The sequence below is a fragment of the Aristolochia californica genome, unplaced genomic scaffold, assembly GCF_029961685.1.
Source record: "Aristolochia californica isolate CCGP_79_NKW_82.1479 unplaced genomic scaffold, dmAriCali1.0.hap1 SCAF_7, whole genome shotgun sequence".
NCBI lineage: Eukaryota > Viridiplantae > Streptophyta > Magnoliopsida > Piperales > Aristolochiaceae > Aristolochia > Aristolochia californica.
Window position 1 is genome coordinate 1,659,210 of NW_027182268.1, and position 142,624 is coordinate 1,801,833.

Consider the following 142,624-nt stretch of genomic DNA (forward strand, 5'->3'; position numbering starts at 1 on the left):
TTTGAACTTGATCCCTTATTGGATTTTTTTGGAATTTTTTATTTGCGCACATCTTATATTTGCCCTAACTGTGATTTTACGTTGTGGGGCCCACTTGAGTTGGTTGATTTGGAACTGTTTGGAAGGCTTATTTTATATGTTTGGTATTCTTATATAGTTGATATGGTTGACTCTGGTGAAGTTTACATTCCAGCATAGGAGTCATACAATCCGAACAATAAAGATATTATTATTATCACATTTGAAAAGTTGAATGGTGATAATTACCTTATTTGGTTTAGATCTATTAAAATGTACTTGAAGGACAAAAAAAAACTTAAATTTATTAGAGATGATCCTCATGTTCCACAAGATGATGACTGGGAGGCTGCAGACAATCAAGTGGTGAATTGGCTTATCAACAACATGAATCTAATATTAGGAGTCAAGTTATGAATTTTGAAACTGCCAAGGCTATGTGGTTGTCTTTGGAAGTTATTTATGGACAATGGAGCAATCTTTCTAGGGTTCATGAATTATATACAAAAAAATTGGCTTTAAAAAAGGTAGCAAAACTATGACAAACTACTATAGTTCTTTTCTGAGTATCTGGCAGGAAATTAATGTCTTTCATTCTTTTAATACGATGAAAGAGAATTCTAAAAAAAAATAGAGTCAACTTTTTGTGGCAAAATTTCTAGATGGATTTGGTGCGGAATTTGACAGCATAGAGGCATAAATTTGGGTCTCATATGAAATAGCTAACATTTTCCCTACCTTTAATAGGGTATGGAGAGCTAAAAAGATTGTTGTGTCTAGAGGAGGAAAATATGTTAAAGTGGATGAAGCTATTGCCATTAATACATCAGCTACAACGTCTTGATTTTACAGATACGTCCACAGGATGCACAAAGACTGGTAGAGGCAAAGGTAGAGATAATTTTGGTAGAGGACGAGGCCGAGGAGATGGTAAATCTGAACACAAATGTGTTCACTATGGATGCACCAATTATTACTCAGATAGATGTTAGGTAAAATTTGGGAAACATGTATGGGCAAATGCTATTAAATACACCATGATTTGAAACTACAAACTCACTGGGTTCTCCAAATGAATTACGAAAATTGATTCAACAACGACAATATATCTCACGACAACAATAACAGATTTCCTAACGCATGGAACAACTATCTATCCCTCTGCATCCTTGGCACATACGACTCCTCCTGCAAGTATGTCTACACTTTCACTATCTCATTCCCCATATTGGGTTCTTGATTCTGATGCTACACAACACATGTCAGGTATGCCCTCACTATTTTATGACTTAAAGGAATATGTCCTCGTTAAGCATGTTAATCTTCTGATAGGTCAGTTTCACTAGTGCATGGAGTGAGAAATGTTACTCCTGCACCTTTTCTTTCCCCTCAATTTACACTGTTAGTTCCAAATTTTCCTTTAAATCTATTATATGTCAATTAGGTGGCCAAGTTTATTAATTATTTTCTAACTTTTTACCCTATTCATTTGTTGAAACTTAGGATTTCATGATGTATAATCATAATAGAAGGAGATTGAGGGGTGAGGAGAAGAAGAAGAGTTGTGTAGAGAAAGTTTTAAGAGGAGAAGAGGAAGAGTGACGAATTTGGAGACAAGAGGGAAGAAGAATAGGGTAATTGACTTATCCAAACCCTCCTCCTTAAGTTGTATTCATAAATATTAAAAGTAATAATATTACAAAAATACCCTTCACCCTAGTAAGAGTGAACAAGAGACATAAATCATAAAGTGATTACATCAGTGCCATCTTTATGATATGACTCTATATTTACGATCATTTTGCAATTGTGTGGGCCTATGGACCTTCTTATTGGTCTGTGGGTTTGAGCCCATCTTCCACACACTTGGACGTGTGGGCCTTCCTTGGTCATGTGAGTTTGGGCCCATCTTCCAACACACCCCCTCAAGCCGGAAGTGAGAAAACATCATAAACACCCAGTTTGTAGCAAATAGTGTATATGATCTTCCCGTATAAAATGGCAATCCGCCATATTTTCCAACATTCCCCATCAAGCTGGTGGTCTCTTTGTTCATTTCTAAGAGACTCAAGTGGTATAATATAAGAGAGTAAAATCACTTATAGTCACAAGACATCGCTCCATACTCCAGATAAATGGTCATAGTAAAAAAAAAAATCCGCTCAATTTCAAAGGCAGAAAAGTAGCCCTACTGTAGGGCAAGTAGTTTATCCCTTTTTCTCAAGGCAGCTAAAAAAACACCTATTGGGTGAATAATAGACTCGACTCACGTTGGATGTTGGACACTCTTCTATCCTCTGTAGGTAGTGGGTTTATAGGCATTGCTCAGAAGTGTAGTAATAAACTCCTCCATCACAATGTCCCAACACAGGGCACCGACTAAAAAAATGATAAGAGTAAAAATGTCAAATAAGGGGGATAAAGGGTAATCACTTGAAGATAATATTATGGGCCCACCATGTGTTTTTTTCTTCATCAAAATAACTAATGCTAACAACAATCAACAACTGAGAATTCTTTATTTAATAATAATGTCTCAATCAAAGATACACAATAACAAAAGTTGAAAAAGGCCTAGTCCCAAATAACTTGTACCAAATAGGCAGTTATATCGATAGTTGATAGATTGTTGGCTTTCATAATTGAATAAACTATGAGTTGCAAATAAATCAAGACCTTGAGCTTGACACACGAGGAGGTGCTCTATTGTATCAAGAGAGTGAGATTAAATTAGACTTGGGACGTTACATTTTGGATGCTATCAATAGCAGTAGGATGAGGAGGGACATGTCGCTTATCCATGGGTGGCTCATTATCGATGTCCTCTTGGACAAAACATGCCCGGGGGATTTGAGTTAAGGAAAGTGAAGTAGTTTGTTAGTATGAAGGTTCTTCAAGTGATTACGAATACTTCCTACCTAGCTACAACCCCTTAAGGAAGAGGATGAAAGCAAAGTGACTATGAGGAAGTGAGGTTGACAGCTTGACTTTAAGGGAAGCTACTATTAGATTCTCAAATGACACATTCGAGATGTAGATGATATTGGTGGTAGCTAGAATTATTATTGAACTTGGAGCTTTAAAAAGCAAGGTGGGTTTTCTTAGTTTGAGGATGTGAGTACATGAAAAAGTGGATGCAATCCCACCACTATCATGGGATTTTTATGGAGGAGGAGATAGAGTCGAGATCTCATGATAGAGTAGAGGACAACGAAGATAACAAGAGAAGGTCAAGATAGATTGAAGAAGGGAGTAGAAGAGATCAAAATGTACAAAACACATGAGGTTGTTCGAGTAAGTGAGGGGCTAGTTTTTGTCCCAAATCACATGCATGACTATTACTTTTCATTTGATGAGCTTGGCATCATCACTAAAGGTTCTCATATTCCGATGTCCCCCTCGAACAAGGCCCCTATCGAGGATTATCAAGTAAATGCTATGAGAGATCAGATTGGTTCCATTGATGATCGAGGAGTTTTGAAGGCTCCGTTAGCTATGGAGCTAACTTTGGAGTTGAGACACCTCCTCTAGTGTAGTCACCTTGAGTTGACACCTCGATACCCCCTTGCGGACCATACACCACTTCTACCCTTAGGAGCTGCCCAATTTGTTGATATTATGGTTTTGTGACCCACCAAGTTGACTTGATTTTATGGGGCCAGGTCAAGTTAGAGGATTGGACATGCACCTTCAGTTTTGGGTGAGTCTACTCTGACCCACCTGAAGTCTAATCCTAGACTCAGGTTGAGCCAACCCAACTCAGCCAACAAGACCCAAATTTTCAAGTATTTGTATCGAATAGTGATCTTGGTTGAAAAACCCATGGTTGATATCGAGATGACTATAGTATTGGCTTAGGAAGAAGACCACCCCTCAGCTCACTCTAGTGCTGCGATTTGGTGTTGGTGTCATGCTTTTCTGTGGATGAGATGCAAAGGACAAAGGGTCACTTTTGGGTTAAACAACTAGTTTTTTTAATGTTTGATATGTTTTTATTTAAGCAATTTTCACTCAAAACTATAACTCTCGATTGCTATAGTGACTTGGTGCTTTCTCAAAGCTCTCCCACTCAATGTGGGTCAATTTTGTGCCTCTCATATTTGAAAAAAGGAAGTCGTATTCATTTTTTTCCCATGTGAAGAGCTAAGTATGTGTGATCTTTTACTTCAAAATTTGACAATATACTTGGCTATTGATTGTTGAATATGTGCTAAACTATTTTCAAATCAATTTTGGTATTCAACATTAGCATTTGGGGTTATTGCCTTGACTATTTAACTTCTATTTTGAATCATGTTTTGGAGGTATCATCTTTTTAGTTCTATTCATTTTAAATCCTACTGAGGTTGAGTGAGTTGCTATTGCATTGGTAGAATTACATAGGTTGGGTAAATTCAAAATTTTGAATCCTATATTTTAATATCAGCCTAACAATGTAAATTTGTGTATGCATGTAGAGCAAGTATTCCTTGCATTACAAAGCCAATCAATTAACTATGTGAACAAACTAGTAGTTTTAAGTTTTTTAGTGTACATGGTGTACCATTGTAGGTCCCATTGAGTTTAATTATTATAATTTGACCATATAGGTAACTTATTACATATGCCATTTAACTTTAATATAGTAGATTGAACTATGAGATGTAAATACATTGAGAATAGTTGTGAACAACTATAAATCCATTGTTTAAATTTTGGAACTAGCTAATTTAGTAAACCTGCTGACCCTTCTCTAGGTTTACTCATACGTGACTTAACATCAAGTAGAAAGATCTTGTGCTTGTTAATTGAGAATAAGTTTTCTAACTTGGCTTGTGACATTGACATAAACTTTAACATGATGTTAAAGCAAGTATCTTTTTTGGTGGCCTCCACAAAAATGTTGTGCATGTGTAGGAGTCACAAAAGAGGGCCGACACACGAGGAGAGTATTAAGAATAGTCTCACATGGATAAAAAATAGAAAGACTATGTGTTTATTAGTTGGGAATAGGTTTCGTAACTTGGTTGGTCATACGACGAAAAACCTTAATCCAACTTTAACATAGTTTTAGAGTGGGTATTTAGGTCTCTTAAAAGGGTTAGTCATATTGGGATAGACCTTCACTCAATTTAACACGAGACACGTTTGGAAAACCCCATTCTCCTTGATATGGAAGGAAAAAAAGGGGAAGGCATTTCCTCTTTATTCTCCCATGCTAAGAAAAAAGATGTAGGATGAGACATCCCTTATCCTCCACAGGCTTGTCTAAAAAATCGGAAAAGACTTTAACCTAACTTGAACATGATTTTAGAATAGGTATAAGTGTCTCTTAACTTGGCTAAGTTTGTCCATGTGGCATCATTTTTCCTTCCTCTTCTCCCATGAAGTTGGAGGTTTTTCACTAATGCTCTCCATTCTTTCTCTATATTCAAGGAAATAGAATAGAGTGAAGAGGCTTGTCTTTTGGAACTATGAAATAAGGAGGGAAAAACGGGTGAGTCATTAATTATTACAAAGATTATTTTAATTAATCTTTCTTTTTTCACAATTAACAATGCTAAATATAAAATATTCACGCGAGGGTATCCGCTGGCGGACAGCTAGATACCAATGCAAAACAGCCGAACTCGTAAATCTCAATGAATACTCCACGAGGTGACGAGACGGCTACGTTGAAACGGCGGCAACCAAACAGGACGATAAATGCGATGACTCAAAACTGCCGCCAGTATCGTAATTTAGCCGCTCTGCAATCACCTGCAGTGAGAGCAAAAGAGTAGACAAGGTAGGGAGAGAAGAGATGCAGAGCGATGGAACGAGAATAGACCGATGGGGTTACCCCGTCAGAACTACTTCCGATGCTAGCATCTCCGCTATCAACTCCTATTATGAGCAGGTCGTTCCCTTTTTCTCTCTTTCTGTCCTTTGAGATCTGAAAATTTTGAAATTTTCAATCATTTTGCTTGTCTTAGGTTCTCAATTACGGGCGACAGCGGTCGGTCATCCTTCAGGCGCCTCTTGGAGACGATAAATGCGTCCTAGCCAACACTTTGGCTGGTTATTTTCTCTCCTTCTCTGACCGTTCCTTGGCTTCGACTCATCTTTCAGCTGCCCAGTCACGGCTCGTTCGTTCAGTTCCCTTATGCTTTCGTTTATTACCTACTTGTTTGATAATATGAAATGTCCCTACATCTAAGGACTGTAAACAATATAAATTTCTGTTTTCTTCATGCCAGGAATACGCTACCGAGTACGAGAGAGCGGTTTTTTATGCCGTTTCGAGCCTCGTGAAGGAGGATAGGGACGAAAACGTGGCTCTAGATATGCACTTTAAGGTTGGTATCACCTATTCGTAATTTAACCTTCTCCGTATTTATGATTCTTTATTAAATTTCATTCCTCGTTTGGCCATTTCACAAAATGAATTGCTTTACTAAAACAAATAATCTCGTCTTGCAGCTACTAAAAGGGTTCCCCAGAGATCTCGCTTCACTGAAAAGGGCTCAAATACTTTGCTTCTACACTGGTAGACCTGAACACTCTCTGAGTCTTGTTGAAATGGTGGGTCCAGTAGAACGGACATTCGTTGAATACTCAAGTACATAGTGAGTGTTGACAGTTATCCATTTCGCCTAGGAACTGTTCATTTACGTCTTTTTCTTTATTGGAAGGTTTTGCCTCAAAATCAAGTGGAGAGTTACGTGTACGGAATGCTTTCGTTTCCACTTCTAGAGCTTGACAGAATGGAAGAGGCTGAGAAGGCTGCAAAAAGAGGGCTAGAAATCAACAAAGAAGATATCTGGTCACAACATAATGTGAGTCAGAGCTATTGTGTGTCTACTGAAAAGCCTTTAGTTAATTCTTTCAATTACGCCTTTCCTGTGTAAATAATAGGTTCATAACATGTCTTACTGCATTCAGCAATAACCTTATTATTTCAAGTATGTGGTGCTTATGGGTTGAAAATGCTCTTTTGTGTTAAGGATGGTTCGACATTTATCCATTATTAGAAAAATCTAGTAAATATTATATAGGAAGAGAACTTTTAACTTCAACTATAACTTTGGCTAGCTATTTGGGTTGGATATTGGTAAGCTTTAACATTATGGTATTAGGGTTAAATATCTATAAGTGGGCTTCCACCCAAAAGTTAGCAATGTCGAAGAGTAGGTATCGAAGAGTCTTACACGACTCGTAGTAATAAGTTTCACATACCTAGAATTAATATGGTGGAGTCTATGAAGAGTAAGAATCTTAGTTAAAGGTGTTTTAGTTATGTTAGTCTTTTATTTATGTTTAGTTGCTCAATTGTTTGAAGATTTGTCTTTTAGTGTTTAACTTTGAGTGTAATTGGGATAAATGTAGTTTAATTGTAATTGGATTTTATTTGTTTCATTTATTATAAATAAAGGCCATGTACTCGAATTACATCAAGTTAGTGAAATATTTTTTTCTTTTAGAAATTTAACACGGTATCAAAGTGGGTTTTGTGATTATTTTTTTTATCTATCATCTCTAGTATTTTAGGTTTGCAGTCTATCTTTTTTCTTTCTTTCATGTCCTAGTACCTGTTGTTTTCTTGGCGTTCGCAATTCCATATTGAATTTTTTATATTTAAAATTATATATTGACGGAATGATCTTCAAGTCCACTTTCCAATAGAAAAAGAAGTTTGAAAATCTGAGTTTCCTACAAAGAGATTGATATTTGAAGCAATAAAGGTCAAACTACTAGAGAGCTTTGAGCAACAGCAGAAAGCTCGAACTTTCTAGTTGTTTTAAACCATCAAGAATGAGACTTTATATGGAGAATTATATATCAAAAGAAAGATCTATAAGTCCTTTTTCTTACCTATCCAATAAATTCTCAATCTGAGTTTTCTAAAGGGAGATATCGATCTCGGAAGAGTCAATGGTCATGCTGGCCAAAGAAGAAAGAATACTTAGTTCGGCCAGATTAAAGAGTCTAAAATTTATCATATTTTTTCTCTCAAAAGAAGTATATTTAGTGAAGAAAAATTATACTTGGATGAAAGGTATCAAATTCTAGTTGCCAAAGGAGAAAAAATCATATCAATCTGATCTATATTTAAGGAGATCTTCGCATTGGAGTCGGTAGGGGTCAAACTATAGAATGATAAAAATCAAGAGGTCATAAAAGATTCAAGAATGAAGTTTTTTTTTTTTTTTTTTATGTCAAATTAGGTATCAATTTAAAAGTCTTTGAGTCTAGTTTATTGAGCAATAAACCGTTTGTGATTATGAGCTATATTTTTTGAGATATCGATATCAGAAGTGCCAAAGATCAGTTCTGTTGAAAAGATATATTTTTTCCTATTTTTTCTCCCATTATCTTTCCATGCATTGATGTGAATTGAGTTTCTTTTTCTCCTAAAATCCGATTTTTTTAGCCTATTTTCTCTTCTAATTAGAGATTTTTGGTCAAATGTAATCACTCCATGATGAGTTCATTCAAGGTATGCAATATCTTGCATCAATGTTGTTTTCAAGTTTTGCGTTTTAGTTACTTAGTTGTGTATATTGCACATATTTAATTCTGAAAAATTGTGGTCACCCTAAAAAAATTATACTCAATCAAGTTTATCAAGTTCTACCGTTATAGTTTCCCCCAGTTTTCATTTCATAAAAAATGTATCACTTTGGAAGTATGGGTGTTGCATAGTTGCCTCATTTTGGTTAATGTTATTTTCCTCTAATATTTTTTTAGTTTATCAACTTGTGATTTTATCACTTGAGAGCAATGCCTAGACCCACTACCTATAAAGTTTAGTACGAGCAACATCCAGTTTGAGTCAAATCTTTTGTTCTTCACCCAAGAGGTGATTTGTGTTTGAGCTACCCCTAAAAAGTGAATAATCTCTTTGTTGTGTTATAATGTTAGGCCGTTTTTCCGCCTTTAAAATTGCGCGGAGTGTGTTTTAGAATATATTCGTTTTGACTGGAGTATGGAGCTTTGTCATACAGCTAAGAGTGATTTTTTTCTTCCACATTATGTTTTGTCAAGTTGGGTCTCTATGTCTTTTTTATCCCCAACTAAAGAAGGATAATTAGAAAAAGAAGTACAAGAGGGAGGTATTTTGTTCCACATGTTGGTAATTTTTATGTAACCAAAATATTCAAGAAAGGGGGAGCACAAAAGATGAAGTTTTTGCATCTATGAAGGATTTTTTTCAGTAAAAGAAAATTGAAGACCGGGAATCCTTTTAATTGCAAGTTGTAGTTATAAACTCCAGTTTGATGGGGAGTCTTACATGATTCTCACAGTAAAAAGTCTCATAGAGCTAAAATTAATATAGTGGAGTCTAGGAAAAGTCTCATGAAAGGAGGTCTCACAAAAGAGTCTCAATTAAAGGTGTTTTAATTACGTTAGTCTTCTATTTATGTTTAGTTGTTCAATTGTTCTAGGACTTATCTTTTAGTGTTCAACTTTGCGTGTAACTGGGATAATGGTAGTTTAATTGTAATTGGATTCTATTTGTTTCCTCTATTATAAATAGAGGCTCATGTACTCAAATTACCTCAAGTTAGTGAAGTATTTCTCTTTTTCAGAAATTCAATAATCAACGTGTAGGAGATACTAAAAAAGATTATATGTGAGAGGAAGCTTTAAAATTGTCTTTCACTAATATAGGATTAGCAAGATTTTATGCTTATCACTTGGTCTTCTTACTTCAACTTAGTTATTTTGGGATAGGCTTGGACCCAACTTCAACATTTTTCTTCTCTATGCCGATGTAACCCCAAGCCTTTTATTTCTCATAGACTCTTTACACCTATTTAACTCTAGTTGAGGACCACATGAACTCCTAGTGAACTTTTCTAATGTAAAAATTTAGTTTGCAGGGTGCCCATCTTCTAATGCAGACTTTGTCATGTATATTAATATGTGGCTTACCAATGCAACTCTCAGTCAGCACATACCGAAGAGTGTGAGATAGGGAAGTCCATATGCTTATTTCTAGTGTACCTATTCCCCGAAGTTAGATGATGAGGAGCATTTATACTAGGAACGTGCTGTCCTTTTTGGTATGCAAATTAAATATGTTATTTGGAGAAATAACACCACAGATTCATAAATGTTTTCAGCTAGATTTTTTGTTAGAAAATTTTGCCTTCTGTTTTTTTCCTTTTCTTGATCTCTTATATCTCTTATAAGTTGGTGATTTTTTTTCTAATCATCATATTCTTCTGCAGTTGTGTCATGTCTTTCAGAATGATGGTCGTTTCAAAGAAGCTGTAGAGTTCATGGAAGCTTGTTCGTGGTCATGGAGTTCTTGTTCATCATTCATGTAAGGGAGCAAAACATATGAACAAATTTTCTTGTAAATTCCATCAAACATTGACATGTTGATGATAAGATTCTACTTCCAGGTATACTCACAATTGGTGGCATGTTGCCGTATGTTATTTAGAAGGGCATTCTCCATTAGAGAAAGTCCTCGAAATCTATGACCACCATATCTGGAAAGAATTACAAAGAAGTGATGCTGAACCGGGTGAGGTATGTCAAAGTTGCTTTCCTCTTCTTGCCTTGATTTGAAATGTTGGTAACTAACTTTTGCATCAGGTGTACCTAAATGCTCTGGGATTGTTGTTGCGTGCTTACCTGAGAGGCAAAATGACTTGTATTGAGGACCGTCTAAAGACATTGGTGAATTGTCTTACTGATAAGGTGGGCTATTATACTAGACCTCTTGTGCATGGCTAGAACATGTTAGGAACCATAGGAATTCATGCTCAAACAAAATGTTAAGCCAAAAACAATCTTGAAGAAAGAAGAATCCAGCTTGCATATTCGATAAACTAAGATGGCTAATCTATCAATTTGAAAGAAGTGAAGTTAGAAAATTTTTACTCCTGATTGAAGTTAGTCCAAACCATAACACAGTTTCAGTGTCTTTAGAGATGGACCACCACTCTGATTCTCTTTTATATTCAAATAAGTCACTTTACTTTAAGTGTAATTAATCATCTTAGTTGAAGGGTAATAATGTTATTGTATTGTAAATTGTTTTATTAGAGAGGAGTCGATTATCATACCCTAATCTCAGTAGTTAGTGATAGTTGGAGAGAGTCTCAGCCTCCTCTGCTCTGCGTAAATTTTTTCCTCTTCAAATTTTGAATTTTTTCATGGTGCTGAATAAAGCAAGTTAAGGGGCATACTTGTAATTACGGTTGAGTTTATGTGCTGTTTAATTGTATGTGTTTCATGAAGGCTAGATTAGTCAGACCACTTAAAAATGTTGATAGTTGCTTTAGATATTTAAGGGTAAATATGTCTTTTAGCCTTAAAGAATGTACTTAAGTGGAAGGGTAATAAGGAAGGGTCGTTTTTAGATCTAATCCCATGAACCAAAAATCAGTGCAGGTCTCTTCCTGCTCTGTTTTCTCTCTTTTTCTCCTCAAGTTTTAATTTTTATCATATGGTATCAAAACAATCCACGATCCATCCAGGCGTGTCCTAATTCAATTCTCCTTCTCCTTTTTTTTTCTTTTTTTTTTCTTTAATTTCCCTTCTTCTTATCTCTTTCCAAGCCTGTGATACCTCCAGAGGGTGCAACCTCTAGGTTGCTTGTTTTGTGTCATTACCCCAAGGTAATGGGTTAAGTGCTGTAACATCATGGATGAAGTTTAACTACCTGCCTACTGTCTGCCTATTGCATGCCTGGCCTTTCTAAAAGAACAGAGACAATTCTTAATTCAAAAAAAAAAAAAAAAAAGAACAGAGACAATTCTACTGTCTTAAAGTTGTCTCAGATGTCCCTATTCCTCTATGATAGCCCAGGTCGGTGTTTCTTTCCCTCATTTGGCCCCCTATGTCATTAGCGTTGTTAAATGAAGTGCTGTTGGGTTGAATTTAGTTTGTCATTGAATCCTGGAGAAGAGTTGGTAGTCTTTGAGGATGAGATAGCCCGCAAAGGTAGATGAGAAAGATGGTAATATTACTCTGATCACACCAGTCAAACTGAATAGGAAGAACTATGTTGTGTGGGTACAAGTTAAAAAAATTTATTGGTTCAAAAGGAGAATTAAAGTTTTTGATTACATATACTCCTAGTCCCAAAACTAAAGAATGGGAACGTGAGAATTATACTGTTATGGCTTGATTGTAAATAATCTGGAGTCAAATATTCTGAGTCAGGTGATCTATGATCAAACTGTAAAGGGAATCTGGGGTGCTTTGATAGAAAAGATTCTCTCAAGTAAGTAGCATGTCCAGAATTTTTGACCTATATGTCAAATTATTTATGACCAAAAGTGGTGACAAGTTGTTAAGTGAGATCATTGTTATATGGATAGTTTGTAGCTCGAGGTGCTCCTGTATCATCCCAATCTTCCTGATCAACAAACAAACAAAGGGAAACCCTCAAGGTTGTCAGTTTGTTCAATACTCTTGGTCTGGAGTATGATTCTGTTCAAGCCTAGTTGCTGCCTTTCCTTTAAAGTGATACGTGCTGCCCTATTGAGAGCCGAGTCCCCCGTGACCAATTCCTCCAAGCTGCTGTCTAAAGAGACCTTTGCTGCCTTAAATAGCAGTATAAACTCCACTGGTAGAGATGGAGGAGGAAGTCGGTGAGGTAGAGGCAGGAATGTATGGGGAGGAAGAGATCGAGGTAGAGGAGGACAGCAGTGTATTCACTGCGGTTGTACTAATCATATGTTGGAGAAAACAATAAATTGAGCTATTGGGAGCAAAACTAGTAGAAACTCCTCTAGCTTTTAGTCACAATTACATAGTGTGGATAGTTTGAAGTTGAAAGATAAGATTGAATATAGAAGGCTAGTGGGTAAATGTTAGAAAAACAGTCCAGGGGCATTTTAGTCATTTCACTATATCAATAAATTTATTTTTCTATGCAATGTTACTCATGTTGAATTATGTCTAGGGTTGAATTATCTTGAATATAGGACATGTAGAATGGGAGATATAAGGAGATAAGACTTATGTATTACGTAGGGGTGTTTTTCTAATTGACAAAGCCCTCTTAATTAAATAGAGATGGGCTCATGAACGACCCGTACCGAGCTCTCTTTTGAGCCTCTCTCAAACTCTCTCCTCTCTTTCTTCCTTCTCCTCTCTCTACTACTCTTATATCTTCAATTTTTTCATGGTATCAGAGCAATATATTGTATCTGGGAGTGTTTGGTATAAGTTTTCATCAATCTTTGAAGGGGACGATCACTTAGAAGAGGGATTTATCAAGTTTTTCGGTCACTAGTTGTTCAAAACTCAAAAAAAATTTCTCTGTCATAATAACCCTAGGGTTACTGGTTCTATTGATCATTAAGTGATCTCTTATGATTTAATTGCCCCAAAAGGGTTTTTCTTGAGATTTCTTGGGATAGTGGCTAACAACTATCCTAATACTATTACCTGGGTCATCCTTTTCTAGGCGGATGTTAGCCCTAATTAAGGGTTATCTGATATTATTCTCTTGGAAATAGTGCTCAACAATGGAATTAAATATTTCTCATAGGAAAGAGAAGAAGATAGGGTGACTAGAGATTGTGCTTGAGCTTTTGCAAGACACAAATTAAAACAAAGTGGGGTTTTTTGTGGCTGCTGTACTAAAACACAAATTTCTCATTAAATAGATGATTAAAACCTGAGGATTAGCCTAATCATCATTTAATAATCATTCTGCCCTTGTGGACTGAAGTAATTACCTTTGTGCTCCACTTACACCTGAATTATTTAAACGTCATTATAAAAGACGATTTCTCTACTAAGTGACTAACATAACTTTCTTAATGTTAAGTTGGGTCTGAAAATCAACGTGGTATCAAAGCGGTGATTGATTTTTCAGGATTCCAATTGGGTTTTTTCTACCCATATTTTGTTAGATGCTGCTCGGTTAATGAGTTCTTCTCTCTAAAAGAATTTCTGATGCTTCTTGGTAAATGATTGATTGGCTGATGCTCTTTTCTTTGTTTTAAGACGAGAACCCATATCAGTATAAGGCTTTCTGCTTCATGCTTCATTACTCTGCTCATAAAGTTTTTTATTGTTCCACAAAATCAAAGGAACTCTCCATGGAGGGAAGAATATCACTGAACTCAGCCATCATCACTCTATTTGGCTGGTAAGTTTTTTCTTTTCTCTTCATTCCAGAAGTTTTGTTCCCCTGTTATGGAATTCAGAATGGAAGAGGATTGTTGCTGCTGTTAAAGAAGCAGTACGAGAGGTGGTTAATGCTGCAAAACGATGGTTTTTTGTTAAAGATTACTGCTACATAATAGCCATTTTTCTTGAACGGCAGAGGTTCAGAATTCTGAGAAACGGTAGCCAGGAACAACTTCCATTAGTTTGTTGGGTTTGGTAATGTTCTTAGTCATGACAAAAGTAGTTTTAACATGGAATCAGAGCAAGTACTCGTATGTGGGCCTCCACCCAAATTATCCACGTGCCTACACGTGAGGGGGAGTATTAAGGAATAGTCTCACATGGATTAGTGAGTTTAAAGATCTTGAGTTTATTAGTTGGAAAAAAAGGTTTCCTAAGTTGGCTAGTCATTTTGGAAAAGGGAAAAAATGAAAATTTTACCCTACCAGTCCAAAAATCTAGGAAAAACCTTTAAGGTGATTGCTGAAAATGGAGAGAAGATCTACAAAATCAAAAGAAACTTGCCCAAGACTTGCGTTATTGCTCTAATACCATATGTTTTCCATCGAACAAATCATAACATTTGTACCCTTTTTGTCGACGAGAAAGTAATTTATCAAGGATCTATGAGTTATATGTGAAGTTCTTTAATATGAAGCGTGGAGGTAAATCAATGACAGATTATTTCACTGAGATGAGTGGAGTATTATAGGAGATTAATACATTCCATCATTTTACTACAAATGTTGAAGACATTCGTAAGAAAGAAAATCAGATGCAAATAACCCGGTTTGTGGATGGTTCGGGGCATGAGTATGATGCTATTAGAGCCCAATTGTTGGTCAATGAGGATGTGACCACTCTTGAGCAAACTTTTAACAGAGTTCTTCGAGCTGAAGGTGCAGTTGTAAATAATAATGAGTTAAAAGCAACAGCTCTTAACCTTCAATCTTCTACTGGTAAGCCCGATGATCAGTTTAATGGTGGTAATAATAGAGGTAGAGGTCGCTCTTACACAACCCATGGTCGTGGCCGAAATGATCAGGGGGATCGGAAATGTATTTATTGTGGTAGGACTAATCATATTTTTGAGAAATGCTGAGACAAATTTGGTAAACTTACCTGGGACAACTTTATAGTCATAGATAAGGACGCCTCCTCACACATTGGATCCTATGAGGAAATTCAGTAGTTATTACAACGACTGGGTCAACTGACTGCTTCATCTACTGCTTTTTAGACTGCCGGGACTCCTCTTTCTTCCTCAGCGAGTGCCACGATGGCTAATACAGGTATGAATGCACTAAATGTGTCTCATTCTCCCTCTTGGACCATTGATTCAGGAGCCTCTAAAAACATGTCAGGTATGCCCTCTCTATTTCAATCCATTAGTCCATCTCATTCATATCATCAAGTTACTTTAGCGGATGGATCCACCTCTCCCATTCAGGGGGAGGGTACAGTTTGCACTATTCCACAAATATCCTTAGATTTTGTTTTATTTGTACCAAAGTTTCCAGTTAATCTCTTGTCTGTGAGTCATATAACTAAATCCTTAAACTGTTCAGAAACCTTTTATCCTACTTCTTGTGTTTTCCAGGACTTGCAGACGAAGAGGACGATTGGTTCAAGACATGAGAAGGGAGGGTTCTACATGTTGGATGATGTATCTATTTCTCGAGCTGTAGTTCTCACTACTGCAGATTCTTCTTAATTGTGGCATTTGCGCTTGGGACATCCCTCACCAGCTAAGTTTTTTTTTTTTTTTTTTTAAGAATTAATAAAACAAGAGAAATTACAAAATTTGGGGGAGCATGTCCCTTACAACCAGCAATTGTAGGGTAGCTCCCTGCTTGGCAAGCACATCTGCCGCCGAATTTGCGGATCTCGGAATGTGAGTCCAAGTACAAGAAACAATTGAGGTAATTTCTAAAATTTCTCTAAAAGTATCCCAATGCCTCCATGGAGGAGAGGATGCGTTCTCACACCAACCTATCACCACTTTTGAGTCATCTTCAATATGAAGGGCCCCCCTGTATTTATCTCTGAAGACGCGAAGACCGGAGAGGAGACCGTGTAACTCAGCAGACGTAGAGTCAGATATACCAAGGGGGCTGACATAAGTGAAGAGCTGATTTCCAGAATGATCTGAATTAAGTCCTCTGAAACCAGAAATCCTAGGGTTACCAAGAGACGGGTCATCAAAATTTAACTTGAGATAACCAGGATTAGGAGGAGTCCATTCTTGCATGACCGGAAGCTTTTTTTAAATGTGCATAAAAGCCAAGTTTCTCTAGTTTTCACGAATGGAGGAGCCCAGATAGGAAAATAATGCTTTCTTTGTTAAAAGCCAAGTTGATATATGTCCTACCACTTGGTCCGCAACCCTGTCTGAAGATTCGCTTTTTGCATCAAATCGTCTTCTATTGCACTCATTCCAAAGCCCCCACGGAATGAAACTGGCACAGGCAGAGAGCATCATCTTTCCAAGACTCGGTATAGGGGTACCCATGAGAGATTTACTAAACGAGAGTAGATCAGTCGTTATGTAGAATTGTAGGCCAAACTTTCCAAGAATGCTGATCCACACCTTCCAGGAGAAACTGCAATGGAGTAGAATGTGGCTAGTAGTTTCAGTGTCAGAGTTGCATAATGGACACAAGGGATCAACGGAGGGGTGTCCTCTTCTTCTCAATATGGCTGCAGAGAGAATTTTGCCTTGACAGACACTCCACATGAAGAATTTTACCTATGGAGGGGCACATAAACGCCATACAAAATTGATCTCATTCTCCCTCCAAGCCGAATGACCGCCGTTTAAGAAGCCGTATGCGGATGAGACCGTGAAAGAACCCTTTTTATCCGGCCACCAAATGAGCTTGTCAACCTCCAAAGGACGGATTTTAAACGAAGCAACAAGGTCCATTAAACGACTTGCTCCAAAGCCTTACTATCCGAGAGACCCCTTCTAGGATGGAGGCTCATACCCCCCTACCCTCAAAAGCTTCTGCTACTGATATGTCTCTGTGAGACGTGAGGAGAAAAAGACTTTTGAATGCAGCCTGCAGGGGCTCCTGCCCTATCCACAAGTCTTCCCAAAACTTGAGCGATCTACCATTGCCTGCATAGAATCTACATGCAGAATGAAATTTTGGAAGCAGAAGGTATAGAGCTCTCCATATTGAGGAAATGCCTCTTCGATTCCCACTAGACATCCACCAATGAGGGTCCCCACCCATCTTTGTGAGGACCATTTCCTTCCAAAGATTTGAGGAGTGGGTATTAAACTTCCATAGCCATTTTAGCAGCAATGCTTGATTCATGTCTCTAGATTTCCGGATTCACAGGCCACCCATATTCTTTGGCATGCATACTTCATCCCAACTAACCAAATGGTACTTAAAAGCATCACTCGATCCCCTCCATAGGAATCTTCTTTTTAGCCTATCCATAACCTTACAAATTGCAACAGGACAAGGCATAAAAGACACGGCATAATGGGGGATTCCTGCAATGCAGGACTTGAGAAGGATGAGCCTCCCTGCTTTACTAAGTAGACGCCCCTTCCATGATGCAAGGCGGGAATCCATTTTTTCCACCACCAGATTCTAAAGATTCTTGCACATACGCCCATTGAAAAGAGGTAAACCAAGATATGTTGCAGGTAAGTGGCTTATTGTGCATCCAAATATACTTGCCATCTCTGTAAGAAGCTCAGGGTTAACATTGAAGCCCATGAGGGAAGTCTTTCACCAATTTACTTTCTGACTAGAGGCTAATTCAAAGAGCCCCAACACAGCTTTAATCTTTCTTGCACAATCAGTCTTTTCCTTCTCTGCCAGCCAATATTTCATTTGATTGCGAATCCTGTCAGTTGGGAAAGCATCGTCGCTCCAGTTTCCTAGTTAATTCTAGTTGAAGCACCAAGTTGTTTGAATTAGTCTACTCTGATGTATGGGGTCCATGTTGGGTTCCTAGTCCATTTGGTTTTAAGTATTTTGTGTCGTTCATTGTTGATTTCAGTAGAGTCACTTAGGTGTATCTCCTAGGGGATATGTCCGAAGTATTTGATGTATTCCTCAATTTTTTCAATGAAATAAGAATTCAATTTGGTGTCTGTGTTCATGTACTTCATATTGACGATGGTTTGGAATATCTTAACCATAAATTTTCAGTATTCTGTGCTTCTCATGGTATTACCCATCAAACATCCTGCTCTTATACACCAAAACAAAATGGGGTGGTTGAACGTAAAAACAAACATCTCCTTGAGGTTACAAGGACACTATTATTGCATATGGATGTTCCTAAATCTTTTTGTGGAGCAGAAATCCTTTTTCTCTTCACCTATTTTTCACTTAATGTAGGAAGAGGGGGATAACTAAAGACAAAATTCTAAACTACTGTTGTAGGTAAATTACCCTTTTACGTGAATTACAAATTTGGCCTTGAACTTCACTCTTTAACATTATTCTATGATGTATTGGACGGGGCTTTGATGGATTTATTCTATTCTTCAATGTTTCATTTCCTCCTCTATCTCTTGTATTTCTATTTTGACAGTCAGAACAAAATAATCGGGCAATTCCACCCCATTCTCTTTTTGCTTCGCCTCAAACTCATCAAAGATTTCTGATTTTGCCAAGCTCTGTTATGAATTCAGCCAAAACTTTGGCCACTTTGATGTAGCACTTATTTTGGTGCTTGTCTAAAGAAGAAATTGAGCTTTGGAAACCTTGTGTTGGTTTAGTGGGTGATGTAGAAAGGATATTGAATTTAGTCAACAAAGAGATTAAGGATGATCCTTTTTGTTTGGTAATGTCCCATCCATGGGGGCAAGCAATTTGGAAACTAGTGTCCTTAAGCCTGGTATGGTTTTGACAATCGAGTGATCTACTATTGTCCTTGATTTACTCGACTTTCTACTTAGTGATTGTTATTACTATTTTGTGTTTGAAATCATCCAATGTGTTGGTTTTGTGTTTTTTTAATTTATATCAGACATATTTATTCTCCCTTTTCTTAGGTTGTGCTCTCTAGTTAGAGTTGTGAGTCCTTTTCTTTACTAGTCTTTGTTCTGTCTATTTTGTCCAATTGGACATCTTGAGATGGCTTTTTATTCAAGGGATGATGGAGGAAGATGAATGTTGAAGTATCTAGAGTTTTTATTAGGTTCAAACTGGGGAACATTTATATGTATTCAGTTTGAGGGGGAGAAAGAGTATGAGTGTTTCGAGTACTAATGGAGTGAAAGTCTGAGAGCCACCCTACAAGTGCAAGCTCAAGATTTCAAACCACAAAAAAGTTGAAGATCGCATAAAGTCCACAAAACATTCAATTGCAAGTTTTGAAGACCGATTTTCTGTTTTTTCCCCCTATGCTTAGAATAGGGTGTTTCAAGACCGATAGTATTAGGAGTTATTATTTTCATAAAATAAGATTTTTTTATTCTCTAAGAAAGTATTTTTCTGTAAGAAAGTAGTTTCCTAAGGTTTTTGGGTTGTTAGGACATGGGTAAAAATTTGAAATTGTTATAAAGTAGTATGAAGGCTTGGTTGGTAAGTTTTCACTGTTTACACCTACTAGATATAGCCTTATCTTATTCAGCATGTTTGAGGGTTTATCTACTTCATGTTTCATGTAATTAGGAGGTGTAATATAGGAGTTATAAGGGTTTAAGTGAGTGAAGGTATAATTGTCTTTGTACATTTGTTTTTAACTTAAAGCTATATATAAGGATTTGGGGTCGATTTGAAACCCTATCATGAGAACCTCTCTTGCTTTCTTGCAGTTGTCGCTTCTCTTCTCTCTTCCCTTTGTCTACTTGTCTCTCTCAATTTCCTTTATTACATTATTTCACAAAAATATTATTTAAGTTATAAATAAGGGAAGGGGGTGGGGGTTTCTAAACCCTGATCCCTCCATCACTTCTCTCTTGCATAGTTCCACATCAACATTGAAAATCAATCAATAATTTTCTCAGAAAAAATCAATCAATAATTATGCAAAAGGTGTTAGCTAATCTTTTGTCCTTTTTTATCTGAATGACCAATTAAACCAGTCAGTCTGGCACATGGAGTGGCAACTTGATGTATTGGCACTGTGGGCTCTAGCAAATACTGGGGAAGTAAATAAGGCAGAGGAATTGCTTAAGAGCTTGAAATCCAGGTGAGAACTATTCCTTTCTCATTGTCAGGTGTAACAAAGCTATTTGTTGACAACCTTACATGACGTATTGTTAGGTTTTATGATATGAGCAAGGAGAAGCAAGAAAAAATGCAAAGAGGCCTATCTGTATGTCATGTTTGTATACCACTTCCCTTTTTCTCTGTCCTTCAACTTCGATTTATTTCTTATCAATGTTTTTTGAATATCCTTAGCTTGCAGAAGCCATGTATGAATATGGAAGGGGCAATTGTTCACAGGTGTATGAGCTGCTTGGTCCCAATTTTGATGCAAAGAATTGTAAGGTATGCTTATGGTGTTGTCTTATTTTCAAATAAAAAAATGGATTTAAAGAACAAACATGCATAATGGCGAAGTTGTTATGTTCAAATGTTATTTCATTTCGTGCATTTGTTTGTGATAATTACTCAAAAACTTTTGGTGACTTCAAGTTGAAAATAGTCAGATGAGTTTCTGGTTTTTATCCTGGTCTAAAAAGGTAAACTCAACTTCCTCAGATCATCGGGGCATCAGATGAACAGCTTGAGGTCTTTGATGAAGTTTGGCTCAAAGTTCTGTTAAGCACTAGACGTGCTTCAGAGGGTGTGTACCATCCAACCATTTTTATCTTGTGATCACTTCTCATGAATGCGATCTGATTTTTGTGATCTGCAGCAATTCAGGAAATAAAGAAGAGTATTAAGAAAAGGGAACACGTTCCTTTTCTATGGCACTTGCTGGTATGTGAATTGTTACCAGATTTTTTGCTTTCCATATTCTCCAAAATGAATTATCCAGGTTTGTTGTGGAGTTATCAATTATTGACTAGCCTAGTTCAGCAAATTTTATTGTTATTATAACATTTCAGGAGGACAGTTACTCAATGGTAGGGGAAGGGGACTCTTCTTTAGCTGCAAAAGAAAACGCTAGCGCATTAGAAGCTTTACATTTCAAACTTTAAGAGTCTCTGGTGAAATATGAAGTTCTTGTTTGTAAACGGCTAATCAACTTTTGTCAAACTTACATGTAACGATTTTGTGCTTGTATGTTTCTCTCTTTTAAATTGGAAAAATTAATGCTCCCAGCAGTTGGCAATTGGTTAACTGGTTGTCCAGTTTGAAATTTGAAATTTGAAATTTGATTTGAGGGATAAGGGATTTTTTTAAACAATTTAGTGTATGTGTGATAATATCTAGATTGAATTTGAATAAAGATTCTTGTATGTAAAGGGACAAGAGAGGTCTTTCCTTATTTTCCTTTAAATATGTTTTGTAAACTGATGGAAACTACCTCAATTTCGTGCAAAGAGTTCCTTTATATTTAAGAGTTCTGTATTTTTTTTTTTTAATGTTAAGGTTCTAACAGTGATTTTTTACTCAATCCAGTGGCGTGAAAACTCACCTTCATGTCCCTCAATTACATGCTACATGTTAGGCAGGTATAATGAGTACAAGTTTAATCCTTCCGAACAGAACCAGAGAAGCACCCAGTAAGGTTAACCTTAATGTTCAAAAAGGCGTTATTTGAAAGGCTTCATGAACAAACTACCTGACAACAAGTCAAGTGCATCAAATGCCCACAAGGAAGTGCTTTCACAGGGGAGCATTGCAAGATTATATTTGAGCATCTCTGCCTTATGGGCTGAATAAATAAGAATTTCATGCTCATCATCCTGATTGTAGACTTCCTGCAATATTTATTCAGTGGAGCATGGAAACATATAATGGATTTAAGAAAGATTCACAATTTTTGGTTTAAATCAGTCTTACTTGTCCATTGAATGATCAGAGGCATGTCTGCTACTGTAAATGGATTTCTGTGAATCGCGGTAAGATGGACACTGGGCTAGAATATTTTCTGTGTTGTTTGACTGATCTATATCTGGATAAGACTTCTTTTAGGTAATTAGCCAACGACTGAAGCAATAAAAAGGACCTGCCAGTTTTATGCTACAGAGGAGAGTTTTTGCTTCTTCTTCCATTTACTGTGCTGAAAGCCAACTATTGCACATTTTAATAAACCAAGAGGCATCATCCAAAGGCTTGAACATATCAAGGTTCTCTGGGTTTTGTGGCCGCACATCTTACAGGTCGGGGAAACACCTACAAGAAAAACATCAGCTTCAAAATTTAACGACCAAGAAAAAAATACATAAAATCAGTAATAAACTAGGTGTTTGATTCCTGAAAAGAAAAATGTTGACCGACTTCACCAATGAGGGATTCCAATTGCTGGAGCTCTCCACAAGAATCACAGTCATTTTCCGAAGTTTGGAATTGATATTTTGTATTAAATTGTGGATGATCTTGATTTGGTTCTGTTCTGGGAACTTCTGGAGCAAGAGTTTTAAGGAGCTGTCACCAAAATAGAAGGCTGAGAATATAACTTTCTTCAGAGCATCGCTAGAAAAAAGAAGTTTGCAAGCTATGAGTTAAGATTCTAGAGAACATTTAGATTCAAAAAAAATTCTCTTGCAAAGTATAATCAGAGCAACACTATAAAAAATCTGGTCTGATATTTCAATCGAATATGTGCTCTTAACAGTTCAAGAGGAACTCTAACAGGTTTAAAATCAAACTGTTGGCAGAAGTGAGCAATGGTAAAAACCAAATGTCCAGCAAATTTTCTTCTTTGAACAATAATCGACAGGCATACATGAAAATAGAATTCCCAACGACTGGCAAATCCATTCTACCGACTAGGCTTACATTGGAGATTAAGACTAACACTCTTTCCTTATAAAACACACCTGCTACTTCATGCCAACAAATTAACTAAAAGATGAACTGCACTATCCACAACAACCTTGTTCCATTGATCACCCAAACTGTCATGGCACATCAGAGAGTTGCAAGTAATACAGTGTCTTCTCAGATGCAGTTGTTGCTCATGTAGTACTTCCACGACGGTTTTGCTTCTAAAAAGAGAAGAAAACTAAGTGGATCTTCTGTTCACTGCAGAACTACACAGTCTTGAGGAAGAAGAGCGGGGACGGGTGGCACTGGAGGCTGAAATAGGGTGTCCTTCTCTTCATCATCTTCCGCATCAGCTTTTTCCTCTTCTATCTCTGTAAATCCCATTGCACCCAAGACACAAGCCTTTACCTCTTCGAACCTCTCTTCGGAGAGAGACACCTCAGCAAGAAGCCTCCATGCATAATCTTCTGATGCTTCCTCATAGTCCTTTCTCCTCTTCAACACCATGTGGCCACTGATCTCCCACACTGCAGGGTTTACTTGGGTGTCCAAGAGTTCTTGACTCACTTCACCGAGTGCCTGTTTCTCAGCATAGCACTGCACATTTTTCATAAAATATAACCATACATCAGAAAAAAGAAGAGAATTTATTGGTCAATATATAAATCGTATTCTGGCTAACGTAAATGAATCCTTTTTTTTTGTATGGAAGGGAGGAAACAGTAAGAATCATTTCAATCAAAGTCATGCACATGCACAAGCAGTAAAAATCATCTACTTAATGTAGATGTCGTAAAACCAAAATCAAACTTAACTTCAGCTTAATTTTTGAGTTATGATTCAACCTCCAGATATCATAACCACATTCCAACCTATTAACTTCAATTGGTTTAATTGTTTTGAGTTCTCCTATCAAGAAATATCACTCACTTGAAGAATCAGATGCATATATGGATTCGATGCAAAATAAATGTTGTTATAGTTACCCCTTTTTTTATTATAGCAGAGAGCATAAAATTTGTCTAGTTTGTTTATCGGTTTATGTTCTGGTTTGTCTATCAGAAACCAATTATTCATATACTAGATAAATCAGATAAAGCCTTTAAAAATAAAAATCATGTCAATATTACAGGTTAAAGGCCATCTAAAAAAAAAAAACATTTAAGGGCACCTTTAAGAAGAAACTAAAACATAGAAGAAATAAAAACTAAAAGATAAAATAATAGATGATGCAAAAGATTGATTACTGTAACTGATACTAGGGAAAAATTGCGTCAAAATGTTGACTTAAACAGGTCCAATTGTTATAGAAACATTTTTTCCTTTCATTTTATATAATGCAGAATGCAAGAATTTCCAGAAGGGAAAGGAGAAACGATCTGACAGAAGATCTTCAATATAAGTAAGTCAAAGCAACATATAAAGGAACGAGTCAAGTTTACCTGAGGGAAGAGGAAAACCTTTTTGCCAACATCAGCAATGAGGACATTGAAAGGCACATTATTGTTTTGAAGCCAAACGCTGGCATCAGAGACACAATCAGATAAATGTTTAAGAGTCTTGCCTCCCTCAAATACAAGCCCTCTCACAGGAAAGTTCAACAACTTGGATATCTTTACTCCGGTATCACTTATCCCCCTCAAATAGGTAATTTGTTGAGTGGGGGCCTTCTCAACCGGAAAAGGAACTGATAAATAGTAGGCCTGTCACCATGTATCTTGTTATCAGTAATAAAGAAAAAAAGTAATATAATAAAACTCCAGAAATGGTTTTTCCAACCCACTGTGAATCATTCACATATCGTTCAACAAGACAATTGGACATTTCCTCTTGCTTTGTTTCACGCCTCAAGTCTCTGAAATTATTGAAACTCAATTCTCTTTTCTTCTATCGTTTTGCAATATTAGACACTTTTTAAATAACACTTAAATCCCAACTAAGCATTTCTCATGAAAAAAGGGTCTTCTAATCATCTGTAGTCTTTAAGCTGTCGCTTCAAGTTATCAGTTATGGATCTAAGCAGTGAGATTAAACTTTATCAACAAACATGTAGATTCGCGAAGTATAGATTATAGATATGAAAAAATAACACACCTGGAAGTGGAGATGATTAATAGTAGCAAAGGCTCCCAAACTGTTGTATCCCAATCTAAAAAATGGATTTGCAGCTTCCACTGCCATCTGCAGAGCCAGCAAGAAGCTCTCATGATCAATCCTTTGGGGCAAGCAATCAAGAACACGAGGAATCAACAACACATGACCATACTCAATGGGGCTCACCTACAAGTGGTAGAACAGCAAACATAAGAACAAAACTCGAAGGCACTCTAACAAGCATATTTAGGCATCTCAGCTTACATTAATAGCAACAACACTGGGGGATTCACAAGAACCAGCAGGTGCGTTCGGATAATAATGGGTCTCTCCATCATCACTCCCCTGGAACATGAAGAGCACCTCTTCCTGCCCAACCTTGGTAAAATTGAACTTGTTTTGATCGAAAGGTTGAAGGACGCGATCGACTCTGAACTCGGTCGGACGTTTCTTAAGGTGGCGACCCTCGTTCAGCTGCGCTATAAAACCATATTCTCCAGGTATAACCTTAGTCTCACATGTTGTAACATCATAGCGGAACAGCCCTCGACCCAAACGCGCCTCCCACTGACATCATCAAAAGTAGTTTCAGCCTCATAACAACAGAAGAACAAAGGTTTCTTTTTTTGTTTTAACGATAGAAGTAGCAAGGAGATGGAACAAGAAGAGCTGATTCCTTGCTAGATAATTCATTAAATATGAGATAAAGATAAATAAAAAAAAGGAAAGAAATACCTGTCCAAGCAGCAAGGTGTTCAGGAAGGAAAACTGAGAATCATCAGACACAGCCTTAGCTTTGATGGTGTCGTTCTCCTTGCCGAAGGCATAAAGCGGCAGCGTCGACACTGGGGAATTGCCCAATTCCAAATTAAGATTTCAGTTCCTAATGAATCAATCAACACGCTACGAAGAATCACATGTAAATTGGTTTATAAAAAATTACCGGGTAGGCAACATTTGCCAAGACAGTTGAGACCGCAGCCGCTATCCTCCTGGTAGTTGGAAACAACGGTAGGGACGCGTTTGATGGTCAACATATTCGGAAACAATGGCGGTCCGGGAAAATTCAGTATGCAAAAACGACGAACTAATATAAAATCGGGAGTTACTCTTCCTCTGTCAGCAAAAGATGACGCAGACAAAGGGAAGAGAAAAGGGCAAAGGAAAGAAAAGGGCCTCCGCCAGCAAGGAAAAGGAGATCGGAAGGACTTCCCCCTTCGGAAGGCAAGGCTCCCCTGCCACCGTGGGGCGAAGGACTCCTCTTCTCAAGAAGGCGATGTCCCTTCTGCTGGAATTGATCCACTTGCAAGCTTTTTAGGTGGTGGAGATTCCACGCGTTGGCTCCAAATATAGCCGTGATGACACAACTCGGACAACTGGGTCTTTTGCCCCCTCCACCAAGCTCTCTCCCTCTGCTTCGATATCGTATCGCTTCTTTAGCTCCCGTAAGTCTAACAGAAAGAAGGAGAGAAGGCTTTATAGGAGGAGGTGGCACGGGGTGGGTGAATACGACGCTAAACGACGACGCTTCACCCTCCCTTGATGTTATCTTGTAGAATGTTTTAAAACCGATTTCTTTCTTGTGCCCGAAGACTTCAAATTTCTAGGATCTACCGTTAATCTCTCCCCACTAGGGGTCGCTTCGAACCGAGTGGGCTCGCGAGCGGCTCAAGCTCGGTTCTAGTCATACTCGCCTTAGTCTCAAGCCGAGTTTAAGATCCTGGATTGGCTCGTTTAAATTAATGAGCCGACCTTGAACGAATCGAGGTTTGACTCGAAAGCTCACGAGCCAGCTCATTAATTTAACTAGCGACATGGTATTCGGGACCGAGCGCCGAGCATAGCGGAAGCAAGAGCAAGGGGAAAAAAATTTTTCCTCCCCTCCGTCATCGTTGAGCCCCTCCGGCCACTATTGTGGCCGCCTCTGTCGCCGTTGATAGTTGCCTCATCGGCCGCCTTCTACCTTTCTGTCGCCACTAATTCTGTGGTCGTTGCTCGATTTCTTCCCCCTCGTCTGCCTTCACCTTTGTTTCCGTCGCCGCTGCCTTTGTCGCAACCGTTATCCCCGATGATCGTCGACGCCATTGGAAGCTTTTCCCTCAGCGTCGTTCCTCGTCTCGACGGAAAACCAAGACGATATGATTTCACACGTGCGAGATCATAAAGTGAAAAAAAAAAATCTTGAACTCTCCTTCCTCATGGCTCTTGAAGAAATTGAAAATACATTTTAGTAGAAATAAATTTATAGGGACTATTAGTGTCTTATTTTTTTGTAAATATTTTTCTAATTGAAAATTCTTATAAAAAAATCATATAATTTTCTAAGTAAGATTTTTCGACCAAGATGGGCTAAAAAACCGTATAGAAAATTTTTGAATAAGTATTTGACAATTGATGTTGTAATACTTTTTGCATGAGACAATTTTCATAACAATTTTGTATTTGACATTTTATTTGATTAAAAATTTATCGATAAATATAGTAATATATTATATTGATTATTAATTTTTATTTATTTCCCTAAAAGAGGCAATAAGAGGTCCTAACTTTCCTAAGAAAATTTTAAAATATTTCTTGTAATTTTCTAATAAGTCACTAATAGTAGTAGGATGTTATTTAAAGGTTTTTTTTGGAAATATGTATCATAAGAAAAACATTTTTAGTTTTTTCCTATAATATAAATTTTCAACTAGGGACACTGAGGAGGCCATAGTAAATTTACGGCTAGATTCAAAAATTACAAAATAATTTAGACAGCATTTGGAGTAAAAAAATTAATATTGGTGCGTTCTAATCCATTATTAAAATTCAATCCTGAACCTCCCCTATCATTATTTTTTTAAAATGTATGCATAATTTTATATATAATTTATTTAACATATATTTTATATAGAGTATTAAATGTACGTTAAGCTCGAACTCAACTAAAACTCGAGCTCGAACTCGATTAAAATTATGAGGCTCAAATTCGATTACAATTTTAGGTTCGAAGCTAGGGTCGATCGAGCTCGAGTTCAAAATATTTAAATCAAATTTGGCTTGTACAAGGTTCGGACTCCGCTAGATTCGATGTCATCCTTCCCAATTTTAAGTAAAGGTCATTCCCAATTTTATGTAAAATGTATGCATAATTTTATATATAATTTATTTGACATCTATTTTTTAAAAAATTTTAAATATATGTTAGAGCACGAACTCGAGACTTGTATTTTTTGAAAAATTTTAAATAAATATTGAAGATGGAGCTCTGCTATAACTCGGTTAAAATTATTAGGCTCGAGTTTGGTAACAATTATTAGGGTCGAATTCGAAATATTTAAATCAAACTCAACTCTAAGTAGGTTCGGACTCGGCTCGGCTCGGCTCGGCTCGATGCCGCCCGCCTAAGATTAAAAATTCTATTACGATCTGGAGAATTGCTTACAGAGAACTTAATAAGACAAAAAACACAAACGACGGCTCTCGTGTTCGACGCCTTCGAGCAGGTCACTGTGGTCGATCAGTTTTGACGAAAGTTTAAAAAGCAGGGAAAGGTTAGAACTGGGTGAAGCGAGCGCAGGGAGGAATTGGGCGCCAATGGAGAACCTCAGCAGCGATCGTGATTCGTGTGGAGGAGGGGGAGTCTGAGAGAGTCGGTTTGGAAATGGCTTAACGTGGTAGATGGAGGACCACTGAATGGGGCCAGGATGAGGAGGAAACAACGAATACCCATCCTCTGCAGTCTCTCCCAGGTGCTAGTGAAACGTATTCCTCCCCTCGTCTAATCTCTCCTTTTCCGGCGGTGGAGGCCTCCGTCTCTCATTCTCGGCCTCTCGTTGGTAATCACTTGCCCCCCTCCCACTTGTTCCCTTTTTCTAGACTCTCGCCTCACCCATCTTCCAGTAGGCGCGGAAACGCAGTTTCTTGTCGTCACGAGATATCGAAAAACCATCTCCCCGCTCGTGTTTGCGGGTTATGCTGACCACTCGATTGGGGCATCTTGCATGACTATATCTTATCCCAAGTGTGACCACTGATTTTCACACATGCAGGCACATACACAACATGTAACAAGTGACTTGAAATCAGTACTTATCCGCATGGCCAAAATTAAGATGTGGACCTTGTGACAACCGGGTCAGGGCATTTGTGTTAATTCCTCTTAGTGTTTTTTTTTTGGTCCCTCATGTACATGTGTATAGTCGTGTGGTGGCACCAAACCAAAATCAGTTCACAAATCGTTCGAGCTTGGTTCAGAGTATAATAAATCAAACTCAAGATTTTTCAAGTTTGGTTTGGTTTCAGTTAACATATATTATTTTTATGAAAATACTATTTACCCTAATTCCTCTCGTCAATTCCCACTTTAGTTGGTTGATAATTGGTTTATTTACATCAAACCTCAAAGACGATTGGTTCAACCCTTTTGAGAGCCTAAACATCTAATGTTATTGTTGGTCAATGTAATAAATACTATTGATAGAGATATTTGCTCTTTCTTTTAGGTCTATTAAGCTGGTTATTATACATTAGTATACTCCATTGCAAAATTTTTTAACTCCTTTGTGATACTTTAAAGTTTAATGGTACCATAGTCAACATAATATTTATTTATTTATTTTTATAATATTTATTTATTTTTAAAATTTTAAATATGAGTTCAACTAGGGCCATTAATCGGGCTTTAGTCTACGTGTTAGAAATATCTTTCACCTTCCCCTCAAAGAGTATGCAACAAACGAAAAGTAATTAGATGTTGATTACCACAAACATTTCGCCTTTTATAAAGTTTTGTGAAAATGTATTATAAGAATTGCTATGTATGTCCATATTCAAATATTGTTTGAAGACATGTATATTTGCTTGGGCTTTTAATATTTTTAGCCTCTACGACAAAACCCTTTTTTGTTCAAGGATATTTTCATCGATGGTATACAAAAATTGTAGAAAACGTTTCTACAATAAAAAAATTCTTCAACAACTTTTGTCACCATGTAGCTATTGATGCAACATCTTCTATATAGAAGTTATTTTTTCTAGTAGAAATATTAAGAAAACTCTTAATAAAAAGAAATTTCATTAGGAGGACGACAAAAAAACTATTTTTATCAGCATGAATCTTCCATAAAGGAAACACATTGTAACGACAAAAATGTTTCCTGTGATGATATATTTTGTTGGTAATTTTGATTTATTTTCTCATAATGTTTTTTTGAGTAAGATATTTCCTTTTTTCCTAACGAAAAGTTTTCATCGTTAAAACACATCGATTTTGTTTTTCTTATTGTTTGTTTTGTCCCTTTGTAAAAATAAAAAATTTGGATTCACAAAAGACTTAGGGTTTAGAAAAGAGCTCAAATGAACCTTCTCCTCCTCACTATGTTACTTATATAGGTGGGGTTTGAATATCATAGTACATCAGCAAATAAAAAAATAACTCTCAACTTATACCTAACTACAATTTACGTCACTTACTCTCTTAATTCTATGACATACCACTTGAATGTCTTCAACAAGGCATGATGCAATTTTTCGGTGATTGCTCAATCTCATGGTTTTCCAAAAAGCAAATTTGTGTTGCCATGTCGATTGTTGAAACTAAATACATGTAAACCTCCTTATGTTGCACTCAAATTCTTGTTGCCCCGAGTGACTTTTCAAAAGGGGGGCTGAATTGAGCTATTGCAAGTTAAAACTTAGGGTTCAAAAGAAAATTTAAAATAGGAATTTATTAGCATGCACACATTACAAGATTTTAACATAAGGAATTTTTGTTATTGATATTCTCCTTTTGGTATGAACTGCCCAATAACCCTTACTAGGGAAATTCCACTAATAAGTTCAATTAGCTAAAAAATATAGAAGCATTTAGGCTATCTTTTAAGTAGTGTATGCTCAAATACACGAATTTTGAAAATCTCCCCAAAGATTTAATGGTTAGGTCTAGATCAACCTATAGAATAAAGAATGAAAATACAAAAGAAAAGAAAACCTGCACCCCTTGATATATTGGAGAGTCAAATATTCAAGCCTCCAACTTTTGATGCACATGAGAGATATTTATGGAGTTCAAAGCAATGTTATGCAAGGAATTTTTTTGAGAGATATGGAATTTTAAAAGATTCTAATTTTTTTTTTAATTTGAAAAGTGGATTTGTAAAGAATTTCAAGTCGAAATGGCTTTGAATGCACTTGGTTTACAAATGAATGTTACAAATAATCGTTTAAATAATGTTGACAAACCTAATGATCAATCAATGAAATGGTATAATTGATCAATCAAGTGTAACAACTATATTTTTTGCAAGTCCTTAGGCTTATTGATCGATCAATATAATTTCAAGCCTTAAAACATGTTGATCGATCAATCCAACCTGATCGATCGATCATGCGATGAAGTTCTAGTTGTGCAAATTAAGTATGATTGATCCATATAGTGAGTATGATTGATCATGTTTGACGTCCCTTGTAGGCATGGTTTTGTCGAATCGATAAATATTATAGGAATGATCTGTATTTTATGTTTTTTCAATGTGTAGATAGCTATAATCGATCCATCCGGTGGGGATTGATCTTTCTAGCATAGTTCTATATGATCGATCATGCTTTATATGCACAACAACAACAAGATTTTTGCTAGTGACATCTAATACTTTATTTATTTTTATCAAAATTCAATAATTTGTGCTTTGAATCATAAAATCATATTCAAAATAATTGTAGATAGTTAAGGTTCTATTCAAAAATTATATTTCAATTTTTTTTCACTTCTAGAAAATTATATTTTAATTTTTTTACACTTTTCAAAAATTATATTTAATTTTCATACACTTTTCAAATATTTAAGTTTGGGAAGGACTTTCCTGCACCCAGCACTAACACAGTTACACGGACCGATTTGCGCAACCCTGGTTGTCGGGCGTCGAAACCACGACTGAGATTTCCCGCCAAAATGTTTTACAGAGACCTTTCATTCTCACTTCCCACTCGAATAAATTTCCCAAACAGCCCTGGATCGTAAGGGATTCTGTAGTCTAGTAGAGTGGAAGTTGTCGGGCGTCGAAACCACGACTGAGATTTCCCGCCAAAATGTTTTACAGAGACCTTTCATTCTCACTTCCCACTCGAATAAATTTCCCAAACAGCCCTGGATCGTAAGGGATTCTGTAGTCTAGTAGAGTGGAAAGGCTGTCCCCCAGTTTTGCAAACGCTTTCATCTTTCCCACGTTCATCACTCTTCAGCCATGGAAGATACTGAACACAACAAGCTGCCAGAGCTAAAGCTTGGTATGTAAAATTTTATCGAATAAATCTCTTGTCGTCTCTTTCCTTCTCTCTTTCCATTTGAGCTAAGTGGTTTCTTATATTATAGATGCCAAGCAAGCTCAAGGGTTCATTTCCCTTTTCAAAACCCTTCCTCAGGTAAGTAGACCTGTTTTCGGTTTCCATGCAGCTCTTTCTTAATCGAATACGCGCAGCAATTTTTTTTTTTCCTATTTTAAGTGGTGAAACTCTCTGTTTGCAGGATGCTAGGGCTGTTCGCTTCTTTGACCGTCGGGTAAGTTTGAAGTGTTGAATTTGTCGTGTCGTGTGGCTTTAATATTCACTTTTTTTTATTTTTACGAGTTTAGTTATTCAATTTTCAGTTGAATTGTACACTTGAACGTTCTTAACGTGTGCCCAACCTGCTTCATGCATTAAATCTGTATTGGTAAACGCAGTGTTCTTAAAACAGTAGAAAAAATGACTAATAAACTGGCAAATGTAATATGTTCATATTAAGTGCACTGAATCAACACTTGCTGAAACATTTATCATCCGGATGTCTGGGTGAAGGTTTCTTGGCACCATTTACTCTTGTACCTTCTTAATGCCTGTCGGACACCCAATATGAAAAAAAAAGGGAATGGTTCGCATCTACTGATATCAACGAAAACATTGTTAGAATACTTTGATGAGAAGGTTTTATTAAAAATGTTAGGAAACATCGAGAAGACAGTAAACATTTCTTGGTTTCAACCCTGCACAGAAGGAAGAGGAAAGGAACATATAGAAATATTTTAAAGCGTATCAGCCGATCAGGTTTACAAATATATTCCAATGGTGTAACATTAAAATATGGTGTTGAGCTTCAGATTAATAAGAATGTATTATATAGCACCTTGTTTCAACTCTATCCAATTTAGTAGAACCTTCTCTCTGTCGTATCAAGGCTCAATTTAGTACCTGAGGTGGCACACAATTCCTACCTGACCCTGACTTGTGTAATTGGCTTAGTGCGCAATTACTCCATGCCAATGCCATCTTCATGAATTTCTCCTTGGAAAATAGTCTCATCTGTCAAATAAAGAAAAAAAATAAAATGAAAGAGTTATGATGAAGGTGTATCTGTTCAAATGAATGTTAAGCTGCAAGTTATGACCGTTTTATGTTTGGTAGATCAGGAGACAAATATTCTGGAATGACATTCGGGCTTCGTCTTAATTCTGAATTCATTTCAGAAATTACTGGGAATGGATGCAGCCCTCCATAATTATACATATGTATTTCTGGTTGAAGACCATCATGTATACATATATTTTTCTGGTTGAAGACCTCCATTCCTTGTATTTACATAAACATTGTTTGATGATTAGAAAAAAAAATATTTGATGTTTCCCCTGCACGTGAAGTAAAAACACACCATCTAACTCATATATCGATTCTGTGCTCTGCCTTTAAAATTAATATGGAACCTGCTGCCAGCATTAAGACTTTGATTTTGCTCTATGGCTAGTTTTTTTAGCGTTTACTTCAAAATTTGTATTAAATACTTTCTAATCTTTAAACAATATAATCTGTTCCCTTTCTCTCTCATGAAAATTTATCTATTTGAGAGTTATAGAGATGACATCCTAGAAACTTGCTTTGTTGTTTGTATCAAATCCAGACATTCAGATTGCTCATGTCTCCCAAATATATTAAGTCATCTCGAGCACTGTTCATACTCCTTAAAAAATTGTTGGAAGTATCAAAGGCTTTTATTTAGATCCCCCCTCAAAAGTCATTATTAGCAGTTCCCTGTTTCTTATGTTGAGTGATTATGTTGTGTTTTTGAAATTCTTCATCATATATTAAAAATCCGGTAATGTTTTGGCCCCACCTTCAACCTTTTATGGAATTATTGTTATTTATTTTAGACATTTCATACTTGAGATTATTTTTTTTTACTTTTTGTTTATTCTAACTTTAGTGCAAGAATTAGAAGTGCCTATTGTTGATCATTTCTGCCATTTTTGCCAATCTTGAGTTCCTCATTGTTGGCTAGTTCATGCGTCTTGCTTCTTGTGCAATTTTTTGATATTCTTCTCTAATTCTACTTTGTTTACTGAGTCTTATATTCTTGGCTAACTGGTCAGGACTATTACACTGTTCATGGGGAGAATGCAACTTTCATTGCAAAGACATACTATCATACAACTACTGCTTTACGGCAGCTGGGAAGTGGTTCTGATGGTCTTTCCAGTGTTAGTGTGAGCAAAAACATGTTTGAAACTATTGCTCGTGATCTCCTGCTGGATAGGGCTGACCACACGTTGGAGCTTTATGAAGGCAGTGGATCAAATTGGAGATTAACAAAGGCTGGAACGCCTGGCAATCTTGGTCATTTTGAAGATGTTTTATTTGCCAACAATGACATGCAAGATTCCCCAGTCATAGTCGCACTGTATCCTAATTTGCGAGAAAATGAATGCACTATAGGGATGGGTTTCATAGATATGACCAAAAGAACTCTTGGGTTGGCCGAGTTCCTTGATGACAGCCAATTCACAATTATGGAGTCTGCCTTGGTGGCTCTTGGATGCAAGGAATGCTTACTACCAAATGAGGTTGGAAAAAAAACTGAAATAAAAATTCTTCATGATGCTTTAGCCAGATGTGGAGTGCTTTTGACTGAGAGAAAAAAATCTGAGTATAAGACAAGGGATTTGGTGCAGGATCTTAGTAGGCTTATTAAAGGTACTATAGAACCAGTGCGGGAACTACTTTCAAATCATCAATTTGCTTCTGGGGCTCTAGGGGCCTTGCTTTCATATGCAGAATTACTTTCAGATGACAGCAACTATGGAAATTACACTCTCCAAAAGTACAACCCTGACAGTTATATGAGGTTAGATTCTGCTGCCATGAGAGCACTGAATGTTCTCGAGGGTAAAACTGACGCAAACAAGAATTTCAGTTTGTTTGGTCTGATGAATAGGACTTGCACTGCTGGCATGGGAAAGCGGTTGTTGAATAGGTGGCTAAAGCAACCTCTATTGGATGTGAAAGAAATCAACTATAGACTGGACCTGGTGCAAGCATTTGTTGAGGATACAGCTCTTCGCCTTGACTTGCGACAACATTTAAAGAGAATTTCAGATATTGATCGATTGATGCATAATCTTGAGAAGAGGAGAGCTGGGTTGCAGCATATTGTTAAACTTTATCAGGTAAGAAATCCAGTCAATTTATTGTATTTCAACTCAATGTTTTTGCTTTAAAATATCTTTGACTATTTGCATAAAGTTCTTTGTCGTCTTCTCAAAATTACCTATTGAGTTGTACTCTGGGGAAAAAAGGAAAGAAAAGAGGAAAAGTCCATCCATGATGACATTTTCTCAACTCTTATACTGAAATTTGGTTCTAGACTCTAATGCTTTTTTAGTTTTTTTTCTCATCTTTTATATGATTTTTTACATAGTTTTTTGTCTAATTTATTCAGTCAAGCATCAGGCTTCCGTACATAAAAACTGCTCTAGAGAGATATGAAGGACAATTTTCATCGTTGATAAAGGAAAGATATTTGGGTCCATTTGATTACTGGACTGATGATGACCACTTGAACAAGTTTATTGGTCTCGTTGAAGCTTCTGTTGACCTTGACCAACTTGACAATGGGGCGTACATGATATCTTCTGGTTATGACCCAAATTTATCTTCTTTGAAGAATGAACGAGATGCTGTGGAGAAACAGATACACAATTTGCACAAACAAACGGCAGATGATCTTGACCTCCCTATTGATAAGGCTTTGAAGTTAGACAAAGGGACCCAATTTGGACATGTATTTAGAATCACAAAGAAGGAAGAGCCAAAAGTCAGGAAAAAGCTAAGCAGTCAGTATATTGTCCTTGAAACTCGGAAGGATGGTGTTAAGTTTACAAACACAAAGCTTAAGAAATTAGGGGATCACTATCAAAAGTTGCTTGATGAATACACAAGTTGTCAGAAAGAGCTTGTTTCTCGAGTTGTTCAAACTGCTGCGACTTTTTCTGAGGTGAATGGATTTCATCTTCTACTTGTCATTCTTATACTTATGTAACTTACAGAACTAGTGTTACTTGTGTTGGAGCAGGTCTTTGAATCTGTAGCTGGTTTGCTCTCTGAATTGGATGTCCTGCTCAGTTTTGCTGATCTGGTCACTAGTTGTCCAACTCCTTATATAAGACCAGATATCACTCCTTCAGTAATTATTCTCCACTCATTGTTACTGCATCACTTCTTTTTGCTGTCGCAATCTTACTTACTAAAAGAAAAATGAATTCCATTATGTGGTCTATTTTGTATTGCTCGGTGCAGGATGAAGGGAACATCATTTTGGAAGGGAGTAGGCACCCCTGTGTGGAGGCTCAGGATGGTGTCAGTTTTATACCAAATGATTGTAGACTTGTGAGTTTGACCTGTAACTTTTATGCTATGGTAGCATCCGTTTGTGACTTGACCAACTTTCATCTTAGTTTTTTTTGATTGATGGCATGATAGGTGAGGGGAAAGAGTTGGTTTCAGATCATTACAGGTCCTAATATGGGTGGGAAATCAACATTTATTAGACAGGTACAATATTTTTGTTGCAACAATTTTGAACCTTTCACCTCTGTCTTCTCTTTAAGCTCAGGTAGTTTTTTCTTACTATAGATTTATCGTTTATTGCAGCGTAAAAGTCTTTCAATGAACTCTTTTTGCTGTCAGTGCTGTTATGTTCTCTTCTTATGATCTTGCCCTAATAATATTGTTTAACTTTTGCTGCATCTGGATTGCAAGTATGCGATTACCATGTTGTCTAATTTCTTTCCTTTAGTGCATATGTTGTTCAATTTACTTCTGTGACTTCCAAGGGTAATTCTAGGTTGTAAGCCTTTCTTTTTTGTTTTTTATTTTGTCACGTGAAGAAAAATTACCAACTATCTAGCTAGATTGCCATTTGTTGAAAAATGTAACTTTCAAGGGTATTTTAGGCATTGTGCTTATGGGTAAATGAGTGATTTAGTCACCTTTTCAGTTAGGAGCCTTAGAATAGTGTTTAAGTTATATGTCTGTTTTTTTTTTTTTTTTTTTTTTGTTTAATAATTGGGAGTTATAAGGGATGATATTCTAGTGAGAGAGGTATGTTGAAGTATCTATAAAATGGGTAGTTTGGTCATTTACCATGGTTGTATGTTCTTCATAGGATAGCAATTAACTTGTCTTTATGTTAGAGTTATATGGTTAAAATTTTGTTTTGTTTGGAGATGTAATCAAGGAGATATAAGGGTTTATAGTAGAGGGGTATATAAGTTATTTTTTTACCTCTTTTCTTAAGTGAGTATATAAGTGATTTTAGGGGCGTGTTAATCTGTCTCTTTGCTTTGTTGTCTTCTAGTTAGATTGTCTTTGTTTTTTCCTAGTCTTGTTAATTTTATGATCGTTCGTCTCCCCAAATCTTGACACAACTGAGAACATTATTTGCATCATGCAAACTCAAATCATGTTCGTCCTGGACAATCAACTTACTTTCTCAAAAACAAATTGACGTAAGCAATTCCCCTATTTAATTTTCTTGCTTTCCAACTTTGTTCATTTGTCATAACAAAAAATCCATGAACCAAAGCTTGAAATCTTCATCCCAGCAATCTTCGGCCATAACAATACCTTTCCTTTTCTCCCTTCATTGCGTGGTGGGAGTGCAAACGTAGCTTCCTTTACGATAAGATCTTGTCCTCAAACCCTAGAATTTGGAAAACCTTGTGTAGATTTTGGAGTATGGATAGTTGAGTTGTAGAAGAAGATGTTCTCTCACTTTGCAAAAGCGAAGGGGTATTTACTCGGGCATCGGTAAAAGGCATATGCAGTCACTTTCTTGAGAACCCTATCATTAGAGGACGTTGATTCCAACCAACTCGATGTATAGGCAGGAGCCAACACCATTTGGCTCCATAATCTCATTCTCAAGGTCAATTGTATTAACTGGAAGATTGGTGAAACTCTCCCATTCAATATAAAAAAAGGATCTATTGCTCTTTAGTGGTAAAATTTTGTGGAAGAAGATATTGAAGGCACTGGAGCTTCAACTATTTTCTAGGTAGCCATGGTGTGGATGATTTTCTCCACATTGGGGCAGTTCATTTTGTAGAAATTGTAGCTTAGAGGAAAGAGCAAAATTTTGACAGATTTCTGAAATTTGGTCCTTTGTCTATCAATTGAGCTTGAGTATCTCCTGATCTTGTAGAGCCTAAAAGGAGAATGAATTTACCATGTCTGACATCAATTTGCCTTTGAAAAAGTTGAAAATTGAAGAATAGAAGAAGAATAAGAAAGAAATAAAGAGAAAAGAGGGGAAGAGTGCATCAAACTTGCACTCATTAGGGGCAGAAATTGATTATTTAATCTCAATTAACAGAAAAATAAAGCAAAGTTAAAAAAATGCCCCTTCTGACTTCAATCCCTCTATCTCACTAAACACTTGTTGCAATAATCTGTGATTTGAACCCCATTCCTAGATCAGCCAATTCTTTGGCTTATAAATCGGCAAAATTTGCAACCTCCCAGCAATCTCTCATTGTTTGGGAAGACTTCTCCTCTTGTAATCTGCTTGCTTGAGCTCTCTTAATAAAATTCAGCATTATTTAAAAAAAAAAATCCGTGATTTGAACCTTGTAGTCTCAACAATGACTCCATTTTACTGTCACTCACAACTAGGGGTGGCATCGAGCCGAGCCGAGCCTCGCTTCGAGCCTAAAATTGTTATCGAGCTCGAGCTCAACGAGTTCGAGCCGAGCTCGAGCCTCAACATACATTTAAAACTTTTCAAAAAATATATATCGAATAAAATGTATATAAAATTATACATACATTTTACATAAAATTGGGCATGACCTCTATATAAAATTGGGCATAACCTATATATATAATACGTGTATAAGATTGGGCATAACCTCTGCTTAAAATTGAGCATAATCTATATATATAATACTTGTATAAAATTCGGCATGACCTCTACTTAAAATTGGGCATAATCAATATACATAATACCTGTATAAACACGCCATAAACACTCTATAAAATTGTCTATACATTCCATAAACACTCCATGAAATTGTTTATACAGTCCATAAAATAGTCTAAACACTCCATACACTGCATAACATTATAAATTAACTCCATACAATAATCAAACACAATAAAATTAAACGAAATATCACTATCAATTTACAATCACCCAAATAAAAACTATAAATCCTTTAAATAAAATCCTATTACTATTAGAGACTTACTAGAAAATTACAAGAAATATTTTAAATTTTTCTTAGGAAAGTTAAATGGACCTCTTATTGCCTTTTCTAAGGAAATAAATAAAAATTAGTAATTAATCTAATATATTATTATACTTATCGATAAATTTTTAATCACATAAAATGTCAAACACAAAATTGCTATGAAAATTGCCTCATGCTCAAAGTATTATATCATTAACTGTCAAATACTTATTCAAAATTTTATTATATGGTTTTCTAGCCCGTCTTGGCAAGAAAATCTTACTTAGAAAATTATATGATTTTTTAAAAATAATTTATAATTAGAAAAATATTTTGAAAAAACATGAGGCATTAATGGTCCCTATATTTCTACTAAAAATGTCTTTTAAACATTTATTGAAAAAAACCACTAATAGTCTCTAGAAACGTATTTCTACTAAAATATATTTTCAATTTCTCTAAGAGCCATGAGGAAGGGACAAAAAGTTTTTTTTTTTTCCTGGTTTATGATCTCGCACGTAGGGGTGGCTTTGAATAAATTATATATAAAATTATGCATACATTTTTAAAAAATATAATGATAGGGGAGGTTCAGGATTGAATTTCAATAATGGATTAAAATGCACCAATATTAAATTTTTTTACTCCAATTGTTGTCTAGCTTGTTTTGTAATTTTTGAATTTGTTTATGGCCTCCTTAGTGCCCCTAGATGAAAATTTATATTCTAGAAAAAACTAAAAATATTTTTCCTATCATACATATTCCCAAAAAAAATTTTAAATAAAATCTTATTACTATTAATGACTTATTAGAAAATTACAAGAAATATTTTAAAATTTTCTTAGGAAAGTTAAATGGACCTTTTATTGTCTCTTATAGGGAAATAAATAAAAATTAATAATCAATCTAATATATTATTATACTTATCTATAAAATTTTAATTAAATAAAATATCAAACACAAAATTGCAATGAAAATTGCTTCATACTAAAAGTATTACAGCATCAACTGTTAAATACTTATTAAAAAATTTTCTATATAGTTTTCTACCCCATCTTGGTACGAAAATCTTACTTAGAAAATTATATGATTTTTAATAAAAAAATTCAATTAGAAAAATGTTTAAAAAAACATGACACTAATAGTTTATAGAAACTTATTTCTATAAAATTAATTTTTAATTTTTTCGAGAGGAAAAAGTTTTTTTTTTTTTTACTTTATGATCTTGCACCTGCGAAATCGCACGTGTGAGATCACCTTGGCGTGGGGGAGGGGAGAGATTATTTCTCCCCTGAACGGTTCTGGTTTTCCCCCAAGACGACGCGGAGGGAAGGGGGTTACGGCGCCGGGGAGGACCTGTCGTCGGGGATGACGGTTGCGACGGCGGCGACGGCGAGGAGAAGAAGAAATCGAACGGACGGCCACAGAGGCGGCCGACGAGCAGCTGTGACGGCGGTAGAGACGGCCGACGAACAACTACGACGACGACAACAACTGACGGGAGGGGCTCGGCGGTGACGAGGGGAGGAAATTTTTTTCCCCCTCTCGCTCTCAATCCAGCTCCCGCTCCCGCTCGCCCGCTCCCGCTCGCCCGCTCCCGATCCCGATACCGATCCGACTCACCTTGAGCCGGCTCGTGAGCCGACGAACCGAACCTGGCTTCGGTCGAGCTCGGCTCGTTAAGGTAAACAAGCCGATTTCGGTGCTCGAGCTCGGCTCGAGCTCGATAGATAACGAATCAAACCGAGCCGAACTCGAGCCGCTCGCAAGCCGGCTCGGTTCAAAGCCACCCCTACTCACAACGACTCAAACAAGAAGGGTAAATGACCAAAATACTTTTATATGAATTTTAACATGCCCCCTCAAGTTGGAGCTTATATAACTAAAAGCTCCAACATGTTATAAAATATCCCAAATTCTCGCGTACTCAAGGCTTTGAATATATCATAAAGCTGGTTACTTGATCGAACATATGTAGTTAACTTGTTTCCTCATCACAACATCCTGAATGAAATGTCAATCCACTTCTATATGTTTGGTTTGCTCGTGAAATGTTGGATTACTTGTAATGAAAATAGTAGCCTGGTTTATCACAATACTTGATTATGGCCTCTATAGTATGGAAGCTCAACTCCTATAGAATAGACCGAACCTACGTAAGCTCACTTACTATGTGAACTAGTAATCTATATTCTGCTTATGCAATAGAGTAGGCCACCACATTCTGTTTCTTACTCTTTCAGCCGATCAAATTTCCATTCACAAATGCACAATATGCAGTAATGGACTTCCTATTTAGTTTTGACCCTGCATAGTTTGCGTATGAGTATCCTTTAGCTACAAATGACCATATGGCTCAAATAACAAACCTTTTCTTGGTGCCCCTTTAAATATTTGAGATTCTTTGAGCTGAATCTGAATGAGATTTATGTGGACACTCCAAGAATTGACTAACGACACTGACAACAAATGAGATATCAAGATGCATGACTGTAGGATAAATTAGCTTTTTGGCGAACCTCCTGTACATAGTTCTATCTTTAGTTTCAATATTGTTCTCATCATGAAGATCATGGGCTACCTCCATAGGTGATTCTATAGGTTTAAACCCTAATAATCCATACCTATGTAGTATATCTATAACATACTTCGTTTGGGTTAAGGTAACCCATACCTAACTTTGAGCAACGTTTATCTTGAGGAAATGACCCTAGATCTTTAGTTTGCAATGCTTAGTTAGATGCTCCTTTACTTCTTCAATTCCTTTTTTGTCACTTCTTGATAGAAATATATCATCTACATAAACAATCATTAATACAACTCCAGAAGATTTTTTCATGACAAAAATCGAATGACCACAGTGGCTTCTAGAAAGACCAAAGAGGTTGCTCCATATGGACTTCTTCTTCTAGATCATCATACAAGAAATGCCTTTTTGATGTCTAGTTGAAATAGAAGCCAACTTTGACTCATGGCTACAGAAACAAGGATCCAAATCGATATCAACTTGGCTATAGGAGAGAAAGTCTCAAACACATGTTCATCGTAGGTCTGAGTATACCCTTTAGCTACCTATCTGACTTTATACATATCAATAGAGCCATCAACATTATACTTCACAATGTATACCTAGTGATATCCCTCGAATTATAACACTTAGAAGTCGGTCACATAATACCCATGTACCTCGTTAAGTAAGACTTCTATCTATACATGCATAGCTTGCTTCCATTGAGGATATAACAAAACTTTTTGCACTAAAGAAGGAATAGCACAAAAGGACAATTTTAAAAGGACTAGGCTAGAAATCAAAGAAAACAAATTGAGAAATAGAATGTCTAATGGACTTATGGATCCCTTTTTGAAGAGCATTAGGAAGATTCAAATCACTTACCTCAGGAGTTGCAAAGGAAGAAGATATTGGCAAATGAAGTGGAGAGAGCCTTGGTTGGGGACTTGGAAGGTTTTCAGCGTTGATGTACCTATAGTGGCTTCGATGTTGCATTATTGGGCATATGGCTAGGAGAATCCTCCACATGACTAGGAGCAATAATACCTGTATTAACAAAAGATGGAGTAGACAACTTGTCTGACTTAGAGAAAAATGGAACACCTTCAAAGGTCACATCAGTAAATACTTATGTCTTTCTAATGGAAGGACAATAACACTTCTAACCCTTGTTTGTGAGAGAATAACCCAAAAACACTTTTATCAATTCTAGGAGATAGCTCGTCAATAGATTGACCAAAAAACATGCACAAAACATACATACAAAAATATCAGGACATTGAGAAAACAGTTCAGCATCAGGTTTTAGACCTTAGAAAGGGAATTTTGCTTCCCAATACAGAGGATGACATCTTGTTTATGAGAAAACAAGCAATAAGCATTGCATAGCCCTAGGAGGATTTAGGTAGATGCATATGGAGTAAACATAGTACGAGCAACTTCTAGGATTCTTTCTCTTTGCTATACACATGAAGACTGATAAACAATACCATGAGTTTAACAAAAACTATCAAATTTATGTTCACAAGCTCGAGCTCACTATCAATATGAATGATTTGGAGAGAAGCACCAAACTTTGTTTTGTTTCATTATAAAAATTCAAAAATACGTTGAAACTTCAATTTCTCTCACATGAGATACATCCAAGTGGAAGACTAAAATCAAAGTACCTATAACTAAAAACACTAGGAATGAGATAGGGCCCCCATACATTTGAGTGTATTATTTAAAAAAGATTACTACTTTTAGTTTGACTTGATGGAAACAGTGCTTGATGGTGCCTCCCAAGTTAACAAGATTTGCATTAAAATGACAAATTGGACGACAATTCTTAAATAACTAAATCAACATTATTGGAGAAAGATGTCCTAATTACAGATGCCATTGGAAGGGAGAGCCAACTACATGTAATGTTGAATAAGTCTATGGTGGACCTTCCAAATGACTATCTCTCCCATGCCTTGAACCAATCATCCTTCTCGTTTGGAGATTTTGAAACACAATATAGGTAGGATAGAATGTTACTAAACAAATCAAAAGTTTAGTAAGTTGACTAACCAACATGAGATTAATGGGAAATTTAGGAAAATAAAACTGATTTTAATGACGAAGAGGATGCACACTGAACTGTGCCTCCTCTAGCAAGAGCAGCTTGCTTTCATGGGGATGACGGACTAGGAATCGTAAAAAGAGAAGATTACCTGAGATATGTGATGACACACTTGAATCAATAACCCTTGAGGAAATTGGACTGACATACGAGGCAATCATACTTGAGTTTGCAAGAGTAGTTCTAGGAGGTGTAAGCTATAGATGCATAAGCAAATGACAAAGAGGTGAACTAGGCGATTGATTGGGCTAATTGTTGGAGCTCATAAGGGTCACCAGGTACAATACCCAACAAGTCAACTACAGGAAATTTGCCCATTGTTTTGAATGGTAGAATTGGCCAAAGCCGGTTTACTAAACTTATTCTGACACTTGTCAGAAAAAAAATGATTGGTGTGTCTATAATGTATACACTTGTCACCTTTACTTTTACCACAACTTTTTCCTTTACTAGAACTATCACGGTCTCTGTGTCTACTACTTCGATGTGCTCGTGTAGATCCTAGCAGAAGAAGAGGAAGAAGCAGAAGCAGAAGAGGGGAGCGTTGAATAACTTTTAAGGGTATTTTAGTTAGTAAATGAGTAATTTAGTCTCCCTGAGCATATTCTATTGAGAAGGGTATTTATGTCTTTTGACCTAATGTAACTTAAGTGAGTTAACAAAAGAGGATTAATAGTTAATTTCTCCCCCCTAATTGTCTAGCATTCTCACATTGAGAACCAGAACCACATACTTCTTCTGGTCTTCTTCCTCTCTCTATTTGTGCTTTCTCTTTCTAGATCTATAGCTTCTACACCTTTCACGCTTAGAAGTGACAGTTTGTTTCAATTAAGAGGCCTCCTTTACATTAGAGTATAATTTTCTCATGATAATGATCCAAGTTAATAACTAAGAATTCTGATCACAAATGCAAATGATGTTTGTTCATGCTTTACTTAGTCATTAAAAAACAGCCATAAAAAAGGTGCATTTTACATAAGCTATGGCACATGAGCTGTTTCAACTTGATCAATTTAAAATTTTTTCATTGCCTTGAGACTTATTGTGATATTTCATGATGTTACAAGAAAATGAGAAGAAGCATGGGAGGGGAGAGAGTAATTCAAGTTGAAATTCTGGAAGAGGATAATTTGGGTTCCTTCTTCTCATCTATTTATAACATAAAACACTAATAAAAGAAAAAAAATACCCCTGCTCACTTTATACCCTTATAAATAATTTTCTATTAGAAAATACTTTTGCTAGAACCTAAGTAAATACAAATTACATCTTCTAAAACTTATCTTATTTTCTTTTTATTGCATTTTTGCTGTTGTGTGTAATTATTACTAACTGAAGATAATAGAGCATATAGTAATGTTGTCAGCTTAATAAAAGCAGTTAGCAATTTCAATTTTTTTTTGTCAGTTTAGTATTTAATACCATTTTGCTTCTTCTCGTAAACAGGTTGGTGTGAATGTGCTCATGGCCCAAGTTGGTTGCTTTGTGCCTTGTGATAAGGCAAGCATAAGTGTTCGAGATTGCATATTTGCTCGAGTTGGTGCTGGAGATTGCCAAGTGAGTAAAATCTAGCTCATGGTATTTGTTTTTTAACTGTCAGACCAAGTCAAGTCATTTTTTTACTGGACTGTATACTTTTTAAAACAAAGGGAATTAATTTTGAAAGCAGGAAATGCTATTCCTTTAAGTGTGTTTTTGTTTTGAGTCTTTATTGTCTCAAGTTATTGCTTTGTTCATTAACATGTGAATAAGAAATGTGGATAGTTTTAATGTATAAAAATGGTTCCCGTAAAATATTTGGATGTAGTTGATGATGTCGATGACTAGTACTGTGGGACATGTTATTCTTACTGTGAATGACCTTGCCCATGAATGATCCCTTACAGCAGTAGTAGCAGTTCAGTTAGTCCACCTACTACTTTTTCTCCTCATATTGAAGTCCTAGAAAAAGCTTGTTAGCTTGTAAGGTTTTTCTATTTTTTATTTTTATTTTAAGTAGGGTCTAAATCTGTACAAAAATGATTAGCCAATTTTGGTCTCTTCTCAAGTTTAAGATTTTTTTATTGTCTGTCTAATGGGACTATTCTTAACCTCTTCCCACTTGACTCTTACACTTGGACATATTGGGTGGAGGCCACGTTCAAGTGCCCCCTCTAAGACCATGATAAAGTTGGATCTAGATTCATCCTTAATGGCTAGCCAAGTGGTAAGGTATATTCTTAAGTAATAATCAAAAAATCTTTCTTGTCATGGGTCTATGTGGTAACAATAGTTATTCTCCAAATCTGCATGATGCAAGTATTTCATGGTCATTTTTACTACATGCTCATTGCAGTTTTACTATGTCTGGTTCAAGATGAATGAACCTCCATTTGAATACTTTATCTCAATCTTGGCTCTTGCAAATTTTTTTAGTAAAAATATGTCTAAATTGTTGATAAGTAGATCTCATGTGGATCCTAATACTTGTGTTGTAGCTTCGTGGGGTCTCAACTTTCATGCAAGAAATGCTTGAGACAGCATCAATCCTGAAAGGAGCTACAGATAAGTCACTAATAATTATTGACGAGTTAGGCCGTGGTACTTCAACTTATGATGGTTTTGGTATGTGAACCGTCTTTCTTGGACTTTGTTGCTTTATGTTTTTTGATTGTAAGAGCATTTACGGCTCTTATATTTGGAATTTAGGTCTATGTGCATTATAGAATCAACTATTCGTATAAATTATTTATCAATCATTCATGTAAATTATTGGGAAAGAATTCATCAGTAACAGTTAAGTGGTAAGTGGTGGATAGAAGGATAGAAACAATTGAACATGAGAGTGGAAAAAATATCTAAATCAAAGACATTCTTGTGCGGATGAATAAAATATTTTCATGTGCTGTGTGGATATGAGGTGGGAAGGGACTGACCAGCAACTATTGTTGAGGACTGACTAGACCAGCCCTAAACTTATGATTTGTAACTGTTTCCTTTTGTTGGGGCTCTAAACCGCCATCCCTTCAACTTATACATCATTAATCAATTCCCTGGTGTGACTTTTTTCATTTTTGCTAACAGGATTGGCCTGGGCTATTTGTGAGCATCTTGTGGAAGTGACAAAGGCACCGACTTTGTTCGCGACACACTTTCACGAGTTGACTGCATTAGCTCACGAAGATGTTGACCATGAGAGGTCCATTGTTGGTGTAGCAAATTACCATGTTGGAGCTCACATTGATGAATCATGTCGCAAACTGACCATGCTTTACAAGGTGGGTAGTCAGAGTGGATTAATTACCTTTCATGTATGTACAGCAGTCCATTTATATTTTAGTAGCTATGTTGGTGGTTGCTTGGTATTTGCGAGCTACTGCCATTTCTAGGTTAGCTTCTTGGAGTCTTTCTACATCATTTTGACCAGCCATGCTTTTTGAGCAAAGTGTTGAACAGCTCCTCTTTCTCATGTTGCTTGCATTTTTGCTTGCCTTTATGGTCGTGAATCCTTCAGGTTGAGGCCGGAGCATGTGATCAAAGCTTTGGAATTCATGTAGCTGAGTTTGCCAACTTTCCTGAAAGTGTTGTTGCACTAGCTAGGGAAAAAGCTGCAGAGTTGGAAGATTTTTCTTCTATTGCAGATGGGGAGCAACAGGAGGTATGACTGATACAATTTTCACTATTACCTTTTTCATTACTTCATTTAGTATGTTATTCAGTATTATTTCAATCTTTTCAATGTAATTTGTTGTTTTTAATAAACCAGCTTCCTGAAGGCTTGGGGATTTAACTCCATCTGGGTTTGAAGCTGCTTACAGCTATTCTGGGCTTGGCTTTTGTATAAAAATGCTAAATCTAGCAATTCAAAAAAGAAAAAGCTAAATCTATAGGATACTTAAAGACAGCAAGGAATGGAGCCAAATTAAATAGATTGCAAAGGTCGTAATAAAAGAAGGGGTATTGTTACCTTTTTGGGTTCTGATGTAATAGAAGATTGTCTTTGAAGTGGAATAAAGTGTGGTAATAGTGAAAACTTCCTCCTTTTTCTCTAGGCGTGTGTGGGGTGTGTGTATGTTTATATGTGATTGTGTGTTGATCTTTGAAGTTATATTTCTGCGTGTGTGAAGTTGTGTTTTTCTTTTCTTTCTTTGATTTTCATGTTTTAATATGTTTTTGGGGATTAGGCAAGAGCCAAATAAACAATTCTTATTAAGTCTCTTTGTCTTTGAAGTGTGCCATTGACGTTTGTCTGGTAGTGACTTGGCATTATTTGAATGGTAGCAGGTTGGATGTAAGCGCAAGCGGGTGTATAATCCTGATGACACGGTGAAAGGCGCTGCTTGTGCACGTCAATTTCTGCAGGAATTTGCGGATCTTCCCCTGGATCGAATGGACTTAACTGAGGTTCTTAAAAGAGTGAGCACATTGAGGTGTGATTTAGAGAGAGATGCAGCAGACTCTCCATGGCTTCAGCAGTTCTTTTAGACTTCTTGTAGTAATATTATTGCTAATTTGGATATTTATCAAAGCCAGCATACAATGGTAAGAGGCTATTTGCCGTGAGGTGAGAGCCGAGCAAGGGTAATCTCCTGACTGACCACATTCTGATCTTTAGATGGGAGGAGGGTAAAAGGAATCCAGTGATGCAATTAGGGACTATAATCCCTTGAAAGGTGGCCAATGAAATCTGCCGTACACTTATTGAAGTTTCTTGGATTTGCCACTTCCTCTGCACCAGAGCTTTTGTAATATATTTCTGGATATTCAACAAAAGACATCATATTGTACATAGCTTGGGACAGCTACTCATTTGTGTCTCCTCATCAGGAGACGCTTGTCTTTTGATGTCTAACTTGAAACATGTTTAGGAAAGAGGGCTGTGACAAACATGATGTTCTATATCTTCTGCTCCAATATCTGTCTCATATATATTGAAGTTCCCTATGAGACTCAAAGAGAAAAAAAGAGTGTTTGAGGTTTCTAAACTCTTGTTTACTCATCTAATTCAAGGTAACTACTAACTGAAGAGAGATAAACCAATCCATGCCAGCCAACTCTTGTCCTGAGACCAAAATACCACTCAATACTATTACAGCCAAAAAGAGCATATTGCCGTTACATGTAATTAAAGTTCCATATTACCCTTATGTGTAGAGTGATTTTACCGAGGTAACTCCCGCTCTCCGGTTGCCATTCAAGAGCGGTGCGCTAGCTCCAAGAAGCTCTTCCATGCAAGGAGATATAGGGAGAGCCTCTTGTCCTAAAAACAATGGCGAAACATCTCCCGGCAAAGGTCCCTGAAAGATCATCAGTCAGGTAATTCTTGTGCTACTTTTGAATGGTAGAAATCTGGAGTTTCGATTTATTACATACAGAGGAATTGCGTCAAGAATCAAGGTTAAAAAGAACGTCAATTATGCAAATAAATATTTTGTATTTTCCAATAAAAGAATTTGATGAAGGGAAGCCAGAAGCCACTTCACGAGTTCATGCCTTTTTAGAAGTTCTCTGCGGTACTTTTGAGTCATTTGATTAGCTGATTCTCATTCGAATGACCTCTGGACAAGGTTGAATTAACGCCGTATCAATTCATTTAAGAAAGATTGGCAACGATTAACAGCTCCGCAGAGCGTTCGTGTTCTTGGACAAGAATTGAAGCGGTTATATTGAGATCGAGGAGGAGAAATAATTCTTTGAAGACGATTTGAGTCCTTAACTCTGGTGAAGTCATTGATGCAAGTATTCTCGATGTGGACAGAGAAAAGGCGAGCCTCATATCGTACTTTAATCTCTCTTAAATGAATTGATACAGCGACTGATTCTCCAAAATTCAGAGTTCCATTCCCATTCACATCAGCCACGTCAAATCACCACGAAAGCCTGTTCAATACCTTCTGAACTCCTGTATTTTCAAATATAGCTATTGAGTTCATGCTTTCTTGATCTCTGTTTTCCTTAGTTGTGCCTAAACCTTTTCTAAATATATTTTATAACAATTACTTTATTTTATGCTTTGGACCCATTATCTTTGATTTTACTATAATCTTGTCCGAACTTGCTATTAGTTTTGTACTTATCTACCTTTCATTTACGCATAGCCTTAGAAGGAGAACGGCCTTGTCAAGCAAAACAGTAAAATCCCTGGTCAAGTCCTTTGCAAGAGTCATATAATAAGCCTGCAATTTCATTCACATTAAATAATTTTGCTTTGATGTTTTCACCTTGCTTGATTCACTTCCCTCAATTGGAGGTTCAAAAATCTTGTTGAGAGTAGAAAGCTTTGAAGCAATATGCTTCTCCTTAAGTGGCAGTAGCTTTTGCTAATGGGCTGATTTGAGATTAATCACTCCTGTTGGAAGTAGACACTACCCTTCATTCTTTTACAAGAAAAGAGAATATTGAAATACTCATCTTGGAAACTTTATTTTCTCTTTTGATAGTTTGAGTGACGAGTTGTAAATTTACTGACAGTTTATGTGCATAACAAATAGGGAAGAGAAATTATATTTTCTTGGAAAAACACTATCATAATTCTTATCAAGTTCTCACTAGCAGAACTCGTTTAATCATAAATATCTGTTGGATAACCCTAAAAATTTAGCTCAAAAAACTAAAAAAAACTTCAAAAGTAGAAGAAGACAATAGTGTATTAATCAAAGAGAGAGAATCCCATGCCTCCGTTGCTCTCCTCTACTTCATTTCTCGCTTCTCTTCAGCTGGTGGAGCCTCTGGTGGTGCAGCGGCCCACCACCACCAATAACCACCTGCAACCAAAATGTTTTAACACAGCACAATTAAACCAAGCATTCTGGATTATCGTGATCAGTAAGCAGCTTCTCAAAATAATTGTAATCTCTGTTTAGTGGACAGATATTGGTTGCAGTGAATCCATGTCTCATAGTGTTCTATGTTTCCTAAAATTATGTGGTGATTAAACCTCAAATATAATTTCATTTTGAGTGGGGCAGTTTTTCTTGGTTGTTTCTTTGAAAAAATTGGTTTCAAACACCAAACCTCATAAAGCTCTGAGTTTGAATTAAGGGCCTCAAATTATGAATGTGGAATCCATCTAAAAGCTCAATTCATGTGAGGACAGATTTTGCCAATCACAAGGAAATGTGTTTTGTAAATACCCCTTGAAATCCTTTTTTGCTCATTCCTTTGTTAAAGAGAGGTAGGGCAGGCGGGTGTGGGATTCTCTCCTAATGCAAGAAAGGAGCGTTAGATAGACATCCCTTCCTTGCTCCCTCCTTCATCCTTGTCATTGTTAGAGGTAAATTTGGAACAAAGTTAAATTAGAGAACTTAGTATTGTCCTTTGTTAGTGACATTATGCAAATGAACCACACCTACTATTGTAATATTTTTAACTCCATGACATACAAAAAAAAAGGGGAAATAGAACGGGTAAACTTCACATAACACGAAGGATTTCGAAGGGTGTTGCTCTGCTTTCCTTGGTTTATTCGAATATATGAGATCCATTGAGTGTCTCAAATATCTTTCAAGTTAAGTATTTCGTTATATTTATTGATAATTTTACTGGAGTTACATGACTGTTTTTATTAATGGATAGGTCTGAAATCCTTCCTATTTTCAAATCATTTCATGTCATGGTTTCTGTTCAATTAGGTAAAAAGATAAAAGTCCTTCATTTTGATAATGCTTGAAAATACCTATAGGGGAATTTCTTTCCTTTTATAAGGATAATAACATTATTCACCCTAGAGAGAGTGAAGAAGAGACAAAAACATAAGATATTTACAATACGACCACCCAAGTTTGTCTATATTTTTCAACACTCCCGCATCCCCAGATTGGCACATGTAGTGGAGAGAATTTTGGAGTTGACTGACTTCATGAACATATTAGTAAGTTGTTTATGAGTTGAGACATATTAAGGCTTATGATTCCTGCTTGCAATTTTTATCTCACAAAGTGATAAGTCCACCTCAATATGCTTAGTTCTCTCATGAAAAAATGGGTTGGAGGCAACGTGGATTGTTGCTTGATTATCATAATAGAGTTCCATAGGTCTTTTTTGTGGAATCTCAATTCTGCTAGAAAGTATTTAATCCATAGAAGCTCACTTACGACATGTGCTATGACTCTATATTTTGTTTCTAAATTTGACCTTGCAACTACATTTTGTTTTTTACTTCCAAATGTAACAAAGTTACTTCCCAATAAAGTACAATATCCCAAAGTAAAGTTTATATCATTTGGTGATCTAGCCCAATCCGCATCAACAAAACTTCTAATATTAAGACAACCATGACACTTATATAAAAACCCTTGTCCTGGTGCCTTTTTCAAGTACCTGAGAATCCTTTCCAATGCCTACCCATGAGACATCTGAGATTTATGCATTTACTAACTGACCACACTGACTTCAAAAGAAATATATGGTTTAGTTACAGTGAGATAGATAAGCTTGCCAACTAGTCTCCTGTACTTACCTATATCATCTTGTTCTCCCGAGCCAGTACAAAGTTTTGTATTTGTTTCCATAGGGGTGTTAGCATGACAAAATCCCATCATTTCTATTTCTTCAAGCAAGTCAAGAACATATTTCCTATGTGATAAGATAATACTTTGCTTGGACTGAAGTCCAAGTCTTTCATTTTGAATTCATTGCATATATTGTTTTTACTTGGCTGATGCTATCAGAATCACTACCTGTCAAAATAATATCATCCATATATACAACAAGTAGTACAACTCATTTCTCAGTATGCTTGAAAAATATAGAATGGTCCACAAAACACCTTGTGAACCCAAAACAAATCATTGTTTGACTAAACTTGTCAAACCACACCCGTGGAGATTGTTTCAGACCATATAATGATTTTTTAAGACGGCACACCAACCCCTCCTAAAACACATATCCATGTGTTTACTACATATAAATTATGTCCTTAATATTGTCATTGAGGAAGTCATGTTTTACATCTAGCTGAAAGACATGCCATCGAGAATTAGCAGTTAGAGATAATAAGAGACGCACCGAGTTCAGCTTGGCAACTGGGGGAAAAAGTTTCCTCATAATCAATCACATAACATTGGATATAGCCTTTAGCCACTAGGCATGCTTTAAGGCGGGTCACTGTGCCATTTGGATTCTCTTTGACAATGAAGACCCATTTACAACCTATCGGTTTTTTTCCTGATGGTAAGGAAACAAGGTGTCATGTTTGATTCTCATAAAGAGTTGTCATTTCTTCGTCCATGGCTGTTTTCCATCCTGGGTTCTGAAGGGCTTCCTAATAAGATTGAGGAATAGCAACAAAAGAAATGGAAGCAAGAAATTGATAGCAGGATTGTGATAATCCATATGTAGATAAAAAATGAGCAATGGAGCCACAGGTAGAAGGCCGGGTGCATGCCCTCGGTTATTTCCAAAGAGCAATAGGTCAAGTATCAAATAAAGGACCAAAAAGAGTGGGCGGGGAAGGAGAACTTACCTCAGGAAAATTTGGAGACTCCATAGGTGTAGTGTCGACCAATGCTTCAGGGGGCTGGACAAGTACATCAATACGGCCATGAGTTGCAAGGTCAACAATTATCACAATAGGTTTAGGAAACTCATTGGCCGCAAAAAAGCCAGGTGGGGCACCGACGAATGGATAAAAAGGCTAGTCCTAAAGAAATGTGACATCACTAGAAACAAACAATTTCCAAAGAGACGGATTGTGACAGACATATCGTTTATGAGTAACAGAGTACGCCAAAAAAATACATTTAAGTACCTTGGGATCCAATTTAGTAGTATGTGTGGAAGTATTATAAACAAAATAAGATCACCCAAAAACTCTTAAAGGAAGATAGAACAACTTATCACTAGGAAAGAGATTAGAACATGGTGTCTATTGACCAAGCAGTGCGGAATATGGTTCCGCTTCCTTCCGAGAAGAAACTCGTGGGTTGTAAATGCATTGTCTCTATCAACCACAATCCCAATGGTTTTGTGGCCAGTCTTAAAGCCCGTCTAGTGGCCAAGGGATACACTCAGTACTATGGAATTGATTATGAGGAAACATTCTCCCTTGTGGCCAAGTTAAATTCAGTACGAATCCTATTATCATTTGCTGCAAATTCTTCTTGGTCAATATATCAACTCAATGCGAAAAATGTTGTTTAAAATGGTGATATTAAGGAGGAGATCTATATGCGTTAGCCGCCTAGTTTTTTGGTTGAGGGGGAGTTGGTATGCAGATTGAAGAAATCATTATATGGTTTAAAATAGTCTTGTCGGGCTTTTTTCGATAAATTTGTCAAGCAATGTCGGGTTTGGATTCCGTAGATGTTCAATTGATCATTCAGTCTTTTTCAAGAATACCTTGAAGGGAAGTGTATTACTGATAGTTTATGTAGATGATATTATTTTAATTGGTAGTGATGCAGAAAGAATAAAAGAAGTCAAAGCGAATATATGTAAGGAATTCAGAACAAAAGACTTGGACTTCTAAATTTTTTTTTGGGTATTGAGGTCTTCCATTCAAAACATGGAATTATCTTATTTTAGAGCAAGTATGTTCTTGATGTGCTAGAAAACACAAGGATGATGGAATGTGGACCAGCAAATACTCCTATGGATATTAACACCAATTTGTGTGCAAGGTCTGGTGAAGATGTGGATGTGAGACAATATCAAAGACTTGTGAGGAAACTCATTTATCTTACAATGACCATATCAGATTTAACATGTGTTGTGGTTAGTTAGTACATGCATAAACCACAAGTTATTCACTGGCAAGTTTTGGAGAAGATCCTCTGATATTTAAAAGGAGTTTCAGGCAAGGGACTTCTATATAAATATCACGATCACCACAATATTGAAGGATTTGCCGATACAGATTGGGATGGATCACCCGATGAAGGGAAGTCGACTTTTGGGTATTGCACTATAGTTGGAGGGAATTTAGTTATATGGAGGAGTAAAAAGAAGAATGTGGTGGTCAGATCCAGTGCTGAAGCAGAATACAGGGCTATGGCCCGTGCAATCAGTAGGCTTCAATGGATTAAATCTCTCCTTACTGAATTAAGGTTCCACAAAAAGACTTATGGAATTCTATTGTGATAACTAGGCAGCCATCCACATTACTTCAAATCTAATCTTACATAAGAGAAAAAAATATTGAGGTAGATTGCCATTTCATACGAGAAAAAATCCAAACTGGCATTATCTCTTAAACATGTTTCATTTCAAGGACAAACAGGTCACATCCAAGATACAAAGCACTATATGCAACAAGTTGGGTATCCTCCATCCCCCCCCCTTATTTTGGGGGGAAGATGTAACTCACTATAGTGGCAATGATGTGAAATATCTTTATTTATTGTCTTTTTCTACTTCTCTTAGGGTAAAAGGTATTCATGTAATTTATATTTTGTACAATATTATAAATACATGTTGAGGGAGAGGATTAAATACATGTCTTAACCCTAATCATCTTTCCTTCTTCTCTCACTCTCTCTCTCATCTGACCTCTCTCACTGGATCATCTTCTCCTCTTCTCCTATTTCTCTCTTTTACGTGTAACTCTTTTGTCTCAAGCTATTACTCGATACATGGGATCCTAAATCTAACATTTTCTATTAAAATAAATGAGTAATTAGACCATTTCATTTTGATAATAGGAATATGCGGTGGGGACTCCTCTCTATCGAAATAATGAGGCCCAATACAGGGACGGAGGACGACTCTCCCTTCTTCTTTCAACATCAAGAGAGGTGTCGCCACCTCGTTTGGTGACACAAATGAGAAGGGGGACAATCACCCCTCTTCTTTTGGCTTCTCTCTACAAGGATAGATCATAGGTTTTCACTGTTTCCACACAGATGACTTTGTCCCTCCATCTTGTAGCACTAGGAGCTAGCAGCAACTGCACTCCATAGTGATATGGGGAGGAGGATGATGGAAATGGGGAGGGGGGCCTCCCTGCTCTTTGGCAGTAACTGTTTAGGGTAGAGGAATGAGGACTCTTCTCAATATAAAAGGGGGAGCCACCTCTATGGTGGATCCTAATATTTTTAGAAAATTTAAATATAAAATTGTAACAAAGAGAATTTTAGTAAATTTATTTTTCCGTAATTAACGGTAACTACTGGACATAATTGTTATCCATCTCATTAGAAGGTCAAATTTTGGAATAAGATAAACCTGTCTGCATCTGAATTTAGATAAACACTCAAGATCGAATTTTAAAATTAACATTCAATTTTTTGATAAAAAATGTTTCTTTGGTATTTAAAAACCAAACACCAAAAGGAAAATCCTTCACCGTTCACCGCCTAGAAGCATAAAATAGGCGAAGAGTTGACACACAAGCAAGCACGTTGGATTGTTGAAAGAGCGTGCTGCTAACCAGTGAGCGCCCTGGCGGTGCGCGGATGATTCCTTTCGCCACTCACAGTTGACCAATTGCAACCAAACCGGCGTGTTTACGATCAGAATATGAAGAAGAGGTTCGAGTGAATGAAAGAAAACTCTTCAGGCTTCAATCCACTCGAAAATAATTCTTCCAAGGTCACTGAGACTCCGAGAGGAGAAGAAAAGAAATGGGAAATGAAACCAAGCAATTAAATAGATCTCAATAAGGGAAAAAACCCTTTTTTTTTCGCTTTCCGGCCCTGGTAAACTCTGGGTGGAGGGTGGAGGGTGGAGACAACCGGATGTTTGTCAGATATTGGAATACGAAGCCCAAAGAACAACTCTTCTGCTTGGGAAAAACCCTTTTTCTCATTTTCTGTCCTGGTAAAAAGTTTTTGCTTTCAAAAGCTTCAACTTGGATGAGTATTCAAATCCACTAAAACTGTTTCCCAAGTGACTTCTGCTCGTATTCAAGTCAGGAGTGGAGTGCAGTAGAGGGGTCCAACTTGACGGGAAGTGACTTGGCCAAGGTTGGTGGCCGGTCCAAATTTTTAAAGAAGAAAGACCAGGGTGCCAAGGGAAAAGGGGGCGTTGGCTCGATCACAGTACTCCTGAGAGTGGGACGGACCTAATTTTTGGGTGGAGGAGTTTGGCGTGGTGTCGTTGTCGCTAATGAATTTCTCAGAGATCTTGATGATGCCACTTCGTTTCCCACGCTTCTAATTAAAATTTGCAATTCTGTATTAGTTCCAACTTCCAAAGTGGTAGTTAAGAACATCACTACTACTGCCACTGCCACTACCACTAGTTCCACACCTCCAACTAACCTCTCCCCGGATAGAGGCGTTGAGTGTTTGTTACACCTTTTCTTCTGCTACTCTCTCGCCCATGACGGAAGGCATCAAAATTTGTTCGCTGGTTCCTTTGCCTTAAATCCCCTTTCTGACAGAGGAGATGTAGATGTTCACTGACTGGTATTGTTCGGTGGAAGCATCCATGGATGGTTGAGTCCACATTCGCTAAAGAGATAAAACCAGAGAGAAAAAAACTTGATAATTCAGATGGGATGAAAAGAAATCTGCATATGATTAGTATCCAGGAAGTTGCTGCTGTATATATCAGATTCTCCTATATAAACTAGTTTAATAAGGTGGGAAGGGAAAGGGCCAAAGATAATGGATTTTCTCCTCAAGGGCAGCAGAGTGATCATGGGTGACGTGGGGAGTGGTGGAGGCTTTGTTTCGAGTATTTAATGGAAGATTAGCGCTTTCTCTACGTCTATCTCTCCTCTCTCTACTGCAATAGTTTATACTCAATAAACATAGCTTGTGAGCATTATGATTGTTATTATATGAAAAATTGGTTAAGTAGCGGAGAGAGAGAGAGAGAGAGAGAGAGAGAGAGAGAGAGAGAGAGAGAGAAGGAGAGAGTGGAGGAATGAGGAAGGCAGAAGAGGAAGAAAAGAAAGGAAACGACGCTGTACCAACCGACGGATCAGATGGGATGCCTTACTTGGGACTACCTACTGGTGCTACTGCTGGCGTTGCCTTACGTGCCTCACACAACCAACAAAACAATTCGTTACGCTAAGAATCTGCACTCCCTAATCCACTCGCCCATTGACTTCACTTACACTAGCTCTTCCTTTCCTTTACCTCCCCCCCTCCCCGCCTTTTCTCCCGGACAACTCTTCGGTTGAAACTTCCAAAGTCGTGAATCTCTCACTGATTTCTGCGCCATTTAATAACTCGGATGGACAATAGGGATTTTGATACAGAGCGAGGAGTACCCATCAGGAGGGGCCGCCTTTTGTACAACACAGAGAAGACAAACCTTGATCTTCTCTTGGACGGATAAAACCAAGAATAACGTTTGGAGAATGGAGAGTACCTAGTTATGAACCATTAGCTGGCCGGTAGTGATCGAAACTTGAAAGAGAAAAATCCGCACCGTGGCGGACCTCGCTTCAAGCTTAGTGATGTAGCACTTCACTACATCGTTCCTCTGTAATTAATTAATCGGTTCATTGGTTGGAAGTGGGGGATGGACGGCACCCATGACCTCACCCCATCGCCTGGTATATCTCTAGAAAGTTGAATAACAAATTGCTTTGTACTTTTGTTTGGGAGAGACGATAAAGCAAAGCACAAAGAGTCGTGATTCGTGAGACACAGGGGAGGTTATCGTGAGTGAGATGATCAGATGACTGTTGGCTGTTGCTTCCGCCTCCATCCTTTCCACTACTGTTTTTGGTTAGTAACAAGCAACAGATTAACTCGGTGAAAGAGAAAGAAATGGAAGACCGCAAGTTCCGTGGGTTCCAGGCTTGCAGTCCAACCCCTAGAGGGAGAACCGTTAGGAAAAAAAGGAATGGGTTTGCTTCAAAGCTAACCGAATCTCTATTCTCCTCTCCCTTTTTTCTCAAATTTACAGCCTCTGTTCTGTCTTTCTGGTTACAAATTCATCAATTATTTCTGATCTTAATGAATAATGGAGCATTTAACCCCATTAAATTTGAGTAAAAAAACGAGAAACGCTCGTTGGGTTTGATCCGTGAGTGGATATGAAGGGAGTTTAGGGTGGCTAACCACTATCAAGTGAGAACAACTCAAATATAGTCAAGAATCGGTTGTGCTGTTTGGGTGTGTCTCCCTGCTCCCTTGTTTGGGTGAATTTATATTTAGGCTTAGGTTCACTTTACACAGGGATGTAATATCTTTAATTCCTAACCTTTGAAGGTTGGAAACGTAAGAATGGCGGACTGATTCACGGTTACTCTTCACGGGGCGGCTTTGACTCCTAAACTCATTCACTATAAATAATAACGCCTACTTCCCACCTCGCTTCCTCCATCAAAACCACCCCCTATTTAGCCTCCCTCTTCTCTCTCTGTCTCTCTCTCTTATAAGTGGAGCTCTTTTGTTCTTACATGCACGTTTCTCTCTTGCTCTCTCTCTCTTAGCTTCTTCCTCCTCCTCCTTCTCCTGGTTTCCTTGTGAGGGCTCCGGAGGCAACGATGGACAGTGCCAACGAGGAGGCCATGGGAGGTAACCAGGATCATTCCAACATCATTGCGAAGGGCAAGCGTACCAAGCGCCAGCGGCTCCAATTGCCCACCCTCACTACTTCTTCAACCAGCAACGGCGGGGATGACCAGAATAACAATAACGAGAGCAACAACAGCGACAGCAATTCTAATTACCTTCAATCACCAACCACTTCCGCGGAGCTGTCCGGAAGCACCACGGAAGAAGAGGAGGACATGGCCAAATGTTTGATTCTTCTGGCACAGGGCAGCGGCAAGGACTCTCCGAGATTAGAAGATCGGGAGGGTGGAGGAGAGAGAATCGTTAGCCGTAGATTCGCCGAGACGGCTACGACCACCAACGGCAAGGCGGGATTCTACGTTTACGAGTGTAAGACCTGTAACCGATGCTTTCCTTCGTTTCAAGCCTTGGGAGGCCACAGAGCCAGCCATAAGAAGCCCAAGAACGTGGCGGCTGTGGAGGAGGAGCACCCAAGCAATTGCTTGGGTCTTCAGGTTGGTGCCAAACCAATTTCATATAATAACAGCATCAACAGCAACGGTAATATCCATAACAACAGCAATAAATCGAGGGTTCACGAGTGTTCCGTATGTGGGTCGGAGTTCTCCTCCGGGCAAGCCCTTGGAGGCCACATGAGAAGGCACAGAGCAGCCATAGCCGAATCTCCAGAAAGCAATAAAAAGCAAAAGAACATTCTGTCCTTGGATCTCAACCTCCCAGCACCCCAAGACGACGACCGAGAATTCCCGAAATCACCGAGTAGCTTCTCATTCGCCGGGAGACAACCCCTCGTCCTCTCGGCCTCGCCTCTGGTGGACTGCCATTATTAAACAGTTCCCTCCTTTATACCGACGGCGTCCATCAACACCCAAATCGTGAATTGCCTAAAATTCTTCCGAGTATCATCATTTCATTATTATTATCATCACGATTATTATTGATTCTTTGGATTCTTTCATTTTGATCAATCAAGGATCGAAATCTTGTTCTTCAGCAAGTGGTTTATGTATCATGGGGGCAGAGGAGATGAGCCTTTCTTTTTCCCTTCTTTTTCGTTTTTGTTATTGTTTCTTCTCTTTATCCATTATTTAATTTTCTTTTTCGGTTGTTTGAGAAAGAAAGTGGGTGGCGATGTGCAGGACTCAAAGAGAGTCGGAGAAGTTTGTTTTTTCAACCACCAAAAGTCGTGGATTAGGTTCCCTTCTTCCTTCCCAACACAACACAACCCAACACAACTCTCTCTCTCTCTCTCTCTTTCGTTATTACATTGAATACCAAGAATAAACGGATAGCTAACTCTCTCAGTCTCTACTCACTTTAGCCTTTAGGCCCCAAACGGATTCAAATGGAGAAACCGTAAGAGGCAAAGTGAGAGGTTGGATTTGGACGGATGACCTGTTTTTCACCTAACGAAATGAAGGAGATGGCGGCCCCAAGATGTGGAAGCTAAGGCTGTTCAATGCTTGGACAACAAGTAACTCCCCTTGGAGAACAACGGACGCGGCCTGCTTTGCGTAACTCCTCTTTGTTTAGTGCAAGTTATGTGCACGTTTTTGTGTTCATGTGTCGACTTTGCGTGAGATGCCCGGGCACATGAAAGGCCGTTTACCCAGTCATTAACACATTCATTATTAGTTTTAAACCCAACCAAGAGTGTTGCCCGTTTATTAAGAAACTCTTAATCCTATGGGATTCTCCGACGCTATTGGATCCCTTAGAAAAGAAAAAAAGAATAAGAATTTGATTATTATTATTCCAAAAAATGGTTAAAGATAACTATCAAATTCATTTTTTCAGTAATTATTTTCCATAGGTGCCAAATAGACCCTTAAATCTTGCTGCTCTTGTCTGGTAAGGAGGAAGAACAAGTCCTTAGAGAGACCAACCCCTACCAAAATACCACATATGGCTTTAAATCCCCTAAATTATTGAATTCAATATTGGTTAAGGACAAGTTGGAGAGGAGGGGAGGGTCTCTTCACACCAATGGCTTTTCTGCCAAGAAATAAATGATTCACGCTCTCACTCATTTGACATATGAATAACTCTACTACGTTATCTTTAATGGCCGACTTGGTGGCATAGTCTTCCCAAACCAAACACGATACACTGGTCCACTTCAGAATTAGTAAAAGCACATTGCACCTTCCTCAAGATTCTTGGCTTTTAGTTCAGATTCAGAAAAAAAAAAAAAAAAACTTTTTTTGTTTCCTACTTTATGAAGCTCGACCGAGCAGGAAGACGATGTGACTACTGACTATACCATAAGATTAGGTTGCAAAGACGATGGGGTGTAGATTTTTTAGCCACTGAAGAGACGGTGGAGAACAACTCGTCTCCTCATTGGGAGTTGCAGGGAGACAAATCCAGCAAAAAGTATCGGAAATAAGAGATGGAAATCTGGAACGAAGAGTAATCCATTCTAATTGAATAAGACATCTTTATCAGGTCATTAGAAATGAAAGAGGGATTTTGCACTCCTTTTGACGTACTAGAAAGAGAAGACAGAAAAGAAGTTCTCATTTAAAAAACAGTAAAAAAGAATGAACACATTATAGTCTGAAGAGAGTACTATTAGTGTGTAGGTTAATATTGAGGGTTAAAGTGATAACAACTCTTTAGTACAGGGAAAGTGAATTACCTATTCTTATGAAAAATGAGCAAAACTGAAATTCCTCCCGTGTATTCATTTTCTCTCGACAGTCCATGTTTCCTTGTCCTCGCTCCCTTCTGCAGTTTTTCCCATTCTAAACACTAACATAAAAAGTACTTTCGCTAGGAAAAGTAGGTTACCTGTAATTTACTTTCACTTTCATTTCCACTAAGTATAATAAATAAACAGTCACTCAAAATTGAGATGCAATGGGCGCGTAATTGACCAAAGAGACTACTCCATATGACAGTCTGAAGATTTAGCTATTGATGTTGCAAAAGTAAAAAGAATATCCAGTGAGTTAGTGCTAACAGAAAATTATATGAAACAATGTTTAATAAATAAAAAAATCGATTTACCATAATTTTGGTGATTGTATATTTTTTAGGAATGACTTTTTTTTATACTTTATTCTTGTTTTCTTTGAAAAGTAGAAAAATGGGTTTTCTATTGTTCTAATGGAAAACCATGGAAAAAATTACCCAAGAAGTTCTTGGACCAAATCCTAGTCCTAGCTTCGTTTACTGCATGACACCGTAATGGTTCTCGTTATGTTCTTGCCAAGAAAGAACAAAGAAAATTCAAATTAGAATAATTATGTTCTTTTCTGATGCACAGCATATTGATCTGGCTCTGATAGACATAATCTGAGTCTAGTGGGTTGCTTTCGAACGAGTATATAAGAGGTGGAATTAACTCTAGTATCAGGGACAGAGGTAGATAGAAAGATAAAAAAAGAAAAAAAGAAAAAAAGACAGAAAGATAAAAAGAGAGAGAAAGAAGTAAGCCAGATTAGAAATACATCCATGGAGAAAGAGGAATAATGAATTAGTTGAAAGCAGAAATAAACAATCGTTTAAGAAAAAAAAGATCAGAACAAGAAAGAAAGGAAACCTATGAGAAAACAGAAACCACTGGTCTCTTTTATCCGAAACAAGGACAAGGAATGGAAAAAATTAAAGGGTCCGGTGGAGAGAAGTGCAGACCTAAATTGATGGATCACAATCCGCCTTTAGAATAGATTGCTCCTCAAGTGAATGAGCCATGGCAACTTCATCTTACCATTTCCAGTTCGTGTTTGTCGACAAAAAAGAAACAGAAAAATGTTTCATAGTAGATGACAAGGGAAGATGAGCCACATAATCATTTAATTAAACATATCCACGAGTAGCTGCTCTTGCAATATCCTATTGGCAAGTCGAGGCAGCACCTGTCACAGCAACTTCTAAAACACTTCTAACTACTGTATCTGGATCAGCGAGTTCACCTGGGGTCTGTTAGAAACCATCAATGAGTACTGCAGCAATGGTGCACTACAAGTCGGAAAGAAAAAACATCAAATTATTGACCAACCTTTCCATGGATATTTTTCTCACTAGGTGAAGCACCAGCTGCAAGCAACAACTGCACAACATCCAAGTGCTCCCCTCTCGCTGCATGATGAAGTGGCTGTGCATGCAGAACCCATTCTCAATCAGAAGCTGAAATTAAATAGGATTAGAAAACAATCTGAAGATTCATGCCTCTTACAGTATCTCCTTCAGTATCAACCGTACGTAACATCTGCTTCACATGTTCTGGGTTACTAGCTGCTTTAAGCAGAAGGTCAACAATTTTGGTAAATCCTGCACATTCAATTGGAACAATTAGAGATGTACTTTACTGACTAATAAACTTTTCTAGACATGTGTTTTACCTCCTGCACAAGCATCATGAAGAGGAATTGCTCCTTCCTCATCCTTGGACTCTAAGCTAGCTCCTCTCTCCAAGAGTAGCTACAAGAAAAGAAATAAAAGTACTTGCTCAGAATCCTTCATAGACACCTGCTGGACCAAATATGAGCAAGTTCGAAATTGCAAACCTGGACACAAGGACCGAAACCATAGAGACATGCTAAGTGAAGAGCTGTATCTCCATCTTCAACAGGATCATTTATACTGCCTTCTGTAAGATTATCTGCAATTCATGTGCAAGAAAACAATATGGATGTCACCCAACTTTTGGTATTACTAACATTTTTCAGTCAGTGTTTTGCATATGCCCGATGATTCTGTGACTGAGAGTTGCATTCAGAGAAGGCCAACCATTACCAAAGACAGAAAGAAAGCATGCAAGATCGCTCAACAGAAAAGCTGCATCACCAGTTCCATTTTATGTGGTACACTTAACACCAAACAGTTTGGCAAGAACAACTACCAATGAAAATTTGACCAAGCTGTTATTATCTATTTTAACAATCATTGCTAATGCTGATCCACCATTAATTGTGCAAATGTTTCTTATCAACGGGCAATCAGATACAAAAATTATTTTGACAGTAACAGCCACAAAAAAAAAAAAAGTGCTCAGAGAAGGACAGAAGGGAGAATAAATTAGTGATCCTTGTGGCATACCAACCACCTTATGTGATATAAACACTGAGAACAGGATATGAACCTACGCAAAACTGCAGCCGGGTACCATTTACCAACTGTGTCATAGTCAAGTTCACCGAGGGAAGACTCGTACTCATGAAAGGTAGAGAAGCAACCAAGATAAAGAGTGAGATAATAAGAGTCGAATTCAGTACAACGAGAAGCATGGACATAGGAAGAAAATACACATCTTCTTCCTACACCATAGACAACTATGAAGGTTTAATTATAGTTTGTCTAGCTTTAAAAATAAGTATCATTTGGAGATGTACCATACAGAGAAATACAGCTGCACAAACGATTCCCTTTGTCAGAACAGGTGAAAAAGGATCCTTTTTTATAAAGCAACAGGTTAATAAGGATCATTCGGGGGTCATAAGACAATGTCATTAGGGCGAGGGATAACCGGTTGATCTGACAACAGGATTCCATCTTAACGTCAAAAAATAATTTTCTAACGGATACGCTACATTCAGGGGAAACCACTCCTCTCTAAATACCTATTTCGGACCAAATTAAGGCGGCAACAGAAACAATGGATGGAAATGAAACAAGATGAAGCGTTTAGTACCAAGCGCCTGACGAAGGGCGTCGACGTTGCCGAGCTGGGCTGCCTCGCTGAGTTCCCGCAGATGAGGGGGCACTTCATTGTCCGTTTCAAGCAAAGCTTCGTCAAACAACCCTCCCTCTTCTTCCTCGTCCTCCATCAGTCCGTTCCGCCGCCCAGTGACCGCCATTGCTCTTTCGCTCTCTGTACTCGCGACTTCCCTCTTTACCTTACCCTAACTCATGTTTTAGGGGGCAAGCAAACAGATAAAAAAACAAAAACTTTGCATAATTCCTTCGATCTTGACCCTACGCGTGGCATCATCCTAATGAAGGTTTATGTTATTTGCTAGAAAACAAAATAAATAATTTAACATCTTGTTATTCATTTACATCAAGTGTTTTTAAAGTAATTGAACCTAAAACTGCTATAATTAAAGAAAAATCAAGAACATTGTGAGAGATTTTATTGAGGGGAGGGATGATTACTAAGAAAAGCTAGAAATACTTTTTCTGAATTATAAGTATTCGACAAATCTATAATTTAAAATCTTAATAATGTCTTGCTAGGAAATTACCTAGAAATTTTACAAAAAAAATCCTTGAATTAAAAGAATAGTTTCTAAGAAATTGATAGTAAAGTCATGTTTCATTTATTGTTTTGGTCAAGATCTTCTACCAATTTGTCTTTATAAACTATGTGTCAACTTTTGTCAAAAAAGAAACTTGTTACGTGATTAGCTTTTTGTGAAAGATAATCACTGAACGTGTGTTACAAAAATGGGCTCTTGCAGTAAATTATGAGAATCATATCCGCTAAGAACAGAAAGAGAGGCAAAGTCCTCATGTTTTCTAGAAAGCTCTAACATGTTAAGTTGTGGAGCCTAATTAACGCCTTACACTAAGTCGGTACGCTATTTCGACCTTCGCGGTAAAGTCTCCATGGGGGATGGAAGGGGGGCAAAACCCTGGAAAGGTCTATGATATATTAATTGTTGTTTCATTAAGGATAATTTAGGGATTTCACACCTGTATTATGGTTGCCCAAGTTTTTTCTTTATATTTGGGGGCGCCACTATTAGGGTTATCATCGGAGGAGGATCATCAGTTGCAACTGAGAGAGGTTAGAGAAAAACACGAGTGTATGAGATTTCTCTTGTAAAATACTTCATCATCATAGTGAAATATTGCAGCGGCGGAAGACAGGATGTAGTCTCACCTTGAGGTGAACATGTTTAAATGAAGTGTTTTTTATATTTGATTATTTCTTCTTCTACGATTTTTATTGCTCTCGTTAGTATTAAATTAGGATATCTAATTCCTAATGCGACACAACAAAATTGGTAGAATACAACGTTTCCCAAACAACAATGCAAAAAAGATAACATCGGGGAACAACTACAATCACAAGCAAATGATTGAATGAATGGGGGGAAACCACATGCAAGAGAAGCATGTCTTTCAAGAGGTGAAAATAGGTCTGGTCCAAAAAGATAACTCTCAGCAAAACTAAGTGAATCAAGATTAATAAGAAGAGGAATAAGTATGAGAGGACAAACTTCATGCCACAACATGGAACAAGCTGCTTTTTAGAACCATTTACTATTGCAGCTGGATTGAGAAGCAGCCCCAACCCTGAGGGAGCGAGAAATAGCAGAAGTCGTAGCACCTTGGGCATATCGGTTATGTCTAGGTGTAAACTTGATTATACCATATATCATTTAAGAACCCAACTCAAACTAGTTAGATTGTTGTCTTACTTCAAGTTATGAGACAAGTTTTCTAACTCGATCGCAATAAAATGTCTTGATCAAGGAGACTTAGATTTGAGAGTATAATCTAAATATATAATTGGATTTCAAATCATAAAGCCACGAGTAGTAATCTAAACTTTAATGATGATTTCAAAGTGCAAATGCACGGGTTTAGTGTACCTAACCAAGTTCACACATAATAATTCGAAGTAAAAGCACATTGAAGCTTGGAAAGAAGTTTTTCCACATGGCCAAATAATGTAAACTAATGCAAAATATCATGACAAAAATCTCTTGCTAGATGAATAATATGATTTCAAAGTCTAAGAGTAAAAAATCCAACACAAGATTTGCTAAGTAAATATTTTGAAGTATGAGACTAGGAATACTTAGCTCTTTGAGGATTTTCTGTTTTTGAGAGCCCAAATTAATCACTAGATGGATTTCTAAGTATAAGAGCGCTTTGAAGTTGTCATGGAAGCCTTAGAAGTTGAAAGCTCTATTCTTTGGGGATAAAACAGCTTAAACAAACAAAGTTCTCAACCTTCTAACAATTAAACAGTTGAGTTTGGAAGGGACCATTTATCTTTTTGCAAATCTCAGTGAAATCTCAACTAAAAATCATTAGAAAAGGCATAATATTTCATTTTGAACTGCTAATAACATAGATAAGTCAATTAAAAAATTTGGAAAACTAGCTTGCCGGATCGAACCCTTCAATCTATTTCTACAATTCTTCAAGAATGCATTGTTCAGACGGATCTCGACCAGTTGAATGGTCTTTGTTAGACAACTCTTCTTCTTCTTGTGGGTGTTTGATTTCGTTGGCTTGGGCGTTCGAATGACTATCTAATGGTTGCTTCTTGAGGTTTTTGTCTCTCATCTTTGATCGAACAATCTTCTTGTAGTTAGACAGTCTTCTTTGTAGACATTGTTTCTTCCTTTTTTTTTCTCTTCTTTCAGCCTGGCAGTTCAGATGTTTGGGCGAATGGTCCTCAACATAGAGATTTCTCTCTTTCTTTGTTCTAACAACTAGCTCCTTGCAGTTCAGATGGATGGGCTTGCTTGCTTGGTGAGCTAAGTACCCTTCCAGGCCTCTAGGACATTGCACTGGACAGAGGCTTGTACAGAGTTTTCACTCTCCTATATAGTTGAATGCATGCCGTAAGGCCATTCTAACTGTGTGTTTTCCAACATGAATTGCTTTTCCCCTTGTTTATGGGCCCTTCAGATAGACCTTTTGTCTGACGAATGGGAGTGATTTTTGGGGTTTTTTTTGTGAGATATAAGGTATACTTAATGCATTTCATCAGTAACTTTAAAGGTTTGATATCATCAAAATTATTTCAATGGGGATCTTGAGGTCAAAATATCCAAGGTGTTATGACTCAAAATTGGAACCACACTTGGGTCCCTAAAATTCTAAGCTAGATCAGGACATAAAGGCCAATATGAAGAACACCTGAAGAGAGCTCAGCAAAGGTGATTGCGTGTGGACAAAATACCATTCTTCCGCTGTATCTTCTTCTGTTCATTCCCGATTCACGTCGGACTCCACAAGTCCCTATCTCATGGAGGTCAAATGGGAAGAGACCTCCCCCAGATAGTACTCTTTGGTTGTGATAGACTTGTAATGAGATTGCGGCTCGCTACATCACTATTTAAGCTATAAAATAGTGGTAACAGGAAATTAGCCAATAGATTAATCACTTTCAACTTCTTGATTGTACAGAGCCAGACTTTTTAATATTTCCAAATCCAACGTCAGGATCCAACCATTTGATTCTGTTCACACCTGCGACACTAACCCTGTTTAGGCTTCTTAAAGGAGTCTCTAACTTCTCATTGTTCAATTCCTCGAGAAGAAGAGTAAGTGTAGAAACATGGAGAATCATGCGATCTTGAACAACTTCAGTTTTCCCGACTTCAGTAACGACTACAACATGGAGAAAGTGATAGGATACTTGATGGGAGAGAGTATCATTGAAGGAGTTCACTCCGGTTATGATCTAAGATATGATGAACTCAAGGTCGATGGAGTGTTTGAAGTGAGCAGCCAGATGGATCCGGTACCAGAAGAGACACCAGTTCCCAGTGTGCTTCATGAAGTTTCGCCAACATTCAGTGGCAACGCGGATGACAGAGATGAAGAGAATGAAGTTGAAGATTCGAGTGGTGTAACGACGCCGATGGGAAAACCCATTGACGCAGATAGATCAAGGACGTTGATAGCTGAGAGGCGACGGAGAGGTCGAATGAAGGAGAAGCTGTACGGTCTGCGTTCCTTAGTCCCTAACATTACCAAGGTGCCTGCATTTTTTACTTTTATTTTCTCCTTTGTCTCCTCATTTTCTAGAGTTTCTTACTGAACTCTTCGATCATACAGATGGACAAGGCCTCCATCGTAGGGGATGCGCTGGAATACGTGAAGGATCTTCAGAAGCAAGCTAAAAAGCTAAAGGCAGAAATTGAAGGTCTGGAGTTATACTCAAGACAAGGCCGTGCAAGATCTGAGGGTTTCTTGAGGAAATCGGGAAGTACTGAAACAACAAAAACTAACAACTTGAGTTGCTGCAAGATAACACAGGTAAATTAGTGTAAGATTTCTCCATCTTTTCCACCTTGCAGTAGTCATTGACAGTGGCAAAATCTTAGTTTCACTGTCGTTTCTTATTGGGGACGAAGGAGGACTGAACCTGCTTGTGTCTTGCAGATGGACGCCTTTCAAGTAGAAGAGAGAGGATTTTATGTGAGGCTAGTAATAGTATCCAGCAAGGGGGAGGGAGCAGTGGTGGCTCTACACAGAGCCCTCGAATCTCTGACGTATTTTACCGTGCAAAGCTCCAACTTCGCGACCCTTCCTGACCGTTTGGTCTTGACCTTTACTCTCAACGTAAGGCTACTCCATTTGTCTCCCCGATCAACCTGGTCTTAAAAATCCCCACGGTATATATATATATATATATCTTGGTCTGATCTTGGTTTTCCGAACAGGCTAGAGACTACGGGGAAGAGATGAACGTCTCCGCACTCAAGTTCTTGTTGATGAGTGCTCTTCTAAATCAGGGATTCGGATTCCAAATTCAGAATGCATAATCTTTTAACTGATTACTCGTCTGACTGCTTCACAATTAATCTTCGTGTCGCCGGTGACAAAATTAAAGGAGAAGTTTTTGGTAGTTGGTCTCCTGTCCTTCAAATAGTTTCCATAAGTAAGCAACAGCGAGGGTTTGTAACTTGAGGTCAAACCCTTTTGGGGGGTTAGTGCACAATTTAAGTGCGGAGGTAAAATGGATTACAATGAAAAGTATTTTCCCTGGGAAAGTGAGAGAGAATGTAAAGTACTTGTTTGTGTTAGTGTGCGCAATGGAAAGTGCGGTGTAAAGTACTTATTTGTGTTAATGTGCACAATAAAAAGTGCAGTATACAGTACTTGTTTGGGTTAGTGTGTACAATGGAAAGTGTGGTGTAAAATGCATATAAATTATTAATTAAATAAAATATTTTGATATATCAGACTATTAGAAAATTAAATTAATATTAGTTAATAAATAAAATATATTAAATATAATAATTAAACAAATACGTACTTTTATATTATTAAAATTGTAATTAAATTTTAATTTTGTAATATCTAAATATAAAATAATCATACAAATATCGTACTACATAGCGTACAACACGAATATTGTAATAATAAAAATAAAAATAATATAAATATAACTCGATCACCTTTTTAATAAAAAAAATTATATATGTTCATACAAAAATACAACACAAAAAATATTTAGTGGCATTAAAACATAATTTATCAAATATTTATTTTAACAATATTTTAATTATGACTATTAAATCACTAATTTAATATAGTAATTATAAAATAAATATATTAAATGCATAAAAATAATTATTTTATAAAAAAATATAAATTATTATTTTTACGACGATGGTTTAATTTTTTCTAAGTTAGGAAAAATTAAACCATCATCTTCCTCACGGCGTGCGTCGTCTTCCTTAGCGGCGGGAGACGGAGGCAACGGGCAACAACGACGGAGGCAACGACCCAACGGGAAACGACGACGAAGGCGGCGTTCCGACGGTACGCCAAGAGGGAGACGAGAGGGAGGCCGAGAGGCTATGCGGCAAAGGCTCGACCTCTCATGCTCTGCGACAAAGGTCTAGAGGGAGAGGAGAGGGAGGTCGAGAGAGAAGAGAAGTTGAAGGCGCCGAGCGAGCGAGAGAGAAAATTTTTTTTTCTCCGAAACCTCGTTCGACAGTGCTTCCTTCCCGACAGTCCGAGCCTGAGATGTAATTGAGCGATGGTAAGTCAATTCAGAGCTCGACCCCTCTGAATTCACTTACCATCGCTTTATGCCTAAAACGGGGGGAAGCGAAATTAATCTGTATTTCACTTTCCCCCGTCACTTACGCTGCGCACTAACGGGTTTTGCCTCAATTTCTCCAGCGTAAGTGAAATACATTTCACTTACGCTACGCACTAATAGGGCCTTTATCTTAATCTCTGCAGATGTCAGTCGATTTAAGGGATAAACTCTACTGGATACTGGTAAAACTCTTCTGGACATATGACATAGGGAAACAGGTTTCTGTCCCACTTGGTTAATAAACTCTTCTAGACTGTTAGTATTTGTGATATCAATATCTAAAAAAATATAGCTCAGAATCACTAAAGGTTTTTTTATAAAGAAACTAAACTCAAAGAGCTTTAAATTTATACCAAATGTGACATAAAATATTTCGTTCTTGAATATTTTATAACCTCTTGATTTTCTTCGTTGTGTACCTTGACCTTTGCCATCTCCAATACGAATATCTCTCAATACCTAATCAATGTATCTAATCACACTGATAACACCATTAGTAGCTTAATTTCAAGCAACCCATTTTGTTATCATCAAAATACTGGAGACCAACATGATTTTTCCATAGGTCTAACAATAAGGATAATTTAATTATAATTGGATTCTACTTGTTTCCTCTATTATAAATAAAGGCTAGTTGAAACATACATTCCATGATGTATAATCACAATAGAAGAGGATTAAGGGGTGAAAAGAAGAAGAAGAGTTGTGAAGAGAAGGTTTTACAAGCAGAAGAGGAAGAGTGACGAATTTGGAGAAAAGAGGAGGAAGATTAGGGTAACGGACTTTTCCAAACCCTCCCCTTAAGTTATATTTATAAATATCAAAAGTACTAATACTATCAGAATATCAGTCACTCTAGTAAGAGTGAATAAGAAACATAAATCATAAACTAATTACATCAGTGTCATCTTTATCAGATGACTCTTTATTTACCATCATGCCACCATTGTGTGTGTTTATGGGCCTTCTCCATGGTCTGTGGGTTTGAACCCATCTTTCACGCACTTGGACTTGTGAGCCTTCCTTGGTCGTGTGGGCTTAGACCCATCTTCCAATACTCCCCTTCAAGCTGGGGGTGAGAGTGTCATGAACGCCCAGTTTGCTACAAATGGTGTATAGGATCTTCCCGTATAAAAAAAGTAGTCCACCATATCTTCTAACACTCCCCCTCAAACAAATATTTTCTTCCTTCTATTCTCCCCCTCAAGTTGGGAGATAATGTCAATGATCCCATCTTGAAGTCAACAAATATTTTGCAAGTTCAAGTGTTAATCCACGTCTTGTATGATCAAGTAATAGAAGGCTAGTATCAACAACTTCACTAGCTCAAATATTGTAAACCAAGTAACTCAAGCCAAGCCAAATATTTCTAAATTTTCTTGCCTTCATTTTATAGGCAAGGATACCAAATCACATTCTTTGTAATCTTTCAATATACCAACAAAATCTCACAAAATTCATGGATGGAAAAATCTTCTAAATAAGGTAATTTCCTCCTTCAATTGGTGCCTACTTAACAATCAACGAAGACACCTTTCCTTGCCTTTTCTTCCCTCAAATCTTTAGGCAAAACAATCTTTGACAAATAAATGTAGGAAAGTTTCTAAACATAAGATGATCTTCTAAAAATTCTTTCTAGATATTTTTAGTTAAAAAACAAAAAATTTCCAAGGGTAGATCATGAGATGATTTCCTGATATTATGGATCAATAACAGCAACTCAAAAAGAAGCAAAAAATTCGGCTTAAATTCGAATCTTCTCATGCAATGGTATACCAACATGACCTTTCATTCTTCCAATGCAAATATCTCCTTAAATATAGATCAAATTGATATAAAAATTTCTCCTTCTAAAACTAGACTTAAATAGCTTTCAACCAAGTATAAATTCTCTTCGTAAATATATACTTCTTTTGAGATAAATAATCTAATAAATTTTGGATTCTAAAATTTGGCCGAGCTAAGTACTCTTTCTTCTTTGGCTAGCTTGAATATTGACACATCCGAGATTGATATCTCTCTCTAAAATACTCAAAATGAGAATTGGTTGAATAGGTAAGAAAATAGATTGACAAATATTTTTTGATATATAATTATCCATATAAAGTCTCATTCTTGATGGCATAAAATGGCTCAAAAGTTGAAGCTTTCTGCTCCTACACGATTTTTTTTTGTTGTTTTACCTTTTTTGCTTCAGATGTCAATTTTTCTTTCTAAAAAAATTTGATTTCAACAATTCTTTTTGAGTTGGAAACTATAATCACATATATTTCTAATGGTATATAATTTTTTATATGAAAAATAAATAAAGAGAGTGAAACATCCAATGAAATATAAAAAATGAGAAATAAAACTTAAGGAAAAATGACAAACTCCTTTTTCTTCTTCTTCTTCTTCTTCCTCCTTTTCTGCTCCATATTTTTCTCCATCTTCTTCTTCTTTTACATCTTAGATCATTGCCCGTTCTGATACCATGTTGAAACTTAGGATTCCATGATGTATAATCACAATAGAAGAGGATTATGGGTGAGAAGAAGAAAAAGAAGAGTTATGGAGAGAAGGTTTTAGGAGGAGAAGAGGAAGAACGAAGAATTTGGAGAAAATATGAGGAAGATTAGGGTAATGGATTGAACTTTTCTAAACCCTCTCCTTTAAGTTGTATTTATAAATATCAAAAGTACTAATATTACAATAATACCCTTCATCCAAGTAAGAGTAAATAAGAGACATAAATCATAAACTAATTACATTAGTGTCATCTTTATGAGATGAGTCTTCATTACCATCATGTCACCATTGTGTGGGCCTATGGACCTTCTCCTTAGGTAAACCTCAAAGCATTAGCCGATGGTTCTCATTCTCTACATCAATCAAATTCAATGGATCATGTTGCATTAGCCGATGGTTCTCATTCTCATGTTTTTTAAGAAGATCCAATTCAAGCTTCTTCTTCTATATCTCTTCATTCAGCATTGTATGTTCCTAAATTTCCTATTAATCATTTACTTGTTAGTCAAATCTCCAAACAATTAAATTGTTCAAAGACATTTTTTCGTCCATATTTGTCTTTCAAGACCTACATACAAGGACGATGATTGGTGGAGGGTGATAGATGCCATATTCTGACATGAGAACTAGGTTAATTATAATAGAATAACCCTTATAATTGTGTTATAGGTGGTTATTTATCGATTTTCAAATGAAACGTGCATTTATTGAATTTGGCATTAATCATTGTCTATATTGCATATTTTTCTCTCCTGAATTATATTTCATTGCTTTTAGGGTTTATTTCTTCCTGAAATGCTTTTTATGGATTCAATTATGGAATTTCAGGAGAATTTTGATGGAGAAGGAGATATTTACCAAAATGCCCTTAGTGAAAGGGAGGTGATTTTTTAGGGAAAATCGTATTGAAAAGAGGAGGTCGTCAACTGAAACAAGGGAGCATCGACCAAAACAGGGGAGGCCCGAGAGGATTTCCAGCCTTCGTTCGTCGTGCCACTATCGTCCACCACCGTCCGGCAACCAAGAACAGACTCGAGGAGAGCTCGAGAGAGTCTCTGTTGCGGCGAATTCGACAGTGCCAGTTTTAGCTCGCCAGGCCGAGAGGTGACCTGAGAGGGCTCCTCCGGTGCCAATTCCGCATTTTGACCATCATCCGGCATTTATTACCTATTTTCGACCATTCTCGGAGCTATTCCGACTCCGACCGAGACTCGAGAGAGTCGGTTAGAGGACTTCAGCTCTGTTTCGTTCTTCACCGGTCGTCACCTCCGTCCGTGGGTTTCTATCCTTTTTCGCCGGCGTCGTCTCTACCTCCAACCACTCGCTCTTGCAACCCGAAGTCATCAATTTCTGGAAATTGCAGTCGTGAGAACGATCCTTTGCTGCCCCAGTGAGAGGAAGGAGAAGGGGAGTAATCCGTCATTTTGGAATTTAATTTTTCTATAGTTTGAACTTAGGTTTTGAATGTTTATTAAATTTGATTTGAGAATTAATGTTTATCGAATATTTGTTTTTTGGATATTTGATTAAATTAGATAATTAGGGTAGGATTGTAATCTAGGTTGGATTTAGGTATTTTAATTTGATTTCTGTCTTTCACTCTATGCGCCCGAGAGGGGATAGACGCAAGGATTGAGTAATCGGATTCGTGGTTATGTGGCGCTCGAGAGAGGCACGTATCATGGTAAAATCCAGAGTTGACGTTTCATGTTATGCAAGTAGTTAATCAAATGATTGCTTGATAATTTAGGATATAATTAGTGTTTAGTTCAGATTAATTCACCATATTTGGTTAGGCTAGTTGACTGAAGAATACACAAAATTCAGTCCTCCCTGTGGATATGACCCTCGCTTCCCGCTAGATTACATGAACGATTCGTACGCTTGCGAGGTATAAAAGCCGATGTAATTAAATTTCACATCATGTTTTTGGCGCCGTTGCCGGGGAGACACATATTAAGTGTATTTCTTCGTTCTCCATGGTCTTAGGTCAGATTTATTTTTATTTTATCTTATTTTATTTTTTTGCTTTCATAATTTTATCTTGGTGATTTTGTATGGAATTATTTTTATTTCTTCTAGTTAGTTTGTATTTTCAGTAGTGAGTTTGTTAGCTTAATTTGATAGTTCATTTTGTTTCTTTTTGTGTTTTTATGCACGGGTGCCACTCCCTAGGTGAACCATTAGCTCCCTTTGTTGAAGAAGTAGAACATATTTGTAGGAAAACACCAGAAGTCAAGTTAGGAGCTACCATGGCTAATCAGGGTGAACCATTACAGTTACCTGCAGCCAGTGACTGTAGAGCCCTGAGGGATTATTCTATCCCATCCCACTTCACATCACCTTTTTGCATTATATTGCCACCCACTACTGCTGCCAGTTATGAGTTGAAACCGGGTGTGATCCAACTCCTCCCTACATTCTATGGGTTGGAGAAGGAGGACCCTTATTACCACATCAAGGAATTCTTAGATATTTGTGCAACTTTCAAATTCCAGAATTTCTCAAATGACTCTATCCGGTTAAGACTTTTTCCATTTTCACTTAAGGATAAAGCCAAGTCTTGGCTTAATTCCTTAGAGGTGGGCAACATTACTTCATGGGACACATTAGTCACGAAATTTTTGTCCAAGTACTTTCCCATTTAGAGAACTACAACCCTCAGAAGAGAAATCTCCAACTTTATGCAGCATGAGGGTGGACACTTTTATGAGGCTTGGGAGAAATGAAAGGATTTGATCCGTAGGTGTCCTCATCATGGGTTTGAGAAATGGCATTTAGTGTAATACTTTTATCAAGGTCTTACACCCCAGGTTAGATCCATGGTAGATGCAACGAGTGGTGGGAGTTTGATGGGTAAGAGTGCTAGTGAGGCGTGGGACTTCTTTGAAACGTTGAGTGATCAATCTCAGCAATGGGGTTCGTCATTTAATGTTGATAGGAGATCCCACGAAGCCAAAAGAGGGGGTCTCTACGAGGTTAGTGAAACACCCATGCTCATGGCCAGGATTGAGGGGTTGACTAGAAAAATTGATGCCTTTATGGTGTCCAAGAGTTCACCTGCTCCTAACCCATCTACTTTCTGTGCCATATGCTCTGGTTCATCTCATCCCACACAAATGTGTCCATCTAGTTCATCTTACCCGGAGCTCATTGAGAACTTGAATGCAGTCCAGAATTTTCATAGACCAAATCAGAACGATCCTTTTTCGGAAACATATAATCCGGGTTGGGCTAGGCACCCAAATTTCTCATGGTCCAAGGGCCCACAGGTTGGGGGTCCTCCAGGGTTTACTCAACCCCAAGCTCCGCACCCACACTTCACTCAACAACCATTGATTCCACAAAAACCTTCACTTGAGGATACACTTCAATTATTCATGTAGAATACATAGTCCTCCATTGCTAAACTTGAAATGCAAGTGAGTCAGTTGGCCAACCACATGAGTGAACAGGCACAAAATAGACTCCCGAGTCAAACCATTCCTAACCCCAAAAGCACACATGAGAGTGGGTCGAGTTCCAATCCCCACCACGAGCAAGCCAAAGCCATAACCACCCTTAGGAGTGGTCGTGAGTTGAACAATGGGGTAGGGACCACTAAGTCTAAGGAGTCAAAGGATGACAATGGGGATACATCATTGAGTGAAGAACCTCCAAGTTCTCCACCAACAGCCAAGCAGATCCCTAACCAAGTCCCACCAGCTCCTTATCCGCAGAGGTTATCGGGCCCACCTAGGAAAGGAGATAGCATGCATGAAACGTTGGAACTGTTTAGTTAGGTTCACATTAACATTCCACTTCTTAATGCTATTAGGCAAGTCCCTGCCTGTGCCCGATTTTTGAAAGACCTTTGTACAAAGAAGAGAAAACATGTTAACAAAAAGGTCTTTCTTACTGAGAATGTAAGCTCAATTCTGAAGCACAACACTCCTCCTAAAGTTAAAGATCCTGGATGTCCCACAATTTCATGTGTCATTGGTGAACATACCATCCAGAGAGCTCTTCTTGACTTAGGGGCAAGTGTGAATTTGCTTCCTTTCTTTGTGTACCAGCAATTAGGTTTGGGGGAATTGAAGCCTACTCCCATCACACTTCAACTAGCTGACCGTTCTGTCAAGATACCACGAGGAATAGTTGAAGATGTTTTGATAAAAGTGGATAAATTTCTGTTCCTGGTTGATTTCATTGTTCTTGATACAGAACCAGTAGTCAATGTGACCAACCAAATTCCTGTCATCCTAGGACGTCCTTTCTTAGCCACATCTAATGCTATCATTCATTGTAAAAGTGGTGAGTTGGAGTTGTCTTTTGGAAATTTTAAGGTCTCGTTGAATGTGTTTAATGCCGGGCACCACCCACTTGAGTTTGATGATCTGAGTCCTGCATTTAAGATAGAGATTGTTATGCTTGATGACAAATCCACTCTCGAATCTTTTGAGTCTTGCATAACATCTTTAGACATGGACTATTTTGATGAGGAAACATATTTCCGAGAGGTTGACTCTTTACTCAGTTCTGTACCTCTGTTGGAGGAAGCTTATGAGGTTGTCACAACTGATCATCCACAGAATCTTCATCTTGACTTGGACAAACCTCTTGAAACTTCCAAGCTAGATCTTAAACCACTTCCTCCCACGTTGAAGTATGCGTTCTTGGGGCCCATGAACTCATTGCCAGTCATTATTTCCTCTGATTTGAGTACTGAGCAGGAGGAACAATTGACTGAAGTTTTACAAGCACACAGAGAGGCATTGGGGTGGACTCTTGATGCCTTAAAAGGGATTAGCCCCTCCATATGCATGCATCGTATTCATTTGGAGGAGGGGACTAAAGCCTCACGTGAGATGCAATGTAGGTTAAATCCTCATATGCTGGAGGTTGTGAGAGAAGAAGTCATCAGGTTGCTTGTGACAGGAATCATATACCCTATTTCTGATAGCACCTGGGTAAGTCCAATTCAAGTTGTCCCTAAGAAAGGGGGGATAACGATAATGAAAAATGAGAGTGGTGAATTGATTCCCACAAGAACTACCACCAAGTGGCGTGTCTGCATTGACTATAGAAAACTTAATTCCACCACTAGGAAGGATCACTTCCCACTACCTTTCATTGATCAGGTGCTAGAGCGATTGGCTGACCACAATTTTTATTGCTTCTTAGATGGATACTCCGGCTACAATCAAATTCCCATTGCTCCAGAAGACCAGGAAAAGACCACATCCACGTGTCCGTTTGGCACTTATGCTTACAGACGCATGCCTTTTGGTTTATGTAATGCGCCCGCCACTTTCCAATGGTGCATGATGAGTATCTTTTCTGACATGATTGGTGACTTTTTAGAGGTTTTTATGGATGACTTTTCTGTGTTTGGCTCTAGTTTTGATACATGTCTGCACAATCTTTCACTCGTATTGTCCTGTTGCATTAAGTCCAATTTAGTATTGAATTGGGAGAAATGCCACTTCATGGTAAAAAAAGGAATTATTTTAGGACATGTAGTGTCTGAGCGGGGTGTAGAAGTGGACAAAGCCAAGGTTGACCTAATTGCCAATCTATCACCACCTACTTCTGTGAAGGGGGTACGATCTTTCCTTGGCCATGTTGGGTTCTATAGGCGCTTCATTAAGGACTTTAGCAAAATTTCTCGTCCTTTGACGAATTTGCTTGCTCAAGATGTTGCTTTTCCCTTTGATGATACCTGTATTCATGCTTTTGAGACATTGTAGAAATGTTTGTCCACTGCACCCATTGTCCAACCCCCTACTTGGTCTTTGCCTTTTGAGTTGATGTGTGATGCCTCTGATTATGCATTGGGGGCTGTTTTGGGGCAAAAGACGGATAAAATTCTGTGTCATTCAGTATGCTAGCCGCACTCTTCATGATGCTCAATTGAATTACACTACCACTGAGAAGGAGTTGCTAGCTGTTGTGTTAGTCTTGAACAAATTCAGATCATATCTGTTAGGGTCAAAGGTTATAGTGTTCACTGATCATTCTGCTTTAAAGTACTTATTATCCATCAAGGACACTAAACCTCACTTGATTAGATGGATCTTGCAATTGCAAGAATTTGACCTTGAGATTCAAGATAAGAAGGGTTGTGAGAATGTTGTTGTTGATCATCTATCTAGGATCTATGTAGCACCTCAGGAAGGATTCCTTCCTTTAAATGATTCCTTCCCTGATGAATAACTTCTCCAATTATCCTAGTTGCCTTAGTTTCCTGACATAGTCAACTATCTTGTAACTCATAAGATTCCTGATTATTGGAGTAAACAAGATCGGTTGAAATTCTTTTCCCAAGTCAAACATTTTTTTTGGGATGACCCTTATTTGTTCAAGGTGTGTCCTGACCAAGTCATTAGGCGTTGTGTACCTGAGCAAGACTTTGCCAATATTCTTGAATTTTGTCATTCCCACGCATGTGGTGGACATTTTGGTGCTAGAAAGACTGCGGCTAAAGTCTTGCAATGTGGTTTCTATTGGCCTTCATTATTTAGAGATGCCCATGAGTTTTGTCGGGTGTGTGATAGATGCCAACGGACTGGTTCTTTGTCTAGGAAGAACATGATGCCTCTTAACCCCATTCTTATTGTTGAATTGTTTGATGTGTGGGGTATTGACTTCATGGGTCCTTTTCCTGTCTCGTTCGGCTATCAATACATCCTTGTTGCTGTTAAATATGTCTCTAGATGGATTGAAGCTATTGCATGTAAGACAAATGATCACAAAGTGGTGGTAAAGTTTTTAAAAGAAAACATCTTTAATCGGTTTGGTACCCCGAGAGCAATCATCAGTGATGGGGGATCTCATTTTTGGAACAGAGCATTTGAGACCTTATTGAAAAAATACTCCATCACTCATTGGGTGTCCACTTCGTACCACCCGCAAACTTGTGGTCAAGTGGAAATCTCTAATAGGGAGATCAAACGGATTTTGGAGAAGTCGGTTCGCTTTGATAGGAAAGATTGGTCCACTCGATTGGACGATGCTTTATGGGCCTATCGAACCGCTTATAAGACTCCTATTGGGATGTCTCCATTTCGCCTAGTGTTCGGCAAAACATGTCATCTACCTGTTGAGCTTGAGCATAGAGCTTATTGGGCCATTAAGGCTTTGAATTTTGATTTGACTCAAGCGGGTGAGGAGAGGAAATTACAATTGAATGAGTTGGAGGAGATACATCATGATGCTTATGAGAATGCCAAACTGTATAAAGAGCGAACAAAGCTTTTACATGATAAATCTATTTTTCGCAAGTCTTTTACTGTTGGGCAGAATGTTTTACTTTATAACTCACGATTGCATTTGTTTCCAGGGAAGCTAAGATCCAGGTGGTCCGATCCATTTGAAGTTACACAGGTGTTTCCTCATGGCGCTCTTGAGATCCGCAATCACGGAGACGGGTCGGTCTTCAAAGTTAACTGTCAGAGGTTCAAACCGTATCTTGAGAATGTCCCCACACCGGAGGATGTGATGGTGATTTTCTTGGAGGAACATGTCCTTTCATCTTGACTGCGTTAGAGTCTTGCTGACGACTAAAAACTTAGCACATTGTGGGCAATCCCCACGTTTCTATCCCTTTGTACATTACAGTTTTATTTTTGGTTTATTCATCCTTATTGGGATAACCTTTGGTGTACTCTGGTCTTGATTGATTGGAGGTCCCCCGGTGATGCCAGCCTCGTCATGGACTCGGGGTACTCTCTTGCCGGCTGAGAGCATAAATGGTTCCGGTAGTCGATGACCAGACTTTTGGTCCCTAGTTTGAGAGGTCTGTACTCAAACAACCGTTCTAGGATTGACCAGTTCAATCCTGAAGTATTGAATGAAAACCTTATGGTGAGTAACTTAAGGACTTGTATTCAGTGCGTGATTCCTGCTGCCTTCAGTGGCCAGTCACACGGAGATTTCTTCAAAGTGTGATGTGGGATAGCGGTTTCATCTACAGATGATTACCTACGGGTACGACTGATACGAGTAAACCTTCTTCGAGGGAGACTATGTATCATTCCTGGGGGTCTTTATTGACTTTTCGGTATTATTGTTGATAACCAAACACATATGGTCCCACCTATGGATTTAGGAGCCCTGAGGGAGCTTAACCCTTACTCCACTGGAGTATAACTAGCTAAGCTGTTATTCCTTTTCGTAGTCGTTCTAGTGTTTTAACTTTTCCCCATTGAGGACAATGTCAGGTTTAGGTTTGGGGGGGGGAGGGGAAACGACTCTTTTATGTCTTAGCAATAATTTTCTTTTGATTTTTGTTCGTGGTTTTAAAATTACTCCTCTTAGTATGTGGTTAACGTTAGTAGAGTTAAAATAATTTGCTCAAATGTGTTTCAAATTTTTTCGTAAAATTGTATAGAATATGCCTATTAGAAATCTGGTATCATTTGTTGTGATCCATGAGAATTCAGTGGGATAACTTACTATTGCATTAGACTTGGAACTTAGCTGCAAAAGAGAACATGTAAATCTAGTGTTGATCTATGTTAGTCTGAATAGTCTTGTATGCTTGTTTGAACTCATTCCTTTTTATACCTCAGTGAAATTCCTTGTTGTAATGTATGAATGCAAATGGAAATGCTCTTGCTTGCAAAAGACAGATAACTTCAGAAACAGCCTGGGCAAACCCAAGGACATGCACCGGAACAGTCGGTTACTTAAAAATAAGTGCATGTGCAGTGAAGACGAATACAAAATGGTGGTAATACCAAAAGTATTCAGTGAAACAAAAATTACATTGGTAATAGCAAAAGTGCGCTAGTAATAGCGTAAAATGGGTTTAAATCTGGAAGCAATGAGTTTCCTTAACTTTGATGATGAATTGTATTTTGAAAGAAGTTGCAGGTCAAGATTGAATTGGTATATTTCTTTTGTGAGATTGTCAGACAACAGGCTTACTCTACTATTTTCTCTTAATTGTGATGTGACCAGGATTTTATTGTTATTTGTTGCCTCTTTGTTCTGTTGAAGTAATTGCTTATGGGTCACATTGGTTCAGGTGGAGTAACAATGAGTGTATTTGGATTGATAATGTGCTATATTTTACACAAGTTTTTAAATTGCACAGGATCTTATATGATTTTCAGATATTTTACGATACTAAGTGTTAGTCATATGCTAATGAGGAGTAAATTTTCTTCAGTTTTCTTTTTATATTATTGATTTAGATGAATTTTGTGGGTAAATTCCATGCAAACCCTCACGAGACATAACTCGTCCACTACTGCAAAGTAGGGGTTTAACGGCTTGTAGCATGCGCTAAATGCAATCGTGCTCCCTACGAAAGTGGCATTTTGTTTTCCTACGCTTAATTTTGGTTCGATTATTGTTTTGCTAAGGACTAACAAAGATTTAGGTTTGGGGTGTGATAGATGTCATATTTTGACATGAGAACTAGGTTAATTATAATAGAATAACCCTTATAATTGTGTTATAGGTGGTTATTTATCGGTTTTCAAATGAAACATGCATTTATTGAATTTGGCATTAATCACTGTCTATATTGCATATTTTTCTCTCCTGAATTATATTTCATTGCTTTTAGGATTTATTTCTTCCTGAAATGCTTTTTATGGATTCAATTATGGAATTTCAGGAGAATTTTGGTGGAGAATGAGATATTTACCAAAATGCCCTTAGTGTGAAAGGGAGGTGATTTTTTTGGGCAAATCGTATTAAAACAAGGATGTCGTCGACTGAAACAGGGGAGCGTCGACCGAAAAAGGGGACCGTTGACCGAAACAGGGGAGGCCCGAGAGGATTTCCAGCCTTCGTTCGCCGCGCCATCGTTGTCCACCACCGTCCGGCAACCGAGAACAGACCCGAGGAGAGCTCGAGAGAGTCTCCGTCGCGGCGAGTTCGACAGTGCCAATTTTTGCTCGCCAAGCCAAGAGGTGACCCGAGAGGGCTCCTTCGGTGCCAATTCTGCATTCCGACCATCCTCCGGCATTGATTACCTATTTTTGACCATTCCCGGAGCTATTCCGACTCCAACCGAGACTCCAGAGAGCCAGTTAGAGGACTTCAGCTCCGTTTTGTTCTTCGCCGGTCGTCACCTCCGTCCGTGGGTTTCTATCCTTCTTCGCCGACGTCGTCTCTACCTCCGGCCACTCGCTCTTGCAACCCGAAGCCATCAATTTCTGGAAATTGCAGTCGTGAGAACGATCCTTTGCTGCCCGAGCGAGAGGAAGGAAAAGGGGAGTAATCCATCATTTTGGAATTTAATTTTCCTATAGTTTGAACTTAGGTTTTGAATGTTTATTAAATTTGATTTGAGAATTAATGTTTATCGAATATTTGTTTTCCGGATATTTGATTAAATTAGATAATTAGGGTAGGATTGTAATCTAGGTTGGATTTTGGTATTTTAATCTGATTTCTGTCTTTCACTCTATGCACCTGAGAGGGGATAGACATAAGAATTCAATAATCGGATTCGTGGTTACGTGGCGCTCGAGAGAGGCACGTATCACGATAAAATCCAGAGTTGACATTTCCTGTTGTGCAAGTAGTTAATCAAATGATTGCTTGATAATTTAGGATATAATTATTGTTTATTTCAGATTAATTCATCATATTTGGTTAGGCTAGTTGACTGAAGAATACACAAAATTCAGTCTTCCCTATGGATATGACCCTCGCTTCCCGCTAGATTACATGAACGATTCGTATGCTTGCGAGGTATAAAAGCCGGTGTAATTAAATTTCACATCAGAGGGCCTGAGAGGGGATGGTTTGAACTACTTGGCTTATCCTTTATCTACTTGCATGACTATGAGTATATCTACTACTATTATGGATTGGCTTGTTTGGTTGGGTCACCGTTGTTTAGACAAGCCAAGAGCTATAGTTCCATTGAATGAACATAAAAATTGTCACCTACTAGACGCAATTTAATCATGAATATTTCACATAAAAATATCAAAACATTTTTTGAGTGATGTTGTTTTAACAACTTGCTATCCAATTAATAGAATGCCATCTTCAACACTTCAAGATCGAGTTCCATTTTCCTTTATCCATCTCGGTCTTTGTTTTCTTTGGCACCCAAAGTCTTTGGTTGTACCTATTTTGTCCATGAACTAAGTCCTCTCACAAATACATTCCCTCCAAGTTCAACCAACTGTGCATTTTTGGTTTATTCTCAAGTTCAAAAAGGAAACAAATGTTTTATCCCATGAAACATAAAGTGTATGTCTCTACATATGTTACCTTATTTGAGCCTATGCCATATTTTTCTGATGTTGATATTAGAGGGACTAATACAGCTAGTACTCCAATGCCCACTATGGCCCCCTGTGCATGAAGAAGAAGGATTTGTGCCACCACATGATGATCAGCCTTCTCCCTAGAGTGTGTCTCACTCTTCACCTTCATTGCGCTCCGACTTAAGTCAATCTATTCCATCTCCTATTATCTTTGATCTTCATTTATTCATTGCTCCTTAGAAAGGAGTCATCTTTTACTGAACACCCTATATGGAAATATGTACCATTCGATCATTTTGTCTCTTTCATTTCTTAATAGTTCCCTATTATTATCATTTGTTCCTATACCTTAGTCACATGTGGAAGCTCTAACACCACCACAGTGGAAGACTACAATGGAATATGAAATCAATGATCTTATCTCCATACAGACATAAGTGTTAGTAGGATGTTAGTGCATGTATATGGAATTAAGTATCATACAGATGGATCACTTGATTGATACAAGACCAGATTGGTAGTAAAGAAGTAAACCCAGATATAAGGAGTGGATTACTTCGAAACCTCCTCTCCAATGGCTAACTTGATTTCATTTCATTTTTTGTCGTCTTTATCTTTGCTTGTTTACTACAATATTCTATTGAAATTAGCCACATATCATAGCCGACATGCAAAGTAAAAAACTTTGCTTGTTTACTACAATATTCTATTGAAAGTAGCCACATATCAGAACCGACACGCAATGTAAAAATCTTTGCTTGTTTATTACAAGATTCTATTGAAATTAGCCACATATCAGAGCCGACATGCAAAGATGGCCCTGTCACCAGACAACAGGTCGCTCTGGAGCAAGGTGGTACCCGGGTTCCAATGGCCATGTGCTTTGCTGAAACACACGAAGGCACTGCATTTGCAGACTTAGGAAGTGACCTTTCTTTCTCCGATCTTTAAGCTGACAAGACGTTCTCATCTTATTATCCCTATAATATTCTGAAATGCTTCAATCATTGTCGTATATTATATACTTTAATACTTTAGCAACACATTTCATTACTGTTTAATGGATGGATAAACCTAGAAGAATCCATCCAAGTCATGATTAAGTGATCAAAGCGATGAAACCAGACAATAAGTGGATGGCATCATTGGGCCTCACAAATTAATCCATATCAACAAAGCAGCCTCAAAGCCATGAACATATGATTACAGTACCATTCCATTGATATGGTAAAAGCGGTAGAAAGGAAAGATAGAACAGGATCAACCGAAAATACATTAGCCAAAGGGAACTTAGTAGTCGGTGCTGGGCAATTGCTCATGGGAGTGGCTGATGAAGAAGAACTCGTAGACAAGGCCAGCGAGGCCGCCGCCGATGAGTGGACCAGCCCAGTACACCCAGTGGTGAGTCCAGCTCCAGCTAACAAGGGCAGGTCCGAAGGAGACGGCGGGGTTCATTGAAGCACCATCAAAGGCCCCGCCGGCCAAGATGTTGGCACCCACAATGAAACCGATAGCGATGGGTGCAATCGTGCCGAGGGTACCCTTCTTGGGGTCGAGGGCGGTGGCGTAGACGGTGTAGACGAGGCCGAACGTCATAACGATCTCGAAGACGAAGGCGTTCCACACGCCAACGCCGGAAGAGAGGGAGAAGGCAGTGGTGATCATGCCACCAGTGGTGAATTTGAGGAGGAGACACGCGATGGTGGAACCGAGGAGCTGGGCTATCCAGTAGAGGATCCCACGGAGGAGGGTGATGTTTCCTCCCACGAAGGCGCCAAAGGTAACGGCCGGGTTGACATGGCCGCCGGAGATGTTAGCTGCCACCGAGACGGCGACGAAAAGACCAAATGCGTGGGCCAGCGATGCAAGTACCAGACCAGCAGGGGTATTGGCACTTCCGGCTGTCAATTTCGCTGCATAAAGCAGAAGAGACCATAATTAATTATATACTAGAGAAGGAAAATAATCATAAATTAGAGTAGTTTTTTTCTGGTTTAAATTGGAAGGAAAAGAAAAAGAGTGAAGCGATCTTACTGAAGGCCATGCCGGAGCCCTGACCGGCAAAGACGAAGATGAGAGTAGAAATAAACTCGGCGAGAGCGGCCTTGAGCGCATCTGGGTGCGCCGCCTCCTCGGGCCTTCCGACGGCAATTCTGGAGAAAGGCATTTTCTTCTCTTCGTAGACACTAACGCATAGGACAAACTGATCTCCTCCTTACACTACGAGGCTTCTTGGGGCAGGGATGATCACTTATACTAGGAGTATGAAGAAACTTGACCGGGAGCAGCCCGTTTCCGGTTCTGAAAATTTATAAAATAGGTACCTGATCGCTCCGCAAATGGCTGCCTGGGGCGTCCCTGAGCAAGAGTGTTCGCGGCTTTGCGCGGCAGCTGGGGGCGGCGCCGTAAGGAATCTATGGATAGCGGTCGCTCTCCATCTAATCACAGACACGTGTCCGTCTCTTTCTTTTACACGTTTTTAAAATCTGGGCCGGGTGATCGTAGCGAAGATGCTGACGTGACCCTCCAAAGGCTGTTCGTCCGTTCGCAAGCCTCTGGAAAGCGCTAATGGATTATTTCCTTTAGTTAATCCTTCTTCGTCTTCTTCTTCGTCTTCTAGTTTTTTCCTACGATTCCAAATAGTTTAACGGATGAGGATAAGGTATTCAATCAGGTAGCCTCTCACTCTGAGGTCAGAAAATAATTTGCTGGAGATTATTATTCTCTCCTTGAGGTTAGAAGTTAACCCTGATTTGAACGAGCCGGGAACCTCACTGATCATCGGAAACTGAAGGGAAAATGGGAAGTTTGGCCAGTAAATTTTGCTGGAAGGGAAGAAACGGAAGGAGAAATCATAGGAGAGGGGAAAGTGGATGGATTTCCGATAAGGGAAAGAAAGAAAAAGGAACGACACGTGATCCCAGCCCTGGCTCTTGGATTGCTTGAATTTGACAGCTCAGGAAAATCCACTAAGCTCGTAAGGGTGGGTCCTGCCACGTGATATCTGCTTCTGGGCTCACAAAAACAGTAGTCACTTTCATCTCTTTGAAATTCTGAAAATGAAATCAGGAGCATATATTCTCCGGGTAAAGTGAGAGGAACAGGAAGAAGAAAGACGAAAAGGAGAGCGGAGGAGCTTCTCTTCTCTGTTTGGACGAATGCAGTGTGGGATGTGACTCCCGAGCGACATGGCCCATGGGAGATGAGGTTGTTGGCTTACGGCTAGGAAACGAAGGCGATGATTCTATTCGAGTTTTACAGGGGTTCGCGGAGCGATTGGCAACTTCACCATTGTCAGTTTTTGTGCCCTTGGTTCATCAATGAGGACCAGAAGAATTCGCTTGCTCAAAGCCCATACAATCCCAAAGACTTCAAATATGTGAAACACTCTTGACCAATCTCTAAGAAAACAAATACATGTCTTCATGGCAAAATCATGCACAAAACATATGAAGTAATTGAACCCAAATTCATTTTGGAAGTCGACACATGCCAAACATCAAAATAAACAATACCTAGTGGAGTACTTCAATTGACCAGACTTAAATACACCTAGGAGTGGAAGAAAACAACCACCACATTTTTGTTTTTCTTTTTGAGTATGAAGTATGTCCAAGACAAAGAAGTCACTGATATAGAAAAACTCTTGAATGTTGACAGCCAAAAAACCACACCGTCCAAGAAACATTTTCTTCATGCCCTACGCCAAACATCCTGAAAGACGTAAAGATGGGGTAAAGGTTTAAAAAAAACAAAAATAGTGACTTTGTAAGTAAATCAAGAACAAACTTAAGAGAAATGTAGGAAAGAATTCTACAAAAGATAAGACAACCTTCACTTATTACAAATGAAGAAGATCCATCACTAAACATAACAGAACAATGAGATTTAGATTTGTAAAGGCAAGCAAAAAATTTCCTAATGGTAGAAGCACCAAAGTCACTAACCTATTAGTTAAACTGTGGACATCATTTTAAAAAAAAAAAAAAAAACAGTTAAATTGGGAAGCTTAAAGAGCAAAAGTACCTGAATAAGCAATGTGGTAATAGCTAAGTAGCAACCTGAAATCATGTTTGTTGTTGGTACACCTGCATAACTTATTGTTTCAAATATTCCTCATGAGTAAAAGGGTAGTGCTCGCTAGTGAAAAATGGTCCACCTTCAAGGATTTACCCAAGCTGCCCTGCCAAAGTCATCCTAAAACTTGTTAAAATTACTATTAGTACACCCACAAGAAGCACATTGTCCTCCGCCACAACCTCTACTATAGCCTCCCCTTTTTCTACGTGAAAAGTTACCTGGAATGTACATGTACTTGAAAACATTCCATATTCCTTTAGCAATTTCTTGGAAAGTAAAACTAGAACTACCTTGTAGTTCCATACTATTTCATGATCAAGACAACCAAAATAGTTTTCTGACACCTGTTCTTTTGTTAGACTTTTGAGTCTCTGGAGGATCACCCACAATATATTTCAGTTTCTTTGCACTCGCAAACAAAAAATTTTCACCATTCAATTTAACAGTTAACATTCAAAAAAGTTTCAACTTGTAGTTCAGAATTGTCCTTACAATTAAATGCTCAATCTTCGGGCCAGGGAAAGGGGAAACAACTCATTACTGTCAGCCATTACTTCCAATAAAAGTAGATACACCCCAGCATTATATCAATCGATAGCTGCTCTTTAACCAAAGAATAACAAGAGCACACCTTAAAACAATAGAAGTTGTCTTTCCAACACAAAACAACACCCTATTATCTAAAAACTTTTAAGGAGGGTAAATTATCAAACACTAACCCTCTCAAAGCCTGCACTTCAACTTTAATTCTCTTTAGGAGATTGAAAAGAGGGACAGCACATACCAGGTATTAGAAACTGACTCAACTTCATAGTGAAGAGTTTGAAACACCATAAAGCTAGTTTACCAACACGTAGTAGGAAAAAAACAATCAAAGGGACGTGGCTTTAAGCAGGAAAAAGAATAGAAAATCAACAGTTACACTGCATGTAACCCAAAATAGAGAGAGAGAAGAAGAAGAAAAAACGAAGAAAATTAGTGAAAGGACTTGGACAGATTAATTGTTGCTCTGATACCATGCAAACTTCGAAACAGGAAGCAAAAATTTACATATAAATATATATGTATGTATATTTTCTGTAGCTAAGAGTGTTGTATAGTCAGAATTTCAACACTAAACTGTCAACCTCCAGTAGCCTTTATTAATATAATCCTTCTATAATTTAAACTAAAAATACAAGTATATTCCACTATTTATATTCAAACTTTCCCACAGTGTACTCAAAACACATAATTCATCACTTTCAAAAAAATAAAAAATAAACACAATTCAACAATTACCTTCAAAACCCAAAAAGACTCCCACAACTAGATATGCCTGCCATTTAGAGACTGATGGAGTTGAACCTGCACAAAATCAAAGTTTATTACAAGATTCATCACATGCAGAAACAGTATACCATCAACTATTTGTAACTGCAAAATGTACCCAATGTTGCTAGTGCCATCAACAGCTCACCAGCAGGTCATCAACCTGAATAAGCAGCATCAACATGTGTAAATTGAATAAATAACATCCACTCAGCATATGCAAATCTGGTCAAGAAATAAATGCAACTTTCAATCAAATTTAGTTAAACTAAGCAGAAAAACTTGTGGTATTTGGCTCCGCTCCTACTGGAGCACATTACACATAAATCAGCTCTTTGCGATCTGTTTCTTGCAGATTACTCCCACAGTGCAGGTACAGCTAAATATCCAAAGCATGCTAGATCTTTAATGATTCACGCAAGAGGGCCATAACACAGGTCAAGCAACTGCACTGCTGACTCAAAGAGCCATCATATAGCTTTACAACGTACTCAATACAGTGTTTTAGGGAGACAAGACTTGCATAGGGTTCAAGACCAACCATGACATGCATTCATAGTATCCCATGTGCATTAACAGAAAGCATTACTCCACAATGTCAAATCTTGCTACAGATCCAATCTTCACGAGATCAGGCAGAGATGTGCACTGGTAGTAACCCAAGTGCATCAACAGAATCCAGTCTCCACCATACTACTGAATCTCATGACATCATAAGAACCTGGATCCATAAACCAGCGATCATAATACTTCCAAGTGAAGAAGACCACCAGGGATCATAATTATTTCTTGGTTCATGTTCCTTTTTTTGAGAAAGTCTTGGTTCATGTTCTTAGAGAAGGCCTCTGTGTTGGTTGGCCTTTATGTAATTTGTTTTTGTACCTCTCACTTTCCATGATGGATTTCTCATTATATTCAAAATAAAAAATAAAAAAAATAAAAGACCACCAGGGAACTAACATAGAACAAAGAAGCATCAATATGTACTAACAAATTCGTAAGCAAAAGAAATATTCAATCAAGGAGAGCATCTTGGAACCAATTACTTGAATTGGATATTATATCAGCAAAATGTAATAGGGATAAAGAGATTGACAGATAAGACTGATAAATGGGCTCTAATCACAGAGATAAAATTAGACAGAATAAGGAAAAATAGATACTCAAAACTGAAAATATACAACATCCTCTAGAATGGACTCTTGGAGATTATTAAGAGGCTTCCTCTTTTATAACTATGCTGTGTTTATAATTTTTATAACCTTATAAATTAAGTAGATAAAATAAAGACAATGAATAAATTTAAAATTTATTAAAATAAATATAAAAGCGGAAAATTGAGAAGAAAAAAGAGTGAGAGAATGAGAAAGAGAGAAAAAGTGCAGCAAAAAACCAGCACTCATCAAGGTCTGAGATCGACCTCCCTTCTATTACATAATCACTTTAGTGAAAACTGATGAAAAGTACATAAATATCCCACACACACAGCTCTATAACTCCCTAATTACATCTCAGGATAAAGTAAAAATTGAACTACTTAACTTTTATATTGAGACGAGCTTACTGCTAACCTAGAAAGACAATCTAACAAGTGTATAATAACTAAAATGAGCTTCTTCATATATTCTAACATTTCCCCTCAAGCTAGAGTGCATATATCAACACGACCCAACTTTATAAACTTCTCAAATTCACACTTTCCTAGAACCTCAACAAAAATGCCACCAAGCTGATAAAAATTTAAAATATGGAGTGAGCATTGCACTACTCATCAGCATCACGAATGAAATGACATCCAACCTCAACATGGTTGGTTTTTTCATGAAACATTTGGTTGCAAGCAATGAAAATGACAACTTGGTAATCACCATGAATCACCATAGCACCTTTGGTGTGGAAGCTTAGCTCCTACAAAACAGATCTTACCCATAGAAGTGCACTAACTATATAAGTCATTGCTCGGTATTTTACTTTAGCACTAGAATGCGCACAACATTTTGTTTCTTGTTTTTCTAGCTAATCAAATTCCTTTTAATAAATAAACAATAACGAGAGGTAGATTTTTTGTCCAAATTGAACTTTGCATAATCAACATTACAATATCCCTCAATCTGCAAATGACCGAGTGAATCATTGCCCCATGCTCCCTGCAAATATCTCAATATTCTATGTGTAGCCTCTAAATGAATATTTGTTAGATGCTCTATGAACTAACTGATTACACTTGCAACAAATGAAATGTCAAGCCGGGTAATTGAGGCATAAATAAATTTGCCAACCAACCTTTGATATATGGTCTTACCTTCACATCATCAGAACATCCCTCAATCTACAAATGACTGAATGACTCATACATAAACCATTGCCCCATGCTTCCTTTAGATATCGCAATATTCTATGAACTGCCTCTAAATGAATCTTTCTTAGATGCTCCATGAACTACTGACCACACTTACAACAAATGAGATATCAAGTTGAGTAATTGAGGCATAAATAAGTTTATCCACTAACCTTCTATTCATGGTCTTATCTTTAAATTCAACACAATCATCATTACAAAGATTATAGTTCACTTCCATAGGTGTCTCAACAGGCTTTACTCCGAACAAACCATACTCCTATAGCATATATGTGACATATGTCAAAACAATCCTAACTTACTTTTGGGCACCTCAATCCCAAGAAAATATTTGAGGGATCTCATATCCTTGGTTAGAAAATGTTTTGCAAGATGTTCTTTCACCTCTTGAATATCCCTTGCATCGTTTCCAAATAGTATTATGTAATTTATATACACAATCAACACCACAATTCCAAAACCAAGGACATAATCACTTCACTATATTTTGAAACCATGCTCTCAGGCTCCTACATGAGGCCATACATCACCTTGTTCAACCAACATACTTTCCACAGTCTCCCCTGAAAAACATACCTAGGAGATTGTTCCATAATCACTTCTTCCAAATCCCCAAGAAAAAATGATTTTTTATGTCTAATTGAAACAATGGCACAGCCCTTGGTATCAGCATATAAAACAAATGCAGATAAATGTTTTAAAGAGTGTGAATGATCGCAAAACTATGATCCCAAAAAGGCCTTTTCATGACAATATTTCAGGAGTCTCATTGCCAGACAAAATAATATCGTCCACATCTACAAGAAAAACTATGATCCCGGAAGGCCTTTTCATGAAAAACAGTGAACGATCACAGTGGCTCCTAGAACAACCTATAGACATCAATACTTAGCTAAAATTTTCAAACCAAACATGAGGGCTTTGTTTCAGCCCATAGATTGTTTTTTTGAGTCTACATACCTTGTGCATAAGGCCAACCTGTAGACCTCTTTTTCTAGATCTCCATATAGAAAGACATTCTTTATGTCTAACTGGCATAAGGGTCAACCCTAAGTAACAGCAATAGACACCATAATACATACCAAAGATAATCGATCAATTGGAAAAAAAGTTTCAAACACATCTACACCATAAGTTTGTGTATATCCTTTGGCCACCAAACGAACTTTGTACCTTTCAACTAAGCCATCAGCCCTATACTTGACTGCATACGCCCATCTACAGCCAACCACTACAGCACCTGAAGGTAACTCACATAACTGCCAAGTTCCTGGCTCTAATAGAGCAGCCATCTCAGCATCCATGACTTTCTTCCACTATGGAGAGGACATAGCATCCTGCACTGAAGAAGTGCAATCAGAGATAGACAATGCGAACTTTCTGTAGTTGTCAAACAAAATGATCACTTGATGCAAAATAAGACAACGGATGGTGAGTACCCTTTTGAATACCTTTCTTTAAAGCAATGGGTAAGTGCAAATCACTCACCTTAGGATCCGAAGACGAAGATGAGTCATGGTTCTGCATGGGAGAGAAGGTCGTTGGCTGAGAGGGATGCACCTGTTGACACCGATATACCTACAAGGGCTTCTCAACAATGGAATCCTGCGTAGGTCCAAGACAACCATCCACCGACAAAGGAATAACTGACTCATAAACTGGAGAAGAAGATGGTACATCAATGGAAGTAGTAGACTCAAAGAAGGGAGTATCCTAAAAAAAGGAGACATCTGCGGCTACAAATGTTTTTCTAGTAGATGGACAAAAACACTTGTATCCCTTTTGTGTACAAGAATACCCAAGAAAGATACTTAATTGCACAAGGAGATAACTTATCTTTGGATGATCCCATAACATGAGTAAAACAAACACATCCAACAACACGAGGAGAAACTGAGAACAATGGAGCTGAAGGCAACAAAAATCTGAATGAGAATTTTACCTTCAAGGATAGATGAAGGCATCCTATTGATCAAGTAGCAGTAAGTACTGCAGCACCCCAAAAGTGCTTTGGAACCTTCATATGTATCATCATAGTGCGAGTTATTTCTAGTAGATGATGATTTTTATGCTCTAGAACTCTATTTTGTTGTGGAGTAAACACACATGAGGTTAGGTGAATGATCCCTTGATTTTGACAAAAGTTGTTAAACTTCTGATTCATGAATTCAAGACCATTGTCAGTATGCAAAATATGAATAGAAGCAAAAATTGATTCTTTATTTCATTGTAAAAGAGTTTAAATACATCAAAAGCTTCAGATTTCTCCCACAGGAGAGAGGGCCCAAGTACACCTACTAAAATCATCAATAAATGAGATTACCTAAATCCAAATAGACTCATTACAAGACAAAGACCCCAAATATCTGAATGAACAACTTCAAATAGTTGACTTGTCATATTATCATATTATGTGAGGCTGGAAAGGAACTTCGTTGGTGCTTGCCCAACTGACACGACTCACACTGAAAAGTAAGATTGGAAGAAAATTCTAGAAAGACTTGAATCAATTTTGTTGACAAAGGATGATCTAATCGCAAATGCCACTGGAATGGGGTAACATATGTATAAAGTGCATATAATGTATTACATGGTAAGTGGCTCTCCAAATAATACAAACCACCTCTCTCACGTGCAAAACCAATCGTCTTCGTCGCGAGATCCTGAAATAGACAATGAATAGGATAAAATGTCAGAGAACAATTCATAGACTTAGTTAATTGGTTCACTAACAGCAGATTTAAGGGAAATTTAGGAACTAGTAAAGTAGACTGAAGAGACAAGAATGATGCAAGACTAACAGTGCCAACACCTTGGACTGAGGAAACAAAGATGACCCATCAACTAAATTTACTTGTTTTGTATGTGATGACTCTTTCATGTTAGAAAACAAAGATTACATACATGACGTGTGAACAGTGGCCCTGGAATAGATAAACCCAGTTAGGGGAAGAAGACACATAAAGAGCGAATGTACCTGAAGTAGCCAAAGTAAGAGTAGGAGTAGGAGCATGAACCATAGGTGCTGAAGATGAACCAACTGATAATTGAGTTAGATGATGCATAATTTGTTGTTGTTGCTGAAATAATTGTTGTATCTCATCAGCTTCCCTTGAGGGAATAGAAGCAACAACCTCTAATGTCGTTCCAAAAGTTGCATGGTTGGTAGAGTTTGCCCAAGCAAGTTTTCCAAATTTTATCCAACATCTATCAGTATAATGGTTATTTCATCCATAATGGACACATTTCCTCTCGGACTTACCATCACCTCTGCCTCTACCTCTCTCATAACCTATCCGACTTCAAGACGCTTTTGGGCTAGGACTAGGGCCCAAGGTATTAAGTGCAGCAGCATCTGTTACTTTACCCCCTTTTTTTCTACTTTAGATACCAAAGTTGTTTATGCCCTCACAATTCTATTAAAAGTAGTGGGTCAAGGGTACCTCATGTTGTCAAACTCCCCACCTAGGCCATCAAGAAACTTCTCCACTAGTGATTGGTTTTGTTGTTTCCTTAATTCCCACTTATCCGTAGTGAATGGATGATACACATTAATTTTTTGCCATAATCCCACAAATGCAGTGTAATATTGTGTAACAGTCTTGTTACTCCTTTTTAGACCAAAGAAATTGTACAATTCATAAACTTTGAAAAACAATTGCTCTCTTGAGCATATAGATATTCCAAAGAAATCCACATAGCCTTGGTTGTTTCACAATGCATCACTTGATTCCTTAATGATGAATTAATATTGTTGACAATCCAAGTCATAACTTGGTTGTCTATCATTAGTTGTTGGGATTGGAAGATCATCACTAATGTACTTTGTCCTCCTTATGCTCTTCAAGAACATTCTCACTGCCCTAGCCCAATTGAGATAACTCGGTCTTGTCAACTTCTCAGATGTCATAAACACATCTAGATGGTACATAAACTTCACCCAAATCAGCCATAGAGTAAGTATAGAGTCACCAAAAAATTCAATTTCAATATCCAAACACTTTTGCAAATTCCACAAATAAGGGCCCCTCTTCGTAAAAAATTAGGGTTATGACGGGAATGAGATGTGCACAAGAAATATATGCTCAAGTCAACACCATATATCAAATAAATAAATAATCTTCCGAGACCATACCACAATTAGGACCGACGTCAACATGCAGACTGATGATGCACGCACTAGTCTAGGAATAGGTCATGCACATCCCAATATCTCACAAAAGAAACCCTTTTTAGGGTAATCAAAGTATGAATAATCCTTTAAAGGATGATAGCAGTAACCCTGAGGTTATGGTAGAAAAAAATAAAGAAAAGTTTAATTTTTACCAACCAATCACGGAGGAGACCTAAAAAAACCTTGATTTTGTGAAGACGTCCAAATTATGAGGAGGTTTTCTAGGTAAGATGTACTCCCAGCAATGATCACTGCTCTAATACCATATAAAAAGTGTGAAAAATCTAGAGAGAGAAGAGGAAGAGAGAGAAAAAAAGAGAGAAAATATGCCAAAACTCTAAATGAGCTGTGGTGGGGTTGTGCACAACCCCCAATTCTATTTATTTAGGTTTAAGTCATAATTTAAAGAAATGACAAAAATACCCCTCTTACATAAAAAACTATTCTTCCTATGAATATAAAAATGTGTACATAGACTAAATCAAACATGCTGAACAAGATAGGGCTATAATATAAAATATTCGATCATGTAAAATGACCAATATACCCTTGAACTGATTTTTTCTCAAATGTTAATCATGCTACAAGTAAAAAAGTCTTAAGAACATCCTCACCATATGATTGGGTATATCCCTTAGCCACAAATCTGGCTTTATACCTCTCTACAGATCCATCAATCTTATATTCATAGTGTAGACCCAATGGCAGCCCATAATGGCAACATCTGGAAGTGGATCACATAATATCCAAGTAACCCTATCAAGCAATGCCTCCATCTCCACATCCATAACTTGTTTCCACTGAGGAGACAACAAAGCATCCTAGACTGAAGAAAGAATGGTACAAGAAGACAAGGAAAAAGCAAACGCCTTGAACGGAATGGACTAGATAACGAGTCAAAGGATACAAATTTGTATATAGGATGCTGAGTACAAGCATGAACACCTTTGTGAAAAGCAATAGGAAGATCACAATTACTTACCTCAAGAGTTGTCAACACGGAGGAAAGTTGCAAGGTTAGAGGAGAGGGAGCTTTTCATGGTGTCTTGAGAAGTTTCCTATGTTGGTAAACTCGTAGTGTGGCTTTAGCTAGGCAGCAATAGGTGTTACACTAACAACATCCTCCATCAGAACAAGAGCAACAACATCAACATGGTGGTGTGGAAGGATAATAACACTTGAACCCTTTTTGAGTACAAGAATACCCTAGGAAAACAAACTTAACTAATCTTGTGACTTGTCATGAGACAAATCAAAAACGTGCAAATAGCCAACAGACCCAGAAACATGAGCACAAAGAAGAAACATTCGGTACTAGGTTTAAGAACTTGTAGAGGGATCCTTGCCCCTAGTATGGAAGAGGACATCCTACTGATGAGAAAACAAGCAATAAGCAAAGCATTACTCCTAATAAGATTTTGGAACCTTCATTTAAAATAGCATGGTTCATACAACTTCTAGCAAGTGGCAATTCTTCCTCTTTGCAACCCCATTTTGTTTTGGGGTATAAACACTCGAAGACCAATGAATAATGCCATTAGCTTTACAAAATGAATCAAACTTATTGTTCATAAACTCAAGCTCATTATCAGAATGAAATACACGAAGAGATGCACCAAATTGCTTTTTTATTTCACTATAAAAACAAAAAATACATCAAATACTTCATATTTCTTCAATAGGACATACACCCATGTGGACCTACTAAAGTCGTCGATGAAGAAAACAAAATACTAAAAAACAAAGATACTAGGTACCCAAAAGGGGCCACATACATCTGAAATTGACTATTTCAAACAAACTATTATTGCTATGACTCTAACTAAACAGAAATAATGTATGACAGTGCTTCCAAGTTGATAAGATTCACACTGAATGGACAAAATAGAAGGTAAAGTTAGAAACTTCTAAAGCACCTTGCTGGCGAGGGATGTCCTAACCATAAATGTCACTAGAAGGGTGAGACATCTATTTGAAGCATCAAAGAAGGCTGCCCTAGTGAATCTTCCAAGTGGTAGAGCCCCTCTTTCTCATGCCCTAAACCAATCAACCCCTCATCTAGAGTTCCTGAAATACACAATAAGTAGGAAAGAAGGTTACCGAACAATTCAAAGATATAATAATTTGACTGACAAACAACAAGTTACTAGGAAATTTAGGAACAAATAAAACAAACTCTAAAGGGATGGATGAAGTGGGTTAAACTTTGCCGACTCCACTAATGGATGAAGAGGACCCATCAACAAGAGTAACATGTATAAAAAGAGATGATTGACTAAGAGAAGTAAAAATAGAAGACATACTTGACATGTGCAAAGAAGCACAATAATCGAGCACCCACGAAATAATAGGAGACACACTTAAAACAAACATACCTGAGTTAGTCATAGAGGTTGTGGTTGTGGCTGTGGCTGTTGAATTATTAGGTTTAATGGATTTAGTCAACAAGGTCAACTATGTCATGCTCTATGTCAATTGCTAAAGTTCATCTAGAGCACCAGTAGTAATACATGGCTGGCTGGGTCTCATCACTTTTCAGAATACTAGAATTGGCCAAACCAGGTTTTCCAAACTTGTCCCAAAACCTATCTAAGTAGAAATTACTGCGCCCACAACAGAAACAACCCCTATCACTTCTATCTCTTATCACTTCTATCTCTTATCACTTCTACCATCACCATGGCCTCTCCTACATTCAAAACTCTTTTGACCTCGCCCTCTACTACCTCCTCCTCGTCCAAGGAGTATCTCTGAACGACCCTGTGAGGAGTGCATATTGAGGGCAGTAGCCTTTGCCCCCTAATTATCCTTGCTGCCCAGAGGAACCACAACAGTTTTTGTTCACACAACTCTTTTAATTTTTTTCTTCAACATTAGCACATCATCACTCACTAGTAATTGGGCCCAAATTGCATCATATTCAAGACCTAGGCCATCAAAAAAATTTGCCACATGGATCCACCCACCTTTCTTCTGAAGCTCCTTCTCATCAGAAGTAAAAAGGTGGCAAATACTATCTCCTCCTCTTTCACAACTTTCTCTTCTCTTTCTTTCAGGTTACTATCTTCTACTAACTTTTTCCATTTAAATAAAAATAATTCCTCAAGAACATAGTAAGTAGCTCTCGGGGGATGAGATACTAACATCTGATTACTATCTCGTCTTATACAACATTCACTTCTCTTTCTTTCAGAATAGTATCTTCTACTCACTTTTTCCATTAAAATAAAAATAATTTGTGCTCAAGTTATCAAGGATTATTGGGCCGTAATTGTTTCACTTAAAGAAATTATCATTTTCTTCAAATAAATAACTAAACAAAAGAAGAAGACTGATTAATTTTTGAGTTATCTTCACACAAGCAGTGGAGGCTAATAAATCCTAGTAAAATAGATCCCTAATTTTAAAACAAAAGGAGTACTTTTCTCCTAACATCCGAGCACTTCCTTTTCCTAAATGATTGAACTACACAGTGATAAACTAAACCAACGAGCCTAAAATAAACTGTTTAGTCATATCCCAACATGATCACTGAGAAGCTCTGGATTGTGTACTGCAAAACACATAAATTAACCAATAACTTACAAGAATAACTGTAGAGCATAGCAAAGGTTGCCTAAAACACTGACCTGAGGTGAAAATAAGCCACTTCAACTGCATGCTAGTTCAGGTGCAGAAATGAATCACAGAAGGACAAACAAATACCATCAATCTTCATATCTACATGTGAATGTCTGCAATGGTATTCATCCCCTTTGAGACCACTTGTAAAGTTGATCCTTTGGTAATCCAGGCAGTTAATTCTGGCTGATGTTCAAGGTGATTAAGTGGTTGTAGAATTCCGTTCTCCAATTGGACACCATAGACAAAAGGAAGCCTTAGGGTAAGAAAGCTTTCAGGTGGTAAGATCACTTGACAGCCAATACTGAAGCGTGATTGGTGCTCTTGGTCCAGAAGTGATGGATGTAGGCAAGACTCCTACAAGTACAAAAAACATGATGAGTCTTTCAACATTTACACATGATTCTAAATTTGATATAAAAAATAAACACTTACATAATGTTGGCTAAGTTGTGGAAGAAAAAGCTGAATAATATGAAGACAAGAAAATCATCTAAAACAACTGAAACTATATAAAAGAAGGAAGAAGAACAGAAAAGAAGGAGACAAAAGGACATCAGCCCACTTTTTCTATTTCTGGAAGCTTTTTTGAAAAGCACTCACTTTTAGCCTTTTCTATTCATGGAAAGTCAACAGCTATCTACCTTAGCAATTGCCTATTTTTGAACAATCCCTATTAGGAGACTATATCATTGGCAGTTTCATCTTAATTTATTCTTGGAATGCTTCTTTAGCAAGTTGCTCCAAAGCAAGTCAGAGTTCACTTGTAATCAGAAAGTTGTTCTAGGAAAGTTGATGATGTAACTTATTCTGGCTATTATAGTATCCATAATTGAGGGATCTACAGTTACTTTGGATTAAGTTTTGAAGAAGAGTTAACATAATCATTCTTCTATTTGTTGGGGTGGCTTTGTTTCTCTTTCTCTTTGCTAAGAACAATTCTTAGCCTTTTTTTTTCTCTTGTGCTAGCAGCTGCTAGTTACAAAACAGCACCTGTAAATATAAGTTCTTCTCTTTTTGTGTTTTTGGAAAAGTGAGAGATTTAGTGAAGGGTGTTGAGTAATATGATGTAATAAGCTCAGTTTTTTATTCATGTTCTTTTTCCTTTTGAGTAGCCTCAAGGGCATATATGTAATTTTCTTAGAACTTTAAATATAAATATCAGAGAGAGAGGAGCTCACCCTAACTTAACACAAAGGGAGAGCTCCTCCACGAGTTTTTCTAGCCATCTTCCTTCTTCGTCATCCTCTCTCTCTCTCACACTTGTTAGCCTAAGTCATCTTTCTCTCAACTCTTCTCTCTTCTCCTCTCACTCTTAAGTACAGCTTTATGAATTAAACCTATAATCTAACATGGTATCGGAGCAGGGTTCTAGGGTTTAAATTTCAAGCTGCTCCAATTTGTCATGCAAGCTAATTCAAGTTTTATGCCATGCAAATCCAGCAATTGAAGGAGAAGTTGCAAATCAGCCAAAACCAGCTCCCACGAGCAATTTTTTGTTTGAGAAATCTTCTTAAACCAGATAAGTCTTCAAAATTCTCTTTTATGATGATACTTCATTGATTTATTAAGGATCATATTTTAGTAGTCAAGTTCCTAGTTGCTGGAATTTTTTTTACATGCTCATCATTAGAATTGCTCCATATACCTTGTTTTTTGCTCCTTCATTAAATCCCCATCAATTTGGTTTATTTTTATCATCTTGCATGGCTATTAAGTTTTCAATAACTCCCCTTGTACATGTGAGTTGATTTGATTGAAGACACTTATGGCTGAATTTGGTGTTATTAAAAAGAAGCCCATAAAGATGTTTTGAAATAGTCAAGTTGTTATGTTTATAGTTAACAACCTTTTATTCCATGAAGGACTAGACATATAGAAGTGGACTATCATTTTTTTAATTATGACTCCCCATGTGAGATCATCTAAACAACTCAAAAATCAGACATTTATTCACCAAAGCTCTCCCAAAGAAAAAAATTTATTTTGCCACGAGTTGGGCGTGCATGCTATATATGCTCCACCTTGAGGGGGAGTGTCGAGAGATGTGAATATGAAGGCCAAGTTGTAATTAGCTTTTCATAAGTTGCTAATGATTAAAGGGTAGATTCGTAACTTTGCTTTAAGTTTTAGAACTATAGTTATTAAAGAAGGGGTATTATTAGCTTTAGAGTGTTTATTAGAAAGAGGGATCCAGAGATTATTACACCCTAATCTCGAAAATTCAGAATGTGCAATAGTTCTCTTCTCCCTCTTTGGTGTATGTGACTTCAATTTTCTCCAAAATCGTCAAGCTTTCAAAAATAACCTTCTACCATCCCAATCAATAAACATTGATTAGAAAACAGAAGAAAGAAAACTCACAATTCAATCTCACCACCTTCGAAGAAATCCCATTTTGTATAAATAGTATCCATGAATTTCAAATTCACCCAATCAAAGGTTTTTTCCATATCAAGTTGAATGGATAAGCCCCTTTTCGTTCTTTTCTTACAATCAACAATGAGCCCATGAGTTATTAAACAGGAGTCTAATATCTGATGGCCTTTGATGAATGTATTGTATTTCACTAATGACAAAGGGAAGCACTTGTGAGAGTCTTAAGAAAAGGACTTTAACAATCAGCTTATGATGGTTGGCAATGAGACTAAGTAGCCTATAATCAGTTGGTGTTGTGAAGTTGGGTCATGGCCTATCCCAAAATGACTGGCCACCTTAGGAAACCTCTTTCCCAACTAATAAATTCAAGATCTTTGATCTCCCTAATCCATGTGGGACTATTCCTTAACACCACCCCCCCCCCCCCCCCCCCCCCTCCCCTCACGTGTAGGCCCTCTGGGCTCTTACATGTAGATAATTTGGGTGGAGGCCCACATACAAGTACTTGCTCTGATACCATGTGAAGTTGGGTCCAAGGCTATCCACTCAGAATTGTTTTGGAATTAGAGCAATAAGAGAGGTACCCATACTAGTATAAGTAATCCCATTTTCATAGAAATCCTCAAACTTGGATAATACATCATTTTCAATAAAACTCCAACTTTCCTTGTAAAATTCAGAAATAAAACCATCTACTCCTAAAGCTTTATTTTAGGTAGAAATTTGAATCCAGTTTCAATTTCATCAAGGCTAAACGACTGAATCAGATATTCTGCCTTTTCACTTGAGAGAGTAAAGAATATTACAATTATACCTTTCAGTTGTTGGAGCAGCTTTATTACTCTTTTTCTTTGTTAAGAATAATTATTTAGTCTTTTTTTCTCTCTTGTGCAACCTATTATTAACACGAGTTCTTCTGTTTAAACTTAAAAACTAAGAATGCGCCTGGGTCATTCAGATACCAACTATGTCTATCAACTTTATTTTTACAGTTTTGTGGCTTCAAGATTTTTCTTCCGATATTGCATCAAACTTTGTATTTTTTATTTCACTTTCTTTCATTTTTATGTTTTCTACTTTGAGTACTTTTTGGCCTTCTTTTGGTTTTATTTCTCTCCTCCCGAGAACCCTTATATATTTCTCTTGTTTCTTAATAAAATTATTTCTCATCATTTTACATAAAAAAAGGAAAAAATAGAGCCAACTGCTCAAGACTAGTTCTCTTGATAGGTACCACCCCAAGGGAAATAGATACATGAACAGCAAATGAAGCAATAGATGGAAGTTAATTTATTAAATAAGGAAAGAAGCGTTCAACCTTTCGTAAGCACTTATTGCTTACCTCAAATTGCACTAAGGGGCATGTGGCTAACACAACTGGAAAGGGAGGTGTCACCTACAAGTTATAGGTAGAGATTTTCACATAAGATTTATAGACAATAAAAGTTCATCAAAACATAATCGAAGTTGATACATGTACAAAATTCTTAAGAAACAATCAACCTTTCTATCTTTTCCAACTTGGGGATGATTAAACACTACAGCAGTTTATAGTAATGGATAAATATGTAAGATTTAACAAGGATGACCCAACATTTTATCAAGCATCTTGTTTTCATCACAATCTTGAAAAATGGAAATGACTGACATAGTCTTCAAACTGAAACATCAAAAAACCATCTATAAAAAACCAGTCTAGGCAAGGATAACACTGCAAGGACAGCTTCATTGAACTGCATAAAAGAGATTATGGCAATGTGACCCTAATTTAAGTTTATGTTTCCACAATGTGACATTTAAGTTGGAGAATTAAGAGATCAAAGACTCTTGCGATGCCAAGAGTATACCATAGTTAAAACCTTGGAGCCAATGTACTTCCCATATTTCAACTTCACACTTGGAATGGGAAAGGTGATGTTCATGACAATTTAGTTTAACACTTCGATGCCAAGAGTATACCATAGTCAAAACCTTGGAGCCAATGTACTTCCCATAATTCAACTTTAAACTTGGAATGGGAAAGGTGATGCTCATGACAATTTGGTTTAACACTTCATACCACCCCGCATCCACCAAAAAACGAAAAACAAAAGCCATTTCAGTACCCATTTTAGGCTGACCTCACCAAATGAAATCCAGGGAGTAACAAAAAACATCTGATAGAATTAAGCTACACTAGGCCAATGAGATACAGATTTGCAGTGTCATGAGTCATATCTTCATGAGAAGCCTGGAAAAGTTATGTCAAAGATTATAATAATAACAACAGTGACGCTTTGCAACAGCTATACAAGGGAATAGACAGAAAGTGCTCCTGATGAGAAATGCATTTTATAAAAGTAAACAGTAACTTGGCAGCATGTCTAGCAGGAATCCTCATAATAAAGATGATTAAAAAGAGATAGACATACCAGGAAAATTCGTTGAAGCTGTGAAATTGTACTGGCAAACTTAATATTTTGGTTCATTTCCTTGTTCCTGGAGTTCTCACAATGAGGGCACTTCATATATATTGGCAAGTTTCTATTCAAAAGGGAATATGCAAAACCACTATCATCAAGGCTGACATGCTGCAGGCTGCATTCAATGTCCTTTACAGACAGAGACTGTGCATCATGGTTTAACTCCTGAACTTTCAAAGCTAAACCATTTCTATTTGAGTTTAAGAAATCTGCAGATTTTTCGTCATAATTTTCCACCTTAGTGGTAATGGAACCTTCAGGATGAGAAAAGAAAGACCCAAGCCCATCAAGATGCTCTGGAGTCAATAAAAACCTGTGCCCATAAGAGCACTCATGCTCAAAGCCAATGTAGACTTCAACTTGTTTCAATGAAACATCATGTTCTCCACTACCATTAACATTCACAGGAACTACATTGCTTCCTATCTGTACAAAAGGATCTATATCTTTGAGGACACCATTTGAATTGTCCTTGATAGAAACATCTTCGTTCATGTGAGACTTCCTACAGCTGTCAATTACATTAACTTTATCCTCAACCCGGTCTCTTAAAACCCGTTGTTTATTACCCTTTTCTGAAGCTAGTATTGATTGTTTCCTTTGCTGAAGAGGAGGGAATGCAGAATCAGAAGCAAATGAACTTGCAACAACTTCAGAAAATGGTTTCTTCAAAGTGAAGTTTGGAAGACCTTTTCCAAAGTTAATCTTTTGGTCATCAGAATGAACATTCTCTGAAGCCTTTCTCTGATTTTCTGCTCCTGTTAGAGCCTTTTTCCTCTCTTCATCTGTAACAAAGAAAAGCTTAGAATCTGGATTTGGCTTCATAGTAGATCCTTTCTGGGCTGTACCTATATGCAAACCATGTAAGTCCTTTCCTTTCTCAAGCATAATCCTCAAGCTTGAAAGGAACTTCTCATTGGAGCAGAATCCACTCATAAGCAAGCCTCTAGAAGGTTCATAGCACTTTGCACCTCCAACACGAACCACACTCCATGAAGAAGCTTGAACAGGTTTGCCATTGCAGGATTTAGGAAGTTGAAGTGCTGGAAGGAAATTCTCACAGTTGGGAAAACAATTAAACATAACATTAGCGCTCTCAAAATCAAATGGATCATCTCGAAATCGCCTCAAGCGGCCACAAGCACAAGCATGAAGGAAGACATACCCACTAGAGTGTGGCTTAACTTCACCTTCCATGGGAAATTTGGCCGTTCCAACTTCATGTCTCTGGTGCACACAGGGTCTTCCAGTCAAACTGATAGCATCACAAAGTTGCCTCCCTGATTCCCAAATAGAAATGCATTCTTCTTCTAATCTTTTGGCAAAAGTTTGAACAGCAGGGCCCTTCACCATAGACCGGAATCCCTGCATAGCTTTATCTAGGTGCGCATTGTGAAGGACAGTCGGATAACAAGCAGGCAGATCTTTCAAATAAAGCTCCCTGGCCATTGGAAGAACTCTTTGGCACCAAGATGTGGAAAATTTCATGTTTAGACCTCGACCACTCTCCAACAAATATTTAGCAGCTTCAATTGCACCTTTACCTGTCATAGATATGTTCTCATAGCTTTTATTTGCATCAGGAAGTTCAGGCCTTGTCACCAATGAATCAACAAAAAGACGACTACAATAAATCCAGTCTTCCAAACTTGGCAATTCAGGTGGAGCATTAAGTGATTTACCAGAAGCAGCTGAAGCTGCCGCTGCCGCTGCAGCAACAGCTACCATACCAACACCACCAGCTGAACCACTATTAGTATTAGTGGCCAAACTCCCTCTTCCCCTCAATGCCTCAGACTGTCTATAAATAAACTCCTTAATCAATTGGATATCATCCTTATTTAAGTTTTGATAATAGTTATCAAGCAGAAGAGTTTCAGGGCCTCCATTATTGTTTAAAATCTCTTCTACAAGACCTGATACAAAATTAAGTGATTCGCCTTTGCTGTTCATTGACCGGTCTACCAATGCAACAGCTCTTGAAGCATCAACACAAAACAAAGGTGGGCAGTTTAACTGGACTGCACCTCTTGACCCGGAATGATTGGCTTCAGTTCCTCCTAGAACACGACATTTCTTTATTAAAAATCGGATCTGTGCCTCAAGTGACGACTGTAGTTTCTTCCTAAAATTCCCTTCAGATTTACTGACTGAACGAGCTAACATAACCACAGAAGCAGAGCCCATCGTAGACAATGTGGGCTTTGGAATGCTGCTGTTAGTTGATGACTGATTTGGTAATGATGAGTCTGCCAGATCCTCCACACGAGATGTGAGACTTGGGCCATCTGAGAAGTCATCAAGAAAAACAAAAAGAATGACAGGTGTACACTGGCCTGGAAACAAAGCTGGGGATGAACTTGAACCTGACATAAGAGAAATTGCCGAAGCATGGCGACTTGCAATGCTACCCCCTCTACTAGGAGGAGGGCTGTTAGAAGATGTTGAGGGTATAGTTTGCTGAGAGAAGGATGAAGAAGAAGCTTTAGTGGTCAACTTAGGTAAAATATGAGATTTCACAAATGGTGACAGGGCTTGTTTTGCTGCTTGTAGCATTCGAAGCCTTTTTAGGATTTGTGTATCAAAGCGGGAACCTTCATGAAGATATATGATAATGTGGCAGACCTGCATGAATCACAGGCGTCAAAAAACACGTTGAAATCCCCAAAATAGTCTACATTTTCTTCTATGCTCTGTTTGCTTCAACGTTCCTTTCCTCTATGCATCCCACTGGACCTTATAAGGTCAGAATGTTATGATCAAACAACTTGACAATATTTCGAGTAAAATATATCATATTCACAAAATATCAACTATAAGTCTAGCGTCATTTTTTGGCTAGCAGTATAGTCTCTCCAGGTATCAAAAGTGAAAGAAAAGTCAATGACCAAATAACCGCCACGATAAGAATAAAGATAAATAACTTAAAAATTACCGAGAACATCACTAGCATTCCCTTGAGATCCTCAGACTCGATATTGTCCAAAGTTGAATCCAAGGACATCTCCCCGCGACCATCTTTGAGCAATGACATTCCTTCCGAAGGAGAAAAGTGATATGAAGAGAATTGCAAATATACAATCCCCCTGTCTTGGTCATGATAGTAACTTATGTTGCGATTCCAAGAAAAAATTGTCTTCCCCTGTTTCTCCTGCTCGCCTTCCTTTTCTGCGACTTTTTGAATATTCGCAGAAAGTTTTTTGTCGAGATTTCCGGAGCCAAATATGTTAGCGTCGAGAGTTCGGTTGATTAGTTGCGTCACGTCACCGCTATTTCGGCCAAAGAAACCAACAACAATTACGCCATCCGATGAGGGTAAAGTAGAAGAAGATGACGAGGAAGAAGAAGAAGAAGAAGATGATGATGATGATGAGGAAGAAGAGGAAGTTGAAGGGGAGAAAGAAGACAACCGGAGAGACACAGGGTTTTGAGGAAGAGGGGGAATTAAGGAGGTAGTGGAAGACGAAGAAGACGCTGGGGTAATTGCAGAAGAAGAAGGACGAATTAGGACACGCATGGGAGAAGAACTTGGGAGCTCCATGCCTCGATAATACAATGTCTATCCGGTTGCACCGCCTCTTCTCGAAGCAAAGAAACAGAAATTTCTTCCTCGCTGGTTTTCTTGCGCGCTGAAGAGCAAGAAGACCAGAACTCAGGATCAGGGGTTGGGCGCGACGATAATCCTGTACGCATCGGAGGTATCAAAAGAGGGAGCCGGAGAGGTGGCATTGGCCATTTCCCCCTAGAAATTTAACTCTTGTAAGTCTGTACAAAAGTGGAGAGAAAAGAAAATGAAGACAAGAAAGATCTTTTTCTTCCATTTTTTAAAGTATTATTAATTTTATTTTTATTTGGATGACTATAAAAAAATAAGAAATAAAATGGAAGAAAAATATAGTTTCTTCTTATTTGAAAATAAAAATAAAATTAATAATACTTTAAATTTTTTATAATTAAGATTTTTTTAAGTTTCTATTTCTTTTTTTTTCTTTTTAAATTCTATTATTTTGTGAAAGAAAATTTATTAACTTAATTTTTTCTCTTATGTTCTTTTCTCTCGATGATTCTCTGCTGCCAAATAAAAGAAAAACTCTCTCTCTCTCTCTCAATTGAAAGAAGGATAAAAGTATATTGATTCCGCAATATTACATAAAAGACTCAGAAATAATCCTGAGCCTTAGACTCCTAAACATACACAGGCAGACTAATTAATTAAAAGTAAGGTTAAACAACTCCCTTGTCTTAACCTGACTAACCTTTTTTATCTGAAGGTTGTAGAGACCGATGTCTCCCATATAGGCTATGGTGGCATCTTAAAACAAATTAATCCAATTGGTAAAGAAGAACTAGTTAGAGTTACCTCTGGTAATTGACATGATGTACAGATTAATTATTCTACTGTAAAACAAGAAATTTTGGCAATAATCAGGTGCATTCATAAATTTCAGGATGATTTATTAAATCAGAAATTCTTTTTAAGAGTTGATTGTTCTGCTGCAAAATCGATTCTTAAGAAGGATGTGAAGAATCTTACTTCCAAACAAATATTTGCCAGATGGCAGGCGAAATTAAGTGCCTTTGATTTTGATATAGAACATATCAAAGGAGAATTAAACTCCTTACCTGATTTTCTAACCCGTGAATTTCTTCAGGGTCAAAATCATGTATAACCCCGCAAGGGGCAATCCACTCCCAATGAGAGGACGTGGTAATCAACAATCCAGAGGCCGCGCCCGAAAGAATCAAGAACGAGGAAATTCCTCAGACAAAAAGGGCAAATCCCCAGTGTCATATAAGGAGACACTTGAAGTAGAACCAGAGTATATTACTCTTCCGGATACGAAGAAAATTTTACTCTTCAATAAAGAGGACCTTGAGGGTACATTGGATTCCTGGGAGATGTTACAGAAATGGTTTGGAAAAGCCTACTGTCCCATCCGTGTAGGAAAACGATGGTATTCCTTTGAATCCATTTTGGTTCACCTTAATTCTATATCAGTGCATCATACACTGACCAATGTGGCTAAATGGGATAGCCCAAGAGCGTACAGTAAATGTACGATACAAAGGGGGGGTTAGTCAACAAATTGGAAATTTGATCTTCATCTTCATCTTATGCATCTACATGATCTTCATCTTCAAAATAGGTGTTAGTGTGGACAAGTTCATCTTCATCTTCATCTTCGAAATTTAAAACCATTGATTTTATTAATTATAAAAATAAGTTAATTAAACCAAGTGTTTGAGTTAACAATATTTTAATTACCACTATTAAATCACTAATACAATAGAGTAAATAAAAAATAAATATGATTAATGAATAAAAAAGTATTATATTAATAACATAAGATAGATTTTTTACATGGTATTAATTAATAATATATTTTGACAAAATTAAAAGTAATTAATTAATCAAATGCATACTTTAATTATATTTTATTTACCAGAGACTTAAATATGAAGTTTAATATAGTAATAAAATTGAACAAAAATAATAAATAAATACATATACAACTTTATTAATAACCTAAAAAAAAGATTATTCTAATAACGAGTTCGTGCCTTTAATATTAAAATCATCAAGTTACAAGTTTATTATATATAAACGACGCGTGTTCAAAAGTAATAAGATACAACCATCATATATAGTTCCACATGGAAGTCGATATGGCATCTCGAAATTGTGAGACTCTGGTGGATTCTAATGCACTCTGCTTCCGAAAGCATGTTACTTGGCTACTTCTACATAAAATTAGGCATAACCTATATATATAATATATGTATAAGATTGGGCATAACATTTTCTTAAAATTGAGCATAATCTATGTATATAATACTTGTATAAAATTCGACATGACTTCTACTTAAAAATTGGGCATAATCAATATACATAATACCTGCATAAACACTCCATAAACACTCCATAAAATTGTCTATACATTCCATAAACACTCCATGGAATTGTTTATATACACTCCATAAAATAGTCTAAACTCATACACTGCATAACACTATAAATAAACTCCATACAATAATTAAACACAACAAAATTAAATGAAATATCACTATCAATTTACAATCGCCCAAATAAAAACTATAAATCTATTATATATTTACAAACTATAATTGTTTCTCTTCATGCTAGTTGTTCCTCGCCCATTTCCCCCTATGAACTGATCTCCAAAGCTTCCCCTTGATTGATCTTTCTCTTGTAGAAGAGGACTTCCTTCAATACAGTAATTGTTACATCATCCGCATTGCCCTGGCATGCAAGTAAGAACATCCAAAATAAATTCGTGATTATGGTAAAAAAAAAAGGGCCAATTCTTTACTAGTTTACTTTTAACAATCTAAAAATTTTGAATAGGGATATAAATATTGCCCTGATGAGACATTTTCAAGCAGGCCTCCGGACTCAAAAGTCTCCTACTCCAAAAAAATAAGATTGGAAAGAAAATTCTTAGAACAATGGTTTAAATGGTATTGGTCAACAAGTTCTCAACAATATCAAAAGTAGGATATATCAATCACAAGTAACTGTCTATAAGGCAAATCAAATACAACACTAAATTAATACAAAAAAATAGAGTTTAGACTTACCTTATGAAATTTGAGAAAAATCAAAGCCGAAGGGTTAAATCGAAACCACAAAAAAAAGAAAATACCATGTGGTGGATATGTATAACACCCGAATTTCCTCACCACATGGCAAAAATATTCCATAGCACTTCAAAAATCCTCAACAATTTTCTAAAACATTTCAAAATTAATTAAACTATTTTCACTACTGCATATACACTAAACAATGAGAAAACACACACATCAAGTCCAAATTCACCGAACACCCCTGGTAGAGCCCCATATAACTTCTCAGTCACTACGAACTGTACCTTGTCAGTGATGGGGGTCAGGTTTGGTTGGCTAATGGACGCTCGTGTAAGCGACTCAGCCTTGTTTGAATTGGACTAAAAAACCCCTAATAAAACCTAAACCATAAACCATCAAACCCTAAAGTCAATCACCTACTAAACTCTAAACCCTAAACACTAATTCCATAACACAGTACCCTAAACCTTAGAAGCCCTAAACCCTAAACCCTACACCATAATTCCAAACTCTAAACCCAAAAAACCCTAGAGCTTAAAAACACAAAACCCCCCAAAACCTTAAAAACCCTATCACCTACTAAACTCTAAACCCTAAACACTAATTCCATAACTTAATACAACAAAAGCCCTAAACCCTACACCCTAATTCCAAACTCTAAACCCAAAAAACCCTAGAGCTTAAAAACACAAAACCCCCCAAAACCTTAAAAACCCTATCACCTACTAAACTCTAAACCCTAAACACTAATTCCATAACTTAATACAACAAAAGCCCTAAACCCTACACCCTAATTCCAAACCCTAAACCCAAAAAACCTTATAGCTTAAAAACACAAAACTCCCAAAACCTTAAAAACCCTAAACCCCCTAAACCTTAAAAGCCCTAATCCCTAAAATACCCTAAACCCTTAGCCTAAACCCTAAACCCGAAACACAAACCATAAAAAAAATACCATGTGGTGGATATGTATAATACCCGAATCTCCTCACCACATGGCAAAAACATTTCATAGCACTTCAAAAATTCTCAACAACTTTCTCACACATTTCAAAATTAATTAAATTATTTTCACTAATGCATATGCACTAAACAATGAAAACACACACACATCAAATCCAAATTCACCGAAGACCCCTGGTAGAGCCCCATATAACTTCGCAGTCACTTTGAACTGTACCTCGTCAGTGATGGGGGTCGGGTTTCGTTGGCTAATGGACGCCCGTGTAGGCGACTCAACCTTGTTTGAATTGGACTAAAAACCCCTAAACACTAATTCCAGAACTTAATACCTTAAAAGCCCAAAATCCTAAACTCTAAACCCGCCCCCCCCCCCCCCCCCCCAAAAAAAAAAACCTTAAAAACCATAAACCCCCTAAACCTTAAAAATTCTAATCCCTAAAATACCATAAACCCTTAGCCTAAACCCTAAATCCGAAACACAAACCATAAAAAAAAAAAAACTAAACCATCAAACCCTAAACCCTATCACCTACTAAACTCTAAACCCTAAAAACTAATTCCAGGACTTAATACATTAAAAGCCCTAAACCCTACACCCTAATTCCAAACCCTAAACCCAAAAAACCTTATAGCTTAAAAACCCTAAACCTTAAAAACCCTAATCCCTAAAATACCCTTAACCATAAACCCTAATTACGCACTAAACCTAATTTAGACTATAAACTGTAACCCTAAATCCCAAAATAATGCACAAATAACCCCCAATTCCGCACTGAAAATAAATTTAAATCAAATAAAACACTAATTTAATGAAAAAAAATTCAGGTTTAGGCACACCTTCTGAAATTTGGGGAAATCTGAAGCCGAAGGGTGATGCCGAAGGGTGAAATTGAAGGGGGAAATCCGAAGCCGAAGGGTGAAATCGATGCCTAATCAAGACTAGCCAGAGAGAGAAGGAAGTGGGAGGCCGAAAGGGAGAAGAGAGGGAGAAGACAGAGAAGAAAGGGAGGTCGGGAGGGAATAGAGAGAGAGAAGCGAGAGAGAGCTTGTCCGAGAGAAGAGAGGGAGTCACGGAGACGAGAGAGGGGGTGCGACAGAGAGGGCAAGGCCAAGAGAAGACCGAGAGTTGAGGCCGGAGATGAGAGGGAACTGAGATGGTGGCCGAGATCAACGTCGGGGACGCAGGGAGACGAAGAACGAGATCAATGTCGGGGGCGCAGGGAGATGAGAAAGGGAAGGGAGTGCGGGAGAGAGGAAGAAAAAAGAAAAATGCTACGCGCGATGGGGGGGGGGGGGGGGGGGTGCGAGGAGAGAGAGCGAGGCCGAGAGCGTCGCCCGTCCTTCAATTCGAAGAAGATCAAAAAGGGCCTTCTTCCACATGATTGAAATTAAATCGTGGAGATGAAGGGCCCATTCATCCCCCGCATCGAGATGAAGCTTCATCTGCGCTCCACTAACGACTTCAAGTGTTGAAGGGTGTTATGTAGTTGAAGATCATCTTGTCCTTCAAGTTGACTAACCCCCCCAAAGATTCATGCATCCCTCAACACGGGGAAAATTTGATTTAGCAAAAGCAGCGAACCTTCCTAATGATAAGGAATTTAATTATTGGGATTATATGGATTCTTGGTATAATACCTTTTATTACCAAAATCCCTCCCATAGACATTCATGGTTTTTCCAATGGGAAAATAATGTCTGTCAGAGGTCCTTACCTCTACCCAGTTGGGTATTTGCCTGGTGGAACAAATTTGGGCCACCCATTCAATATTACCTGAACCCATTATGGTTCGTTTTGTGAAATGGACTCAATCCAGTCCTGAGCTTAAAGCTCTGGGTTATGAAAAACCCCCAAGAATTGGAACAGTCTGATCTTCTTTATGGTATTTTCTTTACCATGGATTTGGAGATGAGATTGTACTACATGCTTTAATGATAAAAACCTACCAGTGTTATTAAGAACATTTTATGTTCGTCGGTGGAAAATTTTCCCCAACATTGATACAAAAGTAGCAGAAATTGAGTCTGCTATCATGCAAAATGAAAATAATTTTAGATTGCATCGCGTCCCAGAAGTCCATTATGACTCCGACAATTTATTTTCAAGTTTCAAAACTCAATTGAAGAGTTTGATTCCGAATATATCGGAAAAAGATATTATGAAAAAACTATTAGAATCAATGAAGGATTCTATGGCTACTAAGTGCAATGAAGGCACATCATCTAACCTTGTCGATGACAACATGTCAATTTTTGAACCATCCGCTGCAGAAGATGATGAAGACATCGAGGACTTTAATAGTACCGAGCATGATGATAATGCTAATGATTTCTTACCTGATAGTCAGCCTCCAGAGGATCCTGATGAATATATTAATGCAATGATAGAGATGTTTAAAACAACATCTAAAGGAAAATAATTTTGCAGGATATGACTACGACAGACACATCTATTCTAGATTCGTCGGTCAAGTCTGTCCAAAGGCAACAAAGGAAATCTTATCCTCCGGCCCACAGTTGGCCTATTTGTCACATCACGCCAGGCTCATACAGTATCTTTGGTCGGCCATTTTCCATAAAGTCACATTCATGGGATACCGCCAGTAGCTACCTGCATCGGATAAGAGTTAAAGCTCTTCGTCAACAAAAGATGCTATGGGACCAAGCCCATCAATGGTCTTGTTCCAATCTCAATCATGGAGATAAAGATGATAAAGATGACTCATCCAAGAATCTCAATTATAGAGATGATGACTCACAACCGCCTCAATCATAGAGGATTACTTTTTCGTTTTAGTGGTGGATTTCAAATATTTTCAAATCCACTTTAGTTCACTCCTTCTATATAAGGAGTTAGTTTCAATTGTTAAGGCATCACTTAAAAAACCTTTCCCCTTATTATCAAGGTTGCCTACTCGTGTGTTTAAGACTTGGATTGTATTGTAAGTTACTTTTATCCTTCTGTCAATTATCCTTCTTCCCGCTGTAATTGGTATCAGAGCCATGGAAGGCTAAACCCTGAATATCCAGGTATGGAGAAAGCTATTATAATTTTTTTATATTTTAATCATCAGGGGAGTTAACTTACTTCGCAATGTTATAATGATTTTACTATTCATTTTCATTCTTGTTATGATATGGGACGTCACCCAAGTCGCACTAAGATATGCCCATGTTGCCGTTGCCATGGATAGGTGTAGGCGTTGAAGGGCCGCTATACTCTTAAATCGTTGACAGACGTGTATCTAATCAAGAAGATGATGAACAGTAAATTAATTATGATATTCTGAACAATAGTTTGTTTCGTTCATGATTATCATATAATCAGTTTATAATATTTTACTTTATACTAGGATATTCCTCCTTCTGGTTATCTTTTACCACTCTTAGCTGTAGTGTAATTTAGTTTACTTTTAGTTTACTTTAATTGTGTTTTAAATTTGGTTTTGAATTTTTAATTTGTCACAAGATGGCATCCAGTAGTAGGATAACTGGATCAATTAAGAATGCATCTTTAATTGAATATAAAGTTCAACAACAATTGAATGATTGAACAATTCCGTCCATTAAACCTACATCCATATACAAGAAATGCACTTTCACCCTTTCTAGTACCATGGGAATTAAAACCATGGAACAAACAATCAAGATTCAACTCTAAAATTATTATGAGGTAGGAATTATCAACTACCAACAATATACATATGATCTCCTGACCAGTGCTATCATCCAAGAAGGAGGAATATCCTAGTATGAAGTAAAATATTATAAACTGATTATATGGTAATCATGAACGAAGCAAACTATTGTTCAGAATATCATAATAAATTTAGCTCAGCTAAATTTAGATCAGGGTTGCCAAATAACAGAAAAACTCTCTCTCTCTCTCTCTCTCTCTTTCTCTCTTCCTTTTCTTTTGCCTCCACTTTTTGTGTTCCAAACATAGCCTAAGGGCATGTATGGAACCCGTAAAAAAAATTAAAATAAAAGGAGAGAAAAATGTATTTTTTGTTGTTTGGTAACATAGAAACATGAGAGAAAAACCTAAATCACTTTCTCTCTTAGTTAATAAATTTTCTCTTACAAAAATAATGGAATTTGGGGACCCAAAAAAAAAAAAAAAACTTGAGGATAAATTTTAATCATCAAAATTTAAAAATTTACTAATTTTCTTGTTTTATTTTTCACATGTATAAAAATAAGAGAAGCTATATTACTCTTCCGCTTTCTCTCTCATTTTCATTAAGCATCCGAACAAGAGAAAATAAACCTCTATTAATTTATTTTTTCTTTTCTCTCCATTGTGCTCCTAACACGGCCTAAAAGAATTTTATTGAGTTTATCGAAGTTTCTCCTTTTTAGATTACTCTATAAGCCCCCATCCCTATAAGAGTATTGGCAAAGACAGTTAAAGATATTAAAAAGCTTCATAATTTGTTTTTTTTCATCTCGGTGTCTTTCTTTCAACAAGTTAACCTATCTTGCGGGTCCACCACCTTATCAAAAGTAGGAGTTTGTCATGGCAAAGAAGCCTTGGTTTTTTCTCCCTAGATTATGAGAAATTTTTGTAGCAAAATAGCAATTTCAAACAATTGTGATTGATTCATAACATTGTCATCCACCAAGACACTAATTTTCATCTCTTGATGGTTGGTCGACTAAAAAATAGCATATTATCTCCCTCTCTCTTAACAATTCTCAGAATTAATTCTCTTTCACCATGTCATCGACTGTGATGACGATGATGAAATCTCAAAGTTGAACCCAGAGGTAGGAGAAAGACACACTAGCAACAACAATTATCAAACATGTAGAACATGTAAGTCGAAAGGCAAAAGATTGATGAAACAAAATACACTAATCTAAGAAGTGTGTCAAACAAAGGCTAGTGAATAAGGTTCTCTAATTTTTTCACATACGACATGTTGCATCATGACAATGATAGAATTGCATAGACGGTTTGATAGACAAGAGTACTATGATTTTAGGAGAGGGGAGGCTTTGTTGAATCAATAGATAATTAAGAGACTACGAAGATTAATTGATAGCCATCATCTTTGTGGGTTGATGTTAAATTTTTGGCAAAACCATGTTTAAACGTTGTTTAAAAGAGAGAAGTTAAGGAGAGAAGAAGAGGTGAAGATAGAAGGAAGAAAAGAAAAGTCTAGAGAACTAAAAGGAAAATGAGTGAGAAAGGAAGAGAGAAAGAGATGAAGACAATGGGAAGTAGAGGCTCAATTAGGGCCAACCCCACCTTTCCAATTATTTTCATAAGCTGGAAAATATAATGATAATAATAAACTTGTCTAAGATGAAAATAATTAGAGTTTTTGAAAAAGAGGGAACAAGACTAAACAAGATACATATGTTTACAACTAAATCTTCAACACTCCCTCTCATGCTGCTGCAAAAACATAAAAAAATACCTAGTTTGGAATAATAATCACGAAAAAGGCCAACACTAACTGCTTTAGTGAAAATATCATTAAGTTTATTGTTGGAAGAAATATAATGCACGTTAATAACTCTTGCTTAGGGGGGGGGTACTCAAGTAAGCAATTCAAAGAACAAACAAGTAAGCAATTCAAAGAACAAACACATAACCACAATGGAGCACATAAATTTGTTGTTATTGATGTTTCCCTAGTGGTAGTGATCGCTTAAGAACTCTTGCTTGGAAAATTTCCACTAATCCAGTCCCTATTACAAACATACAAAGGGATTCTATCTTTCTTAAGTCAAGTGTAATATCCGATTACACTATTCTCGATCTTTCCTAAAGAAATCTAATACAACTACATTCTAATTCTAGTTATAATCAAAGTCCCATTCTCACTTCATCAAAGTTTTGTCAAAGTTTCACTATGATAATCAAAACAATGACTCGTTAAGATCCTCCACTCTTCAATCAAGATAACAACTTTTTCTCTCTTTCGCTCCAAACCCCTTCCGCTGAGCCATTTCAATATCAGATCTCAACAATATCAGATCTCAACAACACAAGTCCGTCTCCCATGGATCTAATTTTTAGTTTACTCCATTCCTACTTGCCATATGAGGGAGAAACTTATCTTCTCCAAAATTAGGTTAAGTGAAATCAAGTTCTTCAACGAGAAAGATACTGGAGCCAGCTCAACCCGTTTGAGTCACGCCAACCCGTCTGACTCGTCTCAACCCCTGGTGAATCATCCCAATCTGTCCAAGTTGGCTCAGCCCAATCGACTCGTAATTTAAATCAAATGTAACCTAAGTCAAAAAAAAAAAGAAAACGAGAAATGTACTTTAGCAGTTACACGTGCCATGATCCACAGGGCGTGCTGCCTTATCTTCTAGTCTCTAGAAATATTTCGCCTCACTCGCCTAGAGCAGCTCAACGGATGCAAGCTGTATTGGCAGCAATGGCCGCCCACATTATCTCAGTTTCATCTGTTTCACCGGTTCTCGCTCCATCGCTTCCCATCCATTCTCATCAGTTGAAGTCTTCGTTTAGTGGGGTTTCCATTAGGCTCCCACGGCATTCCTTCAATCTATCATCCGCCGTAGCGAAATCTCTCACCGTTGTTGCTGAAACTAAAAAGGCCGTCGCCGTCCTCAAAGGAAACTCTCAAGTCGAGGGAGTTGTCACTTTAATCCAGCAAGACGATGGTTAGTTTCTCAATTGAAAATCATTGCGGATGTGGTTGACTTAGGAATAAAGAATTTTTTTGCTTGTTAGGGTCGTTAATTCTTATGGGAGATTCTAGTGAATAATATCAAGTCCTGTGAACAGCCAAACAGACAATCCCTTGTCTACTTTTGTTCCTCTTGTGATTTCATTTCTTGTTTTCTTCTGTTGTGCTAATGTTTAAGCATGTCGTAGTTCCTGTCTGCACGGGGGTTACATCGATGGGATTGACTGTAATCACAACTGTAATGAGTTGCACATTTGCGATGTTGAACGAGGCGAACTGTCAGGACTATTTTCCACAATAGCTAATTATTATTCTGTCTTCATGACCAATCTAATCTCGAGTGTCTCATGTCAAAAGATTCCTCCGGATAAAGAACCGATGAGCTCTTGAAAAGGAGTCGTTTGCTGCAGGTTCACTGAGTGATGAACATTAATGATATGAGTCCCCCCTCCATGTCTCATGGGGAGTTCAAACTTGAAGGCAATCATGGAATTTTCTCATTCTCTCTTTCTCTGCTGCCCCTGATAATCAAGCGAATTCTATCTAGAGATACTGTCATTTTGAAAACTAAATTTTAGTTGATTTTTTCTCAAAAAAAAAACTGGTTTTGTGAATAAAAATAAATGATTGGAGTTTCATGATGTGAGTTCCCCCAGTATAGCGGGTTTGCATGTATTTAAGGAAGACATTCAGAGGGAAAAGTGGGAGCAAAACAGCTAGTAGACTCCAGTTTTTTAAAAAAACGGCAAGTAAACTTAGAGTACTGAAGTGCTGAAACTAGTTATAACCTTTTGTGAATTGTTATTTGAGGAACAACAAAATGCAAGTTGATGTATGACCTGCTATTTTTAAATTGGAAAGTCAACTTCTCCGTTATGTGTTTCATTTTGGCCACTATTAAAATCAATGTCTGCTTGCTTTTCCCACAGTTTCATTCCCCCTGGAAATGTTATTTTGTTTTATTGTTAGAAGGATCTGTGCAAGTTTTCATCAAAGGGATAACTATTTTTTTTAACAGGTCCTACAACCGTGCAAGTTCGCATCACTGGATTGACCCCTGGACCTCATGGGTTTCATCTTGTGAGTTCTTGGATTCAGTATTTCTTTGTTTGTTCTCCTCTGTTTCAAATTTTGAGTCTCCTCTGGATCATCATTTTTTTTTTAAATTTGCAGCATGAGTTTGGTGATACTACCAATGGTTGCATATCAACAGGTTTGTCTCAAGCAAATCCAACTTGGATAATTTATCTGAGAAACATTTAGAACTTCAAATAATGGAAGCAATACTAATTTTTTATTTTCTTCCTTATTTCTTTTTGAACTCTACTTTAAGTGATGTTGGTACCAAAAAATAGATAAAATGTTCCAACCATTTTCCCCACTGCATGATAACTGGCTGAAGATTGTAGTTCTTGGTTATACATATCACTGATGCATGTTATGCTTGTACAAACTTATTGGTGTCAATCAAGGAGTTAGTTGAGAACTTGAAACCAAGGCTTTAGACATGGCAATCTAACAAGGTTTAGGGTTAATAGTGTACAATCCTCTTGAATATGACATTTATACCTACATACCCTCGAGTTTCAAATTAATGCTCAAACAATATGACAATATTATCAAATGACCTATCTGGCCCTACATAATATTTGTTAGTTAGCTTTAACTTTGACATGTGAAAAGACATAAACACCCCATGATAATAAAGTTATTACTTTTATATATGTTTGCATTTCTGTTATTCAATATGGGACTAAATAAGTGTAGGATCTGGCTTATAACACTGTGAATGTCTCACACATCTCTTTCTGTACAAGCCAAAATTGGATGACTTTTAAGTCAACATTTTGAAAGAGTCATAAGATCACTATTATGAGGATATTTATGTCTGTTCACACGTCAAAGAGTTAACTAGCGGACGTTATTGGCATGGGTATGGGTAATTTTGGTGATTCATTAGGATTGCTAGCCAGGGATATGCAGTCACTTATTCCATAGCGTTGAGTAGGCAAACAGCCTAAAATTCAAAACATTCTGATCCTCATCATTTTTGCCAAAAATGGAAAGAACAGTAGTTTCTGGTATGTATCTTACAGTTCATTGGTGTTGAAATGATGCGTGCATATATTTGTATTCTACAGTAACTGATCCATAAGGAATGGTTGATTCTAATACACAACTAGTAGTGGCTTTTGCCTGTTGTTGTAAGGACCTGTAGCTTTAGATAATGTTGGATTCTAGGTTTTCATGCTTAAAGGAACTTAGAATTGAAGGGACGATGGTGGAGAAAGAAAAAGAAGACAAGAGGAAGAGAGGAAGCATGAGCACAAGGAAGAGAGAGAGATTAGGGTTTCCTCAAAAAGGAGCTCATGTGTGAGCTCGCCTCTCTCCAATACTTCTTATTCATAATGTTGGATTGAAAACCTTAATACATGATGATAAGCAAAAAAGATCTTAAAACACTTAGTAATTACAAGATATGTCACTTAACTACTTAATTACAAGATATACCATTAATACTTCTTCAACAGATAATACTAGTGAAAAACCTATGCGATGTGCAGGATAAAAGATTAATTTTTTTAATGAAAACTATTTTAATAATAACTACAAAAAATCCAGGAAGTAAATATATTATAATAATAAAAGCCCATTTTTGGTATTTCATAAACTAAAATTAAAATAGACACAAACTGGAAACTTAATAAATGTCTGAAATTAAAAATATTTTTAATAATAATTAAATAAATTAAAATAAATCAGAAACTAAATGATAAAGAAAAGCTAATTCAGGAAGGAAATAAATGAAAAATATAAAAAATAAAAATTATTTTTAATAATAAACAAACTGACATTAAAATAACAGAAATTTATAATTACATTGTATTTATAAATCATAAAAGAAATTATAAGTAATAAATCAGATATTTAATAAATAATACTCTACTGCTATTGCCTTTTGCCTGTTGCTGTTAGGACCATAGCTTTAGATCATATTGTTGTGCAGCACTTGTTATAATATAATTGGGATGGGCCATCAGATCAAGCTTCAATGATCTTCAATTATATGATCCAACCAGCACATCGTGGGTTCCTTAACCAGAAATGCATCCCTTGCATAAGAATGGCTTTTTCTTTGAACATTAGATTGACTTACTAGTAATCTTCCTCAAAGGTCACTGCAAGTCTTAGGCCTGCATGTGTGATGTTCTCATTATGTGCATCTGTTGAAATTGTTTTTTATATTATTTGTAAGGTTAGTTTGTGTGTTAACTTACATAAGCAGTCTGGAATGCTGAAATATGAGGAACAATGATGTAATTGTGTCTTTAAGTGCTGGAATTACAGAATAAAGGTAATTAGGGGGTTGAATCTAGTTTTGATGCGAACCATCTTTCTTCTGTTCTCTTTCTTCTCTTCCCTTTTTCTTCCTATCCTAATCATTGTTCCATGCCATGTACACCATGTGTAAAATGCCTGCACTGATGACATTTCACCTTATTGCTCATGTTCAATCATCTTCATTATCGTCTCAATTCAGGGGCACACTTTAACCCTAATAACTTGACACATGGTGCTCCTGAGGATGAAGTACGACATGCGGGTGACCTGGGAAACATAGTTGCTAATGCCGATGGTAAATTTCTCTGCTCAGGTTGTTGTTCTCAATGTTCTCCTTCTGGTACTAAATGTTTGTGGCTTTGTCTTTCCTTTCACTTTTATATGAACACAGGAGTGGCAGAAGCAGCAATAGTCGATAAACAGGTATAGCAACCTGAGATAAGTGTTGGCAATTTTGTGTTTGTCTGTGATCCCGTTTAACACTTTTTTTTAAAGGCTGTTTAACACTATTTATTTAGTTGTTTGTAATTTTTTTTACATGCTTGTGCCTATCATTAAATGTGCAGATACCACTGAGTGGGTCCAATTCTGTTGTTGGAAGAGCCTTTGTAGTTCATGAACTTGTTGATGACCTTGGAAAGGGTAAAGCTTGATATTGAACCTATGTGTACTCGTATTTAGTTGACATGCTGTAATTAGATGTTCTTTCTCTGAATTGAATAACCACAAAATTTTCCTTCTAACGTGTTTTTCACTTTCTATATTGAGGTACTCAATCTCTGGTTCTGTTCTGTATGTGCAGGAGGGCATGAGCTTAGCCTTACCACTGGCAATGCAGGTGGAAGATTGGCATGTGGTATGCAATGATAACTGTATTTTACTTAATCGTCGTTATTGATTATTTCAGTTTCTGCCAACTAATGTCTTATGAGTTAGTTTTCTTATGAAGCATCTCCTTTGAGATTTTCTTTTCCTTCATAATTTATTGCATCATCACTACCCTTTTCCTTCATAGTTTATTGTATCATCACTACCATTTTCTTTTGTTTTTACTCCTGTACTCATTGTGGATTCATCAGGCGTGGTTGGGTTGACACCAGTATAAACCTGGAGGTGCATGTGAGTCTCCGTGTGTAGGTGGTTTGGCAATAATATAAAAGCTGGAGGCTGGATGCTTTTTGTAGTCTTAGTAGTAAGTTTGCTTGTCAGGATATGAAAGTGAGGGGTTGTGGTCATTGTTGAACATCGTCTTTCTGTTTATTATCACTGCTGGTCTTGGCAAAGGTTGTAGCAGCCATGATCATGTTCCTTGTTTTATTTCATGCCAGCGTGTTTTTGTCAGATTCTTTTACTGGCAGGTTATATTTATAACATATGAGTTTTTAAATCCTTCTTACCAAAATAATGTGAAATAAGAACTGAGATTTGCTTGAATCTGTGACATAATAAATCTGGAAGACACTAGTTTGAGCTGTCCCAGTATGTGATTTAGAAGACATTTAACTCTGCTATTAGTGCCCTTGATTTGAAATATGAGAGTACCACGACACAGAAAATTATGAGAATCCAAAGTCTTGGGTCTGATATTTGATGTTTCTTCTTTGATTCAATCTCTGAAATTCAATTTAATTGATGAACTAGATGAATTTACCAATAGTTTTAGATCTCTTTAGTTGGCTACTGCTTCAATGTTATGGTTGTCCTTTTAGTTGGCTAGTTCTTCAATGTTATTTGATGAAAATATTTGGCCTCATATTAGCTAAGTGATACCATATATCTGATTCTCTTGAGCAATGGAACCAATCCAAGAGAATGAGCTGCCGTTTGATTTGTTCTCAGTGGCAGCTAAGGCTTTTGACTCAATTATAATCATTGATCAAGTCTTCTGATTTTAGTTATCAATGAAGAGTTGCGTTTTTTTTCAGGATGTTCGACTTTGACATTCGGTTTGACCATTACCCAATCTTGAAATCTGGACCTTGGATCCTTCATTAACCTAAAATCTTCATTCTCAATTATTAATTTGACATCTAAAATATTTAAATTATTTTCTTTTATTTCTTTTTCTCCAGATATAAACTTGGGTGGCATTCTCTTATATTCAATCTCAACCTTATATTGAAAATTAAAAAGGTTAAATATTCCCTTGCTTTTGTTACCCTTTCCAACAAACAGTCGCATAAAATAGTTCGGCTATAATAACCAAGACCACCTAACAGACTATCCAAGCTCCAGACAATGGTGAAACCGTTATAATCAAGAGCTTGGAACTCCAGTGCATCCTCCTTTAATGCGAGGTAAAGAGCATTAACCCTAGAGCATGAAAAGATGCTTTTGCACATACGGATACAATCACAAATTCTTTCCGATATGTCTGAATTCCGTCGGTAAAAGGTGGAAGGAGGCCAGATGTCCTCGTTCCAACAGTATCTACAATTGTCATCAATAAGAGTCCATCGCTCCTCATGATGACATCTGCCGGCAGTTCTCCAGTCCGTTCCGACCATCTAATTTTCTTTACCATGGCAGTACCAAGAGTAATGATCTCAATTTAATGCTCCATTGGCATCACCTTCAACGGTATTACAGCTCGAAATGGCTTGCGAATGTTACGTGAGGATCGAATAACAGAATAAGCAGGAAGCGGAGATTGATCAGTGGCTGCAATAATTGATGCGTAAGGTTAAAAGAGAGTTAAAAGAGAAAGGTTAAAGCAGAACGCATCATTGCGCAGAGGGAATCGTCGATTACAAGATTTTACCCTTTCTTTTTCGTTTTTTTTTTTTTTGTCCAAAATTTTACGTGTTCGACAAAATGTCTGGGAGAACATCGTCATGACCCATCGGTACAGATTCAAACAGATGGGTAATGTAAAGGCTACTCCTCCCTGTTCTCATGGTTGCTATCACTGTGCATGCCACGATCTCATCGATGTCCCGAATGATGATCGAGCTTGGTATTTCCTTGATATCCGTATCCTTTACGAATTAGTTTTTAAACAGCATAATCGGCAGAGTATGTATTATGCAATTAAATCAAGCATCTCCGGTTGCCTGGATTGGACACCGCCTCACTCGACCGCCCATAAAAGATCGAGCTGATCGATGTAGAACTTGTCGAAGCATTTCCTCTGTTTAGACGTGTTCTTTATCTCTGTTCCCACTTTCCTGTTTGTTTGTGTTACTTTTGTCACTATCGAGCTTTCCAGATCTTACGGGCAGAAAGGAGTCTGGCTCGATTCTGGAGCGGAGACACCAGGGTCTGGCGTTTTCAGGAGTGTTGGGGCCATAACCAGTATTAAGTACAGAAGAAGATGTAGCACTTTACAGGCAGCAGAAGTCCAGAAAGAGAAAACGACGTGCAGCTGCTTCCCTCTCGGCTCCCGTGCGTTCGCTTCCTCGCCTTTTCTTTTCAAATCACTACCTAGTACTCACTAGTCGCTGCCCTCGTCAGTTCTTCGTTTTCAAAGTCCTGGGTTTCATTCACTGAGTCTTCCCTCTGCCTTTTGCTTGACTGTGATCTCTAAAACCCTTCCTCGGTGCTTCTCTTTCAATATCTCTGTCTGTTTTTCCGCTGATTACCCCCTTTGGCTTTTCCTCGATTGTGATATCTGGAACCGCTACTCGCATCGAAAAATCTTTTTCTTGAGTTCCTGATTAGCTGAAAAAAATTAACCTGATTTTATTTTTCGAGCTCGATTTCTGCTTTCTTCAAAGGGTATAAAAGTTTAGTGTGCCGCTGGCCTCAGATCTGTAATAAAGGGTGGTCAAGATGAAGAACGGGAGCAAGTCTTCTTGGAGCAGCTAATAAGGGAAGGGAATTTTAGCAACAATGGAGACTCGCATGAAGAAATACAGGCAAATGAGTCCGGAGAGGGCACGAGTACGGACGGAACCGTCACCCAAGCCGCAGACTAGAAAAGTTCCTGTGGTTTACTATCTCTGCCGGCATCGCCATCTTGAGCATCCTCATTTTATTGAAGTCCCTCTCTCCTCCCCTGAAGGTCTCTACTTGAAAGGTAGTAAAACCAGTCTGCATTGTCTACTCTTGTCGAAAAATTCGAAATTTCCCACTTATTATTTTCTAATTATTTCTCTGTCTTCTTTGAAGATGTGATTCATCGTCTTAATGTTCTCCGAGGAAAAGGCATGCCTGCCACATATTCCTGGTCTTGTAAAAGGTCGAAATACTGAAAGCCCTAAGCGAGTGTCCCTTTTACATTGTATCTAAGTGCTAATAATTTCATTGTTTGTCATGTTGTTTGTTCTGCTGAAACAGAAGCTACAAGAACGGGTTTGTCTGGCACGATCTGTCTGAAGAAGATCTGATTCTTCCTGCCCATGGCAATGAATATGTTCTCAAGGGCTCAGAACTCGTTGAAGAATCTCCACCAGGTAGGCCTTCCCTTTCCTCAGTTCTCTGAACACAGAGGAGCCCCGGTATCCCCATGTCAAATAGGAATTAAGCCCATACATTAAGCTCAAAATCTGATTTTTTGCACTTCCTTTCTGCTTTAGAACGTTTGCATCAGAATAGCGGCATAAAATTGCAAAATCAGAAGTCTTTGCCGGACTCTAGAAGCCAGGAGATTTTCTCTTCTTCTTCAAGCATCGTAGAAAGATCTTACAGACTTTCTCAAGAAGAGAATCTTTCACTGGTGCCCAGCAGGCCAAGTTCCTGTGAAATTTCACCATTGTCAAGAATCGCAAAAGATAAAGACCCCTCATGGAGTGGTTCCTTAAGCTTGACAGAGTATAAGGTTTGCAAAGCCGACAGAGCAGCTGACGCATCTACACAAACCGACGACAGAGAAAGAAGACCCCGGAACAGAGATCCTTGTACAAGGGGTGTTTCTACTGATGAGCTATCTGATATCGACTATGACGAGAATCGTCAGAGTAGGGTCCCACAGAAAGGTAACGCAGAGCTCAACCCTGAAGAAATTTCACCACCGCCGTCTTCTTCCAGCACTTCCTCAGGCGGGAAAACAGAGACCTTGGAATCTTTAATTAAAGCCGATGTTGACAAAATCAACAGCTTCAGGATACTTGAGGAGGAACAAGTTCGGGTCCCATCGCATACTAAGCTGAAAGCCTCGAACGTTCTGATGCAATTAATTTCCTGTGGATCAATTACAGTAAAGGATCATCACAGTTTTGGGTTTATTCCGACTTACAGACCGAGGTTTATGCAGACCAGTTTTGCTTCACCAATGTTTTCCGGTTCCATGATCGTAGGAGAGCTGGATTGTTTCTCTGAAAACCCTAGGCTGATGGGAATGAGATTGGAAGACAAGGAGTATTTTAGTGGGAGCTTGATTGAAACTAAGAAGCACAAGGAAGGAGAAGGAGAAGCCTATCCGGTTCTTAAGCGCTCATCCTCTTATAATGATGATAGGTGATTTGACTAATTCTCCATGTGCCTTCAGACATTATATTTTAAACTACATGATGACACTGCACGACCAATTTCCAATCTTAATTTTTTTGTAGAAGACTGTTAAAGCTTTCACTTGGTAAATGGTTGCAAATTCTCTCGTCAAGGGAGGTCTTATTCTTCTAATAGTCATGACAACATTGATGAAAATGGTATAAGGCTGTGCTGTTTACCATTTTGCTTGATGGCTCCTTTCTTTCCTCCATGTTGTTTATTTGATATCTGAGTGGCTTATCTTTTTGAATCAGATACGTGCATAATGTGGAAGATCGTTTAGATTCTTTCTAATACGTTAAAACTCATTTGAATTGATCTTTTTGGAAAGTGTCCTGCATTATAGTGAGCAAAAATTAACCAAATTCTTGAATTTGTGTGAATTGTAGCTATTTTCCCCTGGTATGACATATGAGAAGGTGAAAGTGTTCCTGTATTTTGGGTGCCTTTGTGGTTATTCTGTTTTGCTCTGATTAACTTGTTGATTGATGTCTGTGATGAGGACTTTAACGTTGAAAGGATATTAGTTATGTTGAGTTAGGGTAACTCATAGGAGGAAGATGAGAATTTTGGTTACAGAAACGGTGCTCCTTCTCAGACGATTTGTAACTTCCCCATTATCCTAGTAACTAATTTGACCCAAAAAATATACAGGACATGCAAATCGTCTGACACAACAGAATATAGAGAGAAGGAAGAGGATTCAGTTCGCAGCAGATGTATCCCTCGATCAATCAAAGGCTCCAACAAGCATTTGAGGAATGAGCCTTCAAGGTCACCTCTATCAGAAGCAACAAGGGTTTCTTCGGAGGAGCCTGCTTGCGTGCCTGCCACCGGTGACTGCAAAAGGATCACTGATCCTTCTAATGTGAAGAGATCGTCAAAGAGACTAGTTACAGGCAAAGAAGAGAAGTTGATCAAGATAGAAGAAAGTTAAGTTTCAGGTTTCAAGAGTTTCTTCAGTTTTAAATTGCCAGCAGTTTTTTTCCCCTCTGCCCCTGCTCACAGCGGTTGTGTTTCTTCTTGCAGACTTGCTTCAGGAGCTCGGGTTATAATCCAGTCGAAACCTTCATGCAACGATAGCGAAGGAAGCTCTAGCTGATAACCTCTCCTCTTACTTATGTGTGTATTTTAACTTGTACAAACCTGTTAAGTTTGGCTGTCGATTGCGTTCAATCGGGCTTAACATCAAACATGTAGTTCCTCTTGGTTTTTGTTCCTTAGTAACTGCTGTATGGTTTTGGATTTCAATTTTCGAAAGGTTATTCGATCACCCGTCTTATCTTTGTTTGATCATAGTGGATATTGCACAGAAAAGTATCATGGTTACCGTTTGTGCAGATTAAAATATTAAACTTTTGCAGAACATGTCAAAGAAATAATGTTCCAAATACATGGTAGAGCAGTTTGATGCAGCGAGTTCTGTTACCTGCGCTAGACTCTGCAAGGGAGCTGGTCTGGCAGGATTTGGGGCTTTGTGATGTGACCTTACAGTGGCTACATCTTCTCTTGTCGCATCCCATCGCAGAACTACAAACAAATAATGTTGTACTCACGGGCAGCTTTTGGTAGGTCAATCTTCATATTTGAAAAGACTCGACTGCAATACTAGATAGTGTATAAAGTGAAGAGAGAGAAGATTATATCGCTGTCTTGGTCAACTCTGTAAGGAAACAGGGAGGGCGGGAACAAGGAAATGAAATGATTATTTTAGAAGTATAGAAATAATTCATTATATTGATTGTTATTTTATACAAATTCAACATGAAGGTTTATTTTGAGTTTATTTGTTTAACCTATATAAAGATAATGTGATCATTTTTTAGTTTATCATCTCCGGTAGTTTGGGTTCATATTTTACCTTTTTTTTTTTTTTCTTGTCTGTTGGTTTTTATGGTATTTACACCTTGATATTGAAGTTTTTATATTAAAAATTATATATTGATGGTGAGTTTACTTTCTAACTATTTTTTTCGTAATTGGATTTTTTTAAAAAGAGAAATTAATATTTAAATTAGAAAAAGTTAGGTAGCAAGAGAGGTTTGGGCATTAGCAAAAAACTTAAAATTTTCAGTCGTTTTATGCCATCAAGAATGAGAATTTATATGTCAAAAAAAAATATTTAAGTAAACTAATACTCAATTTGAGTTTTCTAGAAGGAGATATCAATTTTGAAAGGGTCAATGATTATTTTAGCCAAATAAGAAAGAGTACTCATATTCGGCTAGATTGCACAGTTCATAATCTATTAGATTTTTTCTCTTCAAAGAAGAATATTCATGAAAGAATATTATACTTGAATGAAATTTGTTGAAGTTTAGTTTCAAAAGGATTAAGGAAGGAGGCACTCTCATTGAAGTAAGAAAATATTATGTTATAGAAGGAAGCAAATCAAATGGTCGTAAAAGATTTGAGAACAAAATTTTTTATGTTAAATTTGGTATAAAATTAAAGCTCTTTGAATCTAGTTTCTTTATCAACAAACTTTTGTGATCTGAGCTATATTTTGGGAGATATTGATATATATCAGAAGTACTAAAGGTCAGTTTTACTGAAAATATCACATTTTCCTATTTTCTCTCATATTATCTCTTTATGCATTGATGTGAATTGAGTTTCTTTTTCTCTACGAATCCTAGTTTTGTAACTAAATTTCTCTTCTAATAACAATTTTCATCAAACTTATTCACTCCATGATGTGCTTGTTCAAGGTATGCAATATCCTGCTTCGATGTTGTTTTCAAGTTTTGCATTTTTGTTACTTAGTCGTGTATCATCCACATCGTCAAATCGAAAAAATTGTGGCCACCCAAAAAAATTATAATTAGTCAAATTTATTAAGTTCTAGAATTATAGTCCCCCCTAGTTTTTAAAAAGAAAAAGGTCACATTCTAGATTCTTTTAGAAGTATGAGTGTTGCGTAGTTGTCTTTTCCTAGTAAAGGTTATTGTTCCTCTAGTATTTCTTTATTTTATCATCTTGTGGTTTCATCATTTTAGAGCAAAGCTTAGACCCACTACCTAAAAAATATAGGAGTGTACCTAACATCCAATTTAAGTCAAATCTTTTATTCTTCACCCGAGAGGTGATTTTTGTTTGAGTTACCCTTAAAACGTGAGTAGTCTATTTATTGTGTCCTAAAGTTGGGCCATTTTTTCACCTTTAAAATTGTGTGGGGTGTTTCAGACTATGACCATTTTACTAGTGTATGGAGCTTTGTCGTACGGCTAGGAGTTATTTTCTTCTCCATATTGTGTTTTTTCTAAGTTGGGTCTTTATGTCCTTTTTATCCCCAACTTGTGGGGGAGAAGTTGAAGAAACACAAGAAAAATGTATTTTGTTCCACATGTCGTGATAAGTTTTATGAACCAAAATGTTGAAGAAAAGAGGAGAAAAAACGATGAAGATTTTACATCTATGAAAAAAAATTAGCCAATGAAGATTGAAGAACAACATTGAAGACATAATCCTTTTTATTGCAAGTTGAAATTATAAACTCCAGCTTAAGGGGGATTGTTGAAGAGCAGGTATGGAAGAGTCTTACATGACTCTCACAAAAAGAAGTCTCACAAAGCAAGAATTAATATGGTAGAGTCTAAAAAAAGTCTCATGGAAGGAGTTCTTACAGAAGAGTTTCAGTTAAAGGTGTTTTAGTTTTATTAGTGTTTTATTTATGTTTAGTTGTTCAATTGTTCTAAGAGTTATCTTTTAGTGTCATACTTTGGGTGTAACAGAGATAATAGTAGTTTAATTGTAATTGGATTCTACTTATTTTTTCTATTATAAATAGAAACCCATTGTACTCAAATTAGAACAAATTAGTGAAATATTTCTTTTTTCTAGAAATTCAACAGAAATTTAGGGATCTTCTTCTCAATTGCTAGCCCTTTTTGTTTGCAAAAGAGGGAGTAGGATCTTCTTAAGAAGCTTCACCAGTCTATATGTGTTTGGGAGGATGTCTGGAAGCCAAGGTTCTAGTTGAGTTTTAGAAAAAGTCTGTGAGGGTTTTTTGATTACTAGGGTTTTCGACTAGTGAGGTCTTTCGGCTTGACGAAGGTTTTGGGAGGTTCCATCAATTGCCATGGTGGTTTGAAGAGACTAATCCTCGATGGGAATAAGAATGGTTGAAATTGCTTGGGTTTGTTCTAGCCCAAACCTAGTAGTCGACTACTTTATGAGTAGTTGATTGGTTTTTTCACCCTTTATGTAGTGTTCTATTTCATGTTAGTAATTGATTGCTATTTCAGTAGTTGAGTACCGAAGTAGATAGAGAGGAAATGCATTAAGAATTTGTCTTTGTAGTGGATTGCATTATTTGGCCATTAAATACTTAAAAAGTAGTGGTTCTTAGATTTTTGACTTACGAGCCAGGTAGTTGATTACAAAATCCTTTACTCGACTACGTATCTAATAGAAACACTCAAAAGTGATATTCTGAAGCCTACTATCAACTACACAATCTTATACTCAACTACCAATCTAATAAAAAATACACCGAATTTATACCTTGAAGCCTTAAGCCACTGCACTCAGTCTTGTAGTCAACTGCTTATCTAACAAAATACTTGGAAATGATATTTGGAAGCTGGTAGTTGACTACACATAGTACTATCGTTGATTGCATAACTAATAGAAACAGTGATATCTTGAATCAAGTCAACTACATACAAATTTGTAGTTGACTTATAGAAACAGTGATATCCTAAAGCTTGTAGTCAACTACACAATTTTTTAGTCAATTGACTATATAATAGAAACACTTAGAGTTGATATCCCAAAGCCTATAGTTGACTACAAACATTCTTGTAGTTGACTGCCTATCTAAGAGAAATACAAAATTGTTATCCCAAAGCTTGCAATCAATTACACACAATCCTTTACTTGACTAACTATTTAACTAAAACACTCGGAATTGATATCTCGAAGCATGTAGTCGACTACACATAGTCTAGTGGTCTTCTTCCTATCTACTAGAAATACTCGGGATTGATATCCCAAAGGTGGTAGTCGACTCACATAGTCATGTTGTCGATTGCATACCTATCAAAAATATTGATATCCCAAAGCCTGTATTTTACTACACCTAGTCCTATAGACGATTGCATATCTAACAAAAAAATTGATATCCCAAAGCCAATAGCTGGCTACACATAGCTTGTAGTCGACTGCCTATCTAATAGAAACACTTGAAATTGATGTCCCAAAGTCAGTAGTTGACTAGCAGTCTTGTAGTCAATTGCATATCTAATGTGATAAATTTTAGGGCCTTAATCCATCATCTTTACAGTTTCAGTGTGGGAGGAAAGAAATAAGGTGAACGACGAAGGAGAGGAGAGAGCCAAAAGAAGAATGAGTAGAAAGTAGTGAGAGAGAGAGAGAGAGAGAGAGAGAGAGAGAGAAATTATGGATTGGAAGATTCTATAGCTTGCCATTTCTCGTAAATTTCTTTGCCTAAGGCTCCAGGTAATTTTCTAAACAACTTGATTCCTAAATCTTTATTAAAGGCATTTCCTGAAATACATGTATAGTAAAAGTAATCTTGTAAGAATTTCTTCACATACTTATAATTATGCAAACTAAGTTGTTCTAGATATATTACAGCATCTTTTTGTAGGGTTATGGAGCCTAAATTGGGGTCATCTCCAGTAACTAATTGAAATACCTTGTTAACAAAATTATAAGGGTTGGATCCTAAACTCATTAATTGGCCAAATTCTTCAGGATTATACCTTTTATAACTTTCCCATAGGGCCTTTACGCTTTCTCCTAAAAATGTTTCTAAATATCTATACATTTCTTCTACATCTTGGGAAGAAAATTTTTGAATATAATCTGAGACTACTTGATTTTTCCATAAATTTAAAACTGTAGTCCACTCCTGAGGGTCATGTGCCGAGAGATTAAGGATTTTTCCTTTTCCCTTGTCTTGGAAAGTAATAGGTCTTTCTGTTTCCTTTCTTTTTCCTTTGGGATTTATCTTTCTATCAAAAGTAATTGGCTCTGTATAAGGGAGTCTAGGCGTATATCCTGAATAAAAAACTTCTCTAGGTGGAGGTCTAGGATAGGTAAAGTAACTTCCTGGATTATTAACAGAATTTTCTTCGTCCATATATTCTTTTACACTTAAGGTTTCATCTTCTTTAGGTTCTAAGGGCATGGTCCCTATCTGTATATTTAATTCACTATCATAATACAAATATTCTTCTTCTTTAATTTTCTTGTTTTTTATTAAATCTTCTTCTAAAGGAAGGAGTTCTCTTTCTTCTAATTGTAATCCTAATTCTTTAGGATATATTATTTCATCCAAGTCTGATTCAATATTTACTAAGTCATAATTCTCACTGGAGATAGATTCTGTATCTTCAGTGTTTTTCTGTTCATAACTGTTGAACCTGATATTTATATTTCCTTTTGTATCTGTATACATTATACTTTCTTCTGGACTAATTATTTTTTCTTCTCTAAATTTAAGATTCCAGTCTAAGCCTGCTAAGTCTTCTGGAGAATATTTTATAGGTTTTAATAATTTTATTCCTTTATTACCTATGAGATTAACTACATCATCTATTTTAATTTTAAATTTCGTAGTACTTGAACAAGTACATCTGCCTAAGAATCCTACACGTAGGAGTAAATTGTTTCCTACAAAGGAATCATATCCTTTAGTTTGAATTCCTATTTTAATATATTTTCTAAAGTCTTGCAGACCAAGAAGAAAATCTGGGGAACAATAAAATATTCCTCCATTCTGGTTCATATCTACTTCTGTAATTCCTAACATAGCCTTTTTAGGATCCGCCCATCTGTCATCATAAATACTTAATAAAGTTTTAGTACCTAAATGTTTTCTTCCTAGCCCTTTAATGCCTATTACTATTAATCCTAGGTGGATTAAAGAGTATGTCTTTTTAATTTCTCTAAAAGCTTGTTCTGCAGTTAAGTTAAGACTAATTGAATCTTGTCCTACACAACTTATTTGGATTTCTCGATAATGTTTGAATAATCCTGCCTGAAAATTTAGCGGTCCGGTTCTATATAGCTGTCTGGGATTAAGTAGGTTTAACTGATTATTGCTAAATACAGTGATATCTTGATCTACATCTATGATGTCATCTAACTGAATATCTCTCTGTTCTACACTTCTTCTACCAGTAAGCCTGTCTATTATGTTTAAATTTTTAAAAGAATTTCCTATTTCTGAGATTGATTCTTGATTTCTCCGTGAAACTGCCATGTTTTTCTAGGTTGGGTAGTTTTGGGTTGATCTATTTTAACTGCTTTTAGCTTCTGTGTAACTAAGTCTATTTCTTTATCTATGTTTTGTTGTGAACCTTTACTAGTCTTTAAATAATCTAAATTTTCAGATAACCTTTCTATTCTTCAATTTATAGTTTTTAATTCTTCTTGTAATCTATTTAATACAAATTCAAAATCAGTTAGTTTATCTTGAAGGGAACTGCCTAAACTAATTATTAAGTCTGTTATGCTATTCAGGTATGGATTGCTACCGTGTAAGTTATGTTCTTCGTTATTAAATTGACTCTTTATAGAACTTGTGCCTATAAATTTAAATTCAAATTTAGATGGTATTCTTAAATCTAAATATTCTATTTCCTTAAAAGGGTCCAGGGTAACTTGGCTTTGTTACCAAATCTAGGGGGGTACTCTTTTAATCTGGAGTATTCAGATATGTCGACTGAACAGGTCTTCTAATTATTTGTTGTCTAGGTATTCTAGGTATAATGATATATCTATATGTGTTTAAGGATAAGATAAAACAGATTGTACTAAATATTACTAGATTACATGATATTATTGTCAAAGCTATAAAAAGGAAAATCATATACCGAAAAATCTAAATAATATATTCAAGAAAAAATATATATCAGAAGCAAGCAAATTATCTATTTGTTTTGGCAAAAATATAAAGTATCCAAATAGTTCTAAGCTTAAAATACTTAAAAACAGTATAATGAAACGGACCTATGATATAGCACAATAATCTCTCAAAGTATTATAAAACAAGGCCAAATACAGATAATAAGTAGGCAATATTCTTAACAAAAATCTGAAAAGTAGTTGCAAGATCTTATTAACTAACCAAATAAACATCAAGGGTACGGCGGCGTTGTATCTTCCGGGAGCGACTCTTGGCTCGTTGGAGGCAAAGGCTCCTCAGAGGCAGAGGCGGCTGTCAAGGAATAACCCTCACCCAGTAGTATTCCAGCCTAATATACCCAAGATTGTACTTACAGGACTAACACACAATAAAGGCAGTAAGAACTAGAGCAACAAGAACTATACCCAAAGTAATCAGAAGAAGAAGCCTATAGACAATAGTAACAAAACAAAAGAGAATTTATCAGACAAGCAAGAACAAAGAAGACAGAGAAACTAAAGATCGATAAGGCAATAGATGTAAAACTTCCAAAAGGCAACTCCTAAACTTCTTAGTGGTTAGATCCTTCTCAGATTTCCAACGGGTCTCGAACACCAGAGACATGAAGAGGTGTGTGCTTCCCTAGCTAATAGCTTTGGCCACGGGCTCCTTTCATAATCCGACAAACAAATAGCCCTTCGGTCTCAGTGGTCAATAGCGGGCAAACATCGGCACATAGGACCGTGAAACCTCAGAGGGTTACACAATGTTTTTACCGCATGCTCGGGATGAATCCAAAGTTAGAGGAAATCGTTACAGATCTAACCAAAAAGAGCTGAGGAGTTCCCTTAGGGAAGACCCCGAACTGGAAAAATTAAAGGAAGGAGAAACAAAGACTTACTGAAGGAATCATACGTAGGTTGGCTTAGGAAGGTTTTAGGTTGGAGGAAGGCAGAGACATGGATGCAAGGAGTAGGCAAAAGGATTCTCTCATTCATATCTGTAATGTATTACAAATGGCTTATTTATAGCCAAGCTTGCCGACACTTGAAAGGAGGAGAGAATCACTCGGGTGCACATTGGCCCCATTGACAGTGATTGATTCTCATACCTTTCCAGGTGTGCGGATTACAAACAAAAGAACTATACAAAAAGTAAATGACTAGACAAAAGTAAAGGACTGATTACAGACAAGGGTAAATGACTAGACAAAAGTACAATAATTGACAGTCATCCGAAGTCTTGAAAACCATGGGCTTGCTAAAACTAGGTGCTGAAAACCATTGGCTGCAAATCCGTGTGCTGAAAACCACTGGCTGCAAATCTGTGTGCTGAAACTTTGAATTCTTGAAACCATTTGGTCTTAGATTACCACGGGCTGCAAAACCATGTGCTGGAACTATTGTGATCTTGACGTCGGGTGCTGTTTTTTTTTTTTTTTTTTTTTTTTTTTTTTTTTTTTTTTTTTTGTCTTTTCTATGCAGTCTCTTTTTATCAAGTCTTTTATCTTTCTTTTCTATGCAGTCTCTTTTCTATCAAGCTTTTCTATTAAGTCTTTATTTGCCATCCAGTGTGATAAGATTTTGGATAGCTTCGGAGTCATAATCATAATCTTCGTCTTCATCTTGAGAGTAACACTGTAGAGTTTGGGTTCCAGTTTCTGTGGACCCAGTCTTGCTAGATGTACCAAAGTCTTTTTTCTCGTAACCTTGTTCTTTCAAATATTCTCTAAAATAATCATCCATCATCTTCTTGATCTCATCTTTTTCTGGAGGATTCTCGGTCTTCTTGTCTTTTTCTTTTTTCTGTTCTTGTGGCATTTTTTGGCAAATGCCCAGCCATCAATGGACTTGAGATGTTTTTACCGGCTGCCGTTTGAGCCGGACTAGCTAGTGAAAACCCTTCACTAGTAGGGGTCTGGGTACAAAACGTACCTGTTGCCTTTGCTTTCCATAGTCTATTTTGTTCTTCTAGAGTTTTTATATATTCTTTTTGAAAATCATTTTTCTCTTCTAACAGTCTTCTTTTCTCATTGAGTCTCTGGATTGTCTTGGTCAAGGTCTCGCAATGATCATAGAATATGATTCTTTTTGTGTCTTTGGCTATTCCATAAGAGACTTGGTCTTCTCTCAGGTGTCTTAAAGAAGGGGCAATATAATAATTGGTTCTTATAGTAAGTTTGGCTGCTTCTAGGGCTTCTTGCAAGTTGTTAAAGCCTTTGTAGACGGGTCTTTGGAAGTTCTGGATACTTTCAACGACTTCTGTCCAGGAATGAAAGACTCCCGGAGTACGACCTTGGAAAACGACATAAAAATTGAAACTTTTCTTTTTCTGAGTAAAATATTCTGAGAGACCATTGAGACTAGCTAGGAAATACTTTTGATCTTTTGGAATTCTTTGGTATGAAAGCCATAAATTGTCTAAAAGACATTGTTCTTCTTTAGTAACTGAAATATTCGGCAAAGTCTTGAAAGTAATATTAGACTTAGGAAAAACAACTAATTTCTGACTACCAAAACTTAGAAATTCTTGACCATAGTTATTAAATCTGGAAGAAGACGGTCTAGAAGAAGGGCCTGGAAAATCCATCTGTCAAGAAACAAATTTTGTATCAAAAAATCGCCTGCTCAAGGTATCAGCTAGACTATTATTTTTACCCTTAATATGTTCAAAATTTATCCTATAACCATTACCAGTAATAATATCAACTAGGTTTAACCATCTTCTTCAACTTATTTTATTTTCTTTACTTCTTTGGAAATATTTTACTATGGCTTCACAGTCTGTTCTTAAAGTGAATTCATGTTTATTAATAATAAATAGTCTGAAGGCTTCTAAGGAGTATATTACTGCTAAAATTTCTGCATCTATGCTACTCATATTTCCTTTTTCTTTAAATTTGCCACTAGCATAACTACAAATTCTTTCTTCGTCTTTTCACTATATTGGTGGGGTTTGGCAATGAGGACTCCACCCCATCCTAGATTACTTCCATCTGTTTCTATTATAATGTAATCAAAATCTAAAGGCATTTGTAACTTAGATAAGGTTTTAACTTTTTCTTTGACTTTTTTAACTAATTTTTTATCTTCTTGATTAAAAAACTTTTGCCCATTAGGAGCAGTCTTACCATATAATGGTCCAATCATTTTACCTATGTCTTATAAAAAGGGTCTAGAATAATTTACTAACCCTAGAAATCTTTGTAATTGTTTTGTGTCTGAAAGATCATCTGGCATTTCTAAAATTTTCTTTGAAATATGATCCTGTAATTCAATCTGCCCTTGTCCTATGTTTACTCCTAAGAATTTAATGTATTCTTTAAAAAGTTCTATCTTTGTTTTATTTATAATAATTCCTTCCTGCATAAAAGTAGCTAAAACTAATTGTAAGTGTCCTATGTGTTCTTCTATGGTTTTACTGAAAACTAAAATATCATCTATATAAACCAAGACGAAAGTGTCATACTTTTTAAAGATATTGTCCATTTTTCTTTGAAATACAGAGGGTGCATTTTTCAGACCAAATGGCATTACTAGCCATTCCTAGTGTCCCTCTGGGCAGGTGAAAGTTGTCCATTCAATGCTTTCTGGGTGCATTTTGACCTGCCAGAAACCGGACTTACAATCAAACTTGCTAAAAATCTTTTTATCTTGGATCCTGTTAATTAGTTGGGTTTTATCTGGGATGTTATAACTATCAGCTACTGTATTATCATTTAGTCTTTTATAGTTAATTACCATTCTAGATTTACCTCTTTTTTGTTCACTATGTTTTCTAACTATAAAATCTGCAGACCTATGAGGACTAATTGACTTTCTTATTATTCCTAATTTCAGGAGTTCATTTATATGTAATTTAAAATCTTCTTTATGTAGATTCGTTGCTTCTATGTTTGTTGTTTTAACAATATAGTTGGGATTTAATAATTCTAGTCTACACTGAATATGGTTATTTTCCCAATATTTCAAGGGGTTTTCTCCAAAATATTCTAACTGATCTAATTTGTCTATGATCTGTTGCAGATGATGTTTGTCTTTATGATTTATGTTGATTATTTCTAAATAGAGTTTTTCGGTGTCTAAAAAGGAGTAATCAAGGTCTATCATTTTTTCTATCCACTCACCAAAATCTTCAACTTCTTCCATAATTTCTTCTGGATAATCTTGGAGACTGGGGGATGTCTGTGTATAAGGTTCTACTGGAACTAATCCTGTATGTTGGACTTCTTCTGCAAAAGTTTGGGTTTTTTGAATTGGTATATCAACAAGATTTATGTCTTCATAGCATAAAAGCTTATTATCTAATTTGACTAGGTTATTTTCTAATTGTTGTTTCTTTTTACAACTTCCGGTTTTCTTACAGGAGCCTGGAATTGTGCAGGAGCAATTTTCTACTAGGGGGCCACCACGCTCCGCTGGCAAAATAAGGGTAGGAGAGTAGGTAGTCTGGACAGGAATAGTACTAGTATTCTTATGAAATTGAAGATAATCTCAGAAAATAGTGAGAGAGCCATTATTGTGGAGGATGAAATTGAGGCCTAAGATGAAGTCTACTTTAAGTTTCAGATCTCGAACCCAGGTTAAGGGTAAGGGATAAGAGCTAGAAAAAGAGGAACAATTAGTGAAAAATTGAATCTTGCCATCATCAAAATAGGTGGTATAAGGGTCGTAGGTTCCATCTACTTGCTGGCTGAAGACTTGCTTATGAGTCTGTTTAAGATATTGAGGGGGAACTAAGCGGCGATGAATAAGGCATTTGGTATAGCCGGAATCAACGAGAGCATCTAGAACTATGGAATGTTGATCTGGGAAAATGATCTTGGCTCGGACTAAGATACTTGAAAAGGATTCGTCTTGATTACATACGAGAGATGTCTCTGGTTCTTTTAACCCAATAGTTATACCATCATAAGAATCTTTCTCGAGAGTATCTAGACGGTGTTTAAGGAGTGAAATTTCTGCCTCACAATTATCTATTTTTCTAGCCATAATTTCTAGTTTAGTGTTATAAATCTTATTATGGTGAGGTTGGTCTATAGGTTCTATACCTAATTGTTTTAGACATGGAAGACAAGCTTCTAAGAAACATTGTGAGCATTTAGCTCTCTGTTTTTTACTGGGATACCAGTTACATTTGAAGCAAGGGTTACTATCTAATCATGTATACCATAACCAGGAATGGGAACATTCTATAGTAGTATCCATGAAGTCTAAGTTTTCATCAAGATATATATCTAGTATAAGGTCGTCTTCGGAATCAGAAGTATCGGCTGGGATGTTTGGGATGCTAACTATGCTGTAGATAGATTATGTGTCTGAGATGTACTCATCTACCTCAATAAGGTCTTGTTGTACGTTTTCTACCAAGATGGATCGTCTGGAGTTAATATTTTGTCTTTTTGGACAAGTATTGGCTAAATGTTCAATTTGGCCGCAAATATAACATGTGAGTTTATTTTTGTAAGTTATTTTTGGATTAAATCTTCTAACATGTCTATCCATCATCCTTACAATTTCAGTGTGGGAGGAAAGAAATAAGGTGAACGACGGAGGAGAGGAGAGAGCCAAAAGAAGAATGAGTAGAAAGTAGTGAGAGAGAGAGAGAGAGAGAGAGAGAGAGGAAGAATAGACAAGTATGAAAGTTAGGGTGAAGATCAAGTTTAATCCCAACCCTACACCTCTTCTCAATTTATAATCTCAAATTTATATAATGACTATAATTCCCTCAAAGCTAAACATACAAAGAAGAGTAGAGTCAACTTGAAAAAATTAAAAACTTGTGTGATAGCCTTAAGACTCCCCTTCAAGCTAGAGCATAGACATAAAAAAAATACTCAATTTAGTGCATGAGTAACTGCTCGGTATTCAACCTCTATGCTGGATCATGCTACAATATTTTGCTTCTTACTACACCCAGTAACTACACTACCACCTACCATTGTGCAGTAGCTAGATGTTGACTTTCTATCATTAGGAGAATTAGCTTAGTCAACATTATTTAATTCTATATTAACATGCCTATGATTTTTGTATAAAAGTCTTTGACCTACACTTTTCTTGAGATATCTTAATATTCTCTCTGATGCCTGTCAGTGTGACACTTGAGGACGATGTATGAACTAGCTAACTGTTGGAAGATGGGCCCAAACCCACACTACTAAGAAAAGCCCACATGTCCAAATGTGTTAGAAGATGGACTCAAGCTCATACGACCAAGGAAGACCCAAACATCCAAGAAAGGTGGAAGATGGGCTCA

At 37.2% G+C, this 142,624-nt stretch overlaps 10 protein-coding genes and 1 non-coding gene across 21 annotated transcripts; 6 read left to right on the forward strand and 5 right to left on the reverse strand.

The window, feature by feature from the left end:
• Positions 1-5,668: 5,668 nt before the first annotated feature.
• Positions 5,669-22,192, forward strand: LOC137936316 (uncharacterized). Of its 4 annotated transcripts, none has more exons than XM_068780902.1 (14): positions 5,669-5,896; positions 5,973-6,125; positions 6,237-6,335; positions 6,460-6,561; positions 6,672-6,815; positions 10,215-10,309; positions 10,392-10,521; positions 10,588-10,692; positions 20,186-20,292; positions 20,367-20,418; positions 20,505-20,594; positions 20,808-20,892; positions 20,965-21,029; positions 21,675-22,192. In XM_068780902.1, the coding sequence occupies exons 1-14, from the start codon at positions 5,801-5,803 to the stop codon at positions 21,780-21,782; spliced, it is 1,431 nt and encodes a 476-aa protein (XP_068637003.1). In that variant the 5' UTR covers positions 5,669-5,800; the 3' UTR covers positions 21,783-22,192. The 4 variants fall into 4 exon arrangements, with proteins under 4 accessions (XP_068637003.1, XP_068637006.1, XP_068637004.1 ...); XM_068780905.1 differs by having other exon boundaries at positions 20,973-21,029; positions 21,675-21,750; XM_068780903.1 differs by lacking the exon at positions 21,675-22,192 and adding an exon at positions 21,158-21,560.
• Positions 22,193-22,900: 708 nt separating this feature from the next.
• On the reverse strand, positions 22,901-26,506 carry LOC137936295 (GDP-L-galactose phosphorylase 2-like). Its single transcript, XM_068780881.1, has 6 exons — positions 26,023-26,506; positions 25,815-25,924; positions 25,344-25,646; positions 25,080-25,265; positions 24,428-24,688; positions 22,901-23,582 (listed from the first exon to the last, which is right to left on the reverse strand). Exons 1-6 carry the CDS (start codon positions 26,114-26,116, stop codon positions 23,241-23,243), a joined length of 1,296 nt encoding a protein of 431 aa, XP_068636982.1. The 5' UTR covers positions 26,117-26,506; the 3' UTR covers positions 22,901-23,240.
• Positions 26,507-32,083: 5,577 nt separating this feature from the next.
• Positions 32,084-49,126, forward strand: LOC137936262 (DNA mismatch repair protein MSH2). 2 transcript variants are annotated; one of them, XM_068780845.1, is made up of 13 exons: positions 32,084-32,345; positions 32,431-32,480; positions 32,584-32,616; positions 34,457-35,530; positions 35,803-36,357; positions 36,436-36,546; positions 36,660-36,749; positions 36,843-36,914; positions 45,659-45,769; positions 46,690-46,816; positions 47,276-47,469; positions 47,706-47,849; positions 48,473-49,126. In XM_068780845.1, the coding sequence occupies exons 1-13, from the start codon at positions 32,303-32,305 to the stop codon at positions 48,674-48,676; spliced, it is 2,808 nt and encodes a 935-aa protein (XP_068636946.1). In that variant the 5' UTR covers positions 32,084-32,302; the 3' UTR covers positions 48,677-49,126. The 2 variants fall into 2 exon arrangements, with proteins under 2 accessions (XP_068636946.1, XP_068636947.1); XM_068780846.1 differs by having other exon boundaries at positions 48,476-49,126.
• Positions 49,127-59,441: 10,315 nt separating this feature from the next.
• Positions 59,442-60,654, forward strand: LOC137937578 (zinc finger protein ZAT5-like). The gene has a single exon (XM_068782670.1). The coding sequence runs from the start codon at positions 59,580-59,582 to the stop codon at positions 60,438-60,440; it is 861 nt and encodes a 286-aa protein (XP_068638771.1). The 5' UTR covers positions 59,442-59,579; the 3' UTR covers positions 60,441-60,654.
• Positions 60,655-63,254: 2,600 nt separating this feature from the next.
• Positions 63,255-65,448, reverse strand: LOC137937131 (uncharacterized). 2 transcript variants are annotated; one of them, XM_068782197.1, is made up of 6 exons: positions 65,249-65,448; positions 64,125-64,219; positions 63,960-64,038; positions 63,794-63,888; positions 63,617-63,712; positions 63,255-63,537 (listed from the first exon to the last, which is right to left on the reverse strand). In XM_068782197.1, the coding sequence occupies exons 1-6, from the start codon at positions 65,412-65,414 to the stop codon at positions 63,451-63,453; spliced, it is 618 nt and encodes a 205-aa protein (XP_068638298.1). In that variant the 5' UTR covers positions 65,415-65,448; the 3' UTR covers positions 63,255-63,450. The 2 variants fall into 2 exon arrangements, with proteins under 2 accessions (XP_068638298.1, XP_068638299.1); XM_068782198.1 differs by having other exon boundaries at positions 63,450-63,537; positions 63,787-63,888.
• A 3,412-nt stretch (positions 65,449-68,860) lies between these two features.
• Positions 68,861-70,073, forward strand: LOC137936176 (transcription factor FER-LIKE IRON DEFICIENCY-INDUCED TRANSCRIPTION FACTOR-like). Its single transcript, XM_068780740.1, has 4 exons — positions 68,861-69,283; positions 69,364-69,564; positions 69,691-69,870; positions 69,972-70,073. The coding sequence occupies exons 1-4, from the start codon at positions 68,861-68,863 to the stop codon at positions 70,071-70,073; spliced, it is 906 nt and encodes a 301-aa protein (XP_068636841.1).
• Positions 70,074-76,527: 6,454 nt separating this feature from the next.
• Positions 76,528-76,634, reverse strand: LOC137937898 (small nucleolar RNA R71). Its single transcript, XR_011109686.1, has one exon. It is a non-coding gene; the product is annotated as a small nucleolar RNA R71 (small nucleolar RNA).
• Positions 76,635-86,218: 9,584 nt separating this feature from the next.
• LOC137936570 (aquaporin TIP1-1-like) lies at positions 86,219-87,448 on the reverse strand. The gene is made up of 2 exons (XM_068781320.1): positions 87,124-87,448; positions 86,219-87,002 (listed from the first exon to the last, which is right to left on the reverse strand). The coding sequence occupies exons 1-2, from the start codon at positions 87,254-87,256 to the stop codon at positions 86,380-86,382; spliced, it is 756 nt and encodes a 251-aa protein (XP_068637421.1). The 5' UTR covers positions 87,257-87,448; the 3' UTR covers positions 86,219-86,379.
• Positions 87,449-88,521: 1,073 nt separating this feature from the next.
• Positions 88,522-109,176, reverse strand: LOC137936464 (uncharacterized). 6 transcript variants are annotated; one of them, XM_068781157.1, is made up of 10 exons: positions 108,411-109,176; positions 105,425-108,100; positions 104,356-104,409; positions 100,643-100,991; positions 98,930-99,080; positions 95,430-95,502; positions 90,599-90,643; positions 90,451-90,516; positions 89,116-89,272; positions 88,522-88,803 (listed from the first exon to the last, which is right to left on the reverse strand). In XM_068781157.1, the coding sequence occupies exons 1-4, from the start codon at positions 109,014-109,016 to the stop codon at positions 100,734-100,736; spliced, it is 3,594 nt and encodes a 1,197-aa protein (XP_068637258.1). In that variant the 5' UTR covers positions 109,017-109,176; the 3' UTR covers positions 88,522-88,803; positions 89,116-89,272; positions 90,451-90,516; positions 90,599-90,643; positions 95,430-95,502; positions 98,930-99,080; positions 100,643-100,733. The 6 variants fall into 6 exon arrangements, with proteins under 6 accessions (XP_068637258.1, XP_068637256.1, XP_068637259.1 ...); XM_068781155.1 differs by lacking the exon at positions 95,430-95,502; XM_068781158.1 differs by lacking the exon at positions 95,430-95,502 and having other exon boundaries at positions 89,116-89,286.
• Positions 109,177-119,389: 10,213 nt separating this feature from the next.
• LOC137936030 (superoxide dismutase [Cu-Zn], chloroplastic) lies at positions 119,390-124,444 on the forward strand. Its single transcript, XM_068780527.1, has 8 exons — positions 119,390-119,689; positions 120,734-120,795; positions 120,889-120,928; positions 123,257-123,352; positions 123,449-123,480; positions 123,624-123,699; positions 123,860-123,913; positions 124,137-124,444. The coding sequence occupies exons 1-8, from the start codon at positions 119,422-119,424 to the stop codon at positions 124,160-124,162; spliced, it is 654 nt and encodes a 217-aa protein (XP_068636628.1). The 5' UTR covers positions 119,390-119,421; the 3' UTR covers positions 124,163-124,444.
• A 1,558-nt stretch (positions 124,445-126,002) lies between these two features.
• On the forward strand, positions 126,003-129,816 carry LOC137936773 (protein SOSEKI 3-like). The gene is made up of 6 exons (XM_068781642.1): positions 126,003-127,075; positions 127,168-127,237; positions 127,336-127,451; positions 127,575-128,454; positions 129,142-129,419; positions 129,517-129,816. The coding sequence occupies exons 1-6, from the start codon at positions 126,889-126,891 to the stop codon at positions 129,540-129,542; spliced, it is 1,557 nt and encodes a 518-aa protein (XP_068637743.1). The 5' UTR covers positions 126,003-126,888; the 3' UTR covers positions 129,543-129,816.
• Positions 129,817-142,624: the final 12,808 nt, after the last annotated feature.

Excerpts from the sequence above, each read along its gene's own strand:
- LOC137936316 (XM_068780902.1), top strand. The coding sequence starts at position 5,801 with ATGCAGAGCGATGGAACGAGAATAGACCGATGGGGTTACCCCGTCAGA. Across the intron at positions 6,816-10,214 it reads ATATCTGGTCACAACATAAT|TTGTGTCATGTCTTTCAGAA; the intron begins GTGAGTCAGAGC and ends ATTCTTCTGCAG. Across the intron at positions 20,293-20,366 it reads CTTAAGAGCTTGAAATCCAG|GTTTTATGATATGAGCAAGG; the intron begins GTGAGAACTATT and ends ACGTATTGTTAG.
- LOC137936295 (XM_068780881.1), bottom strand. The coding sequence starts at position 26,116 with ATGTTGACCATCAAACGCGTCCCTACCGTTGTTTCCAACTACCAGGAG. Across the intron at positions 25,266-25,343 it reads CCAGTGTTGTTGCTATTAAT|GTGAGCCCCATTGAGTATGG; the intron begins GTAAGCTGAGAT and ends TACCACTTGTAG. Across the intron at positions 24,689-25,079 it reads TTAATCATCTCCACTTCCAG|GCCTACTATTTATCAGTTCC; the intron begins GTGTGTTATTTT and ends ACATGGTGACAG.
- LOC137936262 (XM_068780845.1), top strand. The coding sequence starts at position 32,303 with ATGGAAGATACTGAACACAACAAGCTGCCAGAGCTAAAGCTTG. Across the intron at positions 32,481-32,583 it reads TTTTCAAAACCCTTCCTCAG|GATGCTAGGGCTGTTCGCTT; the intron begins GTAAGTAGACCT and ends CTCTGTTTGCAG. Across the intron at positions 45,770-46,689 it reads TTGGTGCTGGAGATTGCCAA|CTTCGTGGGGTCTCAACTTT; the intron begins GTGAGTAAAATC and ends CTTGTGTTGTAG.
- LOC137937578 (XM_068782670.1), top strand. The coding sequence starts at position 59,580 with ATGGACAGTGCCAACGAGGAGGCCATGGGAGGTAACCAGGATCATTCC.
- LOC137937131 (XM_068782197.1), bottom strand. The coding sequence starts at position 65,414 with ATGGCGGTCACTGGGCGGCGGAACGGACTGATGGAGGACGAGGAAGAA. Across the intron at positions 63,889-63,959 it reads TCATGATGCTTGTGCAGGAG|GATTTACCAAAATTGTTGAC; the intron begins GTAAAACACATG and ends TTGAATGTGCAG. Across the intron at positions 63,538-63,616 it reads AGAAAAATATCCATGGAAAG|ACCCCAGGTGAACTCGCTGA; the intron begins GTTGGTCAATAA and ends GGTTTCTAACAG.
- LOC137936176 (XM_068780740.1), top strand. The coding sequence starts at position 68,861 with ATGGAGAATCATGCGATCTTGAACAACTTCAGTTTTCCCGACTTCAGT. Across the intron at positions 69,565-69,690 it reads GTTGCTGCAAGATAACACAG|ATGGACGCCTTTCAAGTAGA; the intron begins GTAAATTAGTGT and ends TGTGTCTTGCAG. Across the intron at positions 69,871-69,971 it reads TCTTGACCTTTACTCTCAAC|GCTAGAGACTACGGGGAAGA; the intron begins GTAAGGCTACTC and ends TTTTCCGAACAG.
- LOC137936570 (XM_068781320.1), bottom strand. The coding sequence starts at position 87,256 with ATGCCTTTCTCCAGAATTGCCGTCGGAAGGCCCGAGGAGGCGGCGCAC. Across the intron at positions 87,003-87,123 it reads GGGCTCCGGCATGGCCTTCA|CGAAATTGACAGCCGGAAGT; the intron begins GTAAGATCGCTT and ends TGCTTTATGCAG.
- LOC137936464 (XM_068781159.1), bottom strand. The coding sequence starts at position 109,016 with ATGGAGCTCCCAAGTTCTTCTCCCATGCGTGTCCTAATTCGTCCTTCT. Across the intron at positions 108,101-108,410 it reads GAATGCTAGTGATGTTCTCG|GTCTGCCACATTATCATATA; the intron begins GTAATTTTTAAG and ends TGATTCATGCAG. Across the intron at positions 100,992-104,355 it reads GCCCCTTAGTGCAATTTGAG|GAGTCTTGCCTACATCCATC; the intron begins GTAAGCAATAAG and ends TTGTACTTGTAG.
- LOC137936030 (XM_068780527.1), top strand. The coding sequence starts at position 119,422 with ATGCAAGCTGTATTGGCAGCAATGGCCGCCCACATTATCTCAGTTTCA. Across the intron at positions 120,929-123,256 it reads CAATGGTTGCATATCAACAG|GGGCACACTTTAACCCTAAT; the intron begins GTTTGTCTCAAG and ends GTCTCAATTCAG. Across the intron at positions 123,700-123,859 it reads TGTTGATGACCTTGGAAAGG|GAGGGCATGAGCTTAGCCTT; the intron begins GTAAAGCTTGAT and ends CTGTATGTGCAG.
- LOC137936773 (XM_068781642.1), top strand. The coding sequence starts at position 126,889 with ATGGAGACTCGCATGAAGAAATACAGGCAAATGAGTCCGGAGAGGGCA. Across the intron at positions 127,452-127,574 it reads CGTTGAAGAATCTCCACCAG|AACGTTTGCATCAGAATAGC; the intron begins GTAGGCCTTCCC and ends TTTCTGCTTTAG. Across the intron at positions 128,455-129,141 it reads TCCTCTTATAATGATGATAG|GACATGCAAATCGTCTGACA; the intron begins GTGATTTGACTA and ends AAAAATATACAG.